Source organism: Mesoplodon densirostris, chromosome 7 (assembly GCF_025265405.1).
Source record: "Mesoplodon densirostris isolate mMesDen1 chromosome 7, mMesDen1 primary haplotype, whole genome shotgun sequence".
Taxonomy (NCBI): domain Eukaryota; kingdom Metazoa; phylum Chordata; class Mammalia; order Artiodactyla; family Ziphiidae; genus Mesoplodon; species Mesoplodon densirostris.
Genome location: NC_082667.1, coordinates 34,706,608 through 34,850,786, shown reverse-complemented (window position 1 = coordinate 34,850,786; position 144,179 = coordinate 34,706,608).

The window sequence follows — 144,179 nt, the reverse complement described above, 5'->3', positions numbered from 1 at the left end:
AGAATACTATACTATTTAATTAGTTAAGTCTAATGGTTCTCCTATCAACTTGTGGGCTAATTGTTAAGTTAAAGGTTAAAGGAAGAAAGATAGAAAGGCTATTATTCAAAAGTGAAAGAGGAAAAGATGGATGTTGGCCCCCTAGGAATTAATCCACACAGGCCTGTGGTTAGGATAAATGACAATGCACATAAACTTCATAGTAGGCATTCAATACACTGTAACTGTTATTATTTTCATTATTGTCACAACCATGTTTAGAATCAAACCAGTTCAATTTGAGTAGCAGGGCATTTAACAATAGAGTCCTGGGAGCGTCAAAAGCCCTTTACAAGTCCCAAATCTCCTCATGGGCTGCTGTATTACTACTAATTACTAATGTTAGCATACTCAGAAAGCCCCAAGATGCAGTTACTGGGATTTGTATGAAGAAATCTCCAGTGTCTGAAAAATGAGCTTATCACTGCCCATAATAGGCTAAGTGATTGAGCTCTCAGGTTCCCTGCAGGCCTAAAGTTCTTGCTTCCACATTTTCCCCCTAGTTGGATTTAAAAAGGAGAACAGCAATTCTGAAAGATGGAAAAGATTAAAGATGGAGTCGAGAAATCTATAAATTTTCTTTGAGAAGCTGTTGGCCAGAAAGACCCTATATATGGAAAGTCAAGGCTCACTCCTCTGTAGTGTAAACATCCCCTCAACACATGCACACAGGCACAGGGACATCACAGGCAAAGCATTATGATTGAAATGACATAATCTGGAACAATCATTGGAAATCTTGCCACAGAATGACAATTATTTTGTTTTTAGTTTCACTTATGCCATATATTGCAAGATTCACATTCTCAGAAAATAAATATAATACTGACCCATGTTTCACAGTTTGTATATATAGCTAATCTCATAGATTTAATGTTGATGCCGGGCACAGGAGATGGCATTATTTTGTCCTAATAGTTAAATAAATGTTTTACCCTCTGAGGACACAAATAGGTATGTAATAAGTTATATGTTCTAAATTAATTTATATTGTTTATTACATGAAAATACATGTGAGAAGAATTAAATAAGTAGTGGCAAAGTATAATACAAATAGGAAGGGTTTTTGTAGACAGATGGACTAGAAGCTGAGATCTGGCTAAACTGTTTATTACTTGAACTCATTTGATCAAATTATTTGACTTTTCTGAACCTATCTTCTCTCTATAATAAATGCTATGATGCCCAGTTCTGAAGGCCGTGAGGCTGAAATAAAAGAATATGAATAGAGCTCCTAAGATAGGGCTTGGTACATAAATAAGGATTTTCTTCCCCCTCTCATTAATTAATAATATTTCAAAGACTGTACATATATATGTATATATGTACATATATACACACATATACATATATGTATATACACACAGATACAAGTAGATAATTTTATATATGTTTTATACTTTAGAGATTAGAGAGTTTGAGATTAGGGGATGGTTACTTAATAAATTTCCAAGTATCTTGAATTCCAAAAGTTTGGAAAGGGTAATAGAAAGTATATTACCTTGAAACATATAAAATTGCTGGTTTGGAGTTATTAAGGTTGCCTGCCAGATCTATTAGGTCTGTTAGGTCTCATAGTCTATACTGCTTGTGTTTGGCAAAGTCTATAAAGTGAATTAAGAACAAGCACTAGGTCTTGAAGTATGGACAAGATCTGAATAGACAGGATTGGAGAAGCTCATGTAGGGAACACATTCATGCTGTGGTGACAAGTTGAACAAGCCAATTCTGGCAAAACTGTTTTTCCCAGTGATAGAGGCAAAAATTTGCCCTTCCTGTTCAGCTAATGTATTCAAATTCTAAAGAAGAAAGTGACTTCATACTTATCAGGAACTGCTTTAATTACTTTTATTCATTCTAATCCAGTTGTAATCAGCTCTCTGAGTACTTGATAGGATAGTGTAAAGTCACTGAGTTCTTGTTCTTCATGAATAATCTTTCTATTCCCAGGGAAGTAATTTTATATAGTGAGAACCATTACAGTCCTGCATCTCCTTTCCAATCAAATTGTCCATTACAATTTCTAGGGTATAAGGTGTGCTCAAGCATCAAAGGGAGGGATATTCACTGACCCTCTTATGTTGCCAGTACAATCACACACAGAGAATTATTTGGTGCATCACATAAATTCCCCAACATATTAAGTGCAGATGATGAAAAGCCTTAGAGACCAGTGCTGACACTTGTAGCTAATGAGGAAATTTGCCAGAAAAGGGGAGAATCCCATGCTGAGAATCAAATGTGTTACAGTGGATATGACAAAAGATTTGGCCTCAGGAACTCCAGTGTCAGGAATGTTTCTGTCATTTGCAGGTTTCAGACCTTTGATAATTTACTTTAATGCATCTATGCTTTAATCTCTTCATCTATAGAACAGATCTGCTCTACATGATGAACGTGTTCATTGTGAGCCACAAATTTGATAACATGCACAAAATGCTTTATAAATGGTAAAGTGAGGCCCAAAAGCTTGTTTTGTTATAAGAAGTCACTATGTATCAGATACTTTCAGATGTATTAGATATAGGTATACTGAAGAATCAAAAGAAATTTTGAGAAATTAAAAGAAAGACAGTAAATAACTTCATGTAATACAAAAGTTGAATGAAAAAGAAAATATAATCAGAGTTCTCTAGGTGGCTTAGCTTTGAAAAATAGTTACATGGTTACAGTAATGGGAATATGAAATAATGATTTGACAAAAAATTGTAAAATTGTTATATTGAAAAAATAGAGGAAGAAAGTTTAAGAGGATTGGAATAGACATTAAGAAGGTTGTACAAGAGAATTAAATTCTCATTCAACATTCTTGGCAGTCAGTGTATAGTGTCAAATACTTAATGATGGTATAAATATTATTTAGAAATATGGAAGTAAATAGCAAGAAAAAAGAACTAAATTACTTGAAAGTGACTGTTCCTAGGTTTTGGAAACTGGGGTTGAAGAGGATGGATAATATATTTAGAATTCTGAATCATACTGCAGAATCATATGGTAATTTTTTTTCTTAAGTCTTTAATTCATTTTAAGTTAATTTTTGTGTATGGTGTGATATAGGGGTCCAGTTTTATTCTTTTGCATGTGGCTATCCATTTTTCCCAGCACCATTTACTTATTTATTTATGTTTATTTTTATTTTTTGGCCACACTGCTTGGCATGCAGGATCTTAGTTCCCTGATCAGGGATCGAACCCACACCCCCTGCAGTGGAAGCACAGAGTCTTAACAACTGGACTGCCAGGGAACTCCTATTTTTCTTAATTTTTTGAGGGACCTTCATACTGTTTTCCATAGTGGCTGCACCTTTTTGCATTCACACTGAGTGATCAAGTGTTCCAATTTCTTCATATCCTCACCGACACCTGACATATTTTAATATACCCATTGGCCATATGTATGTCTTGGAAAAATTTCTATTCAATTCCTAGCCCATTTTTTAATTGGGTAATTACCTTTTTGTTATTGAGTTGTAGAAATTTATTATATATTTTGGATATTAACCCATTATCCAATATATGGTTTACAAATATTTTCTCCATTCTGTAGGTTGGCTTTCACTCTATTGTTTGTTTCCTTTGAAGTGCAGAAGCTTTTTAGATTGATGTAGGCCAACCTTGTCTATTTGTGCTCTGGATACATGTGCTTATGATGTTATATCTGTGAAATCCTTGCCAAGATTAATGTCGCGAAATTTTTCTTCTGTTTTCTTCTAGGAGTTTTACAATTTCAGGTCTTATGTTTAAGTCTTTAATCCATTTTGAGTTGATTTTTGTGTATAATGTAAAATTGAGGTCCAATTTCTTTTTTTTTTTTTTTTTTGAATGTGGCTATCCAGTTTTGCCAACACCATTTGTTGAAGACACTGTTCTTTCCTCATTGTTATTCTTGGCACCATTGTCAAAAATCAGTTGACCACATACGTGTAGATTTCTGGGTGCGCTATTTTGCTCCATTTTTCTAGATGTCTTGTCTTTATGTAAGTACCATTGTTTCAATTACTGTAGCTTTATAATATATTTTGAAATCAGGAAGTGTGAAACCTCCAGCTTGGTTCTTCTATAATATTTCAAGATTGATTTGGCTATTGTGGTTCCATATGAATTTTAGGATTATTTTTTTAATTTCTGTAAAACATGTCATTGAATATATAATAGGGATTGTATTGAATCTGTAGATTACTCTGAGGTACAGACATTTTAACAGTAGTATGTCTTCTAGTCTGTGAATATAGGATAATCTTTCTGTTTGTTTGTATATCATTTAAATTCTTTCATCATTGTTTTGTAGTTTTCAATGTATGAGTGTCTCATACACTTTTGATTAAATTTAATCCTAATTATTTTATTCTTTTTAATACTATTGTAAATGGTATTGCTTTCTTAATTTCTTTTTTGGATTGTTCATTGTTAATGTATAGAAATGCAGCTGATTTTGTGTGTTGATTATATATACTGAACTTCACTGAACTTACTATTTCAACCTTTTTTTAAGTGGAGTCGTTAGGGTTTTCTATGTACACAGTTATGTCATCTGCAAACAATAACAATTTCACTTCTTTTCCAATTTGGATGCCTTTTATTTCCTTTTCTTGTCTAATTGTTCCAGCTAGGATTTCCAATACTGAGTTGACTAGAAATGATCAGAATGAGCATCTTTATTTTGTTCCTGATCTTACAGAAAAAAAGTTTTTCACCACAGAGTACACTGTTAGCTGTGGCTTTTTCATATGTAACTTTCATGTTGTTGAAGTAAACTGCTTTTATACCTTATTTGTTGAAATTTTTATGAAAAAAATGTTGAATTTTGTAAAATGCTTTATCTACATCATTGAGATGATCATGTGATTTTTATCTTTTTTTCTGTTAATGTGGTATATCACGTTAATTGATTTATATATGTTGAATCATCCTTGCATTCCAGGGATCAATCTCACTTGGTAATGATGTGTAATTTCTTAAATGTGTTAGTGATTTTGTTTTGCAAGTACTTAGTGAGGATTTTTGCATCTATATTACCAGGGATATTGGTCTCTAGTTTTCTTGTACCTTCATAAGCTTCAGTATCAGAATAATGCTGGTCTCATAAAATGAGTTTGGAAGTGTTCCCCCTTTTCAATTTTTTGGAAGAGTTTGAGAAGAATTGACATTAATTTTTCTTTAAACTTTTGGCAGAATGTTATCAGTTTACCAGTAAAGCCATACTCAGTCATACACTTTTCTTTGTTGTACAGTTATCTATTCCTCTCTTCAGTTCTATAAATGTTTGCTTCATACATTTAGGTTTTCTGCTATTTAGTGCATATATAGCATACGTACTTTATAATTTTTTATCTTCCTGGTGAATTGACCCTTTTATCATTGTATAATTACCTTCTTTGTCTCTTTTATATGATTTAAGTGTAGTCACCTCGGCTTTGTTCTGGTTACCATATTTTTTCATACCTTCACATTCAGCCTATGCATGTATTTAAATCTTGAGTGTTTTGTAGACAGCAAATAGTTAGATCATGTCTTTTTATCTATTTAGCCACTCTGTTTTTTGATTGAGGAAGTGTAATCCATCTACATTTAAGGTAATTATTTATAGAAAAGGATTTACCTTTGCCATTTTGTTAATACTTTACTGTTTATCTTGAAGTCCTTTTGTCCCTCTTTTCTTTCTTGCTGTCTTCCTTTGTGTTTTGTTGATTTTTTGTTTTGATATGATTTTATTTATTTATCTTTTTTTGGTGTAATACCTATATTTTCTTTGTGGTTACCATGGGCCTTACATAAAATACTTTATAGTCATAACATTCTACTTTAAATTGATAACAATTTAAGTTTAGTCATGTCCAAAAATTCAACACTTTTACTCTGTTTACCCCTTTATATTAATGCCATATTTTACATCTATGTATGTTGTGTATCCATTAACAGAAGCCAGTACTCTGAAAAGTGGGTTACTGGACATCTGATCCAACTCTTTCCCTCCCCAGGGAGAAACTAGGAGCTGAGAGTTTTCCTCCTGATCATATTGTGCTCTGCTGAAGGTAAGAATTCTGGAGAGACGGTATCTCAAATTTTCATACTGGTTTGGCTGTGTCTGATTTTGTGTTTGTCTGGGGTGCAGGCAACTCTCAACTAGTTTCCAGGTATCTCACAAAGGGATTTGTCTGTGAATTGTTGTATTGGTGCTTTTGTGGGGGGAATGACAATCCAGGGCCTCCTATTTTACCATCTTGCTGATGTAACTCCCATCATGCTATTTACCATGTGAATGCATATTAATCAATAATAACGCTAGTATATATTCTTAATTGCAAACTATAATAAAATCCTCTAGGAAGTGATGGAGGATAGTTTTACTGTGAGCAGAAACAAATTCACAATGAAAAGACTTAGATTTGAATTTTGTTCTTCCATTTATTAATTATATAAACTCAAGGAACAATCATTTTGAGAAAAATAATAAATAAGTACTGTATATTTGAAATGTCCAGTGTTTAATTAAACAACTTATCTTTCTTTGTTGATTTTAAAAACACTTATAGAAGATATTCTAATTTATTTCATGGTATCATGTCTAACTTCTCTTGTTCATTATCCCCTCAAACAGAAAAATACATTCCATGACAATTTTGAGCTTATATTTTTCTGTTTGCTCAATGCATCTCTTCAACTCTCCTTTAAATCATGATCCCTCATGTTCATACACAGAAATGTATAAAATAGAGTTCTAGAATAAAGGAATATTAGAGATCATTTATTTCAACTGTCATCTAAAGTATCAGATATCTATATTGAAGATATATTCCTTTATTGCTTTTGAGACTTTTATAATCCCTTGAATAAATAATATTTAAGTGGTATTTTTTTGAAATGAAGCTAAAACCTTACATTATGAAGACATAAAAGTCTCCAAAAGTAAGGCTATTATTTAATAGCTTTTCTTGATATATAAATAGGATGTTTCTAATTCCATTTATTTACTGGTTATTGATGGCTTATAGAAGAGTTTTTGATTTACATACACACACACAAACACACACATCCACACACACATATCCCTTTTTCACTGGCTTCTTACTAAATTGTTTTAATTTAACAGTGTTGATAGTTTTCAATTTTCCTCTTTTATTAATAGATATATAACAATTTCATCTGCAAACATTGAAAATTTGGGATCTCTTTAATATTTTAACTTAATTTTTATATGAATTAATGCCACATAAAAATAAACATATGTAAATATTTGCAGACAAAAGTTTTTACAACATTGTACAAAGGAGGAAAAATTGGAAATGGCCCAAATAATTCCCATCAGTCAAGACTGGTTATAGTCATTGAAACAAATGTAATAATTCTGTATGTTCAAACTTAAAAAGATGCACCAGAAATTATATTTAACTGAAAAATGTTGCTGCAAAATGTAGGCATTACATATTTAACTTTTTCTTGCCAAATTGTTTTGGAATTGCCCCTTAGAAGTCTATAGGATCCTATGAACAGCCATTCCTAGTTGACAGATCACATATATCGAAGATCCAACATATAGACACTGCTTAAATGGGCAAAATATGTGATCACAGAATACTATAATAATTTTTTTTAAGTTTTAGAATAGTGGTTTATACACTGTCCATTTGAGAATTTAGTTGGCAGCCTTGTCATATATTAAAATTCCTGGTTGCATTAAACAAATATTCTTTTGATGTATAGAGTATATGCTTTAAATCTACATTCAGACACTGAAACCTGTAAATACTTCTGATCTAGACCTTGTATCTCAAATTGGTAGTTAATTGGGATGGAAAGTGAAAAAAATCCTTTAAAATAATACTATTTTAGTAATACTCTATACCTGATAAATTAAGAGATATGCTGACCCTTTAGAAAGCAATTCACTGAATGGGAAACTAAAGGGCTGCAGGAAGAAAGGTTTTTGACTTAGGAGACATGATGCCTTTGTTAACTACATCAAGGATTTACAGAGAGAAAAAAGAATTTCCTAGAAGTTCTCAGAGAAGAATTGTGTGTACCTTTACTTTGTATTTATATGGCTCCACAGGATTGGGATGTTTTATTATTGAGGCAAACACAATTTACTATTGATTATATTTTTAAAAATTTTATTATAGTTGATTTACCATGTGTTAATTTCTGCTGTACAGTAATATACATATATATTCTTTTTCATATTCTTTTCTATTATGATTTATCACAGGATATTGATTATAATTCCCTGTGCTATACAGTAGGACCTTGTTGTTTATCTATCCTATATATAAATAGTTTGCATCTGCTAATATTGATGATACTTTTAACTCCTGTACTAAGGACAAATGCAGAGGTATTAAGAAGTCCAAGTCAATATTCTGAGAAATGCCTAAAGCCACACTTCTGATTAAATCTTTTGATTACCACCTAAGATGCATCATTTTTATTTCTTTCAGCATATGGAAAATTCAATAGACAAGTTGCTTTCAAGAAACAATAGCAGAAATGTTGACCTTAGGAACTAAAAAACAATGGACTTTTAACAGTTCATTTACTTAAAAGTGCAATATTTTAGTGTTTTTAATAATAGTAATAATAGAGATCAACTATTGTTGCCATTTTTTTAGGCACATTTGTTCTGGAGTCTAATTATGGAGTTATGGTATCAGTATGTTCAGGAAAGACAGGTCAATAATAATCAGTACCGCCCCCAAATAGTTAAGCTACCAAAGAGATTTTGCAAAATAGAAATTCCCAAGCTATTTTTATAATGATTTTTCTCTCGAGCATGCTAAGCTGTGACTATCGCAAACCCTCTGGGACCTTTAACTGAACAAACTATTTTGGGTTTGCGTGTCAATGAAGAAGTCAGCTGCAAGAGAGAGGGGAATTGCTCCAAAAGTAAAATTTAATCAAAAAAGACTGTTAGCCATAGAAAACTTACTTTAGAATGTAAAGAAAGAGAATGTTCACAGTTATGAGAAAAAATGTTCACTCCTACCATGAAGCTCCTGGGGATCCCAAATTACCCAGGAGAAATGAGGAGAAGCTCATTTTCTCTCTCAAATATTTTGTGACAGAGATAACTTGGCTATCCATTTTATAGTTTTCCTTCAATACATATTTGTTAAGTACTTATTCTTTGACAGAATTTGTCATAGAAATAGAAACATTGGGATAACTAAGACCCAGGACTATATTCAAGAAATTCTCATGGTTCAGTGCATGAGAAGATATTCAATCATTTCAAGCATATGTACAGTTTGACTGTTGTCTATAAAATGTAGAGTAGCAGGACAAAAGGGGCAGTGATCAGTTACAATGCTGGCAGTGTCAGGAGAGTGGTAGGAAAGTTTTCACAAAAAGGAAATAAGCATTTTGAGGCTTATTAATATTTTGGCTAAAATATAATAATAAAAACTAACATTATTGATTCCTTAATAAGTGTTAAGTGAATTAATTATCTCATTTAGTACTAATTACTACCCTATAAAGTAGGTAATGTTATCTCTATATTAGCAATGAGGAACTGAAGCCCAGGTCATACAGAGAGAAAACGGTAGAGTTGAGATCTGAGCAGAAGCATCTTACTTCTGAAGCCACTGCTCCCAATCACTTCATTATGCTGCCTCTCATGCAAAACCCAGATGTATGAAATAAAATTATGCTTTTGTAGAACTCAAGATAATTAAGCATATCCGATGCAAAGGCTGTACTTGAGAGACTGAAAGGGTATAGGATTGGATGGAAAGATTAGAGGACAGACCCAAGTGGGACTATGCATGTGGAGTAAGAAATGGAGAAACATATGACAAAAGGTAAGAAGATCAGATGAGAAACTCACAATAGCCAAGGTAAGAGAATGGTGGATGCCTAGAGTAAAGCAGAAGCCGCGAATTTAAAAGGACAAGGAGTGAATAGAAAGAGTAGAGAGGATTTGGGGATGTATTGAAGATGATAAAGCCTAGAATGAATTCTTGATTTATAATCTGAGCAGCTAGATGTATATTAGAGTCACAAGCCGGGACACAAGGGAGAGAGGTGCTTTCACAGATTCAGTGTTCTTACGCTTTTGAGGATTTCATGTGCATCTTTAAGAGATGCTTGTACCTAGTGAATGCTTAAGAAATCATTACCTAGTCATTGGAGACTTCTTTGAGAGAAGGATACAACTGTCTTTGGGCAATCATAACATATATGTCTCCTTTTCCCAGGTAACAAATAATTTTCCCTTTTACCCAACCCATGTAAATATTCATGAAAAATCCAATATCATGGATTTCCTCTTTAGATTCTGGACCAGAGAATGAAGCAACTTGCTTTGAAAATATCTAACATTTGTGTGTGTGTGAGAGAGAGAGACATGCAAATTGCTTTGCAGACATAATCTCACAGATAGTCACATCAGCTCCATGAAATGGGCCATTGAACAATTTATCCCTATTTTTAAAAGGTAAAGAAAGGTTATGTGACTCACTGGATTGGTCAAAACAGACTTTTAGCTCCAAAGTCAGCTTGTTGCTTGTAAGAGCAAACATCAAATGGCTGCATGACAGGCTGTAACTTGAAGTTTATTGATACATGATACAGCTTGAGTTCTTAGAGTCCTAGTTTACCTGTGAATAATGAGCTTAGAAGAGAAAAGGGGAACAGAAGTGGTATTTCTTCAAGGTAGGCAGTTTATTCCTATTTCTTTGTAAGATTATCTTCTGACCTGTGCTTTTCTGTAAACAAGAATCTCAAGGTGATGTTCAATATCAAAGAGATACCCACAATATGTTTGGCAGAAATGTTTCCTCTATAAAAGGGCTTTTACATTATACATTATCCAATGTTTTATCTGTCCTCATATAATTTTATATTTTATCATTTTTTTTTGTCTAGGCCATCTCATCTAGTCTCTGCTGATGAATATATATGTCAAACCTAGTTCTCTTCCCTGAATTACAGACCCACATATGGAACTGCTTATACAATTCTTACATGACTAATAAATCTCTCAAAATTAGTATACTCACATTGAGCTACTTATATTCTTTCTATTGCAATTTTGCTCCTCCTATAGTCCTCTATAAGTAGCTAATTGAAACTCTGTTCTTCCTGCGGCTCAGGTCGAAATCTTGGAGTCATCCTTAATTCCTTGCCCTTACTCAGGCCCCATATTGGGTCTTTGACTGAATTCTGCCAGCTACATTTTACAGTCTATTTGTATTTCATCTATTCTCATCATCTCCACTTCCTCATTGGTCCAAACAACTGAAACTCTTGCCTGAAAAATTGTAACAGCCTTCTAACTCGTCATCCTGATTCTATTTTGCCTCCATAATCGATTGCCAACATAGTAGCCAAAGTCATTCTGTTAAAATGTGACAGTATCTTACACCTTCGCATAAACCCTTCAGTGCCTCTGCTTCTCACTTAAAAGTTAAAGTCATTACTATGTGCAGAAGACCCTATTTGATCTGGCCCTACCACTGCCCATGGGAATTTTCTTTCCTACATTCCCTCTAGTCCATTCCTTTCTGTCCACACTTGACTACTTCATATGTGAGGCAAACCCCTGCCTCAGGGCCTTTCCATTTATGGTTCAATCTGGAGTGATATCTTATAGACATTTACATGACTTCATCTCTCCCATCCTTCAGGTCCTCAATTTTGTTTGAGGCCTTCCCAAACTACCTGCTTTAAAATTGGAACCATTATTCCTGCACACTTCATCCTGCTTTCCTGCCTTGTTTTTCCCCTTAGCTCTTATTACTACTTATAGTATTTAATATATATTTTATTTAGTTTTCTTATTTATTTTCTTGCACACTAGAATTTAAGCACCATGGGGACAAGGATGTTGTCTGTTTTGTCAATGGTCTGGAACATGGTTATCTGTTAATAACGAATGAATAAAAGGCTATGCATTTTATGCTTGATAGAATGACCTAGAACTTTGTAGAATGTATTCATGGAATTTAAAGAACCTCATTATGGAAGAATGGTTGTTCTCATGCCATGGAGCTATGAGAAGATTTGTGTGTATTTCATGTATTAGGCTTGAGCATATATAATTGCCAATATTCAATATTGATTCTTTTTTTTGAATTTTCTTTTATTTTTATTTATTTATTATTTTTTTTAATATTACTCTTTTTTCTAGGAGATGTTGGGGTAGGAGTTTATTAATTTATTCATTTATTTTTGCTGTGTTGAGTCTTCGTTTCTGTGCTAGGGCTTTCTCCAGTTGTGGCAAGCGGGGGCCACTCTTCATCGCGGTACGCGGGCCTCTCACTGTCGTGGCCTCTCCCGTTGTGGAGCACAGGCTCCAGACGCGCAGGCTCAGCAGCTGTGGCCCGTGGGCTCAGCCGCCCCGCGGCATGTGGGATCCTCCCAGACCAGGGCTCGAACCCGTGTCCCCTGCATTAGCAGGCAGACTCTCAACCACTGCGCCACCAGGGAAGCCCCTCTTTTATTTTTTAATACAGCAGGTTCTTATTAGTTATCTATTTCATACATATTAGTGTATATATATATATATATGTCAATCCCAATCTCCCAATTCATCCCACCACCACCCCACCCCCGCTTTCCCCCCTTGGTGTCCATATGTTTGTTCTCTACATCTGTGTCTCTATTTCTGCCTTGCAAACTGGTTCATCTGTACCATTTTTCTAGAATCCACATATATGCATTAATATACAATATTTGTTTTTCTCTTTCTGACTTACTTCACTCTGTATGACAGTGTCTAGGTCCATCCACGTCTCTACATATGACCCAATTTCTTTCCTTTTTATGGCTGAGTAATATTCCATTGTATCTATGTACCACATCTTCTTTATCCATTCGTCTATTGATGGGCATTTAGGTTGCTTCCATGACTTGGCTTTTGTAAATAGTGCTGCAGTGAACATTGGGGTGCATGTGTCTTTTTCAATGATGGTTTTCTCTGGGTATATGCCCAGTAGTGAGATTGCTGGGTCACATGGTAGTTCTATTTTTAGTTTTCAATATTGATTCTTACCAATTTAAAAAATAAAATTGGTCACTTATTACTTCGTGCTGATTGATTTTCTCCTTTGAGTTCTTGACAGTTTATAAATATAATTCCCAAATTCTGAAATCTAAAAAGGTAAATGTAGGGCTTCCTTAGTGGTGCAGTGGTTGAGAGTCCGCCTGCTGATGCAGGGGACACAGGTTCATGCCCCAGTCCGGGAAGATCTCACATGCCGCGGAGTGGCTGGGCCTGTGAGCCATGGCTGCTGAGCCTGTGCTTCCGGAACCTGTGCTCTGCAACGGGAGAGGCCACAACAGTGAGAGGCCCTGCAAAAAAGGTACTGAGAGGTACCCTCTCAGTACCTGAGAGGTACTGCAAAAAAACAAAAATAAAAATAAAAATAAAGGTAAATGTATTCTAGTTACCTTAAATAAAGAATAGGGCTTCCATGGTGGCGCAGTGGTTGAGAGTCCGCCTGCCGATGCAGGGGACACGGGTTCGTGCCCCGATCCCGGAGGATCCCACGTGCCGCAGAGCGGCTGGGCCCGCGAGCCATGGCCGCGGAGCCTGTGTGTCCGGAGCCTGTGCTCCGCAACGGGAGAGGCCGCAGCAGTGAGAGGCCCGCGTACAGCAAAAAAAAAAAAAAAAAAAAAGAATAAAAGGCTGTCAGTTACTCAGAGCTTAACTACCTTGTGATCAGCTGCACCTCTGCAGTCGTATACAGGTTAAATGCGGACACTCATATCTTGGTAGAGAAAAACTCTGGACTCCACTCTATTGTTGCAGTATCATGAAATGATGATCATGAGATCACCATTTTTTCCCTTAACTTAAAAAAACTGAATATCATCTACTGAGGATTTTGAAATATTGGGTTAAGTTCTCATTTTTCCCTATCATTGTAATTAATTTTTAATTGGGTTCCTCCTGAGGGTGGACAACTATTTTTTTTTATTAGTTTCTGCTTTATAACAAAGTGAATTAGTCATACATATACATCTGTTCCAACATCCCTTCCCTCATGCATCTCCCTCCCTCCCACCCTCCCTATCCCACCCCTCCAGGCGGTCACAAAGCACCGAGCTGATCTCCCTGTGCTCTGTGGCTGCTTCCCACTAGCTATCTACCTTACGTTTGGTAGTGTATATATGTCCATGCCTCTCTTTCGCTTTGTCACAGCTTACCCTTCCCCCTCCCCATATCCTCAAGTCCATTCTCAAGTAGGTCTGTGTCTTTATTCCCGTTTTACCCCTAGGTTCTTCATGACATTTTTTTTTTAAATTCCATATATATGTGTTAGCATACAGTATTTGTCTTTCTCTTTCTGACTTACTTCACTCTGTATGACAGACTCTAGGTCTATCCACCTCATTACAAATAGCTCAGTTTCATTTCTTTTTATGGCTGAGTAATATTCCATTGTATATATGTGCCACATCTTCTTTATCCATTCATCCGATGATGGACACTTAGGTTGTTTCCATCTCCGGGCTATTGTGAATAGAGCTGCAATGAACATTTTGGTACATGTCTCTTTTTGAATTATGGTTTTCTCAGGGTATATGCCTAGTAGTGGGATTGCTGGGTCATATGGTAGTTCTATTTTTAGTTTTTTAAGGAACCTCCATACTGTTCTCCATAGTGGCTGTACCAATTCGCATTCCCACCAGCAGTGCAAGAGTGTTCCCTTTTCTCCACACCCTCTCCAGCATTTATTGTTTCTAGATTTCTTGATGATGGCCATTCTGACTGGTGTGAGATGATATCTCATTGTAGTTTTGATTTGCATTTCTCTAATGATTAATGATGTTGAGCATTCTTTCATGTGTTTCTTGGCAGTCTGTATATCTTCCTTGGAGAAATGCCTATTTAAGTCTTCTGCCCATTTTTGGATTGGGTTGTTTGTTTTTTTGCTATTGAGCTGCATGAGCTGTTTATAAATTTTGGAGATTAATCCTTTGTCAGTTGCTTCATTTGCAAATATTTTCTCCCATTCTGAGGGTTGTCTTTTGGTCTTGTTAATGGTTTCCTTTTCTGTGCAAAAGCTTTGAAGTTTCATTAGGTCCCATTTGTTTATCTTTGTTTTTATTTCCATTTCTCTAGGAGGTGGGTTCAAAAGGATCTTGCTGTGATTTATGTCATAGAGTGTTCTACCTATGTTTTCCTCTAAGAGTTTGATAGTTTCTGGCCTTATATTTAAGTCTTTAATCCATTTTGAGCTTATTTTTGTGTATGGTGTTAGGGAATGATCTAATCTCAAACTTTTACATGTCCCTGTCCAGTTTTCCCAGCACCACTTATGGAAGAGGCTGTCCTTTCTCCACTGTACATTCCTGCCTCCTTTATCAAAGATAAGTTGGCCATATGTGCGTGGGTTTATCTCTGGGCTTTCTATCCTGATCCACTGATCTATCTTTCTGTTTTTATGCCAGTACCACACTGTCTTAATTACTGTAGCTTTGTAGTATAGTCTGAAGTCAGGGAGCCTGATTCCTCCAGCTCCGTTTTTCATTCTCAAGATTGCTTTGGCTCTTCGGGGTCTTTTGTTTTTCCAAGCAAATTTTGAAATTTTTTGTTCTAGTTCTGTGAAAATGCCAGTGGTAGTTTGATAGGGATTGCATTGAATCTGTAGATTGCTTTGGGTAGTAGAGTCATTTTCACAATATTGATTCTTCCAATCCAGGAGCATGGTATATCTCTCCATCTATTTGTATCATCTTTAATTTCTTTCATCAGTGTCTTATAATTTTCTGCATACAGGTCTTTTGTCTCCTTAGGTAGGTTTATTCCTAGATATTTTATTCTTTTTGTTGCAATGGTAAATGGGAGTGTTTTCTTGATTTCATTTTCAGATTTTTCATCATTAGTGTACAGGAATGCCAGAGATTTCTGTACATTAATTTTGTATCCTGCTACTTTACCAAATTCATTGATTAGCTCTAGTAGTTTTTCGATAGCATCTTTAGGATTCTCTATGTATAGTATCATGTCATCTGCAAACAGTGACAGCTTTACTTCTTCTTTTCCAATTTGGATTCCTTTTATTTCCTTTTCTTCTCTGACTGCTGTGGCTAAAACTTCCAAAACTATTTTGAATAAGAATGGTGAGAGTAGGCAGCCTTGTCTTGTTCCTGATCTTAGTGGAAATGGTTTCAGTTTTTCACCATTGAGGACAATGTTGGCTGTGGGTTTGTCATATATGGCCTTTATTATGTTGAGGAAAATTCCCTCTATCCCTACTTTCTGCAGGGTTTTTATCATAAATGGGTGTTGAATTTTATAGAAAGCTTTCTCTGCATCTATTGAGATGATCATATGGTTTTTCTCCTTCAACTTGTTAATATGGTGTATCACATTGATTGATTTGCATATATTGAAGAATCCTTGCATTCCTGGAATAAACCCCACTTGATCATGGTGTATGATCCTTTTAATGTGCTGTTGGGTTCTGTTTGCTAGTATTTTGTTGAGGATTTTTGCATCTATGTTCATCAGTGATATTGGCCTGTAGTTTTCTTTCTTTGTGACATCCTTGCCTGGTTTTGGTATCAAGGTGATGGTGGCCTCGTAGAATGAGTTTGGGAGTGTTCCTTCCTCTGATATTGTTTGGAAGAGTTTGAGAAGGATGGTTGTTAGCTCTTCTCTAAATGTTTGATAGAATTCGCCTGTGAAGCCATCTGGTCCTGGGCTTTTGTTTGATGGAAGATTTCTAATCACAGTTTCAATTTCAGTGCTTGTGATTGGTCTATTCATACTTTCTATTTCTTCCTGAGTCAGTCTTAGCAGGTTGTGCGTTTCTAAGAATTTGTCCATTTCTTCCAGGTTGTCCATTTTATTGGCATAGAGTTGCTTATAGTAATCTCTCATGATCTTTTGTATTTCTGCAGTGTCAGTTGTTACTTCTCCTTTTTCATTTCTAATTCTATTGATTTGAGTCTTCTCCCTTCTTTTCTTGATGAGTCTGGCTAATGGTTTGTCAATTTTGTTTATCTTCTCAAAGAACCAGCTTTTAGTTTGGTTGATCTTTGCTATCGTTTCCTTCATTTCTTTTTCATTTATTTCTGATCTGATCTTTATGATTTCTTTCCTTCTGCTAGCTTTGGGGGTTTTTTGTTCTTCTTTCTCTAATTGCTTTAGGTGCAGGGTCAGGTTGTTTACTCGAAATGTTTCCTGTTTCTTAAGGTGGGATTGTATTGCTATAAACTTCCCCCTTAGAACTGCTTTTGCTGTGTCCCATAGGTTTTGGGTCGTCGTGTCTCCATTGTCATTTGTTTCTAGGTATTTTTTAATTTCCTCTTTGATTTCTTCAGTGATCACTTCGTTATTGAGTAGTGTATTGTTTAGCCTCCATGTGTTTGTATTTTTTACAGATCTTTTCCTGTAATTGATGTCTAGTCTCATAGCATTGTGGTCAGAAAAGATACTTGATACAATTTCAATTTTCTTAAATTTACCAAGGCTTGATTTGTGACCCAAGATATGATCTATCCTGGAGAATGTTACATGAGCACTTGAGAAAAATGTGTATTCTGTTGTTTTTGGATGGAATGTCCTATAAATATCAACTAAGTCCATCTCGTTTAATGTATCATTTAAAGCTTGTGTTTCCTTATTTATTTTCATTTTGGATGATCTGTCCATTGGTGAAAGTGGGGTGTTAAAGTCCCCTACTATGATTGTGTTACTGTCAATTTCCCCTTTTATGGCTGTTAGTATTTGCCTTATGTATTGAGGTGCTCCTATGTTGGGTGCATAAATATTTACAATTGTTATATCTTCTTCTTGGATCAATCCCTTTATCGTTATGTAGTGTCCTTCTTTGTCTCTTCTAATAGTCTTAATTTTAAAGTCTATTTTGTCTGATATGAGAATTGCTACTCCAGCTTTCTTTTGATTTCCATTTGCATGGAATATATTTTTCCATCCCCTTACTTTCAGTCTGTATGTGTCTCTAGGTCTGAAGTGGGTCTCTTGTAGACAGCATATATATGGGTCTTGTTTTTGTATCCATTCAGCCACTCTGTGTCTTTTGGTGGGAGCATTTAGTCCATTTACATTTAAGGTAATTATTGATATGTATGTTCCTATTCCCATTTCCTTAATTGCTTTGGGTTCGTTATTGTAGGTCTTTTCCTTCTGTTGTGTTTCTTGCCTAGAGAAGTTCCTTTAGCATTTGTTGTAAGGCTGGTTTGGTGGTGCTGAACTCTCTCAGCTTTTGCTTGTCTGTAAAGGTTTTAATTTCTCCATCAAATCTGAATGAGATCCTTGCTGGGTAGAGTAATCTTTGTTGCAGGTTTCTCTCCTTCATTACTTTAATTATGTCCTGCCACTCCCTTCTGGCTTGTAGAGTTTCTGCTGAGAGATCAGCTGTTAACCTGATGGGAATTCCCTTGTGTGTTATTTGTTGTTTTTGCCTTGCTGCTTTTAATATGATTTCTTTGTGTTTAATTTTTGACAGTTTGATTAATATGTGTCTTGGTGTATTTCTCCTTGGATTTATTCTGTATGGGACTCTCTGTGCTTCCTGGACTTGATTAACTATTTCCTTTCCCATATTAGGGAAGTTTTCAACTATAATCTCTTCAAGTATTTTCTCAGTCCCTTTCTTTTTCTCTTCTTCTTCTGGAACCCCTATAATTCGAATGTTGGTGCGTTTAATGTTGTCCCAGAGGTCTCTGAGACTGTCCTCTGTTCTTTTCATTCTTTTTTCTTTATTTTGCTCTGCATCAGTTATTTCCACTATTTTATCTTCCACCTCACTTATCTGTTCTTCTGCCTCAGTTATTCTGCTATTGATCCCATCTAGAGTATTTTTCATTTCATTTATTGTGTTTTTAATCGATGCTTGATTCATCTTTAGTTCTTCTAGGTCCTTGTTAACTGTTTCTTGCATTTTGTCTATTCTATTTCCAAGATTATGGATCTTGGAAATAGAATCTTGGATCAGCTTTACTATCATTATTCTGAATTTTTTTTCCCGTAGACTGCCTATTACGTCTTCATTTGTTAGGTCTGGTAGGTTTTTATCTTGCTCCTTCACCTGCTGTGTGTTTTTCTGTCTTCTCATTTTGCTTATCTTACTGTGTTTGGGGTCTCCTTTTTGCAGGCTGCAGATTCGTAGTTCCCGTTGTTTTTGGTGTCTGTCCCCAGTGGCTAAGGTTGTTTCAGTAGGTTGTGTAGGCTTCCTGGTGGGGGGGACTAATGCCTGTGTTCTGGTGGTTGAGGCTCGATCTTGTCTTTCTGGTGGACAGGTCCACGTTTGGTGGTGTGTTTTGGGGTGCCTATGGCCTTATTATGTTTTTAGGTAGCCTCTCTGCTAATGGGTGGGGTTGTGTTCCTGCCTTGCTAGTTACTTGGCATAGGGTGACCAGCACTGTAGCTTGCTGGTCGTTGACTGAAGCTGGGTGCTGGTGTTGAGATGGAGATCTCTGGGAGATTTTCGCTGCTTGATATTATGTGGAGCTGGGAGGTCTCTTGTGGACCCGTGTCCTGTAGTTGCCTCTCCCACTTCAGAGGCACAGCACTGACTCCTGGCTGCAGCACCAAGAGCCTTTCATCCACCTGGCTCAGAATAACAGGGAGAAAAAGTAGAAAGAAAGAATTAGTAGAAGAAAGAAAGAGAGAGGGAAAGAAAGGAAGAAGGGAAGAAAGGAAGGAAGGATGGAAGAAAGAAAGAAAGGAGGGAAGGAGGAAGGATGGAAAGAAAGAAAGAAAGGAGGGAGGGAGGGAGGAATGAAAGCAAAAGGAAGAGTGAATGGAAGAAGGGATGGAGGGAGGAAGGAAAGAAAGAAAGAAAGACAGGAGTGAGGGAGGAAGGAAAGAAAAAAAGTGGAAAGAAGAAGGGTGGGAGGGAGGGAGGGAGGAAAGAAAAAGAAAGAAGGAAAGGAGGAGCGGAGGGAGGGAGGGAGGAAGGGAAGGTAGGAAAAAAAGAAAGCAGGTAAAGTAAAATAGAATAAAGTATGAAATATAGTAGCGTTATTAAAATTAAAAAGTAATTATTGAAAAAAAACGGACCGATAGAACCCTGGGACATATGGTGGAAGCAAAGCTATACAGAGAGAATCTTACACAGAAGATTACACATACACATTCACAAAAAGAGAGCAGGGGGAAAAATCAAAAATCTTGCTCTCCAAGTCCACCTCCTCAATTTGGGATAATTCGTTGTAAAAAGAGGAAAAGGGCGAGAAGTCTGAAATCTTGCTCTCTAAGTCCACCTCCTTAATTTGGGATAATTCGTTGTAAAAAGAGGAAAAGGGGGGAAAGTCTTAAATCTTGTCCTCAAAGTCCACTTCCTCAATTTGGGATGATTCGCTGTCCATTCATGCACTCCACAGACGCAGGGCACATCAAATGGACCGTGGAGCTTTAATCCGCTGCCTCCGAGGCTGCACAGAGAGATTTCCCTGTCTCTTCTCTGCTCTCACAGCTCCCGGGTTTCAGCCTTGGACCTGGCCCCGCCTCTGCGCGTAGGTCGCCGGAGGGCGTCCGTTCTTGGCTCAGACAGGACGGGTTTAAAGGAGCTGCTGATTCGGGGGCTCTGGCTCACTCAGGCAGAGGGGAGGGAGGGGCGCGCAGTGTGGGGCGGGCCTGCGGCGGCAGAGGCCGGCGTGACGTTGCAGCAGCCCGTGGCGCTCCGTGTGCTTTCCCGGGAAAGCCGTCCCCGGGTCCCGGGACCCCGGCAGTGGCGGGGTGCACAGGTCCCCCGGAAGGCGGGGCAGACAGTGACCCGCGCTCGCACACAGGCCCCGCGGCGGCGGCGGCGGCGGCGGCAGCCCCAGCGTCCCACGCCCGTCTCCGAGGTCCGCGCCTTACCCGCGGCTCGCGCCTGTCTCCGGCGCTTCCCCAAGCAGCCCTCTTAATGCCCTCTCCTCGCGCACCAGGAAACAAAAGGGAAAAAAGTCTCTTGCCTCTTCAGCAGCTCCAGACCCTTTCCCCGGACTCCCTCCGGGCTAGCCGTGGTGCACTAACCCCTTCAGGCTCTCTTCGTGCCGCCAGCCCCAGTCCTCTCCCTGCGCTCCGACTGAAAGCCGATACCCGAGCCTCAGCTCCCAGCCCCGCCCGCCCCGGCGGCCGAGCAGACAAGCCTCTCGGGCTGGTGTGTGCCTGAGGGCACCGGTCCTCTGTGCCAGAATCTCTCCGCTTTGCCCTCCGCACCCCTGTTGCTGTGCTCTCCTCCGCTACTCCGAAGCTTTCCCCCTCCGCCACCTGCAGTCTCCGCCCACGAAGGGTCTTGTAGTGTGTAGAAACCTTCCCTCCTTCACGGCTCCCTCCCACTGGTGCAGTTCCCGTCCCTATCCTATTGTCTCTGTTTATTCTTTTTTTCTTTTGTACTACCCAGGTATGTGGGGAGTTTCTTGCCTTTTGGGGGGTCTGAGGTCTTCTGTCAGCGTTCAGTAGGTGTTCTGTAGGAGTTGTTCCACGCGTAGATGAATTTCTGATGTATCTGTGGGGAGGAAGGTGATCTCCACGTCTTACTCTTCCGCCATCTTCCTCCGGGCCTTGGACAACTATTTTACCATGAACAAAACTCTGGATCTTGTCTCCTTTCACAGAAAAAAAATTAAAAATAAAAGAAAGAATGAGTTATATAACTTTTCTTCTTGAGTAAACAATAATTAGTAGTGAGTTTGACACTTTGAAATAAATTTTCTAATAAGTTAATGAGTATACACAAGTTGTTTCTATTATTTATTTTCCCCCTACTTTAAAAATTGGCTGGGTTGATCTTATTTAATCTATTTCTATGCCTTGAGCATATCTGAGAGTCCTTCCATTCAAAGCAGCCAATGAGGTATGGGCAAGAAGGAAAAGATAGCCTTAGAATCTAGGTAGGTAGGTTCAGGTCAAATGCTCTGATAAGAATGGGATGCTGAAACAATAACTCATCATGTGGTCAAAATTGTTCTAGTCCTTTTTCATAATAACACTCCTGCAGGGTAAGGATTTCCTATTCCCATTTTACAGATAAATAACCTAAGCTGCTTGTCCAAGAAATATCTATTTTTTTATTTTATAGGTACATATACACATGCATAGATACATATGCATACAATACCTATGTATGCATATATATAAAATCTTCCTTTATGGGAAATATGATTTAGGTTAGCTTTAAGTTCTTTAGGATAGTAAGCAATAGGGCTGAAATATCAACACAGTTTCATGTGGTAATAAACACCGTGCTTCATCTTTTAAATCATCCTTACTACTTTAGGTATATTAAAGGATGTGAGTGACCCAGTAATTTTTATTTAGGATTTGTCCTTCCTCTATCCAAAGGATTTAAGTAAGTAGATTTTAAACCGTGACCACATTACCTAAAACATACATTGTTTTTCCTCCTAACAGAAATAAAATAACTCTAAGAAGCTCTTCTTATCTCTATGTTAAGCCATAATATTTTCAAGACAACACAGTAAGTCCTGGAAAACTTTTGACTTCATAGAGAAATTTGTCTCCTTAATACTTTATCCCTGAGGTGATATATTTTCCACCCTTGTAGTTCTTTCAACTGTCATCTCTGTAGTTTAGAAAACACTGGACTTTTTTTTCCCCCCCATTAATTTTATGGTGGAATTGTCTATCTCTACTTTGTTCTTCCTCCTCAAAGGAAGAAGCAAACTCAATCTGAAAAAAGTCACGTTGTTTTAAGTTTTAGTTACCTGGATCCAAAGTTTTCAAGGTTTTTGAACAGTGCACTCTGTTAACATGTTTTGATGCATAGACTGGTAAGGGAGGGGGAGGAAGGGAAAGAAAAAAAAAGGAGGGAAAGGAGAGGAGGGAAGAAAGAAAAAATGAAAGAAAACTTCTTATGCTTTCTATAAATTAAAGGAACTACATTAATGTATTCCTTTCGATGTGGGCTTCCATGAGCACAGTTTTCAAATAAAATATTATAGCTATACACATTAAGGTCCCCTTAATGTCAAATATAATATTAAATCATAAGGTGCCAAGGATATACTTTTGTATTAAAGTTATTTCATGTATTGGCTATATATCAGCTATTACCAAAAAATAGAATCTCCACTAAAACGTGTATGTGTAACTTTTAAATTTTTATTTTTATTTTTTTAAATTTTTTTTTGTTTTATTGCGGTATGCGGGCCTCTCACTGTTGTGGCCTCTCCCGTTGCAGAGCACAGGCTCCGGACGCGCAGGCTCAACAGCCATGGCTCACAGGCCCAGCTGCTCCGCGGCATGTGGGATCTTCCCAGACTGGGGTACGAACCCGTGTCCCCTGCATCGGCAGGCAGATTCTCAACCACTGCGCCACCAGGGAAGCCCTTTATTTTATTTTTAAACTTAAAGTTGGCAACTGAGATTGTGGCAGTGGGTGCTCATCAAAGCAGTGCTGAGGAATGAAAATCTTAACTTCCTATGGATTTCTAGCAATTACAAAAACTAACTTACATGTTAATACCATTAAATTTCAAGCCAATGCAGGTAGACCAACTCTTGAAATGCTGATTATACAGTAATTCTAAAAAAGGACTTCAGATAAACCAAGGTTTATAGAGGGTAAATTTTGCATTGTAAATCTTATCACTTGCATGGAAGAATTTAATATTAGAATTGAAAATCTGAAATTAAGTTTGAATTTTCACACTACCGATTTGAAGAATGTCTGTTCTTGAAAAATAAATTTTCTTGATATCAGTTTTATCAAGACATAAAACCATATACCAGTTACGGTTATGGTAAGTATTAAAATTTGCCAACATTCAAAATCAAGCAGATTGCACATCCAATCAGAAGCATATTATGATACATGGTAATATGTAAGTGACTGTGCAGCAGATATGGACTAAACATTTATTTGGAATTTACTTCCTTTATATTTAAAAAAATTGAGATAATTGAGCGCAAAGTTATGTCAACAGTACCAAAATAATCATCAGCTTTCTTCCGAGGGCAGCGAAACTGACTCGAAATAGAAAACGCTGATAAATAATCAAAGTACGTTATAAAATTAAAGGTCTATAAACATGCACCAATGTTTTTATTACAGTTATTACGATCATAACTTCTGTTTCATGATTCTTCCAGCAAATGTGATAATGCAGGACCCAGGTTCTTAAATAATCTCCCCTTAACGTATTTTTGGAATGATTTAGGTGTCATATGATGACTACACTTTTATATCTCTTCTGACTTCAGCTTCTTTCTGTAGAGTAGTCACTAAGCTCATACAGAGGACATCTCAAGGGCCCACAACCAAAGGAAGCCCTAATAATGAAGTGTCCGAACCACCTCTCTCTTTTTTTGTCATGTGTTCCTTCTCAGAGATATTAAAGCAGTGGTGTTTTTTCCCCCAGTGTATTGAATAAAGTTTTAAAGAAAATGGATATTTTTATTTGTTAGTTGCTGTTTTCCTTACCAAGCCTTCTCTTGTCCTCTAAATAAGTCATACATGATCCCATAGAGGATCGTACAGGAAGCCACTCTCAGTGAGAAATCCACTCAGTATTCTAAATCAGCGGTCCCCAGCCTTTTTGGCACCAGGGACCGGTTTCGTGGAAGACAATTTTTCCACAGATGGGGTGGCGGGGGGCAATATTTTTGGGATGATTCAAGCGCATTACATTTATTGTGCACTTTATTTCTATTATTCTTACATTGTAATATATAGAAATAATTATACAACTCACCATAATGCTGACAGGAGGTGGAGCTCAGGTGGTAATGCGAGCGATGTTTGGGGAGCAGCTGTAAATACAGATGAAGCTTCGTTCCATCGCCCGCCGCTCTCCTCCTGCTGTGCGGCACAGAGGTTGGGGACCCCTGTTCTAAATGATCCCTCTGAACAAACAACTAAGGCTCTTTAGTAGTCAGTGCTTGTCTGGGAAGATTCCTGTTTCCTTTAGGATGAGTTCCTTTTCAGAAGCTTCCTTACACATAAAGATTTCTGATTGACATAGTCTACCAGTTTTCCTAAGATAGCTGACCTCCAGCATTGGAAACATCTTAGGCTTAATCTTTCCTAACCACATATAATGCTAATAACAAAATCAGGAAAATAATCTAGGGATATAGTATAGAATATATTTTATCATATTGACCAGTTACATGTTCAGGATATGTAGTTTTCCTTTCACTTCAGTCTCTCCTTCGCATTGTGAAATTTTTATAAACCATGTTAAGCCATGCTAAAAGTAATAAACTTATGCCTGGAGCTCACCAGCAGGATATAACTCCAACCAAAATAGGCCAAAGCATTACCTGAATGATTGTGAGATGGCAAGAAGATTTTATGGGCAAGCACCAGAGCTAAAGTCAGAAGGTCAGAATATGAAATCTGACTAAACCTGGGCTCTGACGCTGCCTCATTCTATGCCTCTTAGAGTATGCCAGCCTTTCAAGGCCTCTGTTTACTCACCTGATAAATAGAGTGTCGAATACTTAACCAATCCGTAGATTCCATCTGGATGGAAAACAGAGTGACAAGTTTTCTTCTGACTTGTGGTAGAATTTTCATAACACTAATATAAGACACATGTATTGGTCTTAGTATACCAATATGTTAACTAATATTAAATACCAATTATTAAATAATGCTTAGTATAGCTTGCTTTTAAAATAACAAAATATATACAATAATATTTTTAATCTGTATTGTAAGATATATACTGATGTGAATAAACAGCTTTGGAATTATATTTCTATGCCTCAAACTCTGGTCTCAGAAAACAGAGCCACTATAGTAAAGGCTACTAGAATAGATAGGATTAAGAAAGTATCAACAATGTTATATATAACTAGAAACTCCTATCACATGTTCTGAGCTCTTTCTGTCCTAAACTATTGGCAGATATACTAATCTCCTGGCTCGACATTGCTGCACTTTAGATATCACCAATAAAGACCTAATTTTCCTTATTTGTAATACTCAGTAAGTGGATTATACTGGTGATTCCCAAAGTGTGTTAAGAGGAACACTAGTCCTATAAGATGTATCAACCAAAATGGTTTAAAAATTTAAATAAACTGTTCCCATCTTGACATTCCCATTCATATCCTAAAATAATCTAAGAAGTCATGAAGTCAAGAAGCCAATTTATGTTTGATTAACCCAGTTTTTCTCCACAATTTTTGACCATGTAATTCTCTTCTAGAAGTCACATGGATTAACACAGTGCAGTTGACACTGCAGGTGTCCCAAACATATCCTATCACCTTTGCAATCTTAGTATAAGCTTCTCCAGGGACGAGCACTTGCATCTCTTTTTCTGAGGATGTTTTCTCCTCGCGCTACAAGCTCCCCCAAGAGAGGGCTTTAACTGCCTACCTTGCAAGAAAGAAGTACTGGGAATTAACACCCTCAACCCTCAAACAGTGTCTGGCAAGAGCTGGTGCACAAATACTCCAGGTCCCTCACGTTTATTGTCGTATGTAAAACTTCCAAAATTTCCCATGAGACGTTAACCTCCATTCACCCCAATAGTAGCTGGCTTGAAGTAATCTTTATTGGCTGCCTTTTCTCCTAGTCTCACTTCTCCACTGCTGGTATTTCTTTCACATGTTACACTAGCTGTTTGCCCTTGAATCCTTGCCTTAGGGTATACCTCTGGGGATCTCAAACTGAGACACACATTTTGAAAGCTAGGTGCTTCCTGCTCTACTTTTCAATGACCCAAATATCTGAACAATTTCTTGTGACATCTGACAGCCTCTGAACACAACCTCCAGGTTTCTGTGTCCCAGGCTCTTTCCATTGTGTCACTCTCTTCTTCCTATATTTTAAAAAGTTAAATTTTGCCGGCGTTCCATCCTAGATGTTAGGTTTCTGAGTCCTTTTAAAGTCTTTTAAAGCAAAAATTGCACTGGATAATTTAACAGGTGGGGAAGATGTCATTCAAGACTATTGCAATAGGGGAGAAAGAATGAATGCAGGTCTGCTGAGACAGAAATTGGGGTTGTTCTTAAGTGCTGGAGTGAGCTAGTGGAAAGTACTGGATGATGTTAGCGGAAGATTAGTCAGCAGGATGTGAAGAGCGCACTGAGGTATTCCTGAGTTTGCAACTTTTTTTTTTTTTGCTATGATTAGGCATGTATATTTGCTAATTGATGCCCATCCAAGTTAGATTCCTACCTTCCACAGAGACTGGGAGATAGGAGCACTGTTTCTTTCAATGTTTACATTTCAAAAAAATGTTTCTGAAGCCCTTGTCAAGACATATCCCTGATTGTAAAATTGATAAGAGGCTGCGAGAAGATTTATATACATTTCAAAAGTGTAGAGAAAGGATATACAATTGCAAGTTTTCTAAAGTAAATGCTCTAAGAAAAAAAAGTCAGGGTCTATCATCAGGATGGAAGCTGTCTAAAGTTCAGTCAAACTGAGGGGAATACTGTGGTCATTTTGGTCAATTCCTATTAATAAACATCCAAGTCCCCTCTTTCCTGGTCCCTCTTATGCAGTGGTGGATGGTAAGTATAAGAATTGTCCAGACTTGTTCCTCATTAGTTGTGTGATCCTGGGATCCTTAATGTCTAAGCCTCATTATAAATAAACTGGCAGTAATTACACATTCTTCAGTGTCTTTGTAAATATCAAAATAGGTAAGACATCTAAATTCTTGACATAATGTATTAGTCTGCTAAGGCTGCCATAACAAAATACCAGACTAGATGGCTTAAACAATAGAAATTTATTTTCTCATAGTTCTTGGGGCTGGAAGTCCAAGATCCAAGTGCTGGCAGGGTTGGATTCTGATGAGACCTCTCTTCCTATCCTGCAGATGGCTGTCTTCTCACCATGTCCTCGTATGGACTTTCTCTGTACATAGGCATCTCTGGTGTCTCTTCCTTTTCTTTTAAGGACACGGGTCCTATTGAATTAAGGTCCCAAGCCTTATGATCTCTTTTACCTTAACTACTTCCTAAAGGCTGTATCTCCAAATACACGCACACTGACGGTTAGAGCTTCAACTTGTCAATTTTGAGGGCACAAAATTCAATCTATAACATGTAGTTTCTGGATCATAATGAGAAACCAATAGCTAGTATCATAATTATTGATAAGCACACACAACTGGAAGCTCTGAATAAAAGATGCCTTTAGGGCTTCCCTGGTGGCGCAGTGGTTGAGAGTCCGCCTGCCGATGCAGGGGACACGGGTTCGTGCCCTGATCCCGGAGGATCCCACATGCCGCGGAGCGGCTGGGCCCGCGAGCCATGGCCGCGGGGCCTGTGTGTCCGGAGCCTGTGCTCCGCAGCGGGAGAGGCCACAGCGGTGAGAGGCCCGCGTACAGCAAAAAAAAAAAAAAAAGATGCCTTTAGGAGTTTGTCCAGAAAGTTGGAAAAGCACAGAGCACGAGCTCTTTGGAGGTAGGCAGTTCTATTCCTAAAGTAGAGATATAACTAATTCACTTATCAGCCATGATTAAGAAAACTTATTTCTAAAAATTCTCTGGCCAGTGGCTCTTTGATTTGATTAGTTTTACATTGCTTTAGCAGGTTGATATTTTCTTATGCTACATAATTTTTCAGGAGAAATAGGTTTATAAAGAAAAGTCCTTCTAGCAAATTTGTATTTTAGAGTTAGGCTAAAAAAAAGACCTAGCTTCACAAACTAGCCTGAAACAAAGAAGAACCTCAGTAGATCCACTCATCCCTTTTACTATAGATCACATTGGTTTTGGGAGCAAATACATACAGAATAGATAATTGGATTTAGGTTATATATTTGAGAGTAAAATTATAACCACAAAATAGATTTAACCAAAAAATACTTTGATAGAACAGATTTTTAAAGAAAGGGTGGTGGTAGGTATTTCAGGAAAAGCAAAGTTGAAAATAAAAATTTTCTGATGTAAAATGTTTAGAGAAATCAATGTATTTTTTGTTAATCTCATATTTTGGGAAATTCCAAGTACCATTAGAGTAATTTACAAAAATTTCAAAACCTTTTAAAAGTAAAGTAGCACAGTATTTTCAGGCACTGATCAGTCTTGCATCTGGATCAAGGAATTCCAGATGTCTAAGAATACGATCATAAAAGCCAACTACAGGCTAACATTCTCAGAGTCATTGATGAGTTGAATAGAAAATGCTAAGGTTGCCCCTTCTCCATTCATGCTGATCTGGTGAATCCAGTAACCCCTGCCTGAACATGTTGTCCTGGGTTTGAGCCATTCAGCAGTTTTTGATGGTCATATAATGTCACAGATGTGATTGGCTTTGTAATCTTCGTCACATTGATAGTGTGAAGCAAACATTGCAAAATAATACAATGTGACAGAGTCAAGGATTCTTGTATGTTGTATAAGGCAGGAAGATGCCCCAAATCTCCTTTACAATAATATCCCAACAAACCCTTGGCAGGAAATCTGCAGCACAGGGAGAATCTTTCAGGGTTATTACCTTCAGGCCTTCAGGTGTGTTTATGGAGAGGGGGTGGGGAAGAGACTTGGCTTGTTCACTGCTTTCCGGATTCCGACTCTGATAAACCTCTTCTTCCTTATGATAAAAGGAAAATTAAAAAGAATCTGGGTGAATAAGAAATGGGAAGTAAGAACAAAAGGGAAAAAAAAAAGGTTTTAGTGTTCTGGAGAAAAATCAAGGGCGCCAAAAATCTGGACACCTGACCCACCTTACTTCTTATGCCCTCAGGCATTGTTTAACCCATTAGCTAAATTAATTAAGCAAGCACTTAAATTAAAAGTTTCCTTGGCTGCTAATCAATCAAGAAGATTTTCAGAGTGCCTAAATTGATCTCTAAGGAAACATCAAATTTGATTAATGCTTCTTGTGACATTCACACACATGCACAGACACACGTGCACACTAATCACTAAAGTATTATTTTATTATCTGAAGGTTAAATCTCATTCTCAGTCATTGTGTGAAGCATTTTCACAATGCTTTTATTTAAAATTTACAACATCTTTGTAAAACAGGTATTATTTGCTCCATGTTATGGAAAAAAAAGGAATTGAGATTTAGTATGTCTGTTACTTAACCATAATCCCCAGACTAATGAATGATAGATCTAATACTTTAAGCCACTTCTGTCTGATTCTAGAACCACTATAGTGAGACAAGAGAGTTTAGTTATTAAGAGGTACATTCTTGAGTCAGATGGCATATCTTGAACTCTGAATGCACTAATTACTTGATTACTATCTATGGAAACTTTTGCATGTTACTTCCCTACTTTGTTTCTCAGTTTCCCTTTTTGTGATATGGAGATAATATATTTTGTACTTCTTGTGAATGTGGTGACAGTTAACTGAGTTAATGTATGTAAATTACTTGGAACGGTGCCTGAAATGTAGCACATGTCCATTAAATTAGTCATGATGGTGGTGATGATGATGATGAAGATGATAAGGATGCATTGCCTCTGGTGACAAAACAGCTTCCTCTGCTATGGGTGAAATTTCTACCCCTTGGTAGAAACACATTTCCCTTAGAAATACTAATATATATATGATAGGAAGACTTGTCTCAGCCAAAACATGTCTGTTTATTCTACATGTACTTCCTACACTGCTATTACTGGGTTGACCACTTTTGACCATTCCTATGGGGAAATGCATTATGATAACACCTCCAGAAGTTAGAAATGCAGCTTATTTGTCTTATCACTAAGCTCTAGGAAACTTCCTCATGGCATGTCTCCTAATGGAATTGGGGAAGGAGAAATGCAACAGGGACAAAATAGATATACCCAGGCTCCCACAGCTCATTAACATGGCTTTCAGAGAAAAGATATAGTCTTTCCATCTGAAGCCTCTAGATTGATTCTCCCTTGTTCACTCTACTTTTATACTCACCCTCAATATGAATGGGAACTTAGGGCACCCCTGACACCAGCCTCTGGTTGAAAAGATTGTAAGTCCTTCAGAGTAATTAAAGAAACTCTGGCATCTAAGATAAAATCTAGCTAAAACCCATAATTTTTCAGAAAAAATTTTGAAACACCTTGGTGTTTCAGTGGTTATTGATGCAGTACCAAGAAAAATATTTTTAAAAAATATTTATGGATTATCATATTTGGGAAATTGCCTCTTTTTTTAGATACCCTTCTTATATTATGTTTTACATAATATCAGGGCAGAGACACGGATCTGTCTTCACAAATAATGATGGCATTAAAAATCTTAAAATTAGTAAATGAAGGAGAAAGTACAATTCAATAGCATGTTGTCAAATTTTACCAAGACCTCCATTAAAGATGTTCTAGCAGATGTCTAAGAAAAGTTAGTCAGTGGAGCTCTTAAACTATATTAGTTTCTTTTGTGGATTTTATGGTATGAGTCTTGAAAGGTTTTTTTTTTAATATATTGGCAACATGAAATTAAGAAACTAGGTGTAATTGAGACACTAAATGATCAGAATTGGAATGAGCTACGAATAGACAGGAGCATCTTCACTGTATGGAGTAGGCTTAATGGGAGGAAGATGGGCTTAAGGTTAGTAGCATAAGTACAATGTGCATTAAGACTGTTTCATTTCAAAAACTTTTCCTGAATTTGGCTCACTGAAGTTCAGCCAAATTTTACCACAATCAAATATAACCCATCAGGACTAGCCATTACTCTCAATGCAAGTCAAGCTCTCCAGTTAGAGTTAATATAGGTTTCCCTTTACTTTCTCACTTTTTACCTCTTGCTCTTGCTTTAACACTTCTCTCAACCCTTCACACACTCACACAGACACACACACACACACACACACACACACACAAGCGTGTGCGTGCTCACAGGCTTGTATATTCCAAACCTAATGTATAATTGTAGCTGATGTGACATTTTATAAGCAACCTAAATAACCTAGATCAATTAAAAGAATGAATTGCAAAGGGTTAGAGGAAGGGTATAATATATCATAAGGAAGAGATGAAATGTCTCTGAGTAGTAGAGAACACTGAAGTACTACATTTGTTTTGTTTCAGGTTATTTCAGAAGACAAATGCCAAGTTTTTTAAAAGAACCAATTTTGAAGTTTCTTGGATAGGAGGACTGATGATGCATTCATATTCTTATGAGATATTTTAGTGCTCTGCATTTGTCCATATCTTGCTAACTAAATTCAAGCACATTAAGTCTAAATTACATAAGAGACTTATTTGTATAGTTAGAGGAGAGGGGTACAAACACACTAAGATATTGAAAGAGCAGCAGTGGGGAGCCCTAGAAAGTGCTCAGGCTTTAGTCACAGTTCTGATATCTGGTCAGTACCAACAGTTAAGTTTCAGATCTATGCTAAGTCAAAATTTTTTCAAACTATACTTACCTCCCTGATCAGTAAAGCATTGAGTAATAAATTCTAACTTATACAGTAGTCATGATATTGAAATGTGATTAAGTTCATGAAAGTGCTCTGTAAGATGGAAAGATTCTACATTTAGCTGTAATACAATTATAATAATGATTACTTATTTTATTCGTGTTATTTTTATTTTCTATGTTTATGCAGTACATCTCAGCTGGAGTTAAGGAATAATTGGTAATATGTACAGTTATTAAAGTAAATATTAAGTCACTGATCTTGTAACATTTTTTCCCAGGAGAGAGAGAGAGAGAGAGAGAGAGAGAGAAAAGACAAATAACTGAAAAAACAAAGAGAATATTTTTTAAAAATTACTTTGAGGATTGGAGACCAGTTTTATATAGCAGAAGATAATTTAAAAAATAGGAAATAACATCACTCTGTTTATAAAAACTTTGTTTTTATTATTAAGATGTGTGTGTGTGTGTGTGTGAAGTTTGGAAACAATATTTTATACCATGGTCTGGAAACAATAATTTATAGGCTGTTTTGAATAAATGGGAATATTCTAGAGAGTAATTGGGCTCAGGGTTTGAAGAATTAAATTTTTGGTTTATTTTCTGGGTTAATTTGAATAATTTTTAACCTCACACTGCCCAAAATCTTCCATGTCAAAAATAAGAAAATTAGCCATGTCAAATGATCTGAAAAAGTCATTCAAACTTTAAAATTCTGGAATATTATGAAACTGCTTCTAAACTAACACAGGGTTCAAATCAATGATATTTTCTTCATCCTATTTTATTAATAAGATTGCACCATGTATTTCTATAGCTCAGTGTACTTTGATCTTGATACTTTTGATTTTTGAAAAAAACCTCTCTGAGAAAGGTAGAACAGAGAATAAAATTCCCGTTTTATAGATGAGGAAATTAAGCAAAATTAATGAAACAACATGATGATACTCTTCATTTTTTTAAAAACATGGTCTGTTAAGTTGTCTATCATTCTTTAAAGCACTGTAGTTCTTGCTTCACTACCAAAGTGATGTCTATCAAAATATTTGTGAGTATTATCTCAAATGAGTAGAGCACACCTTGAGATTGGAAATCTGAACTTTATTAAAGTTAGTAGTTTCTCCTAATTTCATTTCCATGGGCTCAGTCCCAACCATTCTTAACATACACACTGTGGGCAGCACCCTGTTCAACAGAAAGAAGAGCATAATTCTGTGCATATTTACTATCTATTATTGGAAATACTTAAAAAGTGCAATTTGTTGGCTCAGAATCTTTATCTCTGTACATGAAGGTTAATTGAAATGCACGCATCTATCTCCATCTTTATGCCTTTTGTTGGGTCTAAGTGTAATAATGCTCTCTTCTCAAACTCTCTGTAAGATAATTAAAGCATCTGGAAAGGCTAACAGAACCAGGCTCTATTGATAGATTCAAACTTTTATTGACTAACCAATAGAAAACTTCACATATGCTAAGTATTCTTTTCAGGTGGCCACTACTTGACATGAGAATCTTAAGACCAAAATTAAGTAAAATATATATTTTTTATAACATCTTTATTGGAGTATAATTGCTTTACAATGGTGTTAGTTTCTGCTTTATAACAAAGTGAATCAGCTATACATATATATATAAAGTAAAATAGAATTTACTTTTCTCTCAAACTGAGTGTTAAAAAAATGGACTTTCCTATTATTTTTAATAATGGGTGATTAATGGTTCCCTGAGAACAAAAAAAGATAAATTATGTAAATGTAATGCACCCATAGCCAGGTTTGAAACAGTTAAACCATCAATGGAGCGGGTGAAACATGTTAGAACAGTTGCTGCTATCTATGGGCTGTTTATTGAGGAGTGGGAGAGAGCAAATGGAGACACAGCAGGGAGACTTCTAAGTAATGGGAAGTTTCTTCAGGACAGAATACTTAATAAGTTTTTTTTTTTTTATTAGCAGATTAGAGTCAGGAATATCTATAAGCCCTACTCATTACCACCCATCCAGGAGGAGAGGTCATCTACAGACATTTGTAGGGGTCGGGCATAGGCAGAGAGTATAAAGGAAGTGATTAGAGAGTGTTGAGCTCCACAGGGATAGCCATAGTTGTTTAACAACAAATAAGAAAAATGATACTTAAAACAAATAAAGATGTAATTGATAATGTCTCTACAAGGCAGAAAGGCTCTATATTGTAAATGCTATACTTTGAATCTTAGACAGGTTAACTCTCAATAGTTAACAAAGGAGCAATAATATAAAAAAGACAAAAACAAACAATACTTCCAGGTCTGGTGTAGGTCTAACGTTAACATGGGAATCAGAAACTTTTGCTGAATCATAGCATCCACAATCATGGATCGATGGCATCTTGCCATTGTTCCAATCTGCTTTTCAACAGGAAGGAAATGTTGAAGCAGGGTGTTGTGAGGACCAAAGTTGAGGAACTCTAGTGTATTTGAGTGAGTAGCCAATGATAGGAATCTAGAAGAATCTACCACTCAGATTAAAGACTGTGAATCTATATACTGGATCATCAGTCCAGGAAGGATGGAGCCAATGTTTTGGGGTGAAAAATCTGGGTACAAGAAATTATAAATGCAGGTCATAGAACCTGAGTCTAACGGCAACCTTCTTTCTCATCCAAGGAACAGATTTTACTGAACATTTTTACTGAATAAATCCAAGACTAGCAAGAGGTGACACTTAGATATGTAGATACATGGATATAGATAAATAGAAATAAGTTGCCTAAAAAGATTAGAGATTACATAGTGAATGTTAAAGGTGAAGGACAGGAATGAAGACATAAGAAAATGAGGCTGCTGCTTAATGGAAATGGAATGGATCTCGAAATCAGGTAGTCTGAGTTTATATCCAGTCTATGATACTTCCTATGTAACCTTAGGCAAGTTGTTTAACCTCTGTAGTCTTTTTTGTGCTTTTCTGTAAAAGTAGAAGTAAAACAGGGACCATGATATTTACCAGGTGTGATTGTTGTGAAGATCAGAAATAACATACCCCAAATATCTATCAGTGCTTCACATGAAGTATATACAAAATAAATGGCAGTGGCAGTTGTCTTTTTATACTACTGTTAGCCTCATACAAAGTTGAATGTCCTTGACAAGAGAGGAGAATAGAATGATAGATTCTGATGGCTAAGTATACTTTTCTATGCACAGGAGAAGATATAGGATAAGGAAAAAGAGAAAGAATATATCAGAATAGGCAGGTTCCGCTTCGAAGTACTCAAGGAATCAGTGGTTTAAAAAGGAAAGACTTATCCATTCATGTTTAAAAAAGAGACTAACATGGAAAGTGACATTTGCAACATTAAAGAACCTGCTCACTTCAACTTTGCTCTTTTATGATTTGGAACTTGGATCACAGAGAAAAAAAGTGAACCGTAGTTACATGATTCCAATTAGTAAATGACTCCTTAAATGTTACAACTTTAATTTGGGAAGACTAAAATGATGATTCATAGATCTTTTATTCCTTTCTAATAATGAAGAATAACTGGTAAGTTTTTTAGTTAAAAGAAAATCAGATATGCAAATAAAAAGTTAAGGATATAAATTATTTAAAGCAAATTACACCATTTCTTCAAAAAGATAATTTTTGTATAAAAACCTGAGTTTCAGCCAAATGAAACTAGGGGTTACATTAAACCTTTTTGATGGGCAATGTGGAATCATGAACTTCTGGATGGCAGGTCCCTGATTCATCAATCTTCTGTTTGTATCTCATTCAGCACCAAGCACAGCAACTGGGCGATTATTGAACATATAGGTATTGAAAAAGAAATTAAAAAGATAAAGTATAAGAATTATGTAATATACTAGGTACTGCCCGTATGAGAACTTTAAAAACTGAAGTCAAATACAAAGGAAAAAATAGAATTTTTTCAGGTTAAAAAAGAGATTAACAATGTACATATCTGTTTGTTCTAAGAGCACTTATAAAAGACAATAAAGTATATGATAGGTAGACAGAATATAGTGGAGATTTTGACATTATGCTCTCAAATTAGTAGAACATAGACTATATGTAACTTGCCTCATATCATGACACATGTAGTTTTTATATATATATGTATATATATATACATATATATATTTGCCAGTCTCCCATTAATAGTGTGTGTGTACACACGTGCATGTATGTTTGTGTGTAGTCACTTCAGAGTTCAACTCAGAAATCTCCTATTCTCTATTTAAATGTGTGTGAAAGTATGTTGCAACAGGAAATGTAATGTATTCTCTGCCTTAGAATAGATTTATCTAATCTTGAATAATAATTGCCTAATTGACAGTACTATTTTAGCACTTTAATATGGATAAGTGATGAGGAAATCAAATATGCTCATATATATATGTAAAACATAAGTGGTAGAGAGTTGCAACAGTCTGTGAGGGATCAGATAAAGACTTCACTTAAATAGAAGTAACCTATAATTTATTTTAATTATTTTGAGCCTATGATTAATTCTAGAAAAAGCAGGAGAGGAGAACAAGAAGATTTTCTTTTCTTTTTTTTTTTTTTTTTTTTTTTTTTTGGTACTCGGGCCTCTTACTATTGTGGCCTCTCCCGTTGTGGAGCACAGGCTCCGGACGCGCAGGCTCAGCGGCCATGGCTCATGGGCCCAGCCGCTCCGCGGCATGTGGGATCTTCCCAGACCAGGGCACAAACCCGCGTCCCCTGCATCGGCAGGCGGACTCTCAACTACTGCGCCACCAGGGAAGCCCCTATTTTCTTAATTAGGTAAGGAATCGAGGAGTGAGATCAGTTATGATCAGAAACACCTAGGTTATCATCTCTGAAAAATAAAATAACAACAGCCACTTGTCGAGTAGACTAGGCAGTAAAAGAATAGAAGGTAGACTAGGAATCTGGCAGGCAGCTGATAGAAAAATTGCTTGAGCCAGATACATCATGAGTCATAGGCTCTCTATTTCACTCTTTATAGATATATCAAAACATGGATTGCCTTGGCTTACAGCTAAACTAAATCTAGTTTGAATAGTGGAGATAGAGGAAAGGGTTATTATCAATGCAGACCTAGTGAAAACTGTAAAAAAAATCACATCTACAGAATTTACTAAACTTTTTAAATTATTCAATTGTATGTACTCTTTATTTGAATTAATATCATTGAATAAATGCATTTTTGAAAAGTGTGTTTAATTTTCCTTTCTCATTAGGCATGCTTAAGGGGAAATAGTTCTATAAACCATAATGCATACCACCCCAGTCCACCCCCTGATAATTAACCTGAATTCATTCACCCTAATCACTGGAAATGTAGAAGAAAAAGAACCTTTTATCTGTAAATTATGATAAAGGTAGTGGTAATACCTACAGTCAGTTACATTAGTCATTCTATTAATCCAACTTTAATTTACTGAAGCAAATTTAATCTCTGTCTTGGTTCATTTTAAGTTTTATTCTATATCAATAATAATCTGAATTTATAGAATGACATTAGTATATTAAGATATGTGCCCTCTTCAAAATAGTTAATAGTATCTATGTTTTATCTTTGATCTTAAAAAAATTGAAATTCAAACTAAAGTTGTCAATTTAGGGACTTGAATAAATGAAGAAACAGCAGAGGTACAATGAAATTGAAAACAGGATAAATTAGTTCAGACATTGAGATTAGTGGTTTACTTGGCTAAATCATAAAAACCATTTCACAAAATTATACATAGAGATACTTTTCTTCTGGCTATATAGGAAAGTAAAATATATTAATCTCAATTTAAAATTTAAGCAGAGTTAAAATTTAGAGTTTTCCAAATACGGTATTTTGATCTTTTATTAAGCTTAGATTTATAAGTCAAAGATCATAATAAGAAACATTTTCATTTTATAGCATCATCTTTCACTTTCCACTTACATTGCTATCATTTAATAGGTTAGAGTACATAAATATAATGCAGTAATGAAGAAATAAAGCTGTATAGTATGGAGGTTAGGAGTTTGTTTTAGGAGACAAGCAGTTGTATGTTTGAATTCTGGTTTTCTCATTTAATATTTTATTGACTTTGAAAAGTTATTTGTATAATCCTTGAGCCTTAGTTTTGCCATAGATAAAACTAAGTTAACAAAACTAAGATTATTGTGAAGAGGAGATGAGCTGTATCTGCAATGGTTACCATTGGTTATGGCACATGGTCAGTAGCAGTCTCTAAATTGTTATTCCTAATTCTCCCTCTTCTTTTGTTCTGTCTTCTTCTCCTCCTCTCTTATCTTCTTTGTATTACTATTACCACCAATTGTTTTAACATCCATTTAGTCAAATAAAAACTCAATCATTCCCATGCTTGTTTCGTACAGGTTGGTAGATCAAATAGCTAAATGTGTTCAATAAGCTGTACTGATCCCAGAATAGAGCATCTAGTGACCTTATTTATTTTAGAGCAGAATGTAGAAAATGTTTTCAGAAAGGTGACTAAATGACAAAACCAATATAATTTTTTGTTTGACTTATTGCTCAATTTCATAACAAAGTTATGTATAATAATGAAGATTCTAATCATTATGGATTTTTTGTGGTTTCTAATTCAAGCTCTTACTGTTATCAAATATTCATATTCTTTTCTTTCATTTTTAAAATTTGACTTCATACATGGATATTATATAGTGATGTTCACAAATAAGTATAATGTAAATGAAAACTTAGGGCACTTTGGGAAAATATAATCAATTTAAGTATATGGCCCATGGTTATAGAGGTCATTCTGAACAGATAATTCATTTGTTCCATTCATTGTTAATTTGGGACATATGCCTGAAGACACAGTATTGCCTAATGGAAATCATTCAACTTTGAATTTAATTCTGGATCTGATACTAAATTATACTTTAAGCTTTCAGGTGGCATTTACCTTCTAAGACTTATATACTTCCTCTATGAAATCTTAGAGACAGGATTATTAATTCTAAGGTAGTTTCAAGGATTTTAACCTGGAAAATGAGATTGTTGGAGAAGTAATAACCATGAAATGAAGAATTATAATCTTTGGTTTCTTTTGATTATAAGGGGTCAGATTCTGAAGTTTAGCCAATGCATTAGCAAGTATTTATGTCTATTTCTATATCTACACCAATATCTAATCCTTATGTCTATATCTACCCCCCCCCACACACAATCTATGTATCTATGTGGGCAGTTCAACTTTTGTTACACAAATGCAATTTCTGTTATCCAGAGTAAAAAATTATGAGATAGACTAAACCAGTAATGAAAGGCCAAATTATATAGAGTATTGTCTGACTTTTTAATTACCTTGATTTCAAATTTGAATAATATGGAAAAATATTGTAGAATTTTCAACCAAAAAGTGACAAAATCTAACTTATACTGTGACCTGATCACCCTTGTTATTATCATCAAGACATGGCAAGGTGAATGCAGAGAAACTAGTCAGGAGGCTAGTGATTCTCCCAGTCATAAGTCCACAACCATACCTCCAGAGGATATTGTCTGACTTCTTGCATTCAACTACACCTGAAGATTTTCATACTTGAAGTCCATACATGGTCTTTTCAATGAGAGTCAAGAAATTCCATTTTTTCTCTAAAGTGGGTTGACTTGCGTTAATTTGCTGCAACAGAAAGATCCCTGTCAAGTTCAGGCAGGCTGAAAACAGTAATTAAAGAGGCAAGAAAATCCAGTGTTTTTCTATAATAAAGGAATAAAACCTGCATGATGGGCTCCTTTAGGGGAGGATTTATTTTCCATTCAGACCCTGTAGCACATAGTACAGCACTTCCCAAATATTTTATCCACTGCTGTTCTATTACGTTTGTCTTCAGAGTACGTTTATTCGGATGCTCTGCCATCTGATGCCCACCTCTAATTTGGGTGGGGCAGACTCCTCCTCTAATAGATGCTTTGCAGTACCCCTTCATACCAATAATTTCTTATTCTTTTTCACTGTAGTTACTCATAGGAGTATTAATTGCTCAAAAACTTCTAAAAGTAGTCAGAGGCTTGAGCTTGTTGCTAAGAGCCAATTCTGTTCTCCCATTTTGATTAGGAACACTTCCAAAGGCATCGCTCATTTTCAAGTGTCCATAAATTCCAGGCTGCTCACATGCTGTATTGCACGTTTTTGACTAAGCCTATTTATTACCTGGTGTGTTTGTTCACTTGACCCCAAACAGATCCTTGGATTGAATGGTGCCAAAGAAAAGCTAGAGTTGGATAGTAATTAAAGTGATAAAAACAGATTTATTCAGGAATATTGCAATAGGGGAAAAGAGACTTCAGTACAGAACTGGGCTCAAATACAATATGGGCAAGTCAGAATTTATAGCCAAGAATCAGGGTGGGGCTTAGAGTATGGAAAATTACTAGGAGGAAATGTCTAAGTCATGGGGGTACTCTGGCTAAACCAACCTAATAGAATTCTTGCTAAAGATAGGCCAAATTTATCAGATATTACCTGGGGAGGGGGCGGGGGTGTGTGCTGGGGGTGTGAGGTGTAGTGGAGGATGACGAACCTCTTCAAATATCCAAGATGATTAGATATCAAGGGCCAGTGGCCTCTGTTTAACAGACTTAGGCTTCCTGCTAAAACTGGATTTTAGGAGGAGGTGCACAGATGGACCTAGGAGAAGGTTCAAGGCCTGTCTAAAGTTTGGTCAAGCAAAGAATCTTTGTCAAGGGAGTTCATTGTTCTTGGGACTGCAGAGAAGAGGGGAAGTCAGAAATCTCAGGAATGCAAATCAGCTCTTTGAAACTGCATACTGTCTACATCCTGCTACCCCACCCCCAGTGTACAAAGTGCCTAGGATCATACCTTAACTTCACAGGCACGTGCTTCATTTTATATATCCAAGCAGCACCTATATAATTTGGAGACTGATATTCCTGCTTATTTTGTAGAGGTAGATAAACAGTAAGGGACTCCTTTTAGACAATGTTAGTAATTACACTAATATTCATATAGAAATTTCTAGTTTTCAAAGCATGTTTCCATACACTGTAAACTTCACATATACACAGATGCAGGGGTTCAATGAGGTTAGTTGACTGTTTAAAGCCTTAAGGCAAGTGAGCAGTGGAGCAAGTCCCAGAAACAGTCACATGACATCAGTTCTTTGCACCTCACTCTGCCCTTCCCCAGTTCTTCCACAGGGTGTTGTTTGGTTTTGAATGACAATAAATGCCTCATTACTTATTTAAGAATAATACTTAAAAGGATTTTGCTTTCCAAATGCTGAGGGCGAGAGATTCTTTTTATAATGAATCCTTCTGTGCATAATTCCCTTGTTTTCATTCAAATGTAAATCAATTTCATGGAAACCACACTTCCAGATGAGGGACAGATTCACTTAGCTCACTTCTTTTTTCACGCACACAACTTATTATATAATGCTAGCAAGGTAATTCATCTCCAAAAGGCACAGACATTTATCATGTTTGAATCTAAACATAAAGACTGATTTCAAGGGGATTTTCAGCCACTCAGCCATATTTATCTTTACTGACAACACTGAAATATTTTTTCCCCTTTGGAAATAACAGTTTATGTATCGTTCCCTCTAAAATCTTTGCTGTATGATTCTTAATACGTTTCGTAAGATTTTTGTTTTTGTTGTTCAAAAAGCAAGTTGACTCAGTGCTGGTAAAGATGGCATAAAATAGACAACCAAAAAGGACCTACCGTTAAAAAAAATAAAAAATAAGAAATAAAACATTTTCTCAATTAAAAAAATAGACAATCTCAGACTTTAAGTAGAAACATAGCTTACAAGAAATTTTCATTTCCATTTGTGAGCCTCTCCTTTACATAAAGTGTTGTATAAATACAAATTTGAGCTGCAGAGGAGAATACAAATTATTAGTCTCAGTAATACTGAAGGGTAACAGAATATGCCACCTAAAATATGCCACTTTGCCTTATTAATTATTTTGAGCTGTAGGCTCTTGAAAAACAGCAAATTCAGAGAGAGGCTTTCTCCGGACTCCCCTTATCTGCCTAAAAACAGATTCTACAAAAGGAGCTCAGTTGATACAGATTCTCTCCCCTGGAGTTTCATCAACCAGGTAAGATAGACTCAAAACAAGAGAAGGCACCAGAAGTAGACACCACACCTAGACAAACTTTGTCACAAGCTGTCACATCTTTCATCTATTCTTTTAAAGGTCTATTCATTTTTTAAAAACATTTACTATCCCCTAAGAAGCCTACATTTCCCTTCCTCTTTGCCTGTTAAGATGATATTTAAGCCAGAATTCTAAGCCACCTTAGAGAGTTACTCATTTTTCCCTGGGTGTCTCCCGTGTATGTAAGAATTCAGAAGGGTAGAAAAAAAATATTTTTTCTCCCCTACTATCCAACTCAGGGTTTTGAAAGTGCATACTCTGTGGATCCTCCCCACCCCTAGTCACTTCATTTAACTTAAAGCCCTCTCTAAACAGCTTTTAATATGGGTAAATATTATAACATTAAAAATCAGAACATAAAATTGGATTTAAGTTATGATCATAACTTTCCAAATACATGTATGGACAGAAAACTGTAATAACTGTATCATTATGCTAACAATAATTATCATTTTATTTCAGTATTATGAATATTAGAGTTATTTTCATTTAAATTATTTTTCTTTTTTATGATTCTTTTGCATCATTCATTCTTAATGAATGATTCTGAGGTATTAAATCTAGATGAGCTGGAGTTTAATACAGTGGAGCCATTGATAAAAAGGGTTCATTTCTTTATATTTTTCTTTCGGCAGGCAAATAGGTTTGCTCCATTCACTTAGTTATATATGTACTGTATATTAATATAATTAAAATATACTTAATTTACATGTCAATGTTAAGGCCTCAACAAAGTAGAATGCGTTAATGGCTAGGTGATGCTTCTACCTTTCAAAGTGTTTGAAGTCTAGTGAGAAAGAGAGGCAAGCAGACAATTAAAATGCAGGATATTAAATGACACAAAAGGGTGTGTTTGGAATATTATAGGAACAAAAAAGAGGGACAGAAATCTCGGTTTATAAATGTCAGAGAAGATTTTGTGTAGAAAGTCAATAAGAAATGAGTGAATAGCAGTTGGTAGAAGGATCTGTTTGATGTTGGAGAGGGGAGTGTTTCAGGCCTCGGGAACAGGATAGGTTGGTGAGACCATGGCATGCACAGGTGACTAGAAGTAATTCAGCATGTCTGGAGCTATGATATGAAGGACATATGACTATACAAGAAAATAGGCAACAGCGATGCTCAGACTTTATTTTAATAGCAGTAGTGAACTATGTTTTGAGTTAGTATACATGTCCCCAGTTAGAGATTTAAATGCCAATGTCCTGTAAAGTTCAAACATAGTTTAGGGATATTATGTTCCAGTTGAAGTTCACCCATCTTAGTGTAGAGACTGAGTAGAATCTCAAAATAAAGTTAGGTGCCCGTGTTAAACCTTCATGGTTTAAAAAATGAGGATGAACTTTGTATTTTGACAAAGTTTTCTTGAATTTTCAGTTGTGCTACTTTGTTCAAGTATTAGCATTGCCAATTAATTGTCTACAGTGGGCAAAATCGCTTAACCTTCTAGAGCCTTGGTTTCTTCATTTGCAAGATGGGAATCAATCTCAACGAGGGGAAGAGTTAACAGATTACAGGTGGTATCATATGTAGAGGTCAACCCAAAGCATGCCTAGTAATAAGGAGGCACTCAAAAATGCTATTTTTCTGTCCCCACCTCAGAGATATCTAAGAAAACATAGGAAAATTACTGTAAAATGCCACAAGTAAAACAGTCTCTTAGATGCAACCAACTCCAGTTGACAGTGCTGGGCATTTCATTCTAAACACTGAATCTATCCTCCAGCATTTCAGAATACGTAAATGTTTCCTCGATATTCTCTACAGTACATACAACCCCAGCAATTTACCACCGTACTTAGCACTCATTTTTCATGATATGCCTAGAAATGTGCAATATTTTAATTTCTACTTTACCAATTTTTATACTATTACCTATTAAAATACTTTAAGTCCCTCTATCTAAAGAGATTATAATCACTAGACCTGGAATGTTCAATACTGCTTAGCAATTCATCATCATTCTCACTTCATTTCCAAGTTCATAATTCAAAATAGTCACTGTGCCTCTAATTAATTAGAGAACTCTAAAATACTGTCTCAGTACATGGACAGACAACTGTTTCTCAAGACTCTTTTGAGTTTATTCAAGTGCATGAGGTAACTGAAATTATGCATAATTACAATTCTAATACCCATATATATTTACAAAGACCCATCTTTGCTTTGCCTTCTGACAAAGGCCTCTGTTGGTGCGACACAGATCTGTACCCTAATTATACCACTGTGAAATTGAAACAGAGGTCAAACAACAAATTTTTCTTTTCCACTGGTTATTGCCACTAGTTTTAGAATACGGTAATGGATATTCACATAAATTACTAACCATGTTTTTTATTTCTTTCTCTATTTTTGTGCTTAATTTCACATACCTCATATACAATATCATATAGGAGTGACTTTTAAAATGTTTTTTAGTTTATTTTATTTTCATCCTAGTATCCCAATATATCAAAATGAGAAAAGGTGGGTTAAGACTGAAGTCACAGCCCCTTCTGATATTGAATACAAATTTTTGAATGCATTTTTACTTTTCTGGGAAAAAGCTTCAGGAATTTCATCAAATTCTCAATTTAAAAAGCAACCAAAATATTTTTACAGTATTTAATTTTTTTTTACAGAAGTAGCTCTTTAATCATGATAACCATTGTTTGTAAGGGTTCCTGGAAAAGGCACTTTTATGCACACTTAGTGAGAATGAAATCTTAAATTTTTCTTGAACTCTTTAACATTGTATTAAAAGTTATATAAATATATATTTTCTCACACTGTAATTTCTTGTAGTTTATCTTAATAAAAGTATCAAATATGCAGATATAACTTTAGCTGGAAGGCTATTTAACACAGCATTCTTGTAGTAAAAAGTGGCAAATTAGCTTAAAAGATATATCAGACATAAAATGGAATATTAAGAAGTCACTGAAGAGAACACTGTATCTTCCTACCACAAGATTTAGCAACAAATTTGCTTCTATTCCTATATATTCCATCTTTTTTTTCAGTTACTATGGATGAAATATCTGATATCCTATTTTAGGCCTGCCTCTGTCTCCTTGTTCAATTGTTCGATTCCCTACCTACTATTTGTCCAGTGACACATAATTAATGAGTAGTAGAGCTGTGATTCAGACAAAGGAATTTTTCAGACTGTGATTCAGACAAAGGACTTCAAAGCTCATGCTCTTTTTCCTAAATGCAAATATTCAGAAACTTACTATAATTGTTAAAAGCTTGTTTCTCTTCAGTATTTCTTCAAATTGAAGTAGGTAAATATCAAAATTAAGTCAGTAAATTCATTAAGATAATTTCTTGTTCTCTCTCTGATGTATCACTACAGGAATAATCTCTTGTCTCTTCTCCTTATCACTTTTTCCTATCAACATGCAGACATAAAATATTAACACCTATCTTAATCCCACATACTCATTGAGCTCCAGTCGGATTTCTCTGATCCATTTTAAGAGTTCTTCAGTTTCATTCCTCCCACCTCTCTTGAGCTCACTCCATTCTAGATTTCATCCCCATAGTTCTTCTGAACTAATTCTTGTCAAAGTCGGCAGTGACCTCAGAATCACTAGAACCAATGTCCATTTCTCCATTCTAATCTTATTTCACTCATAATCATCATTTTATACATTTGATTATTCTCTGCTTCTTGAAATACCATATTTACTTGGGTTTCAGAAATTAATACCCTACCTCTAAGTAAAGAGGTGTTTCATGGATCAGTCATTGCAGCTTTTTTCTTCTTTCTTTACCCTCACACTCTAAACTAGAACCATACAAAACAAATATCAAACAAGCACAAATGTGGACGGCATATATAATTTTAAATTTTTATAAAAATAAAAACAGGCGATTTTAATTTTAGTATATTTTATATAAGACAACATATTGGAAACATAATTACAGATATAAGCCATATAAAATTATTAATGATATTTGTTTAATTGAAATGTAATAATATACAACATTCTATTTGTTTTAGTTTTACAACATCATAATTTGACATTTGTATACATTGTGAAATGAGCACCATAAGTCTAGTTACAATCTGTCACCATGCAGAGTTACAAAATTTGTTTCTTTTTTTGTGATGAGAACTTTTAAAATTTACTTTTTTTTTTAGCGACTTTCCAATTTGCAAGAAAATATAATTAGCTATAGTCACTATGCTGTATATTATATCCCCATGACTTATTTATTTTATAACTGGAAGTTAGTACCTCTTGATCCCCTTCACCCATATCACCCACCCTCCAATACTCCTTCCTCCAGGAAACAATAAATCTATTCTCTGTATCTATGAGTTTTGTTTTGTTTTGTTTGTTCATTTGTTTTGTTTTATAGATTCCACATATGAGTGAAATCATACAGCATTTGTCTTTGTCTGACTGATTTCATTTATCATAATACCCCCAAGGTCCATCCATGTTGTCACAAATGTCAAGATTTAATTCTTTTTATGACTATGTAGTAGTCCATTGTGTGTGTGTATGTATAAAACATCTTTTTTTAGATTATTTTTTCTTCCACTTTTACTGAGATATAATTGACATACAGCACTGTATAAGTTTAAAGCATACAGTGTAATGATTTGATTTATGTGCACCATGAAGTGGTTACCACAAAAAGTTTAGTAAACATCCATCATCTCATATAGGTAAAAAATTAAAGAAATAGAAGAAAAAATTTTCTTGTGATGAGAACTCAGGATTTACTCTCTTAATTTTCACATATAACATACAGCAGTGTTGATTATATTCATCATGTTGTATATTACATCCCTGGTACTTATTTATGTTACAGGTGGAAGTTTGTACCTTTAGACTGCCCTCCTCCAATTCTCTTTCCCCCAACGAGACACCCACTGCCTCTGGTAAGCACAAATCTGATCTCTTTTCTTAAGAGTTTGTTTGCTTGTTTGGTTTTGAAATATAATTGACCTACAACATTATGTTAGTTCCTGTTATACAACATAGTGATTATATATTTCTATACATTTCAAACTGGCCTCCAGGATAAGTCTAGTTATGATATGTCACCATACAAAGATATTACATATATTACATATTTATTGACTATAATCCTCACACTGTACATTTCATACCCATGACTCATTTATTTTGAGACTGGAAGTTTGTACTTCTTGATCTCCCTCACCTATTACTTTCTTTCCCCCACCCCCTCCCCTCTGGCAAACATTCGTTTGTTTTCTGTATCTACACTGTTTATGTTTTGTTATGTTTGTTCATTCATTTTTTTTTTAGATTCCACACATGAGTGAAATCATACATATTTATCTTTCTCTGTCTGACTTATTTCACTTAACATAATACCCTCTATGTCCACCCATGTTGTCCCAAATGGCAAGATTTCAATCTTGTTTATGTCTGGGTAATATTTCATTATATATATATATCTGTGTGTGTGTATGCATATATATATATATATACATATATATATATATGTATATATATATACAGGAGGGGGTGATCTCTAGTACATGAGGCTAATGATTAGACTTGACTAAAAGTGACTTTTCTTCTGAGTCCTAACTTGAGGGCCCATTTTTCTGGGTCAGGATTCAATACAGAGGAGTAAGAGCTCAGGTGTGGCTATGCGAAACCTCTCTTTTAATGAATAAATTCTGTTTTCTCCTCTGATATTTTATTACGTCTTCTGTTAAATGTTCCATATCGAATAGTGTTTATATCCCACTCTATGGAGAGACACTCTTGTAATTTGCATCATACATCCATTTCCAGTTTCAAGGAAGAGTAAATGCTCCCATCAGAAAGTTTTTTTGTTAATCACTTTTTCTGCTTTTCCTTAATAGGAAAAAATAATTTGTTAGATTTTGGTTGCAAAATGATAAGAAAGGACAAAAATAATTATGTTTCACCTGTGTTTAACTATCATGCTGGTAAATATTGCCCCAGTCCTCATGGTGAACTTTTAGAATGGAATCCTGTATAATAATTATATAGTCCTTCCTAAGTTACATATATTTGAATAAAATATAATGAGCATACTGTTTGTTTCTTTCAGTATAGCATCAATGACTTGTGTTGTCAAAATAGTTATGAAAAAGCATTTAATTTGACAAATGTGCTTGTAGTGTTGTCAAAAGTAAGCTATGATATCACACATGAGGAAGAAGGGATTTCTTCAGGAAAAAAATGCTCATTAGATCTTATGATGTTCACATTGACATAAATGTTAGATGAGTCAGCCGTTATCAGTATACATTGTCAGTATCATTGTTGAATAATTAGTTCATAGTAAAAAATCAAGAATGTGCATTCATTAGTTATTTCAGCAAGCATTTAATGAACAACCACTGTAACCCCAACCCTGTTCAAGGTCCTAAGTTAGCCGAGAACGGGCAAAGTCTTACGTTCTGGAGGGGTGATGGACAATAAGCATGTAAATAAATATCTATATAACTTTAGGTTCTCTGAAGATAAATTAGACAAAAGGTGAGGAGTTGGGAGCTGGTTGCTATTTTATTCAGGGTGTAACGGACATCTCTCTGAGAGTGAAGATCAAGCAGAGACCTCCATGGAGTAGGCTGTAAATCTAACACACTTGATGAATTGGTTTGAATGCTAAGATTGTGTGAAATCTGTCCAGGTTGTCTCGATAAGACTTTAGATATTTTATATTTTGTGTATTTGAAATATTGAACTGCTAAAACACCATCAACTGGTATTGGTACCAGAAATAGGAGGAAATCTTAGGAGTACAGCTAGTACTAATGCTATTATTAATTACATTCACATACTCATGGGAAATTTCATAAATGAGTATTAATGGTTAAAGAAATGTCAGCCTTTTATAACCCATGTAACAGAATAACATGTAAAACATGAGACAATTCTTTTAAATTTATTGTAACTCAATTATCTTATGTTTTTAGAGTTTTTACTATCAAATTCCTTCTTTGAATAGTGTATGAGCTTGAACGGGCAGGTTGCTGGGCTCTTAGTTTCCTTTGAAATGCAGATTGTTATAAGATTCTTGAGTACAGGTACACAGGGCTCTGTAATTATGCTATAACAACAGGGAACATTTACCTCAAGAAAAGCATTTGATAGCTGAGGTGACTGTGCACAAATGCTTTCTCAAATTTCAGTTTGCAAAACAAACGGAAGCACACACACTGTTCAATAAACTTTATTACCATGTTACCTTCTAATTTGGTCTCTTAACACTCTGTCAGTGTTTTTCTTAAAATAGCTTCCTAAAAGAAAAAAAATTGTATTATTTAGCCATTTGTAATTCCAGTGAGGCTAAAACTTGCCATTTCATTGGGATTGTTATTTTATTTCATTTTTCTCCTGAGAAACTAGTAACTAACTATTATATGGACAATGATAAATAGGTATGTATAAATACTGAACTTGAATATATACAGTAAGCATGTATATTGCTATGGAGAGAGTCACTCTACATTTATCTTTTTTTCCATCAACTCTGAAGGAATCAGAATTTTTACATAAAATCTCATTAGCTTGGTCCATTCAATCTTGTGTACTGAAATGGCTCCTTAAGTCTAGGAGAGAGTCCCACAGAATATTTACAGCCAAGGCCCTGGAACCTGGATTTAGACCCTAACTGTGTCACTCATGAGACAAAATGTGAATGTTAATGCCCCAGCTGCACAGTGTTGCTGAAGTAATGAGTACATCTGGCTTTTGGACCTTCATCCGGCTCCTGATAAGATCTCAGTGAATGTTGCCTCCTCCTGTTTATGTTCATAGAACTCAGAGTAACCACACAAGCACAGTGTGTATGAAAATTAAAAAAAAAAAAGTAAAAGTGACTGTTTGATATTTGATTTTCAAAAAACATCAAATAGGGCTTCCATGGTGGCGCAGTAGTTGAGAGTCCGCCTGCCGATGCAGGGGACACGGGTTCGTGCCCCGATCCCGGAAGATCCCACATGCCGCGGAGCGGCTGGGCCCGCGAGCCATGGCCGCAGAGCCTGTGTGTCCGGAGCCTGTGCTCCGCAACGGGAGAGGCCACAGCAGTGAGAGGCCCGCGTACAGCAAAAAAAAAAAAAAAAAAAAAAAAAAAAAAAAAAAACATCAAATAGTTGTAGCAATTAGGAATGTGTTTGTTTGTGAGTGACAGAAAGCTCAACTCATCTTGAAGCCACGTACTGCTTTCTTACCCAACCAGAATTTGGGAGATGTGCTGTTACTTGCCTAGGTTCAGTTTCACAGCGTTGTTATCAGAAAACCTAGTTCATTGCCTAATGATTGCAAGATAGCTGTCTGTTACAGACGGATCCATCAAGAAAATCTTCAAGGGAGGAAAAGGGGTGAAGTGGAGACAGTCCCTTCTGTTCCATGCTCTTTCACCAGGAAATCAACAGATTTTCCACAGCTTCCCATAAAATTTGTTGATGACTTACTGGTATTGGCTGTGTCATATGGTTTTCCTCAGTTGCAAGGGGTACTGAAAAAGAGCAAGCTGGGACTTTGCTGTCTCCAACAAATTCAAAGTTATACTAGGAAAGGTGAGAAATAGCTGTTGGGTAATATTTTAGTGTCTGCCATAATAGTCATTTAGGGAAACATTGGAATCCAGTTAGACATCCATATACTCATTTTAAGGTTTAGTATTTATTGTTTTAATATCCAATTGCCTATGGGAAAGTGCTACCATGAACTTTTCATTGTTAGTTTATTCTGAAATTTGAATTTAGTGCTAGTATGAGAAGATTTTATTTTGCAACTTAAATTCTTTATGTGCTTTAGTTTGTTTTCTTAAAGAAGATTCATCAGTTGGGCAAAGTGCCACTAGAGAAATTGTCCCCAGTCACTCAGTTCACTCATCACACCCTACCTACACTGGCTTTTCTTATTTTTCTCAAATATGCTTAGTTTCTCCCTACTTCATGGCTTTCATACATGTTCCTCCCAGTTTTGGAAAGTGCTCTTCCAGCCCAAGTCTCCACCTATCACCATCACCTTTCCATGCCTGATTCCTCTTCTGGGTTTGGTTCAAATGCCCCCTCCTCAGAGATGCCTTCTCTAATCAGATGCCGCTTCCAACCAGCCTCTGTCTCGTTAATCCTATTTTATTTTATTCATTTTCCTTTTTAAATTACCTTCTTCTTCACCTGTCTTATTTATTTATGGACATACCTGCTTATTGTTGGACTCATACAAATTTAATGTAAGTTCCCTGAGTTGAGGGATATATATGTGATTCATACCGCATTTTCTGAACCTAAAACAGTGTTTAATCATAGTAGTCATTTAATAAATATTTGTTAAACAAATGAAAGAATGTTTAACATAGGGTTCTTGATTAGAACAGGAGTAAGTTAAATATTAAACATTTAAATATTTGATTGCAGCAAGAGAAAATGGGTTAATGTCTTCCTCCCAACAATTGGAAAGTACTTGAGAACAAGTCTCCTTAACACCTCACAGCACTTGAATGAGCCCTGTAACACAGCTCTCATTCATATTATCCCATCACTGAAGCATTTTCTTTCATTGACACAGACTTCCAATACTCAGTCATCTACTTGTGGTCAAATCTTCTGCCCTGGGCATCATTAGACTTGCTTTTGCTTATGTCAGTCCTGAGGCATCAAGTATTAATTTAAAATTTTAATCCTCCCAGGCTTGGGCACCAAAAAAATTAGTGCTCCCCAATTAAAAGATGAGCAAAAGATCTGTCTCACCAAATAGGATACACAGATGGCTAATAAGCATATGAAAAGATGCTCAACATTGTATGTCATTGGGAAATTGCAAATTAAAACAATGAGATTCCATTACACACCTGTTTAAAATAGTGAAAATCCAAAACACTGGTAACTCCAAATGCTGGTGAAGATGTGGAGCAACAGGAACTCTCATTCATTGCTGATCAGAATGCAAAATGGTACAGCTACTTTGAAAACAGATTAGCAGTTTCTGAGAAAACAAAATATACTTTTACCATATGATCCGGCAATCGTGCTCCAAGGAATTTAACCACAGGAGCTAAAAATTTATAACTACATAAAAACCTGAAAATGAATGTTTATGGCAGCTTTATTCATAATTGCCAAAATTATGCAACCAAGATGCACTTCAATAAATTATTGGATAAACAAAGTGTGGCCCACCCATACAATAGAATATTATTAAGCAAGAAAAAGAAGTTAGCTATCAAGTCATGAAAAGACATAGAGGAAGCTTAAATGTATGTTACTGAGTGAAAGAAGCCAATCTGACAAGGCTACAGATTTTATTATTCCAAGTATTTAACATCCTGAAAAAGTCAAAACTATGGAGACAGTAAAAAGATCAGCAGTTGCTCTGAATTTGAAGGAAAAATGGTGGGAAGGATGACTAGGTGGGGCACAAGGGATTTTTAAAGCAGTGGAACTATTCTGTAAGATACTGTAATGGTAGATACATCATTATAATTTTGTCAAAACCTAAGGAATGTACAACCATCACTCACCAGCCTGAGAGGCTTGTCTGCTTACCAGCCAGGACAGGTCGGGGCTAGGAGCTGAGGCTTGGGCTTCGGAGGTCAGATCCCAAGGAGAGGACTGGGGTTGGCTGCGTGAACACAGCCTGAAGGGGGCTAGTGTGCCACAGCTAGCTGGGATGGAGTCCAGGAAGAATTCTGGAACTGCTTAAGAGACAAGAGACCATTGTTTTGGGGTGTGCTAGGAGAGAGGATTCAGAACACTGCCTAAACGGGCTCCAGAGATGGGCGCAAGCTGCGGCTATCAGCTTGGACACCAGAGATGGGCAAGAAACACTAAGGCTGCTGCTGCAGCCACCAAGAATCTTGTGTGCAAGCACAGGTCACTATCCACACCTCCCCTCCTGGAAGCCTGTGCAGCCCTGTCGCAATGTCATGCTGGCCTCTGCCACCTCAGGAGCTTTGTGAACAAAGTAGAGAAAGGGAAATCTCTCCCAGCAGCCTCAGGAGCAGTGGATTAAATCTCCACAATCAACTTGATGTACCCTGCATCTGTGGAATACCTGAATAGACAATGAATCATCCCAAAATTGAGGTGGTGGATTTGGGAGCAACTGTAGACTTGGGGTTTGCTTTCTGTATATAATTTCTTTCTGGTTTCATGTTTATCTTAGTTTAGTATTGAGAGCTTATTATCATTGGTAGATTTGTTTATTAATTTGGTTGGTCTCACAGACCTACTACAGAATGGACTTGAGGATATGGGGAGGGGGAAGGGTAAGCTGTGACAAAGCGAAAGAGTGGCATGGACATATATACACTACCAAACGTAAGGTAGATAGCTAGTGGGAAGCAGCCGCATAGCACAGGGAGATCAGCTCAGTGCTTTGTGACCGCCTGGAGGGGTGGGATAGGGAGGGTGGGAGGGAGACGCAAAAGGGAGGGGATATGGGAACATATGTATATGTATAACTGATTAAAATTGTTATAAAGCAAAAAAAATAAAATAAAATAATTTGGTTGGTCTCTTCCCTTTTTTTTTAATATATAGTTTTTTCCTTTTTCTCTTTTTGTGAGTGTGTATGTGTATGCTTCTTTGTGTGATTTTGTCTGTATACCTTTGCTTTTACCATTTGTCCTAGGGTTCTGTCTGTCCATTTTTTTTTTTTTTTTAGTATAGTTTTTAGCACTTGTTATCGTAGGTGGATTTGTTTTATTTTGTTTGGTTGCTCTCTTCTTTCTTGTTTTCTTTTCTTTACAACTTTTTAATATTTTTATTTTAAATAATATATTTTTTATTTTAATAATCTTATTTTATTTTTTTATTTATTTCTTTTTTTTTTCTCCCTCTACTTCTGAGCTGTAGGGCTGACAGGGTCTTGGAGCTCCAGCTGAGTGTCAGGCCTGAGCCCCTTAGGTGGGGGAGCCGAGTTCAGGATACTGGTCCAACAGAGACCTACTGGCCCCATGTAATATGAGTCGGCAAGAACTCTCCCAGAGATCTCCGTCTCAACGCAAAGACCAAGGTCCACTCAACGATGAGCAAAATACAGTGCTGGACACCCTATGCCAAACAACTAGCAAGACAGGAACACAACCACAACCTTTAGCAGAGAGGCTGCCTAAAATCTTACTAAGATCACAGACACCCCAGAACACACCACCGAAGGCAGTCCTGCCCACCATAAAGACAAGATCCAGCCTCATCCAGCAGGACACAGGCACCAGTCCCCTCTACCAGGAAGCCTACACAACCCACTGAACAAACCTTACCCACTGGGGACAGACACCAAAAACAATGGGAACTATGACCTGCAGCCTGTGAAAAGGAAACCCCAAACACAGTAAACTAAGCAAAATGAGAAGACAGAGAAATACATAGCAGATGAAGGAGCAAGGTAAACACCCACCAGACCAAACAAATGAAGAGGAAATATGCAGTCTACCTGAAAAAGAAATCAGAGTAATGATAATAAAGATGATCCAAAAACTTGGAAATAGAATAGAGAAAATACAAGAAACGTTTAATAAGGACCTAGAGGAACTAAAGAGCAAACAAACGATGAACAACACAATAAATGAAATTAAAAGCTTTCTAGAAGAATCAATAGCAGAATAACTGAGGCAGAAGAATGGATAAGTGACTGGGAAGATAAAATAGTGGAAATAACTACCACAGAGCAGAATAAAGAAAAAAGAATGAAAAGAACTGAGGGCAGTCTCAGACCTCTGGGACAACATTAAACGCTCCAACATTTGAATTATAGGTGTCCCAGAAGAAGAAGAGAAAAAAAAAGGGACTGAGAAAGTATTGGAAGAGATTATAGTTAAAACTTCCCTAATATAGGAAAGGAAATAGTCAATCAAGTCAAGGAAGCACAGAGTCCCATACAGGATAAATCCAAGGAGAAACACACCAAGACACATATTAATCAAACTATCAAAAATTAAATAAAAGAAAAAATATTAAAAGCAACAAGGGAGAAGCAACAAATAATATACAAGGGAATCCCCATAAGGTTAACAGCTGATCTTTCAGCAGAAACTCTGCAAGCCAGAAGGGAGTGGCAGCACATATTTAAAGTGATGAAAGGGAAAAACCTACAACCAAGATTACTCTACCCAGCAAGGATCTCATTCAGATTTGATAGAGAAATTAAAACCTTTACAGACAAGCAAAAGCTAAGAGAATTCAGCACCACCAAACCAGTTTTACAACAAATGCTAAAGCAACTTCTCTAGGCAGGAAACACAAGAGAAGGAAAAGACCTACAAAAACAAACCCCAAATATTAAGAAATTGGTAATAGGAACATACATATCAACAATTACCTTAAATGTAAATGGATTAAATGCTCCAACCAAAAGACATAGACTGGCTGATTGGATACAAAAACAAGACCTGCATTTATGCTGTCTACAAGAGACCCACTTCAGACCTAGGGACACATACAGACTGAAAGTGAGGGGATGAAAAAAGATATTCCATGCAAATGGAAATCAAAAGAAAGCTGGGGTAGTAATTCTCATCTCAGACAAAATAGACTTTAAAATAAAGACTGTTAAATCAGACAAAGAAGGACACTACATAATGATCAAGGGATCAATTCAAGAAGAAGATATAACAATTGTAAATATTTATGCACTAAACATAGGAGCAGCTCAATACATAAGGCAAATGCTACCAGCCATAAAAGGGGAAATTGACAGTAACACAGTAATAGTAGGGGACTTTAACAACCAAATTTCACCAATGGACAGATCATCCAAAATTAAATAAGGAAACACAAGCTTTAAATGACACATTAAACAAGATGGACTTAATTGATATTTATAGGACATTCCATCCAAAAACAACAGAATACACTTTCTTTTCAAGTACTCATGGAACATTCTCCAAGATAGATCATATCCTGGGTCACAAATCAAGCCTTGGTAAATTTTAGAAAATTGAAATCTTACCAAGTATACTTTGTGACCACAATGCTATGAGACTAAATATCAGTTACAGGAAAAAATCTGGAAAAAAATAGAAACAGATGGAGGCTAAACAATATACTACTAAATAACCAAAAGATCCCTGGAGAAACCAGATTGGAAATCACAAAAAACCTAGACACAAATGACAATGAAAACACAATGACCCCAAAACCTATGGGATGCAGCAAAAACAGTTCTAAGAGGGAAGTTTATAGCAACACAATCATACCTCAAGAAAAAAGAAACATCTCAAATAAACAACCTAACCTTACACCTAAAGCAATTAGAGAAAGAAGAAGAAAAAACACCCAAAATTAGCAGAAGGAAAGAAATCATAAAGATCAGGTCAGAAATAAATGAAAAAGAAATGAAGGAAACAATAACAAAGATCAATAAAACTAAAAGCTGTTTCTTTGAAAAGGTAAACAAAACTGATAAACCATTAGCCAGACTCATCAAGAAAAAAAAGGAGAAGACTCAAATCAACAGAATTAGAAATGAAAAACGAGAAGTAAAAACTGACACGGGGGGCTTCCCTGGTGGCGCAGTGGTTGAGAGTCCGCCTGCTGATGCAGGGGACACCGGTTCGTGCCCTGGTCTGGGAAGATCCAACATGCCACGGAGTGGCTAGGCCCGTGAGCCAGGGCCCCTGGGCCTGCGCATCCGGAGACTGTGCTCCACAACGGGAGAGGCCACAATAGTGAGAGGCCTGCGTACTGAAAAAAAAAAAAAAAAACCCTGACACTGCAGAAATACAAAGGATCATAAGAGATTACTAGTACAACCAAATGCCAATAAAACGGACAACCTGGAAGAAATGGACAAATTCTTAGAAAAGCACAACTGTCTGAGACTGAACCAGGAAAAAACAGAAAATATAAACAGACCAATCACAAGCACTGAAACTGAAACTGTGATTTAAAATCTTCCAACAAACAAAAGCCCATGACCAGATGGCTTCACAGGCGAATTCTATCAAACATTTAGAGAAGAGCTATCACCTATCCTTCTCAAACTCTTCCAAAATATGACAGAGGGAGGAACACTCCCAAACTCATTATATGAGGCCACCATCACCCTGAGACCAAAACTAGACAAAGATGTAACAAAAAGAGAAAACTACAAGCCAATATCTCTGATGACCATAGATCCAAAAATCCTCAACACAATACTAGCAAACATAATCCAACAGCACATTAAAAGGACCATACACCATGATCAAGTGGGGTTTATCCCAGGAATGCAAGGATTCTTCAATATATGCAAATCAATCAATGTGATACCCCATATTAATAAATTGAAGGAGAAAAACCACATGATCATCTCAATAGATGCAGAAAAAGCTTATGACAAAATTCAACACCCATTTATGATAAAGATCCTCCAAAAAGTGGGAATAGAGAGAACTTATCTCAACATAATAAAGGCCATATATGCCAAACTCACAGCCAACATTGTCCTCAATGGTGAAACACTGAAACCATTTCCACTAAGATCAGGAACAAGACAAGGTTGCCCACTCTCACCACTATTATTCAACATAGTTTTGAAAGTTTTAGCCACAGCAATCAGAGAAGAAAAAGAGATAAAAGAACCCAAATTGGAAAAGAAGAAGTAGAGCTGTCACTGTTTGCAGATGACATGATGCTATACATAGAGAATCCTAAAGATGCTACCAGAAAACTACTAGAGCTAATCAATGAATTTGGTAAAATAGCAGGATACAAAATTAATGCACAGAAATCTCTTGCATTCCCATACACTAATGATGAAAAATCGAAACAGAAATTAAGGAAACAGTCCCATTTACCATTGCAACAAAAAGAATAAAATACCTAGGGATAAACCTACCTAAGGAGACAGAAGACGTGTATGCAGAAGACTATAAGACACTGATGAAAGAAATTAAAGATGATACAAATAGATAGAGAGATACACCATATTTTGGAGTGGAAGAATCAACATTGTGCAAATGACTCTACTACCCAAAGCAATCTGTAGATTCAGTGCAATACCTATCAAACTACCAATGGTATTTTTCACAGAACTAGAACAAAAAATTTCACAATTTGTATGGGAACACAAAAGACCCCGAATAGCCAAAGCAATCTTGAGAAAGAAAAACAGAGCTGGAGGAATCAGGCTCCCTGACTTCAGACTGTACTACAAAACTACAGTAATCAAGACAATATGGTACTGGCACATAAACAGAAATATAGATCAATGGAACAGGATAGAAAGCCCAGAGATAAACCCACATACATATGGTCATCTTATCTTTTATAAAGGAGGCAAGAATATACAATGGAGAAAAGACAGTCTCTTCAATAAGTGGTGCTGGGAAAACTGGACAGCTACATGTAAAAGATGAAATTAGAACACTCCCTAACACCATACACAAAAATAAACTCAAAATGGATTAAAGAACTAAATGTAAGGCCAGACACTATAAAACATAGGAAAACATAGGCAGAATACTCTATGATACAAATCACAGCAAGATCCTTTTTTATCCACCTCTTTGAGAAATGGAAATAAAAACAAAAATAAACCAATGGGACCTAATGAAACTTAAAAGCTTTTGGACACAAAGGAAACCATAAACAAGATGAAAAGACAACCCTCAGAATGGGAGAAGATATTTGCCAACGAAGCAACTGACAATGGATTAATCTCCAAAATATGCAAGCAGCTCATGCAACTCAATATCAAAAAACAAACAACCCAATCCAAAAATCGGCAGACGATCTAAATAGACATTTCTCCAAAGAAGATATACAGATTGCCAAGAAACACATGAAAGGATGCTCAACATCACTAATCATTAGGGAAATGCAAATCAAAACCACAATGAGGTATCACCTCACACTCGTCAGAATGGCCATCATGAAAAAATTTACAAACAATAAATGCTGGAGAGGGTGTAGAGAACAAGGAACCCTCTTGCACTGTTGGTGGGAATGTAAATTGATACAGCCACTATGGAGAACAGTATGGAGGTTCCTTAAAAAACTAAAAAATAGAACTACCATACAACTGAGCAATCCCACTACTGGGCATATACCCTGAGAAAACCATAATTCAAAAAGAGTCATGTACCACAATGATCACTGAAGGTCTGTTTACAATAGCCAGGACATGGAAGCAACCTAAGTGCCAGGCAATGGAAGCATCCTAAGTGTCCATCGACATATGAATGGGTAAAGAAGTTGTGGCACATATATACAATGAAATATTGCTCAGCCATAAAAAGGAACGAAACTGAGTTATTTGTAGTGAGGTAGATGGACCTAGAAACTGTCATACAGAGTATGACAGTAAGTCCACAAGAGAAAAAGAAATACCGTATACTAACATATATATGTGGAATAATTTTTTTAAAAAAAAGGTTCTTAAAGACCTAGGGGCAGAACAGAAATAAAAATGCAGACATAGAGAATGGACTTGAGGACACGGGGAGGCAGAAGGGTAAGCTGGGACGATTGAGAGAGTGGCATGGACATATGTACACTACCAAATGTAAAATAGATAGCTAGTGGGAAGCAGCCACATAGCACAGGGAGATCAGCTCGCTGCCTTATGTCCACCTAGAGGGGTGGGATAGGGAGGGTGGTAGGGAGATGCAAGAGGCAGGGGATATGGTGATATATGTATACGTATAACTCATTCACTTTGTTATACAGCAGAAACTAACACACCACTCTAAAGCAATTATACTCCAATAAAGATGTTAAAAAATAATAATTGTCATAATAACTGACTGTATCTAAGGTAAAAAGTATATATTTAGTTTTCTTCCTCAAAAAAAGTAATAATTTGTCTTTGAAGTAAAATTCTCACAGTAATAGCATATCAACTTTGATATGTGTCATTTTGTTACTCATTAAAAAGAGAATAATATTTCACCTGTATGGGCAGGAAAACAAATTCCAGCCCTAGCAGAGCACTAAAATTATGATATCTTAATATCTCTTAATGCGTCTGAATTATATGGTACAATCCAACTCATGTTATTTCATATAACATGGTGAATAGTTCCAGTGTTTTTTCGGCCACAATCTAGGATGAATCAAGTCTTAAAAATGAAGCCACATTAAAGATGATCAAAAACAATTAATGTAATATTTATCAGAGTTAACAAAAAGTTGTCATCTTCTCTCTACATTCTTTTATTTATTTTTCCTAACAAAAATCTTTAGTGCAGTAAAGGTTAGGGATCATGTAACTGCCGTGTCATTTACAAAGTCTGAGTGTTTCATTGATTGCTGGTCTCCTGATTCACCCTTATAACTAGCTAAAAGTTTATCTTCTCATTGATGGAAGTCGTCCAGGAGGCAAGACTATAGAGTGCAGTGATAAAATGTCTAAAGGCAAAAAATGCAATTGCAATTCACTGTGAAATTTTAATTGGGAATCTGTTTTAAGACTTCACAGTTGAGATGTAGTTCCATTTGTTTTCTATTGCTTGTAAGCCAGTATTTTAAAGCCCTCTGATTGCTGGAGGAAACTGAAGTGACAGACCTTGAATTTCTTTCCAGGTGATGTGATGACAAAATCTAGAAAATAGAGGTTCTTTCCCGATATGCTTTATCTTAACTGAAACCTTTCTCCTCCCAGGACCACATGCATTTTCAGCTTTCCCTTTTGGAGAGTAATGAAAATGCTGCACATGGGAGGTCTTCTGCTCAGTCTTCAATAGAAATTACCTCATGTAACAAGGCAATAACTTTCTGAAGTCGACATAACTATTTTCATTTTACAGTTGAAGAACCTGACTCAAGAAATATCCTGCTCAAGGTTTCAAAACTAGAATATGGAAGGATTTGATCCGTACAACCCTGTTTCTTTACTACTGATGTTCCCACTCCCCACTTACCCTAAAACCAGCCGAGGGGAAACATTGAAATTCCCCAAGTCATTGTTGCTGCTCCCTGTCCATCACTTTTATTTTCTTATTCAAATATGTTCTTTGAATCTCATGTAATTTTGCTATTCTGCACATTTCTTCATTGATATCCCTTTACACCTGTTGTGACTTTGATCGTGGCCTTGGATGATTTCAATATTCATGTTGACAACCTATTTTATACTCTGATCTCAACCTTTCTTAATGGCTTCTCAAAAGACTCTCACATTCACTCCAGAAGATCACACTTAGGGAGGCACCTGGACTTTGTAATTTTCCCCAGATGCTTCATGCATGAAACATTAAGTCTGACATCCTTTGGACCAAAGTGAATCTCTATACACAGCTTGGTTTCCAGGGAGATGCGGGGATGTGCCCATTAGCGGGGTTCCTGTCTCTGAGTCAGCAGAAGCTATCGTTATGCCCTGTGTTCCTGCTGGGAGACAGAGGAACCAGCTCCCTGGTTTCTGGTATTTATTTGATAAACCTGAGTCCAGGATACCCTTTTCTGTTACTGTTTTCAAAACTCTGAATTACTGTCATCTCTATCAGACATTGATACATCTCTATTACTCCTTAACTATTCTTGTTCCTTAACTCATCAATATTCCCCTATCTTAACCTCCCAGTCTACTAACTCTCTTAGATTATCACTTACTTGTCAATAATGATTTACTATTAATAATAAGAGTAATAATAACACCATTAATATAATTTATCATTGTTTAGCAATTATTCGTCATGCAGTGCAGACAGCACTTTATATGTTTTGTAAACTGAGTCTCAGAGAAGTAAAGCAGACCATCCAATGCCATATAGTTAATAAGAGACATAGCTAAGATGAGAAAACAGGTCTGCTAGTGTCACTCCAAAGCCCTCGTTCTTTTTATTATATCTGCCTCATTAGCACGGACTCAGCTACCATGTACCTATGATCATCAATCACTCTCAGCTCTCTTATGTGCAAAGCTCTTCCTCTGAGTCATCACTATACAGTTATGGTGAGTCTCCAGGGCTGTGTAACTACAGTCAGTTTCCATTCCTAGCCACCTCAGCTATGACTGCAAACTACTTTCCCTTACAAACATTCCACCAACCAAGTACCTATCATCAGACAAATGGCACATGCCTATTCACGTACACTCAAAGCAGATAACTTTGCATCCTACTTTACAGAGATAATTCATGTTTTCAGACAAAAGATTTCTCAGCATGCTATTCCCCCTTACCTCTTATTTGAAGCTATATGTATCTTCACAGCTATCCTTGTTTTGGTAGAAAAGATGTCCACCAGCTTCTTGTACAAAGCTAATCTTTCTACCTGAGTTCCAGGTGTCAACCCCTCAGGACCTTGACCTCAACATTTTCCTCTCTTTCATAATTCCATGTACATATATCTTTTTAGCTCCACTAAATCTATGTATACGTAATTTTTAGGAATAATTTTTGCCTGAAAGTAACAGAGAACATTTCTGTCGATGGCTTAAGAAAATAGGAGTCACTTCTTTTTTTACGTAGCAAAAAATCTGGAACTAGAAACTTGTGTCAAGGATTTGATAGCTTAGAAATGTCAGGGACAATGTATTCTTAATTCTCTCAGCCCCATCCTCTCATGTAAGTATGCTGCTGCAGTTCCATGCATCACACCTTTTTATAAAGCTCTCAGCAGACTTCCACCCTGATCTTATTGGCAAGAATTTACTTGTCAGTTGGTTTTGCAAACCTGTCAAAGATGCTTTAGCGATTGGGAGGGTGAGTACATAGTTTTTCAAGGCTAAATAATGAAGGCAGAAAGGAAGAGGGAGTTGGGAAAGGGTACTATTTAGTGAACCTATAGTGTCTGTCAAAGCACATATGTGTACTTTAGTGTCTCCTATATTTAAAAGAGGTGGGTTATTCAAAGAATGTGCCAGATCTGGATTGTCAGTTACTGGCCCTGTTGTATTCGGCCTGTGTCTTGTTCCTCCTCTGTAGTACCCGGACTGCTTCAGGCTTTACCCTTTGCAGGGGTTTGCTGGCAATTGAGTTCCCTAATTTCTGGATCCATCTCTGTGGACTCTTGGAGCTGTGGCCACCTCACAGGAGTTACCGCTCCTCACCCACTTCTATATGACAACACTTGTTGGAACAATCGTGTATGCCAATCAGTCCTCTTAAATTTGCTTTGCAGTTGTTAGTTTTCACATTTTTTTCTCTACTATCATTGTAACACTGTATTTCAAAAGAATTTTTTTAATGTGTTGAATCTGCCTTCTTTAATTGAAAGTTTTGTCTTATTACATTGGTTGATCATTTTTATGCCTGTATTTGCTGCTACATTTTGAATTATGGGAACAGAACAAATTTATCTATTTTATTTCAGTTCCCTAGTACCATGCAGAGTTCTTGAATACTCAATTATTGATGAATGTGAATGGAAAAATTAATTAATTAAAGACTAAATGCTCACAAGGATTTGAAATTCAACTAGTAGGCTTGGAGTGCAGGATTGCCCCTTTACCAACCCTGTGAAGCAGTGAAATTTATTTATCGCCGATCTTAGTTTCTCTATCTTTAAATTAAGAATAAAACTAGCCATTCTGGGTACTTCATGTTCTGTTGTAAGATAAAGTCATATAATAGATATAAACATGCTTTACGAATTACAAAATGTTTGCAGTTATCTGACACACTTTTCTTTGGATAATCATTATGTAGAATCTGACAAAAGGATTAATTAATGAATCTAAACCTACTAATTTGTCAGTCCTTTTGAAAGAAACTGACAAATTAATGAACATTCATCAAATGGTTATTGCATATTACTATGTACCAGACACTTCTCTTGGTAGCAGAAATATAGCAGTGACCATTAGATCAGTCTGAAGCATGAAGCATACCTCCTGGTAAGTGATACAAGGCAGGTGTATTCATTTTCCATTTGCTACTGTAACAAATTACCATAGACTTATTCTTCAAAACAACAAAAATTGATTATCTTTCATAGCCAAAAATCTGGCACACTTAACAGGTTAAAATCCAGATCTAGCCAGGGTTGTTCTTTGTGGGGGCTCTAGAGGAGAGTCTGTTTCCCTGCACAACTTTGAGATGCTGCCACATTCCTTGGCTCATGGCCCCATTCCTCCATCTTCAAAGCAGTAATATGAGGGTAAGTCCTTCTCACACACACTGCCATCTCTCTGGTTTGACACTGACTCTCCTGCCTCTGTTTTTCACTTATGAGGATGCTGTAACTACATATTGGTTCACTCTGATAATCAGAATACTCTATTTGGAGTCAGCTGATCAGAAATCTTAATTCCATCTATAACCTTACTTCTTTTCTATGTAAGGTAACATATTCACAGATTGCAGAGATCAGAATGTGGGCATCGCTGGGAGGCTGTTAGTCTGCCTACCAGAGTATGCCTGTCCCTTAGCCCACTGTACTCCTTTTCATCAAAAACTAACAAATTTCTTTCTTTGTTTCTTTATGAGTCTGTACTATGCCAAACTTAATGGTAAAAATACAGACAACACAACTAAACAACGTTTCATTTATAGTTAAAATTAACAGCACTGCTTATTCCTAAAACTCTTCATTTATTAAGTACTTTTGACCCAGTTAAGCTTTTGGAACTCTTTTGAATTGTTATAAACATTTTCTTCCTTGACTTTTCATAGTTTTATTTTATAATGAGATCAGGATGAGTTTTGCTGCTCTCTCGCCTTTTTAAAAAATACATTCATAGTGAAAAACCTGTGAATTCTTTCCCACAAACCACTTGATGGAATGGAAATTAGCAAAAAATAGATAATTCACTAGCATTGCCAATATTTTCTCAAAAATTTTATATTGGTTTTTATTTCTAAACTGAAATGTTTATTTTAAAAAGAACTTTTATATTATTTATACTATATAAATATATAATATATGAATATAATGTTTGAGAAATACAAAAATCAAATTTACTAAGATTCCTTCAGGGCTGGGTACATGTATTTCTACTGCCAACCCAATAAGATGATGATTATTCCTATTTCCTCTTAACATATGAGTGAACTAATGATGAAAACTTTAAGTAGCGTACCCAAGATATGCTCCTAGCAGGCAGCTGGTCAGGATCTGAACTGAGGACTAAGCAGCCCTTGGTCCCGTTTGCTCCCACATATGAGGCAGGCACACCCCCCTGCCTAAAGTGTACGGACCTTTTCTATTGAAAAACAAGCTCATATCTTTATTTTGTTTTTTTTTTTGTTTTTGCTGTATGCGGGCCTCTCACTGTGTTGGCCTCTCCCGTTGTGGAGCACAGGCTCCAGACACGCAGGCTCAGCTGCCATGGCTCACGGGCCCAGCCGCTCCGCGGCATGTGGGATCTTCCTGGACCGGGGCACGAACCCGTGTCCCCTGCATCAGCAGGTGGACTCTCAATCACTGCGCCACCAGGGGAGCCCAAGCTCACATCTTTAGAAAGAGCAGAAGAAATACCAATTTAAATAAATAATTTACAAATCACACTAGACTCAAGTTAATTAAAAATTTTTTTGATAAGTTGATGAAGCTTAAGACCAAACAAGGAGAAAAGTTGGGAAAGCAGTTACCATAGCATTCTATTATGCAATACATTGTGCAAATAATAATAATATTATACAGCATATTTATACAAATAATGGGAATTGTAAAATGTTTTCAAAGAGTAAAATATTAGAAAAATGTCATAGACCCAGTAAAGAGCAAAAGAAAGAGATTACTGGAGCACAAAGCATTCAAGCATAAGAATCTTTTAAACAAATGGCATGGAGAGTCCCAAACCTCTATGGATTTGACTGCTGGATACAGAACAGAATCTATGTTGCAAAAATTCATATGGGATAAACTTCTTTACAAATGGTTTTAAAAATTCTCAATTCTCCCTGAAGAAAACCAAGTCATAAACTGCTCAGTGAGCCACAAATGCTCACGGGCTATAAGGCTCAATGGGAATGAAAAGATTTGTTCTTCACTACAAATGCAGTGTGATGTCACTGCAAAGATAAGGATTCTGGAATCAGACAAACTTCACTCAAATCCAAACAGTAGTTCTGTGTAATCTTGAGCAGTTCAGCATCACTCCGAATCAAAATGTGCATGTGTCTAAGATAGGAATTAACCAAGATCAAGTTTATAAAATGTTCAGCACATATACTAAATCTCAACATGTTAAAACAATATATTCATTCATCTGCAGACTATATCCTTAAGCACTGGAGAACACAGTCTTTCTCCTAAAGAAAGATCAGTCTTGGAGGACAAAGAAGAAGTAATAGGCAATGCATTATGGTGCACAGTGATAAACGCTTTACTGGACTAAAAATATGGAGTGTCACCCACCCTGCCTGGGGTGTAATAAGGCATTTAGGAGGGGCAATACTTCATCTTACATGTCAAGGATGAATAATAGTAATTTACCTGAGCAGTCTGGAAAGTATTTCAGACTAGAGAAATAGACTCAGAGTTAAGGTATACTGCATTAGCCCAGTAAAGCCGACTTCCAGAGAAGGGAGTGGGAGAATAAGAAATGTGGAGGCCAGAAAGAGAAGAAAAGACCTGATTAAGAAGTTCATTGCCTTTCTTTTTCTTCTCTGTAAAGATCAAGCAAGATTAGGTGCAACCCACATTTCATTTATCTCTTTCACTCTTTTTCTACATATACAGTTAGGAAAAAGTGAGCATTAAAATAATTATCAAGACACCAACAGGGCCTCCCTGGTGGCGCAAGTGGTTGAGAGTCCGCCTGCCGATGCAGGGGATACGGGTTCGTGCCCCGGTCTGGGAGGATCCCATATGCCGCGGAGCGGCTGGGCCCGTGAGCCATGGCCGCTGAGCCTGCGCGTCCGGAGCCTGCGCGTCCGGAGCCTGTGCTCCGCAACGGGGGAGGCCACAACAGTGAGAGGCCCGCATACCGCAAAAAAAAAAAAAAAAAAAAGACACCAACAAATCAGAGTAACAGCTGCTTGTTAATGGAGGATGAGGTGGTGGTAAGGGGTGAGATGAAGCAGTGACTATTTTTAAAATCAAAAGGAAACATGATATTTAGTAACTGGTGTGTCCATGCCATGTGTACCATCTAAACTTCAGCCCTGTGTCCGGTTAAACAAATGGTAAATAAAGTTGTCATCATCATTTATATTAATTTTTCACCTTGAACTTACTTTGTAGTAGGTTAATATCCCCCCTAATCTCTGTGTGTGTGTGTGTGCGCGCACATACATATGTGCATGCAAGTGCTCGAGAACACTCTATATTCCAGCCATGAGCAATTGGATTAAATGTTGAAACAAACCACATTATTTAATTTAATAGAATTAACTGATCCAAAGGTCAGCGATTCTGGCACCGTTAAGACTGTGTCATCAATCTAAAATGACCCACAATTCAGAGACAGTGACATGAAACTCTGAGGAAAGAGTTTTCCCAGTCTAGAGACATGACAGTGCAGAGACAAGCTAGGAAGAAGCATGGTGTTTGAGAAGTAGAAAGAAGGTCAGCGTGGCGGGAGTGGAACGAGATAGGTGGAGAGCGATAGGAGTTGAAGTCTCAGAGATAAGTAGCCCTGTCAGGGCCTTGTTGCACAGAAAAAAGGATTTAAATTTTATACTACAAGTGATGGAAAACCCTTGGAGGATTTTAAAGGAGAAAGGAATGATATGATGAGATTTATAATTTTAAGAAATTCACTGTATTTGATGCGTGAAAATGGCATTGCATGGTAGCAAGAATGAAATCTGAGATGAGTAATTGGAATCATTCAAGAAAGAGGTGATGTACTCTTGCATTACTGTGGTCAAGACAGTAGGGATGGAAAGTTTTCAGGGGTAGATCGAACTGTTGAGAAGATTGGATGGGAAGAGATAAAAGAGTCCAGAATATTTCCTTCCCCTAACTCTGCTGGGAAGACTGAACAACAAAGCCATTTACAATTGTTAAAATTAGGGTTCAAAAGTCATTCACACTTTTATTCAACAGTGGTAAAAACTTACTATTGAACATTTTTGTTATTGATCATCCCAAGGTCTGGACTGCAAATTTGGCAATGATGTAAAACAGACATGACAACTCTCCTCCCTAAATTTCTCCCACTAAGTTCTGACTAATAATAGCAAGATTGACATTCTATCCCAAGTAGTATTGAACATATCAGGAATGTCAACTGTAAATTGAGTTTTAGATGTTCATGATGTAGATAGAATTTAATCTGAATCATGCCATAGCAGGATCAAAAAAGACCTTCTCTACCATCAAGTGACTTTTAAAATTCTGCATAAAAATTGAACTAAATGTATTAATATTATAACTGGAACTTTAACTTGAACACATGTTTGAGACCATCTCATGCTCTAATTTCTAACTTATTTCTCAAAAAAAAATGTAGAATTTTGACTTTTTTGTGGTACCACATTAATAATGTACCTTTTATTTTCTGTTTTTTCTCCCATATCTCACTTTCCATTTTCCTACTGGTAATTGCTCCATCTTGTATATAAACTCTTTGCGCCCAACTTCTTATCTCAAGATTAATCTCTGGGAGAATACAGTTGAAAGCAAAATGTTATCAAATCGTTTCTACTTTTATAACTCTGTAAGTGACAAAAACAAATGCACATTTGTAAAAGATATAGCAAAGGATATTTTGTTGTTACTGTTAGTCCCTCCCCTTTTTTTGTTTCATTTTGTAATAACAATACCACATGCATATATATTTGCCTCTAAATTCTAAATTCAGAAAAAATAAGGACTACTCCTATATTCTCAGCATTATATTCTTACCAGTTATCACAGTGCCTGGATCATACCTACTTCATACAAGACCAGTGTGTTGGCAGTATGTGGACCAGTATGTGGAATAAACTGACCAGTATGTGGAATAAACTGATGAATTAGAGTTCTTGCCTCCAATGACCTCAAACCCTAGTAGAATAAATAACATACTCCTCATTAACACAAAGTAGCAATTGCTAAGTGCCTTAAGACATGGAGTGGTGGAGGAGTGCTTTCTCATTGTTATTATACCTACTTATTAGTAGGAAAGAATAATTAACTGACTTTTATTTGTTAAATTTTAATTTACACAGCATTTTCCTATAGAATTTTTTTTTCTGATACTTGAGACTACCTACCTTCACATTGCTTAACCATCAGAACTCAGAACTAAAACCATTTATGTGAACATCTTTATTCCAGGTAATTCTTGCCTAAGAAGATAAGGCTGTAAACCAATAACTAAATGCACTGCTTACGGTAGAAAATTTAATCATAAGAGCCTACTAACCACATAATTTGGAATTAAATGCTATTGTTTTCTTTAAAATATTTGGAACTGAATTGTTCTAACATTATACAAGTGACGCCCCTAGATAATAAATGTTTTGACTTTATTTATTGAGAAAAGTAAATACTTTGTAAGTTGTTATGACTCCTTACAGTAAAAAATGAACATTCCTGTTCTTATTGTGGATATTTTTTAAAGCAAGTACAGAAAAATTATTGGAGGTTAGTTTAAACTGGAATAAGGAACACTTTTAAAGTAGATTAATGTCCCATCTTGCATGCCCTTGTGACTCTGTACATGCTCTATCCTCTCTGACTAGAATTCCTATTCCACTTCTGCCTTTGTGCTAAACTTTTCCTTTAGGATTTACATTAAGGTCTATTATTTTCCCAAAGGATAAAAGCTGGCATATTTTATATTCACAGGAAAAAAATAAGACTGTAATCCCCAGCCTTCCTTGAAGTTGGAATCATGCCATTGGAATTGGCAGACATGGCAGAAAAATATCTTATCCACAATCAATCTCTCTTCCCTTTCCATGGTGACCATTCCAGGCCACATGCTTAAGTCTTAGTGTCACTGCCTTAGGAGAATCCAACCCTCACTGGACTATTATGTAATTAAAAATAAACCTTTATTACACCATGTCACAGAAACGTTGTAGTTGTTATAGCAGCTAGCATTAATTACACTTGTATATATAAGTTGAGTCAGATATTTAGTACTTTGGCTTATGAATTTATTGTATCACAGTGACAGTAATTGAAATTGTCTATTTAATTGCATGTTCCACACACAGACTATGAGAAATCTGAGAACAGCAGCAGGCCTATTCTTTTGCTCTGACACCTGTACAGTTTCTGGCATATTCTAAGGTTGCAATAAATGTCTGAATGCATAAATCAAGAGATGAAGACCTGTAAATAAATGTTGCTCTTTGCCTAGTTGTCATGACAATATGGGAGTAACCTATCCTCTTGCCAGCATTCTACCTCTGTCAGTGGAACAGTAACTTCCATTATATGTGAAATAATAAAGACAAACTTCCACTCTTCTGTTTACTTGATGTCACTTCTTCTTCCAAGGATAAAAGAATGACTTACCTTTGGGGTCAGTCACATTGGTGAAAAAGCTTGGCATGAGGAAAAACATGACATAGTTGTATCAACTCATGTCAAAGAGATAGGGCAGACTTTAGAAAATGCAGGAAAGTGTTAGTCAATTATTTAGGTTGAAACATTAGGTAAACTTAAGAGCAGTGAAATGAAGCTGTAAAGTATGTTAGGGACTTGATCAAGGAAGGCCTCAAATACATTTATTAGGAAAATACTGGAAGTCAGACATGCTTTAGTATTAGCCTCACAGTTTCTTGATGGATGGACAGGAGGCATGAGAGAAGCCGAAAGTCTTACTGGGAAAGCATCACCACTGTCCCCGAAGATTCACCAAGAATGAGATAGCCATTTAAAACTCTGAACATGCCAAGCCTCAAAAATAGGACTCTACCGCCTGCCGATGCAGGGGATACGGGTTCGTGCCCCGGTCTGGGAGGATCCCATATGCCGCGGAGCGGCTGGGCCCGTGAGCCATGGCCGCTGGGCCTGCGCATCCGGAGCCTGTGCTCCGCAACGGGAGAGGCCACAACAGTGAGAGGCCCACATACCGCAAAAAGAAAAAAAGAAAAAAAAAAAAAAAAAAAAAAAAAATAGGACTCTACTTTTTACTATTACCTTTCATTTTCACTTGTCATTAATTTTTCTAAACAAGAAAACCAGACACTAAAGACAAAATACAGTATTTGAAAGCAATGTCATACCTTTCTAGGGAAAAAAAGACCCACTGAGTCTGTAAGACATTGAACAATGGTCATTGTTTGACTTGGTGGATTACTGACACGTTTGTAAAAGATTCTGTTCTGAAAGGAAGCAAAACATTCTCCTGAAAGACTGGCTTCTTTTCTCTCCAATTTTAGTACCCTTTTTCTAACTCTGTTATTATGTTGTTCTAACTTTTAAAAGGAATATTTTACTACCTCTCCTCACACCAGCTAATACTTTCACAGCCAACCTATTTAGAAGGTCAGTTACATTATAGTCTCTTTCAATCCAGAGAGTGACACCCAGAAAAAAGTCTCCCAGTACACCCGCATTGCTTCAGTCAGGTCACACATATTGTCCTGCAAATGTGTCTTCTGTAGCAGCTTAGCATTCAGAAAACCTGGCACTAAGTGGGTACAGGAGAAAGGCTTCCTGATATATTTATGGTCATTTATAATGTAGACAGCCATGTTGAGCAATGAAAGCTGAGGCATTTCTAAAACTAAAGAAATAGCATAAAAATTGTGCCTTTAATCAGTATGTCACATGATTTTTCACGCATTGTTTTAAGCAAAAAATTTCATTTAAAACATTTTATTCCTGCCAATACTTCTCTGGGGGAATGTTGAAAAATCTAAATATCAAATCAAGCATGAAATGTTACACAATTTCTAATTACCAAGTCCTATGAAAAGAGTAGATCTGATTGAATGTAACAGCAAGAGTCCTATGGCATGATGTATTAAGAACACCTCTTGCCAGGCAAAGTGACATCTAAAGATGCTGGCACAATCTCCCACTTAAGATGGTTAAAGTTTGCTTAGGGTAAAGCCAATAAATTCAGAGTAAAATGTGCTGTCAGCTAAAAGGTAACTGCACCGAATGGGCCTCAGAAGTTTCTTGTTTTTGTTTGTTTTGCTTTTCTCATCTCCTGCCAGCATCATTATCACAGCGTTCATTTTCCCAATGACTTCTTGTTAATCTATACAGGATGCAACAGGTATATAAAAATGCACTCATCCTTTGCTAACCTGGACTTTAATGAATACTGGCAGGTATTTGTTTCCATTAAAGGACAACATGTCCCGGGCAACCGGTGTCCAAATCTATTTAGTGAATATCTTGTAAATAAAAGTTTAATATGCTATTGTTGCCATTACCTTTTATTGCATGTGGCTACTGTCTTACCCTGAGCACAACCTGCCTTGTGGATGTTATTGTATTTGTCTTCACAGTACAGTGTGCTGTTGTCAACTCTTATTATCCCTGTTTCACAGATGCCAACACAAAGATACTGGCATTCTGTGACTTCCTCAGTGTCAACGTTAGAGAGAATTAATGAGTCACCATGGTACACAATCCAGGTTGACAAGTCTACCGATGTTGACAACAAGGCAGCAATGCTTGTTTTTGTGATATATGTTTTAGGAGGATATGCATGAGTTTATGTTATGTGCACTTTTGTTTCCAACCAACACCACAGCTGCAGAACTATTCAGGTCTTTCTGAATTATTACATATCAGGAAAACTGAATGGGTCATTTTGTGTGGGTATATGCATGGACAGAGCGGATGCCATGACTGGACGGCTTCCTGGTTTCACTACCCTGGTCAAAGAGGTCGCTTCTGAATGTGAGTCTACACACTGAGTCATCCACAGAGAAATGCTGGCTAGCCGAAAAATGTCACCTGAACTTAACAACGTTTTGCAGGATGTGATGAAAATTATCAACCACATTAAAGTACCTGCCCTTAACTCACATCTGTTCACGCAGCTTTGTGAGGAGATGGACTCACGTCTTATACACATAAGTGAGATGGCTTTCTAAAGGTAGATCACTGGCCAGAGTTTCTGAGTTACGAGAGCCGCTCCAGAAATTTCTTTTAGAAAAACAGTCACCACTGGCAGCACATTTCAGTGACACAGAATGGGTTGCAAAACTTGCTTACTTGTGCGACGTATCCAACCTGCTCAACAAACGCAATCTGTCACTTCAGGGGAGAACGACAACTGTGTTCAAGTTGGCAGATAAGTTGGCTGCATTCAAAGCCAAACTGGAATTATGGAGGTGATGAGTGAACATTGGGATTTTTGACATGTTTCAAACATTAGCAGAGATTTTGAAAGAGACTGAGCCAGGGCCTTCTTTCTCCCAGCTAGTGCATGATCACCTATCTCAGCTTTCAAAAGCGTTTGAGCATTACTTCCCAACCACAAAAGACCCCCAAACTAAGAAGGAATGGATCCGTGACCCATTTGGGAATAAGCCAGGTGAATGACTTCGACTTTCCATGCTAGAAGAAGATAAACTGCTTGAGGTCACAAATGACGGTGGTCTTAAAAGTATGTTTGAGATAACTTCAAAATCTCCATACGTTCTGGATTAAAGTCAAGGCAGAATATCCTTAGATTGTCACAAAAGCACTGAAAAGCCTGCTTCCATTTCCAACATCCTATCTTTGTGAAGCAGGATTTTCTGCAGTGACAGCAACCAAAAAGAGATTACGGAGTAGACTGGACAAAAGCAACACACTTCAGTGTCACTGTCTCCCATCACCCACAGATGGGACCATCTAGTTGCAGGAAAACAAGCTCCGGGCCCCCACTGATTCTGAATTATGGTGAGTTGTATAATTATTTCATTATATATTACAAGTAATAATAATAGAAATAAAGTGCACAATAAATGTAACGTGCTTGAATCATCCCAAAACCATCCCCCATGCCATGGTCCGTGGAAAAATTATCTTCCACGAAACCAGTCCCTGGTGCCAAAAAGTTTGTGATGTACTTTGAATTCCTCTCTACTTGCACTCTTACATTAATGAAACATAGATTCTGAATTAAAATCATACATATAAGGTTTCATTGTGTAATTGAGTATCTTTTAAACAGCACTTTATTATGAGATTGACAACAATGAGAATTGTTCTAAATATGAAGCAATTAGTAGCCAGTAAATTTTATCTTTCATAATGTAAAGGTGACAACAAAGCCATTAGAAACCAAAGTTCCATTAAAAAGTTCAATAAAAATTAACTACCTCTTTCACAGTTGAAAATAAGCAATTAAATACTAATAATTGGTGAAGAAACATACATATGTTTTTACATATATATATATATATTTGTGGGAAGATCATCACTTCTATCACAGTTAAGAATGGTGATACAGATTGTACAAAGACCTTTGACTTCCAAGTATCTTACATTTTGCTAACCTTTCATACCTTTACCTGCTTATTTGAAAGAAGTGTAAGATGATTCTACTGTAAAAATTTCTATAAAATTTTCATATTTCATAATGGCAAAAAGAATGTTAAGTATGCTGAATCAAAGGGTAAGTTTTTATACTTGTAAATCAAAAAAGGAAACAACAATTTTGTTTGCACATAAACCAAACTATAATGTTTTACAGATTGAAAGCATGACTGAAATACCAAAATGTTAGAAGGTGTTTGGTTTTATTTAACTCTAATTCAGTTGTGAATATTACTTCTGAAATTTAATGCCCCAAATTTGTGTTTGAATTAAAAATGTTCAGGTCAGATGAACTGAAAAAGCCTTTTTACAATATCCTTAATAGACAAATTGAAAATTTTTTGACACAATAGGTACAGCTCAGACTAAGCAAATAAGATAAATTTTCTATTATCTAACACTTTTCAGTGGCCTAATCTTTTGAAAAGTGAGTTAAAATTACCTATTTAGACTAGTTTAAAGAAAATCAGAAGACCTTTAAAATAAGGTAACTTAAATAAGAGCTTGACAAGTTAGTCTTCTGAATTCTTTTAAGTTTATTCTAAGCACTCATCAGTTTACATAATGCTTACTAGAGTCTGCCTCAGCATAAACTAAGCTATTTGAAGTCCAAATCAGGAATTTGCATGGCAAGCTTATAAATTACACATGTAATAGAATCACTGAGCCATTGGAACCTTAGATATTATCTAGTTCAATTCTCTTCAGTTGAGAGAGGAGGATATTAAAGGTGCTAAAAATTTTAAAGAGCTTTCACATACATTATTTCACTCATTCTCACAGCAGCTTCAAGAAGGGACATAGATAGTAGTCATGTCATTTTACAAATGAAGGCCACACACTGAGGCTATATCTTCTGGTTGTTCCCTGGAGGCAACAAGTGGGATCTTGAAGGCAGGTACAGAACATTCAGGAGTATCTGTAGAGATGAATGGTGATTGGGGATCACCAAAAATTTACAGGGCAATTTCACAAAAGGAGACTCAGTTGGGTTATCCATTGGCTGTGGCATTGTGAGCCTTAGCGTTTCAAGAGAGGTCATTTAGCTGCTCAAGGTAAAAGAGCAGGGTAAAATTGATGGACAAATGGTGAAGTCAACCATCAGTGTCCAAGTCAGCCACAAGAACTGAAGAGCTGAGCAGAGTGTATTCCCTACCAACAAGTAGAAGAAACCAATGATGGGGCTGTTTGTTACAGGAGCTCCAGCAGAAGACTGAGGAGGCTGAAAATGCAATTATTATGAGGAACTGGAGGCAAGACAAACTTGGGTGTGAGGCCAGGATCTGCATCTTTCTTTTGGCTTTGGACTTGGAGAAAATCACTTATTTCTCTAATCCTTGGTATTTTCAAATTCTGTCTTCAGACAGTTTGAAGCTTGAATTATACAACTCATGTTAAAATGCTTATAGCAAAGTGCTTGGTACAAAAAAGCTCAAAAATAACAAATGAGCTGTTATTATCATTATTATTATCATTTAAAATCTGCCCCTTTTGTCTAGAAGTATTTATTTTTAACTGAGCCAGTCCTCTAAGCAATAAGGTGCATCTGAACATGGAGTTAGCATGCAGCAAAGGGCTGGAATATATTCCTCATAACTTAAAGTGTCTGATCCAAAGTTATTGGAGACAGAACAGAAAGCAAGTTTCCTTCCTTCCAAGTGTAGGAGAGCAAAATTTGCCACCCAACAATGTGTCTCCTTGGCATGAGGATTCTTTTGGGCTGGTTAATCTTGAAAAACAGAAGACTCAGGAAGTTTTTCTTTTTACCTCCCCTTTAACTGTCTAAAAGAATTTAGATAGGGTGCCTGCATCAGGAGGAGAGCTATTACCAAAAATAACTTTTTTTAACATAAAAAATAATTATCTGCATGGCAGGGCAATCATTTGGTTACCAAACATTTGCTCTTCCCACCTCCCTGTGAATTATCTTTCTCACCTTTGAAATACCAGACTCCTACCCATTTCTCCTTTGATCAGATAGCATATAAGCAATTGCCTGGCTGTCTGGAGGTCTCATATTCTTATAGAACCCCCATAGGTATGTAATTAATTTTTTTCCTGTTTATCTGTCTCATATAAATTTAATTCTTAGACTAGTCAAAGGAAACTAGAAGGGGAGAGAAAAAATTTTTCTCACCAACACAAGTCATTTATTTCCCTTTAATAAGGCATTGTAGCTTTATAAACTCTTTTTAAATTAAAAAAAGGGAATTCCTTTGTTATTCTCAAAGCTGTATTTAAATTAACCCACAAATATCCATTAGAATATCCATAAATATTATTGTTAATCTCATGGAAATATCACTGCTTATGGTAAATTGCTAATTCAATGCAAAAATGGGACACACTCATAAAACTATTTTAATGATCCACCTTGTGGAGTTTGAATATTATTCAACCATAAAAAAGGAAATTCTGCCATTTGTGACAACATGGATGAAACTTGTGGGTATTATGCTAAGTGAAATAAGTCAGACAGAGAAAGACAAACATTATATGATCCCACTTATATGTGGAATCTAAAAGAGGCAAACTCATAGAAACACAGAGTAGATTGGTGGTTGACAGGGGCTAGGGGGTGGGGAAAATTGGGAGATGTAGGTCAAAGTTTATGAAATTTCAGTTATGAGTATGTTCTGAAGATCTAACGTACATCATGGTGATTACAGTTAAAAATACTGTATTATATACTTGAAATTTGTTAAGAAAGTTAATGTTCTCACCACACACACACAAAATCGTGACTGTGGGAGGTGATGGATGTTAACTAACTCTACTGTGGTAATCATTTCACAATATATACATATATCAAACAATTAAGGTGTTATTTGTTAATTATATCTCAAAAAAGCTGGAAAAATTAAAAAAGAAACCCTCTGAAACAGTGTAAGAAGAGCAAAACCTGTGAATGGTGTGAGAAATGAGGGGATGGATTAAAACTGCTCTTGGTTATTTACTAAAAAATTATAATTTTATTTGATTTTTTGTTTATTTTAATCATGAGACATGTTAGCAAAAGTCTGTGCTGATATGTACAGTGTAAGCTTAGTTAGCCACGCTTAATGAGGCCAACTCAAAGTTTGACCTTATTATGTCAGACACTAAGGAAGGCAAGTAATGAAGAAAAGAGAATGGACAAGATTTAGCTGCAGAAGATTCCATGAAGCATAGTTGGTCCTGTTCTTATTACCATTATTTTCCCTTCCAACAAGGTCAAACCTGAAGATTCTCCGTGTATGGTTAGCCTACACTGATGTTCTCTCTTTGCAACCCCTATCCCAATATAATTCTATTGATTGTATCCAGCCTAGACTTATACATTCTTTTCACTCCTTTGGGGTTAATAAAAATTTGCCTAGTATCACTTTGTGTAACAGAACACATCCATAAGATATAAGGAAAATATTAGAACTGTTCTATATCTTTGTTATAGGGTGGTTACACAGTTGTATTCATTTGTCAAAACTCATCATTTTGCTAACAAGTACTTTTCAATAACAAAACATAGAATAAAGTAATATAATATATATGAAAGTTAATAGAAAAGTTTATTAAATTCTGTAGATTTGCCAGCAATGACAAGTCATTACTGGGCTTTTTTTTTCTTCTAATTTTGCAAAAGGATTACACTTTTTCAACTTGGAGACTCCAGAAGTTTAATTGAAGTTTTATTAACTTGGGGCTTTTGTGACCTAAATCATGAGAAAGAGCTTTAGCTAACACTATGCTTTGTGCTCAAATTAAGGTATCTCACTACAGCACTAAGAGTGTTAATCATAAACTCTAAGTCTATTTATTTGATAGAACAGGCAACAGAGAAGAAAATGAATCTCTCCAGTATTGTAAGCCACAGTTATATAGCTGTATTGCTTCTATTGTCTTATCTACAAATTTTGAAACAAATGGAAAAGATTTAAACAATGTTGTCCCTTGCAGCTACATGGATGGACTTAGAGACAGTCATACTGAGTGAAGTAATTCATACCAGAGGAGGACAAATATCATATGATATTGCTTATAAGTGGAATCTAAAACAATGGTACAAATGAACTTATATACAAAACAGAAATAGAGTTACAGATGTAGCAAACAATCTTATGGTTACAAGGGGGGAAGGTGGGGAGGGATAAATTGGGAGATTGGGATTGACATACACATAATACTATATATAAAATACATAACTAATAAGGACCTACTGTATAGCACAGGGAACTCTACTCGATACTCTGTAATGACCTACATGAGAAAAGATTCTAAAAAAGAGTGGATATATGTATATGTATAACTGATTCACTGTGCTCTACAGCAGAAAGTAAGACAACATTTTAAATCAATTATATACTCCAATAAAGATTTTAAAAATAAAATAAGCAATATTGTCCTTAAATGGAAGCAGAATAATAAAACCTAAAGTAAGTTCATTCTATGTAAGTGAATGTGTCTCCTAGAAATGAAAAAAGAAAAAGAAAGGAAAAGGATTAGAAAGACAAATACACAAACACGTGTAGATTATATTAAAACATAATTAAACATCAGGTATTCAAGATAGCTTAAACTGTACTAAATAGACATATCTTATATTAATTAGGCTATCCTGTGTTTCTGTTAAATATTATACTATTTGGCTGTTTAAATAATTGGTCACCAATTTAGTTTAAAATGCAAATTATTAATTTATTCATAATAATTTCAATAGATATTCTGGAAGGATTAAATAAAAATATACATTTAAAGTGATTAGCACAATTCTTGGCAGAGAATTTACACCCAATAGATTGAAAGGATTAAAGTTATGTACTATTTGAGTGACAAAGTTTCTTTCCCCCCAGCCCAGTTTTAATGTTATATTTGAGAGAACAAATCAGCAATTTAACATTTGACTTTATTTTAAGATAGAGATAGTCAGGTGTCTTCGTATCTTTTTGTATTTGTAACTCTAACAATACAATTGAACAGGAATCATAGAAATTATAAGGCACAGTTTGCCAAAATTGCTATGAATCTATGCCCTTGAGAAGTCTCCTGAGGGACATTGCTACTCACCTCAAAAATACAGGGAGGAATGTAGGCTTCAAAGTAGGATGTAGTAAAGCTTTAATGAAAGTGAAATGTGAAAAAATAAGAGTACAATCAGATATTTCATACCTTATAAATGAATGAAGTTAGATGAGTTTATTTTTACAAGGCTCTAAAAAGGCATAGGTGATGTTAATTTAGACAGCTGGATTTTTTCAGATAAACAGTGACTTAAAAGCAGTTACCATAGCAAATGTGTTAATAATTTAGAAAAGACTAAGTAAAATCCATCCAGCTGAGGAAATAAAAACACAAAGCACTAAACCTTAGATCCTCTTTAAAGTGATATTTTACTTATTTATTTTGTTTAGGAGAGTTTTCCTCAACAGAGCAATTCATTTCTTCTGATTTAATATATAATTAATTTGCTTGTGCATAATTGTATTCCTTTAATTTACATTTCTGAGAAATCATGGAACTTCAAAAGAGAAAGTTCATTACAATGTTAATATTTAACACTTCAAAAAAATCCCCCTGTGCAAATTACTAAATTAACTGCTTGATTAACTCTATTTACTACATTCCTTTTCTCTTTCATTCATGCCATTTTTTTCCAGTTTCACTCAAAAAGTTAATTCTCTATGATTTATTGGGCAAGGAAATATTTTTCTTGGTTTATTTGGTTGACTTGTTTTCATGGTGAACTTTGCATTTTTTTTCTTCTACTGCTGTCAGTTACCTCCAAAAAGCAATTTTTAAAATTGTCCATCAGACGTTAACTGTACTAAAGTATATTCTCCCCACCAAATTCTGAAAATCCTACAATGTACCACCATTATTTAAAGGGTAAAATATGTCCCTATAATCTTTGTAATATAAGATAAAGTTATCAGATTATAGAAAGAAACGTAGCTCTAAATGAGAGATGACTTGTTAGAGTCCTAAAAGAAGAGTGTACTATAAAAAAATGAGAGGATATTCTTTATTATATTATAACTAGAATAATGGGTTGGGGGAACAGATCCTCTCTTTAGGTTAGCTAGATGTTCATATATTTAGTTCATTGCATATTTAAAATACAGTATTTGATGAATGTTAAATGCCTACAGAGTACTGTGATTAACTGAAGCATGAGCCTATAAATTACTTGAAAGCAAGGTCTCTGCCCAATTCCTGATGGTCTCCTCAGTGTCCAAAATAGTATAAGAAAGAGAAAAAGGAAACACTAGGTAGTGAAAGAAGAGAGAAGGGAATAATAGAAGAAAAGAAGAGAAGAAGAGAATCAGTGTCCTAAGTTGATTAGAAACATTGCCTGTTGTGAAAGATGTGTCATCTCCAAGGCTGGCTCTTGTACTTAAGTGTATTCCTGGGCCTCATTTTACCCATCTGACTAATGGGGATAATATTATCCACTTCATAGAGTCCTTGGGAGAATTAAATGAAATCATCTCTTCAAAGTATCTGGCACAAAGTAAACTTCCAATACAAGATATATACCACATCTGGCAGAATGTAACATCCGAGTCATCATTTGAAGCAGGTTCTTTTCCAAATCCTGGTTGATAACTTGAATAAAGGAATCAAGATCAAGCCAATCTTACCTGACAAAGTGTTGGATTAAGTGAGCTCACAGTTTAAAATACTAAAGAATTCACCCATATTAAACAGCCAAATAATGGAACTCCAGTAGAGCAAGAAAAAATTCAAATATAGAAGGAAGAACTGACTAAAGGAAAAAAAAAAAAGAAGAAAAAAACTAATAAATTAGGCCATGGAAGGCAAAGCTAAGTGTAATTAAAAAGGAATACTAGATTTATACTTAATGATTTGGAAGCAGTCTTCCTTTCTATTCTGTATTGAGCAATTCCTCCTTAGAACCCTGGGTCCTGCCTCAGCCACTTGGATTTAAAAGGATAAGCTAAAACTGGAAAATGAGGAAGAAATGCTAGAGACAGAATCAAGATACACTAGTAAATTTGAGATCTGGGACGTAAACATAGGTAGGCAGGACTCCAGAGCTCTTATCCATGCTATTTTTTTAAATTGGGGTACAGTTGTTTTACAATGTTGTGTTAGTTTCTACTGTAGAATGAAGTGGAGTTCCCTGTGCTATACAGCAGGTTTTCATTAGTTATTTATTTTATACATATTAGTGTATATATGTCAATCCCAACCTCCCACTTCATCCCACCCCTCCGTCCCCCCTTGGTGTCCATACATTGTTCTCTACATCTGTGTCTCTATTTCTGCCTTGTAAAATGGTTCATCTGTACCATTTTTCTAGATTTCACATATATGCATTAATATATGATATTTGTTTTCCTCTTTCTGACTTACTTCACTCCATATGACAGTCTCTAGGTCCATCCACATCTCTACAAATGACCCAATTTCATTCCTTTTTATGGCTGGCTAATATTCCATTGTATATATGTACCATATCTTCTTTATCCATTCATCTGCCGATGGACATTTAGGTTGCTTCCACGACCTGGCTATTGTAAATAGTGAGGCAATGAATATTGGGGTGAATGTGTCTTTTTGAATTACGGTTTTCTCTGGGTATATGCCCAGTAGTGGGATTGCTGGGTCATATAGTAATTCTATTTTTAGTTTTTTGAGGAACCTCCATACTGTTCTCCATAGTGGCTGTAACAATTTACATTCCCACCAACAGTGCAAGAGGGTTCCCCTTTCTCCACACCCTCTCCAGCATTTGTTGTTTGTAGATTTTTTGATGATGCCCATTCTAACCGGTGTGAGGTGATACCTCATTGCAGTTTTGATTTGCATTTCTCTAATAATTAGTGCTGTTGAGCATCTTTTCATGTGCCTCTTGGTCATCTGTATGTCTTCTTTGGAGAAATGTCTATTTAGATCTTCTTCCCATTTTTTGATTGGGCTGTTTGTTATTTTGATACTGAGTTGCATGAGCTGTTTATATATTTTGGAGATTAATCCTTTGTCCGTTGATTCATTTGCAAATATTTTCTCCCATTCTGAGGGTTGTCTTTTCGTCTTGTTTATGGTTTCATTTGCTGTGCAAAAGCTTTTGAGTTTCATTAGGTCCCATTTATTTATTTTTGTTTTTATTTTCATTATTCTAGGAGGTAGATCAAAAAAATCTTGCTGTGATTTATGTCAAAGAGTGTTCTTCCTATGTTTTCCTCTAAGAGTTTTATAGTGTCTGGTCTTACATTTAGGTCTTTAATCCATTTTGAGTTTATTTTTGTGTATGGTGTTAGGGAGTGTTCTAATTTCATTCTTTTACATGTAGCTGTCCAGTTTTCCCAGCACCAAGAGTTAAGGACTCTGGATTTGCAGCCCAGTAAGAACCACGAGGAGTATAAGAGATTCTCAAGGGTTTGAAAACTGTGGAAGAATGGACATTTCCATTACATAATAAAGTCTCCTGTAACCTTTTGATTCATTTAAGTGGCTTTGCTTATTTCCCAGACATTTCTGATTCAGAGATGATACATTTGGAATATTGTGGATTTATTGTATTAATTTATTTATTTCATTTTTATCTACCCTTTATCACATGGTAATGTTTTCTGGTTACAAATTACTTGAAAGTTAACCAAATACTAGAACAGTGTTTCTCTTTGACATAAGAGCTCATCACTGTAGTACAGGAAAATGAGTTTGCTCTCTGAGGTTGAAATTTATCAAGTTCAGTAGTCTCTGTATAATTGAGATGCTGCTTTTCTACCAAGAAAAAAAGAATGTTCTTTTAGTTTTGTAAAAACGAAAAGGAAAAGCATTAATGTACTTGAAAATCACAGCATATTTTTAATATTAAGATAAAGTGAAATTGCTTCTTAGCTGAAACACTAAACTTCTCTCAGAACCAGCAAGTCTAATATATGAACAACCAGGCAGCTGATATATTCTCTCCTGAAGTTCCTAGCATGGATCAGATATCAAACTACTTCACAGTTACAGGTCTGCCTGCTTCAGCTTTTAGCTTTCCTGTGGCACTATCTTTACTCTCAGAGCAAGGTTTCCTGTGTGAGGAACCGTGAAAAGAATATAGGCCCTCCATGATTTGCATACTAAAAGGAATTTAGAACTTCCCAATTTTATTGTTATTCTATGTTTGCCCCAGGAAAAAAAAGTGATCCCCCTTTTTAAATTCAGAAATGGCAAAGTAATTCCAAATAGATTTCAAGATTAAATTTAATCTTTCTTAAAAAAGAAAATAGACCCAATTATTTCTGGTTTGTACTTCTATTACTATGTACATAATATAATAAATGAGGCAAGAAGTAGGGTAAGGTTTGAAGTAAAAACATAACGCAGTTTGCTTTTTAAAATGTACTTATGAAGATAAAATAAGGCTTTTAAAATTTGAAAATCATTACATGATATTTTTGGTGGTAGAAAAAACTGTAGTTGAAATAGTCTTCCTATACATGGCTTCTTAAAAATATTGCAGAAGCTGTTGAATCACGTCATTCTGCAAAAAACTTCTGGAATTAAATAGCATCCTAACAATAACGTTCTAGGGATTTCTACACATAATTAAATTTCAAATCCTATAGCCAAATAGTTAAATGGGTGATAAAGGCAATTTACAATTTTTCTAAGCTATTTGGTGTACGTGTCACTTTGATTATATCACTCAGATAAATTCACCCATTTATTTGTGATTTTATACCAAGGATAGCATGGACCTGGGATTAAGTGCCTCCACTTTCTCTTTGACTTAAAACTAGACTTCAGCATCTTATTTAACACAACCCTCTAGGCAGGCAATAATAATCATTTAGAGAGCGTATTTGAGCCGACATCTATTTACTGTATTAACATAGTATTTGAGCAGGAAGAAACATAAGGAAACATTTTTATGAAATGGGTGTGTTCTTTCACAGTGGGCTGTGTAAGGAAATAGAGGAATTCACAAGATGAGAATTCTAATGGACTAAATGGACAGGAACACAAGGACAATGGTATTAAACAAGACATCTCAAACATACTTCAATCATAATCTTCCATAACCTCGGGGTATCTGGCAGAGTTTACTTCATTGTATATGATAAAGCCAAGATTCTCAGAGCTAAAAACATTTTGAAGGTCACCACTTCTAACTCTCCACCTGGTGTGTTCGTCTTCTCTATATCACCATCAAAAGTAACAGACTCCACAGCAGTAACAGACTGCATGGTCTCTACTAACAAAGTTAAATCTCAACCAGTGTACACTATTTAATTAAAATTTTTTTATTGGTACAATATTCATGCTATATTTTTAAGAGTACTATGTTTAGTCAACAATTTCTATTGTGATCCATTTTTTTAAGTTTGTGTGTTCAATTAGTATTTTGGAGAAGGAATGTGGAATAAGAGTATGAATATATCTATAACCATCATCATTAATTTAAAGAATATATTTTCTATTTGTTCTGCTTTAAATTATTTTTAAGATGTTTTCTATCAATGTGTTATATAGGTCAGCTATTCTATTTAAAGTTTTCTATTTTCATTGAAATGTAGGGAAGTTATCTGAATGGAGGCTATACTGTATATAAAAGTGACACTAAATCATGTGAAAGAAACCCAAGTTTTAACATCTAACAGTAAAAAGATTCTGCCACTCATTTTGTGGGCCTTAGTTTTCCAATCATTTAGCTTAGTTAAATCAGTGCATTAGACCAGGTACAGATGACCTCTAAGGCTTCCTAAGATTACAAAAATTTTAAAAAGAAAAGGTAAATGACTTCAACAACCTTTGAAATTTAGAATATATTTTTCAAAATCAGATTAACATTTAAGAAAAACCAGAAAGAGACTCATTCAGCAGTCAATAAAGACCAGAAGCAAAGTCCTGCAGACCTTAGTATCACCTGTACTATGTACAGTTTAATTAATGTTATTTCAACTAGTTATTTAATATAATTTACATATAAAATTAATCAAACTCTCATTCACTTCTGGATTATATTTTTGAACATTTATACTATACGGAATATTCTGTGATTGACCCTAAAGAATTATAAAAATGATTCAGCAAATATTTATCATTGTTCTAATGTCTGCATAGTGATATTGCTGCTGTGGATACAGTGATGACGAGAACAGATAGCCCAGCCCTCAGATTGGTGAAAGACCAACTTTAAATAAATTAATACATAGGAAAATCCCAACTACAGATAAATACTATAAAGAAGATAAAATGGATTAATGTTGAAAGAGAGACTGGCAGGGCCTCTCCAGGAAGTAATGTTTTAGTTGCAAACTGAATAATGAGAAGAAGACAGCTATGGGCTGATCCGGGAGAGGTGAACTTTATGTATAAGTTATATCAAGTTCTGAGGTGCTGACTGGAAATATATTTGGCCTGTTTAAGTGACAGAAAAGAAAGCCAGTATGGCAGGGCATAGTGAAAGCAAAAAAGGTATAAGGAGAAGCCATCAGAGAGAAAATTAGGATCAAATAATACAGGGTCATGTAACTGAGGAAAACAAACGCACACAAAAAAAGTTTCTCACGGGTGGGAGCTGGGTTGACATCCACAGCTAGTCAACAGTGTTTTCCTGTTGAATGTTATCTCACAGAATGTCAGCATCAAACAAGACCACTCTGTGATTATGATGAATCAAGAAATAAATAAGACCACTCTGTAATTTGGTCTGAATGCAGACAAATGTGTGAACATTGTCCAAACTCCAAAAATGATCAAATGCTTTATCCTGGCTGATATGGGTGACTTCTGCTTCTTTCCAATCGCAGGTTTAGTATCACTCTATTCTCGTTGAGGTCTGGATAAGAATGTTTAAGATACTTAATCATAACTAACAACATTGAATGTTGGTTAATGCCCATAACACATTTTGCTAAACCAGGACTCTGACTTTAAGGTTACAAAATACAATTTCATTTTGCTAGAGTTTTCCGACAATAGCTTTTCAATTCAGTGTGAGAATTGAAATACATCATCTGAGATGTATTTTCTACAATGACATTGACTACTTTCCATTAGGAACCTGTGTATAATAGGAAATGCCTTTCTCATTTGTAGATTCCATTACGTTTGCATGACAAGTTTACACTTATTATCTTATTATCTTCTGTGCTCATCACAGATCAAATATGCTCAGCATTTCTATCATTCTTCTTTTCGAGGAGTAAGGTGATCACAGAGAGGTCAAGTAATTTGTTCACCGTCACTCAGTTTAAAAAATTAATGGAGATTTTAATCAGAGTCCATCTGTACCACTTCAAAACCTGTTGTGGTAAAGATTCCTCTGAAACCACAGAAAGGAAAAACTTTTACCTCTACTCAAATTTTATTACTTTCTTCTTGACATATCAGCATAAACAGTAATCTTCATCATCCTTATCAACTTCGGAAAACAGATCAAAATAAAATTTTTTTAGACATATTCACGCACAAAGTCAGTCTGGAGTTGTCTCTGTATTTTATATCTAAAAATAATCCCAAAGTTAACTGACATGCTGTTCATGTTCTGTTGGGCGAAAAAAGTTATCTATCTTAGATGGAGAGATGTGTATCAGCAAACTGTATCTTGGGAAATGAACCTGTATGAGATTTTGGAAGCACTTTTGGGGTTTAAGAATTATATCTTGAATTCTGTTATGGTTCAACCTTATATCAGAAGTCTTTTCTTCTTGGGGGAATTACAGGACCATAGGCCTTCATTGCCCAAGACATTTTCTCTCCTTTGTCATAGGGAGACTACAAATTCAGAAATTGGTTTTATGGCTCCATAGGGTTGATATATGAATTTTAAAGATCCAGCAGTGCAGACAGCAAGCTTGCTTAGCCTAGAGCAGTTACTGTTGATACTGTTGCAGATACTGAATCTATGAGAGGAATCTTAGATACAAATAAGCAATTTTACTAGAATCTCTCTCACAGTCCAGCTTTGATTTTCTTCCTGGATTTCCTTTATTCTCTTGTTTTTTAAACTTTACTGTTCCTTGGGACTCAGTCCTTGATATACTGTCATTTTTTAAAAAAATCAAGGTGAGCTTATTATCATTTTCATGATTTCGACTTCTACCAATATTAGATAACTCCCGAATATGTATCCCTTTCCCAGGATTCCTTTGAGTACCTCGAAAGCAAATTCCATGACACTGATTCATTTTCCTCCCTCCGTATCATTCTTCTTTATTTCCCAGGATCCTCAACTTCTAAGCCACTCAATTTATAAATCTGAGAGTCATCCATTACTCTTGCTTCTTCCTTCCCTCTCATCAAGACCTGCAGACTTTATCTCCTACATATTTATTTCATCCAACCTACCACCTCCATCTTCATTCTCACCGTAGCCCTAGTTTAAGCATTCCTGACCACTTGTGTCTAAACTGAACTCCTTCCTCCCAGGTGGGTTTTCTATTGAATACATAGCCCTAGAGTAATTTATACAAACTAAAAATCTCCTAATTGGTTTAAGAACCTGGGCAATGACCCTTACTTTTCTTTACAATACACTCCTCTGCTCTTGTTCTTTTCTTCTACGGTGCATTCAACTGTATACATATTCCTCCATTTAAAATATATTTTAAATAAAACTAAACAAAGTGATTGCAAAGATGAAAAATATAGCTTGAATTATTTTAATTCTGTCCCTCTATCTGACACATGGAGCTTTTACCACACAGACGTATTTATACCTTATGTTATTGTTCTTCATGATCTACCCTAACAGATTCCAAACATGTATTTTTTATCTGTCCCACGAGGGGTAAGCAGAGGGTGATATGGAAGGACTCCGAGCCTTCACACAACCTTGACTCCAAAGAAGCTTTCTCAGAAGAGGCAACATTTGATTATGCTTTTTATTAAGACAAATTTCTATAAAATACTTTATTGGTTCCATAATAGTTTTCATGTATAGGGTCTCCACCAAAATGTTATAGAGTAGGAATATTTATCTCAATTTTACTGACCAAAAAATTCAGCTCAGGAATGTTGTAAAAGTTGCCTGAGGTCACATAGCCAGTAGGTATCTGAGACAGAGCTTGAAATCAGATCAACATTTTAAAAGAAAAAGATGAGAAAATTGCAAGCCAGTAACTAAGTCAAGGTCAAAAGTAGCTGGAGAAGAGCTGATCTAATCTTCTTATTTCTTGTCCAGTGCTCTCTAATTCTACTCCTCCCACCCCCCACCCCCCCCAAATATTACATTTTCTCCAGCAACAAATGGCACCTTACATTTACTCTGTACAGTTGATTTAAAATACAGCACTATCTAATCCATGTAAATATTTGAAGATCAAAACTAATCTTCTGACAATTTTTAAATAGATTGTTTATCAAGCATTGTAAGTGCCAAGTGTTGGTGTTATAATACCTGTTATAAACAACCAAGCTATTTGGTTGTGACTAACATATTTAAGGGCATTCTCTAACTTATTTAAGCTTTTCCAATCTAAATTTTTGTAATGAAAAATGTTGAAAGATAATTTTTACCAGCTTTCCTATTTTTTGCCTATTTTTCACTTTTAATGTACTGTCTTGGCTTTATTTAAATGCAGGCAGTGTATCATGGAAGGATTCACAATGTTGGACTAGTGCTACAGAGAATATTGATACATGCTATTTTATGTCTTCATTGCTGGGGACATTCGTACACTTTCCTCAATTACTCTTCCATAAACTCCTGAAATAAAACCAAGCATATGGTTGTTGATTGTGACATTTGCTCCATATGGCCAGACCAGAAAACCTAAGAAGTCACAGTCACATTGACAGAGCCATATATCTCATCAGATTGAATCACTCATACTTGCTTCACATGCTACAGACTTCAATGAAATCATAAGTAAAACAAAACCAAGAGTCAGCCACCAAATACTTGTTAAATGAATATTTTTTGTGAGTAAGAAATGCAGTTAAAACTACACACACACACAAACCTTTGCATACAGATACATACATATAACTTATAAAACATATATAAAATACTAAGTGTATTTTATACACTTAGTACAAAATAAGTATATTTATACTATAGAATAAGATATATAGTATATGATCGATATATATATATATATATACATATATATAATCAACACACATATATATGATCAAGATATATAAATATACAATATATATATAAATCTTAGATTTATGATCACAGGTAGTGAATACTTAGTATTGTTCACCTTCTTGCCCAGTGTTCCTTATCCTCCTTCTGTAGATAGAACATAATTTTAGATGAAGAAAAAAATTCTCCTTCCCAGCTCTTGTGATTTTAATGGGGCAGCACCCACTGCCAAGTTTCAAGGGTAGATATGTGCAGAAGTAATTCTATCTCATGACAAAAAGACTTGTATGAGTACTGAAAATGTATTATTATGAGTATTGAAAGAAATCATGTATGTGGGTCCATACTGCAGAAGATCACATCAAAAATGCCATTTAACAATTTTTCAGATAATATTTGAAATTCCACTTCACTCTCCTTTGGTGGCTTCTGTAGAATTTGAAAGTAATGGTACTTGCCAAATCATTTTATTTTTCCCTTCATTAGTAGCAACTAGATGTGAGTTTGCTCCATGTCAGACCTTAATTTCATTCACTTTAAACAGATCCCAAAGTTTAGTTTCCTTAGTTTGTGCTCCCTGAAATTTAGCTGTTGCTCTTTAAGTCTGTAGTTTAGACTATAAATATTGAGATTTGTAGGAATTGGATGCAGCTAAGTTTGGGGATTTTTTTGTTGTTGCTGTTTTCTTTACTTTTTTTTTTGCAATTAATTAGGTTTGCAGTTAACCTGACTTTTGCTTATTGTTAGAGACAGTTTTGAACGAAAATATTAGAAATTTTAATATTTTTATAGAGAAAATTTGTTCATGTAATTATATAGATGAGATGAAAGGGATGTATTTATAGCAATGATATTTAATGCTTTAAACCCTTTTGAAGTTGTATGCTAAGAATTACAAAGTGATCTATCATCAGAATTCTTCAAGTTAGCCACCAGTTGATGACTCAGATTTCCCTTCTAATTTTGCTAAAAGGACATAATGTCTTCCTATTCAAAGCCCTAAAATGGCTTCCCATGTTCTTATAATGTCTGAAATAGTCATATAAGACTTGGCTGTCCATGGTCTCCCTGACTTTACCTCCTACAAATCCCCCTTTACTCACTAAGCTTTAGTTATAATAAATTCCATGAGGTTTTCTCCTTGAATACACTAGGTACTGCTGCCACTTTAACTGCTTTTACACTGCCTGTTTCCTCTATCTCGAGTGCTTTATACTAATGTTTAAATGTCACCTTTTCAATGAGTACCCTTTCAATAACTAATGGCTATCTTCTTTATTGTTGCAATCCAGCCCCCCAACCTTGACTCTCCACCCTCTTATGTTGCTCTTCACTTAAAATTTTTTATGATTTACTTATTATTTTATTGCTTGTTTTTGTCTCTTTCCTTATTAGAATAAGCTCCATGAAAGCATGTAACTTGTTCAAGGTGATGCAAATGGCAGGAGAGACAAGGATTGCAAATCAGGCAGCCCAATTCTGGGGTTAGTACTCTCAACCACTGTATCCCAAGCCACACTCACCCCTGTCACCTCCCAACATGCCCATTCACTGCCCAACACAACCACTTATTTGTATTGTCCCTCTTTGGACTCCTTGACATAGGTAATCATTATTGATTTCTTTTTCTACTAAAGGGAAGGTCCTTGAGTGTACCTTAGCTCCTAACATCACATCTGGAAGTGGAAAATGCAATGCATTTTAATTTTTTTATTGTTTTTAAAAAAATAATCTGACTGGGCTTCCCTGGTGGCGCAGTGGTTGAGAGTCCGCCTGCCAATGCAGGGGACACGGGTTCGTCCCCCGGTCTGGGAAGATCCCACGTTCCGCGGAGCGGCTGGGCCTGTGAGCCATGGCCGCTGAGCCTGCGCTTCCGGAGCCTGTGCTCCGCAATGGGAGAGGCCACAACAGTGAGAGGCCCGCATACCGCAAAAAAAACAAAAAAAAAAACAAAAAAAAGAAAAAATTATTAGATTGATCCCACTTGGATAATCCACAACAATATTTCCATCTCAAGATCCTTAAACTTAATCACATATACAAAGTGACTATTTTCATCTAAGGTAATACATTTGCATGTTCTAGGGATTAGGGTGTGGCAATCATTGGGGATTATTATTCTGCTTTCAATAATTTTAAGGAGTTTCACTAATAAAAATAATAAAGACTGTACACAAAGTAAAGGAATACCGGTAGCATTTGGTATGCACTGAATTGTGTCCCCCCCAATTCACATGTTAAAGCCCTAATCCCCAGTGTAACTGTATTTTGAGATAGGGCCTATAAGGAAGTAGCTAAGGTTAAATGAGGCCATAAGAATGAGGTCCTAATCCAATAGGGCTGATGCCCTTATAAGAAAAGGAAGAGACACCAAAGCTTTTTCTTTCTACCATGTGAGGACACAGAAGGACGGCAGCCATCTACAAGCCAGGAAGAGAGCTCTTACCAGAATCCAAATCATCTAGCACCTTGATCTTGAACTTCCCAGGCTTCAGAACTGTGAGAAAGAAATTTCTTGTTGTTAAAGCCACCCACTCAGTGGTATTTTATCATAGCAGGCAAAACAGACTAATATAGCATTATATTCACTTCAAATTAGTAGTAATATCTATAAAGTAGATATTATTTCAGTTCATGCCAGATAATTCTTAGTCTCACTCTTCCATAAATACAGGAAGATGTTTATACATGTGTTGTCTTTGATTTCAAAACTTAAGAATATCAAGGAATAGTATTTCCTATATATCTTTCCAAGCAAATATTTACATTTAATGATTTAAGATGACTCAAAGCTCTCAGTATAAAGAAAAAGGTATGTTATTAAGACTACGCATATTAGAATTTTATATAACAGACACTTTCATTTAGGAGGCACTGAAGATCTTAATAAGCACATTGAAAAGTACATGGATAAAAATATAGCACCAAAGATTTATTCTTAACATTATTATATCCTGAGACGAACACAGAAAATTGAAATTACCTGTAACTTTTACAAAAGTTGAGATAGAGTTATACCAAATATTTCCTTATTAACAGCCATATCTATGCTCTTCAGAACCTATTTAGACAATAGAGTGAAGATTCCTTGTGATTTAATATAATATTGAAGGATATGATCCTACTATGTATAGGCTCTTGTGCCAAGGATATTGCCTTCTATGTGTAGAATATTGTGCCAAGCACATCGTTTGATTTCCTGGATTTTTTCTTTACTTATATCTTATGAATAAGAGACCTTTTATTCAGGATGACAAAAACAAAGACTAGAGAGTTCATTAATTTACCTCATGTCACTCAGGTGTACGTGCTGGAACCAGAAATCAAATTTAAACAGTTGACTCAAGAACCAACATGGTGAAGCATATGTTATTCAGTCCCATTAATATATCATTGCATAAACATGCCATATTGATTTAATTAATTTCATGTAGATGGGCAGAGAGTATTTTGCCAAATTTTGACATTATAAGCAACACTATGTTTGATTTTTAACATTTATAGTGGTCATATTCTATATCTAAATGCATGCTACCTGACACTTCTAGGAATGAATTAAATATGAACTGACATGACTCCATATATTCTCTTCCCAAATAAGCCTGTCTGCTCATCATTCTTCCCTTTGACATCTCAGAAAGGGTGATCAAATTTTCATCACCTACTGTGCAATTGCTAAGTCTGCACAATATACAAATAAAAAAAAAAAAGGAAAATATATTTGAGCACAGACAAAGAAATAGCACAGGGTAACATCTAAGCTCAATAAAGGGAGGCACCATGTACTTTTTTTGTGTGTGTGTGGTATGCGGGCCTCTCACTGTTGTGGCCCCTCCCGTTGCGGAGCACAGGCTCCGGATGCGCAGGCTCCGGATGCGCAGGCCCAGCGGCCATGGCTCACGGGCCCAGCCGCTCCGCGGCATATGGGATCCTCCCAGACCGGGGCACAAACCCGTATCCCCTGCATCGGCAGGCGGACTCTCAACCACTGCACCACCAGGGAGGCCCACCATGTACTTTTTAATTTGCCAAAAAATATCCAACAGTAGTACTCTAACTAAATAGAGTCATTGTTGAGTGACTGAATAAAAGTGGATCCTTTCTACAAAAAATCACAATAGAGCCAATTTAAATTCCTGAAAAAAATAACAATAGCAACTATTATGCAAAACCAAAGATGCACAAAGATGAGGCTAAACATTTTATGTGAATTTAGTAATTTAATCTTTATCCTTAAATAGTGGGTATTATAATTGACTCCATTACATAGATGAGAAAAATAAAGCTCAAAAAGTTCTGCTACTTTATTCAATGTCAAATACAGTGAGCAATTTGAAGGCCAAGGACTTGAATACAATATTAACAGATGCCTAAATCCTTATGTTTACATACATTATACTATCCTGCCCCAATAATAAGTAACTTAACAGATAATTTAACAGCCTGTGAACACAGAACAAGTTTGTCCTGGTGAAGCATCTTCAAATTTTCATATAGTAGGATTTATTTTTCTCCTGTGTATGTTGAATATAACATGAAAAGCTTTTACCCAGTTAGAAAATTATGGTTAGGTCTGTCTTTCTCTTCTGCTTGCCCCTGGAACATCAAAAGTGGTGTTAGAAATGAACTTGTGCTCTTTTATCTTGGCTATTGATAGATTGTGTTCATCCTTATAATTCAACATCTCCCAGAGCCTGGAGAATATGGAGCACCAGATTTTAAAAAAAGTTTGGATATGATGATGGAGAGCAGAGAATTTTCAGATCATGGATTCCTAAGAGGAGAAGATTTTATAAGCCCTGCCATGTACCTCAGACATTTCCAGACTTCTCAAGGCTCTGGCTTTACTAAATGTTCACATAAATATTCAAAGGCAACACACACATCACAACCCCAAACAAGGGGTTTCAGACAACTAAATTTGAGAAATGTTTATTTAAAAGAAGTTCAATTTTTCTTTACCTTAGGACTTATGAAAGCCTATAACATGGCGATGTTTAATGTGCAGTGTCAAAGAACATAGCCTGATGCCTTTACCAAGCGTACTTAATACCTAACCCCTTAATACCTGATCACTATTCTACCTGGCACACTTTGGGAAACACTGGTTGAGTGATTTCAGAACTCCTTAAAGCACTTTCACAACCACACTGAGGATTATAAAATGTGTCATTAACAAACCTAAAAGTAGAGTCAAAGATAGGCTAGCTTCACATAATTTCAAAGGCAAGGTAAGACACCAGTGCCATTTAAAAAAAAAAGTATTACTTTTTAAAAATGCTGTGTCTCCAGTGATCTTGATGACATAAAGGATGACATTGTGTGGACAAGTAAGGATATTGATGTCTACGAACAGAAGAGTATTTCGGAATAAGGCTCTAAATGCTAACAAATTTTAGGAATAATTGAACTAATTTATTTTGCTTCTATTTTCTAGTTTTTTGGGTATATCTAAGAGTGATATGGATAAGATTCTGGGCTAAAATAAATACTTTCAACATGTGTACAATAAAATATAATTAATTTAAAAATGTGACAATTTAAAACCAGTGTTTTCTATTAATTAAAAAAAAGTAATGGAATGCTTTAAACTCAACATTGTCTTAGATAGAAAAACTACAGTAGTTTCAGTTTACATATGAGGAAGATGAGGCTAAGCTACTTGCCCAGGAAGCTTGGATCCAAAAAGACATAGACTGGTTAAATAATTTCAAAAGATCATAAATACCTATTTTTTGCTTCATAAATTGTTATATTGAAACTACCTTGGAAGGATGATTTATATGTATATCAAAACAAGTCATTTGAGAAGCCTCAGGTATGTCCCTGGGGAAGAAATTTTGTGACTCAGTTACTCTGCGGCAGGGTGATAAAAGCAGACAAAGGAACATGCTGGGTTAGCAGTGGTTATCTTCTTCTTTGGCACTGGGCATTCAACTCAGTTGAAGAAAACATGTGGAACCTATGAAAGCCTTGAGAGAGCAGCAAAAGCAAATCTTCTCTTCCTCCTGTGAATTCTTTGAATCTATCTTCTTACAAGAAATGAATGATCAATGAACTTTATTGACTCTTTCAAATATGTATATTTTTATATTTAAAATTGTTTACAACAAATTAAGCTATTATTTTATAAACAAGTCGTTCTCATTCATTCATTTCTCCTTTTATGTATCTTGGACCCTGGGCCAGGAATCTCTTTTCCTACTTCCATTCCCATATCCAAGACTCAGCTCCATTAAATATGTATTCTTCTACAAAGCGTTTCTTTTATTTTTAACATCTTTATTGGAGTATAATTGCTTTACAATGGTGTGTTAGTTTCTGCTTTATAACAAAGTGAATCAGCTATACATATACATATATATATATCCCCATATCTCCTTCCTCTTGCCTCTCCCTCCCACCCTCCCTATCCCACCCCTCTAGGTGGTCACAAAGCACTGAGCTGATCTCCCTGTGCTATGTGGCTGCTTCCCACTAGCTCTCTATCTTACATTTGGTAGTGTATATATGTCAATGCTACTCTCTCACTTCGTCCCAGCTTACCCTTCCCCCTCCCCATGTCCTTGAGTCCATTCTTTACATCTGTGTCTTTATTCCTGTCCTGTCCCTAGGTTCTTCAGAACCTTTTTTTTTTTAGATTCCATATATATGTTTTAGCATATGGTGTATGTTTTTCTCTTTCTGACTTACTTCACTCTGTATGACAGACTCTATGTCCATCCACCTCACTACAAATAACTCAATTTCATTTCTTTTTATAGCTGAGTAATATTCCATTGTATATATGTGCCGCATCTTCTTTATCCATTCATCTGTCGATGGACACTTAGGTTGCTTCCATGTCCTGGCTATTGTAAATAGAGCTGCAATGAACATTGTGGTACATGACTCTTTTTGATTTATGGTTTTCTCAGGGTACAAAGCGTTTCTTGTCTCACATTTGTTTCTCCCTCCACCCAAGATACTATTTGCCTCCCTGTTGTCCTTATATTCATGTATGTCTGCCTCTTTCACTAATTTGTGAGCTCTTTTATAAATTCCGGGGCTTAGCGTTGTATCCAACACACAGTAGCTCTAAAGCAAATCATTATTACATATAATATAAAAGATTATTTAGTCTGGAACTTTACTCTGAATTTTTCAGCTTTGATCAGGAACCCTAAAGCAAAACATTGTATGAAAGTTTAAATGTATTAAGAAAAAGAAATGGAGGTTTCATATTTTATGTGGCTCCCATACATTTACTGAGTTCAAGATGATCCTGAACTTACCTCCTCCCACAGAACAACAAATAGACAGGTACATACAGATTAATTCCCTCTGAAGGGAACCTAAGAATTAGCTGAATACCTGCTCCACAACACAGTATAAAAAGGATCACACAGAGATAGGTAGAATCCAAAACACAGTCTTGATTATATGTTTGTTCAGCTCTTAACATTCAGCTTTTAACAATTTCCTCAGAATGTAAACACTATGACTTCACTCTCAACCAAGAGCTTCAAGTGACTCTTTTAAATGTAACAAAATGCCACTTCATAAAACTATTTTGTTTTGACAACATCATAAGAGTAAATGTTAGTAGAGAGTCATAAATATTCTCAGAATTAGCGTTTGCCTGCAGCTTTCACAGAATTAAATGTCTTGACTCAATGGTTGTAAAGTAATGGCTCAGCTACCTTTAGAATCCAATCCCTCCCTCTTCCTGGAAGCCCTTTCTGTCAGTGAACAGAAGTTTTCAGACTGAATGCATTTATTTTTTAAAGTGTTGTTTATTAAACGGTTTCAACTCTACTCCCAGACTAGCTTTGCTCCTTTGAATAAATTAACTTTTCCTGTTTTTATCTTAAAATATAAAGCTCTGAAATGAGTGTGATATCCCATTGATTTTCTGATATCTAGTACAGAGCAGGGTAGTATTTAATCCTGTGTACTTCTCATACATCCTAAAATGGCATTTGTTCCTTCCTTCCTTTGTTCCTTTCTTAGTACACAATCAATGATATGGAAGCCTTATGCTATAACATCACATTGCCAGAGCTATGCAAACTAGTAAGTTTGAAGTCCTCATGAATAAAATATTTTTTAGGTCAGCCCTGGACTTTATATTACAATTTCCATTTTCACTGTGTAATTTTTAACTTAAATCCTTACTGCTTCATCCTTCCGTTTTTGAAGAGATCCTACACATTAATTTCATGCCAATAAGACAGCTTACTTTAGTAATTTTACAGGGCAAAATTGGATTGTCAAAAATTTTTACTGGCTGAGTGATTCAGTAACATCAATTCATGATGAAGAGGAAGGAGAAAATATAAAGAAGGCATATAAATATATATACATATATTTATACCTTAAAAAGTAGGGCTATCATTGATTTCATTTCTACATTCAGCAAAAAGATATTTAGGCTTTTCTATTTATCTTTCAATGAGCAGACCTCAGAAATCAGTGATTGATTGTCAAAATGTGGTTCCCAAGACAGCTGCATTGCATTCATGTCAACTGGGAACGCTGAAAAAGCATAGTCCAGGGCCTCATCCCAGACATACAGAATCAGAAATCAGGGATTTGGTCCAAGCAACCTGTGTTCTTAAGAAGCCCACTCGATGACTCTAATCTACACTATATTTTGAGAACCACTAACTCGATGTGATTCTTCACTTTGAAGAGCCTTCTCATCCCCACCTGATGAGCCCTTCACTGTCTTGTGTACTCTCTTCTTTGCGTAGGATGTCACTGCTCCAAATGCACAATGCCAAAAAAGGCTTTTTCCACCGAATAAATACAATATTATTATCTGTTTTCTTGTTTAGAGATATTAACTTATAAGTTATGAAGTTAAAAAAGTACTTGTAGACTTACAATAATCATTTTATTTCCAGATATCATTTATATTGTGTTTGCTTAGAGCTCTTCAAGCTGTTTATTTAATGAATTAGTTGAGCTATGTAAAACAAAATAATAAAATAGAGGAGAGATTATTAAGCTTTAAGAGTATCTTGAAAATGATTTATTGGCATTAAAATATTTACTGATTATTGTTTTATTCAGTTATTGCCACAATAATGCTCCATAAGAAACTTCTCCCAAACTCAATACTTAAAACAATAATAAATAATTTATTCTTGTTGGTGCATCTGTGGTCATCTGGGGGCTGACTTATCTCCGCTAGGCTCTTTGGGTCTTGCCTATAAGTTACAAGTTGCATTTCAGTGTGCTTTACACATCGTTCGTCCTTTCTGGACCAGAAAGAGCATATTCTCCTCCCAGAGATGGTAGAAGTGCATGTGAGATTAGTGGGGAGAGAACACTGCATGGCTTGATAAGATTTAGACTTGACACACTGCCACTTCCATCTACATTTCACTTGCAAAAACCAGTCATAGAGCTACACTCAACATCAGTGCAGAAGGAAAATATATTCCATCTCTAGAGGGAGAAACTGCAAAATCATATGGCAAAGCCTGCGCATAAAGGGTGGAGTCAAATATTGAGTACAATAATGTAATTTACTTAAGTTCTCACTGCATTCTAGTCACTTTTCCTAGCACTGAGAATGCAGAAGTGAATGCAGAAGTAAATAAAATAATTTCCTCTCCTATATTCTATGGAAGATATAGACATTAAATAAATAAATAATACAGCAGTTAGTAACAAAGAAGTACATGGGGAAAATAAAGCAGATAAGTACAGAAAGCAGTGCAAAGGAGGGCAATTGTTACTTTATATAGGGTGATAAGGGCAGGTGTCTGAGGAGGTGACATTTTGGTGGAAATCTAAATAATAGGAAGAGGTAAGATATTAGAATTCCTGAGGAAATAGCCTTCCCAATAGGTGAAGTGCAAAGTGCAAGGACCCTGGGATACAACATGGTTGGCATGTTTGAGTAGCAGTAAGGAGGCCAGTGTAGCTTCAGTAAGGAGTGTGGGAGAAAATGAGAACAAAGTAATAGATAGGATCTGATCTCATGGACTTTTAAAGTTATGATTTAAAATTTGAATTTTAATCTACAGATGATGACAAGTCTCTGGAGGGTTTACAGCATAGGTGTTATAATATTTAAATTTTAAAAGGATAATTCTGGATGCTTTGTGGAGAATAGACTGGAGAGAGACATGTAAACAAGGAATTTGCTATTTTCTTTTCACATTTTCAAGGTTTTCAAAAGACACTAAAATTTTCAATATGCCTGTTTTGAAGATGATGTCTTTTTTTGTAATCACAGAAATTCTGCTTTTTGAATAGTCATTGTTCATTGTGATTCTGGGCATACTTAGTAATAAAGAGATTAGTGAGGCTTATGCAAACTTGGAACAGTTTAATTGCTGCCATGATGACAGTTTTATCATGGAATAATCTTATAGATATGTCTTGCTTAGTTTCTTCTATGAAATGAACTATGTTCCCACAAAATCCATATGTCGATTCCCTAATCCATAATGTGATGGTATTTGGAGATGAGACCATTGGAGATAATTAGGTTTAGATGAAGTCATGAAAATAGGGCCCTCATAATGGTATTAATACACTATAAGAAGAGAAAGAGATATCAGACCTCTCTCCCTGACTTATGAGGACACAGTTAGAAGGCTGCCATCTGCCAACCAGGAAGAAGGTCTTCACCAGAAATGAAATTGGCTGATGTCTTAAAACTTAATGGAAGATTTATAGAGAATCATATGGGTCAGATCTTCAACTGCACTGGATGAGTGAGGAAATTTTGCAGAAATCAGACTCAAAAGAGATTTATAAGAGGTGATAAATTATAAGGGCAGCCATGAGTCTTGAACAGGCATTATACAAACAAACAGGTCAGAAGAAGAACCACCCAACGCAGGATGATCAAATACTGCTCAGAAAGCTGCATAGCACGAGAGACACATAACCAGTAGAAACGGAGGGTGAACCAGGGGTTTTGGCTACAGGAATGGACTGAAGTAGACTTTGCGGGAGTCTGAAAATTCCTTTGAACCAGGATACATTATCAGAATGTGGAACCATAAAAGAACTTATAGCTAACATGTTACCATCTTTCCCTGGAAGCAGGAAACTATCTCAGTATGTTTAAGAAATAGTCATTTAGATTTTGCTTGAACACCTTGCAGCATGAAAATTTCACTTCCCTATACAGGAGTCATTTCTACTCTTGGATGAACCTCATGGTCAGGAAGGTCTTATATTCACAACGTCTCTGTAAGACTCCCCAGGTCTTCATTTTTTATACCTTCTGGAAACTCAATTCAAAGTAGATGAGTTCAGATCTTCAAAGGCATTCTCCTCCATGTGGTTATTCAGGGACTTGTGTCTCCACAAAAACTCAGGCCTTGACACTCCCCCAACAGCTAGAATTTAGTCACATGGACCTACAAAATTGAAAAAAGACTGTGTGAAATGTAGTCTATATCTGCACCTCAATGAAGTGGAGAACGGATTTGTTATGTTAAGGTTCATGTATACAACTAAATAAGAAATGTGGAGCCACTGAAGCATATTGTGAAGCTGGGGAGTGACAGAGCACAGTAAAGTTAGAAAGAGCATACATGTTCTGTACAGTGAAGAAAATAAACTAATGATTTACTAAGAGAACTTTTATCTATGTTTGACTCAATGCAGAAAAATTAGTCAACTGTCAATTAGGCTCTTACTTTTGCATCTAGAACTAAGAGTACATGGTGACCATTATATCACCTACATAAAAGATAGACTTAAATATTTTACTAAAACCTCTCATTGTTTCTGAAAACTCAAGTTTAAAGCCCTGTGAAGATATAAGGATAATAGAACAGGCTTTGTTTTAGGTTCTTAGTCTCACTTTGAAATAACTCACATAATAATTAGATTTCTCCATCTTTCCAATAAGATTTTATCAAAATTTTAGTTAGGTCACTATTCATTAAGTAACTATTTGGGCCCCTGATATGTCCAATGTGGTAGAATATTGATTGGTAGATTCAGCACTTCTCATAAAAATGGGCTAAATAAAGGTCAGCATATATAGTTAACTCTCAAAATATGTGTAAAGTTATCTGTTTTGAAAAATCTGTCAATGAATGTCTCTGTTCTTTCATTCAGCTGAAAAACTAATGATAGCATTGTCTTCAGCAAGGCAGACTTGTCATGGACAGATTAACTTGGAGAGTAATTGGTGCAGAACAGAACTACTTCTGGGAAGCACAAGGATCCAGGCTGATTTTGAGCTTAGGGGGTAATGTTGTAAGCAGTGACAGATACTTCAGATCATAAAAATGTCACCAAACAGTAAAGTTCCCGTGTGTGCCTGTGAGTAGGCTGGGCAATGGCCTTACAGTGCCATGTTTTATTTTATCTGATCTGTGAAATAACATTGGTGAATGCTCTTAGCACTAAGATAGAAGGCTAAAACCAAAATCAGGCATGACATGTGGTTCAAAATGATGTAAAGGCATGAAGACAATGATAACAGTGATTTCAAGAAGTCAAAGTGTATTTGAACATAGGGTAACAGTTGTTTAATGAGTTAGAAAATGAATGTGAAATGACAAAATCTGAGAGAACTAAACAAATTGTGGCTATATGTGGGGCTAAAGCCAAAAGATATAAACAGGAAAATAACAAATGAGTAGTAAAGGCTGGATGACTTAGGACAATGAATTTCCTATAATCAACCATTTTATATACTGATCTTCTTTATGTATATCCATGTTCCATCTTCATAACCCCATCAAAATCTCCCTAAAAGGGAAGTTCTCTGAGCCCAGCATCTGAATTATCAAGATTTTAGAATAAACATATTGTTTTAGTATTAAATTTTTTAAACTATTACAGCTTTTGCATTTTATTTACAGATTCAGCAATACAGAATCCAATAGCAAGTTCTGAAAAAAAATCCAAATGATTAAATACAAAATTGTGTTTCCTTTGTTAGTGTCTTTTTTTTTTTTTTTTTGCGGTACGCGGGCCTCTCACTGTTGTGGCTTCTCCTGTTGCGGAGCACAGGCTCTGGACGTGCAGGCTCAGCGGCCATGGCTCATGGGGCCCAGCGGCATGTGGGATCTTCCCGGACTGGGGCACGAACCCGTGTCCCCTGTATCGGCAGGCGGACTCTTAACCAGTGCGCCACCAGGGAAGCCCTGTTAGTGTCTTTTTTTTTATTGACTGCAATAAAGTACCTTGATTTTATATGGATATTTTCCACAATGGTACTCTTTATTTGAAAAAAGTGAAGACCGTGTCTCTTTCTAGGAAATGAATATAGACAATTTCATAAAGGGCTACAAAACTATGAGCTAAAAATGAATTTCCTATTCTTCAGACCACTGGAAAACTTTATTGATATGAGGGCCCAATGTAACTATAAAATCATTTCTTAAGGTCTCAGAGTACTATTCAGTTAAACAAACGTCCTTCTAAAAAGATGAAGGATCTGCTTTGTAGTCCCCGTCTATCAGACAACAGAGCTTCCCACAGTGTTAAAGATTTTATCACTCAACCTTCTCAGCAGAAGCCAGAAATGAAAAGGAGCTTATATCAAATGGATATGTGAGTGTGGCTTTTTCCATATGAAGTGGACACTGATAAGACTCACAGGCAACCCACAAAGCTTTAAAAGAATGATATGTTTAGAAGTGATTCCAGCTTGGACTGAAAGGAAAAAGAACAAGTGAAAAATTAAAAAGAGGCCTTTAGTCTCCCTAAATTCTTCTGACAGGAATAAAACTGAGAAATCTACTCAGCTGGAAGAATGTACTACCTTTCATAAAAAACAGAAGGATGACTCCAACAGTGGAATCAAGAGCTCATAAGCAGCACCAATAGCCATGAAGAATATTGTCCAGTACTTGAGACCTAATCAAAAAATATCCAACAATTGCCAAAACTTATCTCAGAATTGCCATGGACTGGTAACTCCTTGATGTGTACTATTTTCTCCCCTTTTTAAAGGTAACATGTATAGTGATTATTTTATGACTGTTCTATTATTGTATGTTAAGTGTCTGGGAAAGATAATTTTGTTAGGTGGTTCACAGTTTGGACGCCTGTACTCAAGCAGCCATATTTAATGAGCTATCTCTGAGGAGCCTCATCTGGACCTCAAGTCTCACTTAAAGAGAAGTTTCTGGGCCTTGGAAGGGACTGAGTGTTTATTGTACATGAGAAGAACATGAATCATTGTGGACCAGAAGGCAGACTAATAGCGAGCTCCAAGATGGTTCCAAATGATCCCTGTCTCGGGTATTCACACACTTGTGCCATCCTCTCCCATATTGTACTACAGTTATTCTGTGTAACCAGTAGCATATGACAGTGGTGATGATATATACCTTCTCATATTAGGTTATAAAAGAGACTCCAGCTTCTCTCTTGCTCTCTCTTTCTCGCTCTCCCTCTTTCTTCTTTCTTCTCCCTCTTTATCCCTCCCTCTCTCTCAACACTTCCACTGGGAAAATGAAGCTGCTATGTTTGGAACAGCTGTATGATGATGTTCACAGGTTAGGTTACTAAAGCACCTAGCCAATAGCCAGTAAGGGACTGAGACCTGCCAAGAACCACGTATGTGAGCTTGGAAGGAGTCTCTCCAGCGCCAGTCAGGTACTGAGATGATTGTAGCCCTGGTCTACAGACAATGAGCCAAAACTACCCAAATGAGCTATTTCTGGATTCCTGACCCTCAGAAACTGTGTTAGAAAGAGAGGCTATAAAAATTTTTCTGTAGCAAGGGGAGAAAAACATATTTCAGTGGAGCTTTTGTTTTCCAGTAGAAGGAACTGGGTTTTACTGCTGTGAATTTGGGCTTAATAATTCTAAAGAGGGATTAGGAAAGCAGAGACCAGCTATGGATTAAATAGTGTGAAGCAGCAGGGACTGTTGCTTGGGAGAAAGAAAGAATGACATGATACTGGGAACATCACTAGTGAGAAAACATCAGTCACTCAGAAGAATGTGTTTGTCATTTTAGTTATATCCTCTTAGAAACATTATTTTCTGTTTTCCCTTGCCCTGTCCAATTTGAAACCTTGTTGATATCCTGTTAGAAATGTCACAATCTGATTACCAGTAGAGCTGATTTTCATTCTCTTAATTTTAGCATTAGAAAAAAAATTGAAGCACAGAAAGAATAAATAAATTACAAGTAAAAATAAAGAATTTACAGTGGTCATTTTAAATCTATATAGGACCAGAAATCAGTTTTCCTAACTCTATAAGACATCAATCTTTCTAATATGAACATAAAAATAATTATGAAAAATCAGTCCATTTTTGTGTTGGTGTTGCTTATGATTAGCAAATAGGTGAATTCCCAGGACAAAGGCTTTGATTTTATTTTGTGGGATTATTTTGTATATTTATCATTCTTATCAAATTCTAATTTAACATATTGTTAGTAATTGGGTTTGTGTACATGGGCACAGTAGTAGTTTCCTTCTGTAGCAAAATAACCAATTTTCAGGGTTTTTTTCCCCCTTAATGATAACTACAGAAATGGTTATATTAAATAATTACCCAGCGTGTGAGAAATGTCTTGTGCTCTGCTGCATGGCAAAAATCCCCAGCTGAGTATTTCAGTCTTTTACTTCCCACAACATTAAACAAGCTTAGGGAAATGAGCCAAAGTGTGAGGAGAAGCTCCAGCTCATTGGAGGTGTGCTCAACCTGAAACTCAAAGGACTTCTTGTAAATGCATTTTTTTTAAATTTTATTTTTTTTACATCTTTATTGGAGTATAATTGCTTTACAATGGTGTGTTGGTTTCTGCTTTTAACAAAGTGAATCAGTTATACATATACATATGTTCCCATATCCCTTCCCTCTTGCGTCTCCCTCCCTCCCACCCTCCCTATCCCACCCCTCTAGGTGATCACAAAGCACCGAGCTGATCTCCCTGTGCTATGCGGCTGCTTCCCACTAGCTAGCTATTTTACGTTTGGTAGTGTATATATGTCCATGCCACTCTCTTGCTTTGTCACAGCTTACCCTTCCCCCTCCCCATATCCTCAAGTGCATTCTCTAGTAGGTCTGTGTCTTTATTCCTGTCTTACCCCTAGGTTCTTCATGACATTTTTTTCCCTTAAATTCCATATATATGTGTTAGCATACAGTATTTGTCTTTCTCTTTCTGACTTACTTCACTCTGTAGGACAGACTCTAGGTCCATCCACCTCATTACAAATAGCTCAATTTCGTTTCTTTTTATGGCTGAGTAATATTCCATAGTATATATGTGCCACATCTTCTTTAGCCATTCATCCGATGATGGACACTTGGGTTGTTTCCATCTCTGGGCTATTGTAAATAGAGCTGCAATGAACATTTTGGTACATGACTCTTTGAATTATGGTTTTCTCAGGGTATATGCCCAGTAGTGGGATTGCTGGGTCATATGGTAGTTCTATTTGTAGTTTTTTAAGGAACCTCCATACTGTTCTCCATAGTGGCTGTACCAATTCACATTCCCACCAGCAGTGCAAGAGTGTTCCCTTTTCTCCACACCCTCTCCAGCATTTATTGTTTCTAGATTTTTTGATGATGGCCATTCTGACTGGTGTGAGATGATATCTCATTGTAGTTTTAACAGTATGGTACTGGCACAAAACAGAAAGATAGATCAATGGAACAGGATAGAAAGCCCAGAGATAAACCCATGCACATATGGTCACCTTATCTTTGATAAAGGAGGCAGGAATGTACAGTGGAGAAAGGACAGCCTCTTCAATAAGTGGTGCTGGGAAAACTGGACAGGTACATGTAAAAGTATGAGATTAGATCACTCCCTAACACCATACACAAAAATAAACTCAAAATGGACTAAAGACCTAAATGTAAGGCCAGACACTATCAAACTCTTAGAGGAAAACATAGGCAGAACACTCTATGACATAAATCACAGCAAGATCCTTTTTGACCCACCTCCTAGAGAAATGAAAATAAAAACAAAAATAAACAAATGGGACCTAATGAACCTTCAAAGCTTTTGTACAGCAAAGGAAACCATAAACAAGACCAAAAGACAATGCTCAGAATGGGAGAAAATATTTACAAATGAAGAAACTGACAAAGGATTAATCTCCAAAATTTATAAGCAGCTCATGCAGCTCAATAACAAAAAAACAAACAACCCAATCCAATAATGGGCAGAAGACCTAAATAGACATTTCTCCAAAGAAGATATACAGACGGCCAACAAACACAGCAAGGAATGCTCAACATCACTAATCATTAGAGAAATGCAAATGCACTTATTTTTCATTGTTAACAGACAGCTTCCTTCACCCTGCTTCCCGTATACAGAGGCAGAGGGTGTGTTCATACACATCCTCAGACTAAAATAAAGGTTAGAATGGTACATTATCCAGAATCATTCATTTCAGTTTACAGATTAGATAAATACCTTCTGAGGTTAAATAAGGTCAGTCTGGGTCATGATTCTATCATGTGATGTTAATCAGTGTATACTGTCCAGCTCTGCTTGACTCTATTTTATGATATGTTAATTATATTGTACAATAATCTCAAACCCTGCGAGTGTACAAATCTGATATCTGGCCCCCTGGCATATATCTGTTTTCCTTAGCTTTGTTCCCTTATTGGTATGTTCATCCCCTCATTTTTCTCATATAAATACACATAATTTTTAATGTTTTTATACAGCTTTATTGAGGTAGAAGTGACAAATAAAAATTGTTGAAGGTGTACAGCATGATTTCTTGATATATGTAATCATTGTGAAATAATTGCCACAATCAAGTTAAGTAATGTATCTATCACGTCACTGAGTCATGTTAACTAGAATCTTCGGCACCAGTCTCTTTCTCAGGATGCTCCAATTTTCTCAGTTCTGTTGCCAGTCACTTCCAAACCTCAGGTTGTATTTTGTTCTTATTATATACAGTAATGAAAAATTTAGATTGTAACATCAAAATATCAGTTCTAACATGTACCTTGAGTTATTAATTTTTTAAGCCTGTTTCCCTGTTGTTTTAATGTGCTTAGTACAGTAACTGAAGTCTTATGAGTTAACAATATTAACTATTATAAGTATTAGCGTTAATGAACAGGTATCTGAACAATGGACCAAACAGCTGATTGTGGTGTTTTGAAAGCAAGGAATTCTCATTAAAAAACTCCCTGGTAATTTATCCTTCAGTACCAGGAAAGTTGAATAAATTTATCAACTCCTAAGTCATCTTATAATGGTATCTTGATGAAAAACTGTCTTGCTTAATATAAAAACATACACTTTTACCTTCTTGCCCAGATGCCTTTACTTCATACCACCCTTCCTGTGGAATACCCACATTTTGACCACTGTAAATCCATTTCATCTTTCTAAATTCAAAATAAATGCCACATCTCTCATGAGGCTTCCAAAAGTCTCTGCTTGGCTGCTCAAGGTAAAACCCAGCATTCATATTTGAGTATCCCTCCCTGTTACTCTCTCCACAAGCCCATCAGCAAGTCCTGTAGATATTTTACCTCCAAAATATATCTTCAACTATCTGGAGTCCATTTACTCCTTCCATCTCCATTACCACCCAGGTTCAATTCATGATCATCTTTCTCTTCTATACTAAAAGCATTCACTTTTGAGACTGCCATCTGACACATACCCCTAGTCCATTCTCGGTGCAACAACCGACCTGACCTTTTAAAAATCAAACCAAGTCATGTCTTTCTCTACCTCACTTCCATTTCACATACATTAACATCTCAACTTAGAATGACTGGTAAGGTCTTTAAAAAACTGGCTCAGCATGCCATCTCTCTGCCCTCATCTCTATTTTTTTTTTTCTATTGCTACAGTTAAATTATCCTCAGTCTCTTTTTATTCTAAAACAGATTTTTTTTTTCTCCCACAAGGATCCTTGAACTTCTCTTCCCTCTGCCTAGACTGCTCTTCCCTCGGGTGTGCACATCATTAAGTCTTTGTGATAATACACCTCCAGGGAGACCTTCCCCAACCACCTTTTTAAATGTAAGCTGCTCACTTCCTGCTGTTCAACATAATCACTTTCTGTCATATCACTTTGTCTTTATAAGAATTATCATTACTTAAAATTATCTTTTTTTGTTAGTATGTTTATATACCACAGAATGTAGCTGTATGTGAAGATTTTGGTTTAGTCGATGTATTTCTAAAATCTAAGAGTTTCCTGGTGCGTAGGAGACAACAGAAAAATAGTTTTGAATAAATAACTCTCTCCCAACCAGACATTATATTTTTTTGCTATGATTTCTGATAGCATTTTCTTTTCATCTACATGTTTTATGAAGCAGATCACACTTACTGGAAATGTAATATTTTGTATATATGGTCTGTCAGGTCAACTAAAATCAGTGTCTTGAGGACACATTGAATGTAGCAAAGGTAGATTGAAAAGAAAGCATTAATTAAAATAATCTGGATACACATTATGTCTTCAATATTTAATAATTACAGAGAATTTTCTTTGCAACTTAATTTATGCATCTATAAAATAGCTTTAATAATAGTCCTTAAAATTGTTAAAATTAAATAAATACTATAACAAGTATCTGGCAAATTGACACTCAAATTATATATGCATGCTTTATTAATTAGTTTCTAATAATGTCTAATATCCTTTCTAGGACACAAACATTACTCAAAAATTCATTTATTAAACATACAACAAAAACGTTATTGTGCAGCTATTGTGTGCCTGGAGTTGTACTAAGTGTTTTTCTTGAATTACCTTCCATTTTTCTAACAGCTCTGAAAGGGAAATAATATCCCCCTTTTATACATGAGAGAACTGACAATTTAAGGTATTAAACAACTTCCCCAGGTGACTTTGTTACTATTTAGAAGTTCAAAGATATGAACCCACATTTGTCTGTGCTTTTACACTTGACAATTCTGACTTCTATTTGTTTATCTGTTCATTTATATAGAAGAATTGTAAACTTTTAGATTGTGATCTGTATTAGGAAAACTATAAATTCTAAATAGGAAAAATATAATTTTATTTATTTGTATTTTTAGGCTAGGTATAAGAAGAATTGGAATAAATATAAAATATAGATTTAAAAGATAACTTAAAGAGATTTTTTCTTACCTTTGATCATATTATCTTTATTTCATAAGTATTTCACTAATTACAAACTGTAGAAAATGGTAACAAAGTTAATTCATCAGTTTTTAGCATTTTGTCTCAAAATCAACAAGTGTCTGGGGATAACATGATATCTTTCTAATAATAATTATTAAGAATGTTTTGTATTTTGTGTTTTTTAAAGGAAAGGGATTAGAAATCTTTACAATAGAGGTTCCTAGAATAGGGTAATTCCTCTGCGGGAACACAACCCTCATTGTGTATCTTATAAGAGGAAGGACTAACTATTGAATTTACTTCAAACTAAAAAAAACTTCCAATATCTCAGTGACACAAATATGTAAATTTCATTTTTTCTATAAAACTTTAATGAATCCCAGAGTGCTGTGGAATTGATGTAGAAGCTAACAAACTGATCCTCTGAGTGATGTCTGTATTCACCGAAAAAATTCTACCTTGCTGCATTCTTGATACATTTATTGGCTCATAAATTTACTGAATGCAATGTTCAGGGATTGATTATGCTTATTTAGCAGGGATATTCCTCTTTGCAGTCAATATCCTGTACATTTCTACATATCCAGATGACCTCAGCATCTGGGAACTCTTTCATAATTCAGTGTATAAATAAGATGGGAAAAATCATGAATAATTTACCACTATTAACTCCATTTGTGTGTGCTTTCAATAGCAAAATTTCTCAGTTTCTGACTTTTTGGATATTACTTGATTGTCAAGGAACTTCTGCATAGGAAACTTTTAAATTTTTTAAATTGAAGCTTTTTGTCAATCTGGTGTGCAACAAAATATAAAGATGAGATAGAAAGCTCTCTTGAACTTGCTCTTTATTTTCGCATTAATCACTCTTTAGAATATCTCTGAACTCATCCACACTCTTTTTCTACCCTATAAATAATGACTTTGATAGCCAGTGTAACATATTTTAACTTTCAAACCAGCCAGTTTTGATTATCAAAGGCAACACTTTTAATAATTACAGTAGGATAGCAGGTATAATCCAGGATTGGTGTCTTCTGCAATCAGGGTTGCATGTCACTATAAGCATAAAAAAATGGGTGTGGAATTCAAATTCAGGCATGCATATGAATCTTACTTCTGCTCCTTGTTTGTTGTATTAATTTATGTAAGTTACTTTATTTCTTGTGTCTTAGATTCCATAGCCAAAAAATCCAAATAATAATCTAGTTGATAGTATAATTTTTGGTGATTACATTCAAATTGTTTCAAGTACAAAGAAGGGATTTAATAAGTGATAGTTAATTTATTGCTATATTTATATTCTTAGGACTTACAATAGCATCTGACACATGAATGATGATCAATCAAGATTGCTGAATGAATGAATTAAAGATCAAAGTAATCAAATTAATAAAACCAATAACAAAGGAATGAACAGTTTAAATGTATACTAAGTGAAATCATGGTTGCCACTTGTAATCCTGCAGATAATAGATGGCTTAGCAAACTGACAAACCATGTGTCCTTATGAAATGTCTCTCAGACACAGAGGAATAGTGAAATAAGGAAAACAATCCCAAATTTAACACTATTAAGCAGAAAAGTAATCTAAATACTTTACTATACACATTTAAATCCCCAGAATGATTTTTAATCATAATTTCTATGCATTTGTGTGAATCTTGTAAAAGAGATTAAGAAATTTGCTACTTCTGTTATCAATTTTTTTCCTTGCTCTTTTTTTTCATTTTAATTAATTTAAATTGTTTTTTTTTAATTTTTATTTGGTCATAATTGATTTGCAATGTTGTTTTGGTTTCAGGTATATAGCAAAGTGAATCTGTCATACAAATACATATATCCACTCTTTTTTTAGATTCTTTTCTCATATAGGCCATTACAGAGGATGCTGCATTAATTATGATAGGCTGTTATGTCTCATTACACAAATAACCACAGAATAGCAAATGCAACCAGGATTTTTTTTTCCATGTGTGTAAAGGCCTCTGTGGCTCCAAGTGACTCTACAGAGCAACTGTCCTCATTAATGTAGCTTGTGACTCCCTCATCGCCACACAAGGGTTCATCTCTGATCTCTCTTTTATGAAACATTCTTTTCTGTTGCTTGCTTTCTTCCGATGACTTGGTCATACTGGTCACTTTTCATAGCACATTGTGGCAACTCTGGATACTCCACTGCCCTCCTCGTGGCTTATTTTTTTTGTTTGCTTACTGATTTGTTTACTGACTTTGCTGGACTATTTTAGCAAAGTCTGTTTCCCAGGCATCGTGCAGCCTCTGAGGTTGCTCCTTAGAGAATGCAGCCTTTGGGCATGCACACAGACATCTGAGGTTTTAGCAGCAGGGCTCATTTTGTTTCCCTTCCCCTGATCCCTCTGTTGACAGGCCTGCCTCCATCAATATTATACCCACTTGTTAGCTTCCCCTCATTGCCAGCTGATTGATCTACTGTTTTCTACCACGGCCTGGAGGGATAAAAAGTGTCCCACATTCTGATCCCATTAAATCTGGCTGCTTTGCAGGGATGGTTTTGAAGCCAGTTTTTAAGGTGTTTTTTTGTTTTGTTTGTTTATACTAACTCTAGGTGAGTTCTTAGTTGTTTCCTTCCCCAGTTCTCCTGGTCAGTTAATTGGGTTTAACTTGTGACTCTCATAAAGCTACAAGCCTCCTCGTAATTTCTTACTGCCAAAATTTCCTTCTTTTCTGAGAATGCCCTTAGACTTCAATTCCTCATACTCTGTTGCAAATAAAGTCAGTTCCCTTGGGAAAACTTTGAATCTCTCTGTTCTTATGGTTAGCCTCCTTCCCCCTGCAAAATCTCTGCCACTGCTGTGGAGTTGGGGACAGAAATAGTGGTCCTCTTTTTTGGATTGACACTAGCTTTACAAAACAGGGAGCTGGGCAGGAGCAGTAGTGTGTGGTTTTCTTGGCTTACTTCTCATGGTGGGGGTCTCCACCCTATGAGCAAACTGGAGAAAGGGAAATTGGGGCCCCAATATTTTCAGTTGACTAGGGTAGAGCCTCTACCTTACCAGTGGGGGCAGAGTGGAGGAAGGGGAAACCCAACTTTTTACTCTCACTTGCCTGGAATTTAACTTCTGAAAGGAAAGGGGAAGATGAGAAATGATGGCAGTATGTCCTTCCTGGGGAGATACCATAGCTCTTGACCAGTAGCTGGGAGAGGTCGGAGTTCCATCTTCTTGTCAATTCATGGGTAGAGTGTAACTTACATTACAGTGAGCCAGGGAAGAAGGAACATGCTGTGACTCAACTAGCATAATTCTCTGTTCTTAGCTAGATTCACTATTTTTCTTGAGTAAATGTTTATTTGCTATATGCCCATAGGGTAATTTCCAGAGACTTTGTTGCATTGTTGTTGTTGTCATTACTGTTTTTCACCATTTACAATTGCTTTGCTGGGATAAAGGTTCATGGAGCACCTCAAATTGCCATTCCATAGTTACACATCTATACTAGTATTTATTTCTCACCAGTACACATTTCAATAACTTGAAATAAAAATATAAAATTATCAATACCTAGCCCAAACCTGCAGAAATTCTGATTTAATTTAAAGAATGATATTAAAGAGAAACAAAAATTAATGGTCATAAACCATACTTATTTATAGTATACCTTAATATGATTCTATTAGATAGTATTGGTGTTCACTAATATTTCCTTTTTTCCCCAGTTACCGAAAATACAGAATGCTATTTTCCTTCCCTTTTAACGTTGGATAGATCTATGTGACAAGATACTGTGAAAGACAAGAGGTGACATGTGTCATTTTGGGGACCAAATGCTTAAGCACTGGTCTTCAATTTTCTATTCTCATTTTATTTACTTACTTTCTTGCTCTGATAAACCCTGAAACCTCATCTTAAGGTCTAGATGCCACAAGATTAATGCAGCCAAGAATTCTGAATCCCTGGTAGAGATCAGTAGCCCTGAAGAGATATCTGAGCCTACATCAGAGAAATGAAATTTTGTTGTGTTGTTATCCTTATTTCTTGGGCAAAACCTAGTTTAACCTGACTGATACAATCATTATTAGCCTTTCTCCCCAAGTAACTTATAGACTGAATGGTACTTGAATGAAGATGCCAACAGCATTTTGGGGGGACTTAGTTGACAAGTTTATATTAAAATTTAGATGGATAAGCAAATAATTTCTCAAATAAGATTTAAAAAGTGCTAACAAAAATTATTGCTTATTATATTTGACTATATTAAAGTTAAATACATGTTCCCAAAATACATCTTACAGCAACTACAAGTCCAAGCTATAAACAGGAAGTATTTGATACACCTATCACTAACAAAGAATTAATGTCACAAACATATGAAGTGAAATTTTATTTTAAAAAGTGCAAAGAAAATAAAGCAGATATAAAAATTAACATTTAATTAAAAAGGAAACACAAAATGATATACTCAGTCTCCCTAAAAACTAGGAAAATGAAAATTGAGACCATAATCAGATGCAATTTTTAAATAGCTCAATAAGATTAATTAAACTATCTGAAAAAAATGAGTGTTGGCTAGTTTGTGATTCAACTCAGTATGTTATACAGTTCTGCTGGTAGTGTAAGTTCATCATCTGCTTTGGAAAACAATTTGGCATTAATTTTTAAAGTTGAACATGCATGTATTCTAGAATTTAGCAGTTCAACTCCTAAGAAATCTGCACATAGATATTTTCAGGAATATTCATAGCAGAACTAATTTAATAGTAAAAAACTATCTAGGCACAATCACATGTTAGCAAGAGAGGAAATGACCAAGTTGTGTTCTATGCACACAATGAATGTTACAGCAATATGAAAGAATGAACTACATCCATCAACAGGGATGAAACTAGAGCATAATATTAAGTCAAAAAATGCAAGAACCTAGATGTTATTTTTAATGGGATTACAACTTTAGGTTTTAAATTGGCAAATTTAAATCATTGTTTAGGGGTATGTGTGTAAGAGAAAAAAACAGCAAAAAAGTGATTAAACAGAAAATTCAAAACGGTGATTCTCTCTGAGGATTGGAGGAATTGGCATAAGGGAGGCATTACATATACAAGTGTAAATAATAAGCACTGTTCTAGTCCTTGGGTTGAGTGGTGAGTTCAGGAATAAATTAATAATTATGGGCCAAAATTGGATTGATGATGTTATCATGTCTTGAACCACGGGTTATTTTAAATTTAATACTATGCACCTGAGATCCAATTAAAAAGACTCCCCTGGTAATTTGAGTGTGTAGCCAAGGTAGAGAATCACTGTACTAAATCAATCCTTGCTATTCATGGTATGTTCTGACAATTAGCAGAATAAGAATCTCCTGGTAACTGGTTAGACCCTATCTTCTCCACATAAATGTCCTTTGAATTAAGAATTATTACCTTCATTTTACCAACAAGTAGTTAGAAATTATAGCAACATAAGAAACTTGACAAAATCACACAGCTATTAAAAGGCTGAAGTTATAATTCAGGCATTTTATTCTCTATAGATTCTTCTCTTTCCACCATAAATTTCTCAAACTGAAAAAGTGACTTTTGTATTACTTGGAAGTAAAGAATATTCTGAAAGAAAAACAAATATAATTTGAATTTGGTACCCTATGTAAGGTCTCACTGAATCAATATATAAAAATACTTACTGTTAATATTTTAAATATTTATTGTATATTCTGAATGCTGATATGTGAGATAAAGAGTTGATAGTTTTTCTTTACAAAAAAAATTGTGCTTCTGGCATGTATGTCTGGGTGTATAATTCACAGTGAAAAAAGCTTTTAAAATTTTGTAATAGCTCATTATTATGAAGAGATTCCAAAGAAAATTGATAGATGATTGTTTCATTGACTTAATAAAAATGAAAGTTTAATTAGGCAGATTACGAAACTGTTATTTTGGGGGGACAAGCAAATACACAGTATTTATTTCTGTCTATCATTCTTAGAACATGGACATTTCAAAAATATGAGGCAATCAAGAAGAATTAACTGGAAGACTTGTATAGGTTTACCTACAACTCTTAACAGAGCTATGAAAGAACTGTATTTACTATATGAAGAGGAAGATTTTTTGTAAGTTCCAATTAAAGTCTAACTGTCAACATCAATAAACACTGTGTATATAAGCATTGTGAAAAGATTCAGAGACAAGCTATTTTAGTTCCTGAAATTGAGCTATCACCTTTTTGAAGACAAAGCTTTTGCTATTTTTACAAACAGAAGTCCATTAATTAGAAAACTCTTTCAAAACCTTAAACATGTTTGTTGAACACAAATGCTACATTTGTGTACTGAGCTAGGAGCTGCTTACACCTGTCTCAGGCAATGTTTTTTATTAGGCAGACTGTTTTACTCACATTGAAAATGAATTGTTAAATAAAAATATGCTTACATTTTATAATTTGAATTCATAATTATTTATTGTTTCCTACACTCTATGTAAGACAGCTTACATTTTTTTAAACATCTTTATTGGAGTATAATTGCTTTACAATGGTGTGTTAGTTTCTGCTTTCTAACAAAGTGAATCAGCTATACATATACATGTATTCATTTATCTCCTCCCTCTTGCATCTCCCTCCCACCATCCCTATCCCACCCCTCTACACGGTCACAAAATACCGAGCTTATCTCCCTGTGCTATGCGGCTGCTTCCCACTAGCTATCTATTTTACACTTGGTAGTGTATATATGTCCATGCCACTCTCTCACTTTGTCCCAGTTTACCCTTCCCCCTACATTTCTCCAAAGAAGATATACAATCACCAACAAACACATGAAAGAATGCTCAACATCATTAATCATTAGAGAAATGCAAATCAAAACTACAATGAGATATCATCTCACACCAGTCAGAATGGCCATCATCAAAAAATCTGCAAACAATAAATGCTGGAGAGGGTGTGGAGAAAAGGGAACCCTCTTGCACTGTTGGTGGGAATGTAAATTGATACAGCCACTATGGAGAACAGTATGGAGGTTCCTTCAAAAACTAAAAATACACAGCTTAAATTTATTGTGCCTTGCATTTGCTGTGCTTTTCTTCCAATTCTCTGTACTGATAGAAAATTGTAGACTATGATCACATAGAAGCTAGTAAATTATCACAAAGAAAAACAAAAGCATAAGTAGAATACAGATTAATGGCTCTGCAGATTCATTTGCCTTATGCAGTCATCAGCTGCTATTTTCTTTAATCTTTCATATATAGTCAATTTTTTATTAGTAACTTTGGAAGCCAATAGGCATATTTATTTCTATACTTGTTTTATTTGCAACTTAAAAATTTATGCATCAAACACTACGAGATTTCAACATAAATAGTAATAGCAACTGAAGCATTTACTTCTTCATAAGTTTATATTTTCAAATATTTCATCTCTAATAGCACAAATATTTTGAAACTTTTTAATGTCATTCATTCTCTTCTCCTATGAGATCAATAAAATGCAAAATAGCTATATGTTTTCATATTGATGTCTTCAAATCCAAGACAATGCTAACAGATTTTCAAGACAAGGATTGAGAAAGAGTTTCAGAAATGTGAAGTTAGACAAAGATAAATGGGCATCTTCACTGAAGGATTTCTCATACCCATAACGTGAGATTGTACAATGTTAAACTCTGGGATAAAAAATTACCAGGTAGGGAGTTCCCTGGTGGTCCAGTGGTTAAGACTTCACCTTCCAGTGCAGGGGATTCGGGTTTGATCCCTGGTTGGGGAACTAAGATTCCACATGGCCAAAAAGCCAGAACATAAAGCAGAAGCAATATTGTAACAAATTCAATAAAAACTTAAAAAGAAAAAAACATTACCAGGTAGTGTTTCACAAAATTACTGAATCCTAGAATTCTATTAACATCTGAAAGACTAATTATTTCAAGAGAAATAGTTTGTAAAAAGCAGTTCAAAATTAACACACCATTATGAAGCAATTATACTCCAATAAAGTTGTAAAAAAAAAAAAAGCAGTTCATGAAGATTAGCTTAGTCATAGCAAGAAGATGGGAAAGAGACAGACATATAGATCAAAATGTCAGTGTAAGAAGACATGGAACTCACCTTCCCCCATGTACACAACAAAAATACATCTACACGTGGAAGAATTCTTACTGAAAACTAACTGGAAACTGGTGGAAAGACTCCTGAACAGCCATGGCTGTAAAAAAAAGATCCACATGTAATTGGTTAGGAAGGGAAGAAAAGGAACTGGGTCAGGACCTGTGCCCCTTGGAGGGGACTCAGAGAAAAAGGGAGAACACATGGACAGAGACCTGCCCTGGGGAATAAGCAGCAAGAGTCACAGATTGGACACCCCAGTAGTGGGGTCCTACAGGGGAGAAGAGCCTCCTTGGATGCTTGGAGGACTGCTGGGATTAACAAGAAGGCTGTGGGAAGCCTGGACTCTGCTTGTGAGCAGCACACACACACTGGCTTGCCCCAGGGGCAGGGCAGAGAGGGTGGTTACAGGACTGCTCTAGTGGCTGCCAGATTTCCCAAGACTGCCTTGGCACAAGCTCCAGCCATGGCCAAGCAAATGCTTCAGCCCTGCACAATACAACACAGGATTTAGGGCTGCCACGACTGGGGAGAAAACCCGGCCATGGGATGCAGAGGCAACACAGTCTCGGGAAGGAGCCTGGGTGGGGCGGTGGTTGGCCTTGTTGGCACTAACTCAAGCAGCACCTCAGAAGCAGCCCCAAACTCTGATGGTGGCTGCTTCACCACAGCTCACGCCCTGAATTATTCTGAGAGTCCACATGGGCCCACCTGCCCTATGGTGAGGCTCCACAGCAGGGAGGAGGTGGTGGAGACTGTGGGCAGTGATAGACCATGAGAGACAAAGGGGACTTGCACCCAAAGCTCCATCTGAGAAGAGTGGGGGAAACAACTGTGGGTGCCTGCACAGGTAGAACATCGAAGACAGGTCGGAATTCTGTCTAGGGCCAACGCAAGCAAAAAGCCTACATGGCCCCCCCCCTTGCTTCAACACTCGTTCCCTCTGAGGCAAGGATTCAGGTGCTGGGAGAGGGAAAGGCACACACTTAAAGGGAACAGAGCCAGCCCAGGCCCAACCATCAGGGCTTCTGATCCAGCAACTAGGGATTAGACACACACCTGATATGGCAGCAATGGCCACTGAGCAGAGGGGAAGCCCTGCATCACACCCAGTTCCAGCTCTAGCCCCTTCATCACCAGCCCCATCTCCTACCAAGGTGATAGCTGCCAGCACAGCCTGAGGAAAGACATGACTTGAATACATGTCAAATCCAGCTGCCCCACCAAAACCATTGGACACATCCATTCAGCACAGGGATGCTCTCACATAAAAACACCTTTTCAAGACTGCAATAGGTAAAAGTTTCAACCAAATTTAAAGAGGCAGAGAAAGTTAAGCAAAATAAATATGCAGAGGAACTGCTCTCAATTGAAAGAGCAAGAGAAAACCTCTAAAAAATATAATCAAACAAAAATAAACAATTTACAGGGTAAAGAATTCAAAGCATTGGTAATAAAAATGTTAACTGAATTAAAGAAAAGAATAGATGAACACAGTGAGAATTTTAACAAGGAAGTAGAAAATATTTTTTAAAAAATCAAAAATGAAGAATTCATGAACTGAAATTAAAAAAAAAAACACTAGAAGGAACGATTAGTAGACTAAGTAATATAGAAGAACATGTAAGTGATCTGGAAGATAGAATAATGGAAATCACCCAATCAGAATAGCAAAAAGCAAAACAAATTTTAAAAAATGAAGACAGTTTTAGAGATCTCTGAGATAACATTAAACATACCCCACACATTTGCATTAGAGGGGTCCCAGAAGGAGAAAAGAGAGAGAAGGGGATCGAAAATCTTTTTGAGGAAATTACGGCTGAAAACTCCCCAGACCTAAAGAAGGCAACAGATATTTAGGTACAGGAAGCACAAAGGATCTGAAACAAGAAGAACCCAAACAGACCAACACCAAGACATCATAATGACTTCATAATGGGTAATTCTATATGAATTTGATACAGTTGGACATGCAAATAATGCAGGAATTGCTGTCTATGTGAAAATATTATTTTAATGAATTTAAAGAGGCCATAGAGCTCTAATAAAGAAATTGTTCACTAGCATATGGTTATTATTTGGCACATACAATTTTCATGAAAATTAAAAGACAGATAAAGATTAAGAAAAAGATATAAAATTTAAATGGTTGATATAAACAGATATTAGAATTTAAGTTTGAGTTTGTCAATACATCCCCTCAAATTATTTACTTTTACTTTTACAATAAGTACTATATACTACACACATTGCTTTTTAATCAGGTAATAATAAAAGACAAATTTCCTGGGGCAGATGAACAGAGACTAGTAACATGTTTTTCAAGTGTGAATGCTTTGGATGTACAGAGGTGTTTCTGTAAAGCAAGTTGAGATATTTTATGTCATATGTACCCAAATTTTAATTAACTTATTTATCATTTTATTTCAGGCATAAAATATAGCAATGTAATTTTCTTTTGAACCTGCACTACTTTTGTACTTTATGCATTTTTGTTCTTGTCTGAATTGTATAGTACATATAACAACTGTATTAGTAACAAATGGATAAATCAATGTTAATTTAGCTATCACTCCAAGAATTATAAATTTAAATTATTTATGAGTTCATTGTGATTTGTAGGACAATAAATGAAAGAACAGGACATTTATTAGCTGGCTGTCCATCTCTCCTTCCTATAATTTAAATCTGGAAAATGATATAACTTTGAGTTCAAGGAATTACTACTGTCAGATGCCATATACATCTGTCTCCCCTTATTATACACAAATGTATCCAGTAATAATAATTTTATCCAGGGGATACAGTTTCAAGAGACCTTGAAAATGTTCTCCGGTGAAGCCGGTCCAATATCTTGAGACCCAGTATCACTTCAAAATAAAACAAAAGGAGCACTTATGAAAAGAGAGATAGAGCTTAAAAATAAACATTTAAAACTAAAGTGGGATTCTAAAATAGGAAACATTTAAAATGACAGATCTGATCATTTATGATTTTTTAAAAAATCAGTCTTATATTTTGAAAATGGCTAATAAAGCCTTTTTTTGAAAATTACAGAAATTAAGTAATTTTTTTCCAATTCAAGTCAGAATGTGGCTTGCACAGTGATGCAACTGAGAGACTTTATGGAATATGACATTGATATTACTGTTAATGACTTAAACAATTGATAAATACAGACTAAGTAGACAGTAATTAAATAGTACTGTTCCAGAAAAACAAACTGATGCACACATTAAAAAATGTAACTTCATCTTTGTGGATGCAGAATGGAAGCTAAAAACAAAGAAGCTTCCTGAACCTGGAATGCCACTGACTCTGCATGTCCCTGGACAAATTATTTAAGCTTCGAAGTTTCAACGTCCTTCTCTGTATGATGAGAAGATTCACTCTAGAATCTCTGCCAGTAACCAAATTCTCCCATTCTGCAGTATTATAAAAAAGAGATCTATTTTTCACTTTTCTCTCTCCTCCTTCCTCTCTCTCTTTTTTTCTCTTTTTCCCCCATCAGGCTTTATTTCTTCCTTCCTTCTTCAGTTGTGTCTGTGTGTGTGTCTGGGTATGTGTACACACATAGAGGAAGAGAGAAATCTATCAATCATCTATCTATTTACCTATACACATACACACATAGAGGCAGAGAAACTAAATATACATATTTCATTATGATATACATGTACAATTTTAAACAGATTTTTCAATTTTGGAAAAATTTTGAGCAATAATAAATGTAAAAGTGGTTTTTATTTTTAAATGCAAAAGATAAAAAAATGAGTAGTATATTTTTTCTTTGATTGTTATGAATTACCCTATTATCATTAATAGAAAAGTGATGAATGATCCACAGTAGAAAGAACTTAGAATTCTTACACTCCTGGTTAAGCAATTTAATTGCATAGAAAAAATAGGACAGATTAGGATAGATATACACACGCAAGTTCTAAAACATAAGTGCACTTGCATTTTGCTTATGAATGGCCTGTTAAAATCAAAGTTCATCAAAAAATGCATAAAGTACATTCCTATCCTTTCTTTTTTTTTTAGAGACTGATATAATCAGCTAATGAAATTTGCTTAATCCCATATAGTATGAAAAAAGAAGATGTCCAGGAGAGGCATCGTTAGGATTCACTTTTCAGTAGCAATAAATCCTAGAGATCATGTTGCCATCTGTTATTCTCAGCCTTTCTACAAGGATATTTGCATTACAATTAGCTTCTATTTATTGTATTCATATCTGCAACTGCTGATTATGGCCTTTAATTTATTTTCCACAGTTAGTGGCTGTAGAAACGATATGACTTCAGTTAGAGTAGTCACAAGAAGAAAGTAGAACTAGAAATACGCATATATGTGCATGTGTATGTATGTATGTTTAATACACCCATGTACATTCATTTAAATGCCTAATCTTATGTTGCTTACATTGTCTGCCCGGGCTTACTTTTAACTTGTGAGTCTAAGTCACTTCGTCACTATTAAATGGGCTGAATCCTACGTTCCACTCTACAGACCTTGCAAGACCTTGAATTGACAATGACTATTGGCATTTTTTGTTCTCACTTGAGAGCAGTAAGTATATACACAGGCTCTGTCTTGTCTGTTTTGTAAACATGTACTCATCCTTCCTACATTAGCTTTGTTCTTCCCACTTTCATTGAAAAATTATTAAATACCATTTAAATCTTAACCACTGTGCTAGGATAGGAGGAAATAAATGATTAAAACACATATTTTGTACTTCATGGAGCATTACAGAAAATAAGCATGGAAGAAAATAATTATTGGACTATGGAAAAGTTATAATAGAAGCATACTAAAATGACACGTGAGTTCAGAATTACAGAATGTTTATAGGATGTGGCATTGACTTAATATTTAAAAGAATGTATGAGACACATATGGGTTAAGAAATGGGAAAAATGGATTGAAAGTCAATCATTTCATATGAAGATCTTTAAATTGCCTCCATCTTTCAAATCCATATCTTACTCTCATCCTGTGAGTTATCTAAGCATGAAGTTCTTCCAGGATTGGAGGGTAACCTGACTCCCCTCTCACATGTATTTTCCTGTAGAACTACCCTAACTTAAAGCCTTCTCCATTTCCTTGCTTAATCTTTTCTCACTCCTTCATAAACTATGGGTCTTCTAGAATTTTGTTTATTTATTTTGTCTACTGATGACCTTACTATCATTAAATTATTTTTGAAGTTCTCTTGAATTTGGATAAGCTTATGTTTCCCCAACATAGGTATCAACACAAATTATTGTTTTCCTTTTCCCTCATTTATATCAATGCACTAGTTAAAGGAGTTTTAAATTTCATAAACACCCCCATATTGTTTCTCAGAGTATTTTTGTGTGTATGGATGAATTATTTGTAGCGGTTCTCAAAGCTGAACATGCATCAGAATCACCTGGAGAGCTTGTTAAACTACAGATTGCTGGCCCCCTATCCCAGAGTTTCTGATTCAGTTTCCTGGGTAAAGCCTAAGAATTTGAGTTTCTAACTCTGTTCCTGCCACCTGGGGGGGATCACACTTTGAGAACCACCGCACTAAAGAAATGCTGCATTAGAGTGGAACTTTTCAAATTCTAAAAAATGTAATAAACAAATAAAACTTAGTTCAATCTCTGTGAGGAAACCATTAAAGTTAGATCAGATATATGATAGTAGTTGAAAAATGAACAGAATAAATATAGTTCATAAAAGGATTATTTGTGAATCGAAAATGATGACTATCATGATAATAAATCTAATTTGGAATGGTGGAGGTGTTTTCTAAACAAGTCTTTATCATCTCCTCAGACTGACTAGTTGTAGCAATATGTCTATTTTTCCTGTTAAAATAATAATATACATCCCATAATCTTACTAAGAAAGACCTGAATTTTTCAAATCAAAAATAGCCTATAAAGAAAGGAAAAATTGGAGAACAAAGAAGAGAAAGGGAAACCTCTCCCAGCAGCCTCAGAAGCAGCGGATTAAAGCTCCACAATCAACTTGATGTACCCTGCATCTGTGGAATACATGAATAGACAACAAATCATCCCAAATTGAGGAGCCAGGAGTCAGTGCTGTGCCTCTGAGGTGGGAGAGCCAACTTCAGGACACTGGTCCAAAAGAGACCTCCCAGCTCCACATAATATCAAACGGCGAAAATTTTCCAGAGATCTCCATCTCAACACCAGCACCCACCTTCACTCAATGACCAGCAAGCTACAGTGCCGGACACCCTATGCCAAACAACTAGCAAGACAGGAACACAACGCCACCCATTAGCAGAGAGGTGGCCTAAAATCATAAAAAGTCCACAGACACCCCAAAACACACCACCAGACGTGGACCTGCCCACCAGAAAGACAAGATCCAGCCTCATCCACGAGAACACAGGCACTAGTCCCCTCCACCAGGAAGCCTACACAACCCACTAAACCAACCTTAGCCACTGGGGACAGACACCAAAAACAACGGGAACTACGAACCTGCAGCCTGCAAAAAGGAGACCCCAAACACAGTAACATAAGCAAAATGAGAAGACAGAAAAGCACACAGCAGGAGAAAGAGCAAGATAAAAACCCACCAGACCTAACAAATGAAGAGGTAATAGGCAGTCTACCTGAAAAAGAATTCAGAATAATGATGGTAAAGATGATCCAAGATTCTATTTCCAATATCCAAAATCTTGGAAATAGAATAGACAAAATGCAAGAAACAGTTAACAAGGACCTAGAAGAACTAAAGATGAATCAAGCATCGATTAAAAACACAATAAATGAAATGAAAAATACTCTAGATGGGATCAATAGCAGAATAACTGAGGCAGAAGAACGGATAAGTGAGGTGGAAGATAAAATAGTGGAAATAACTGCTGCAGAGCAAAATAAAGAAAAAAGAATGAAAAGAACAGAGGACAGTCTCAGAGACCTCTGGGACAACATTAAACGCACCAACATGCGAATTATAGGGGTTCCAGAAGAAGAAGAGAAAAAGAAAGGGACTGAGAAACTATTGGAAGAGATTATAGTTGAAAACTTCCCTAATATGGGAAAGGAAATAGTTAATCAAGTCCAGGTGGCACAGAGAGTCCCATACAGAATAAATCCAAGGAGAAATACGCCAAGACACATATTAATCAAACTGTCAAAAATTAAACACAAAGAAATCATATTAAAAGCAGCAAGGGAAAAACAACAAATAACACACAAGGGAATCCCCATCAGGTTAACAGCTGATCTCTCAGCAGAAACTCTACAAGCCAGAAGGGAGTGGCAGGACATAATTAAAGTGATGAGGGAGAAAAACCTGCAACCAAGATTACTCTACCCAGCAAGGATCTCATTCAGATTTGATGGAGAAATTAAAAACTTTACAGACAAGCAAAAGCTGAGAGAGTTCAGCACCACCAAACCAGCTTTACAACAAATGCTAAAGGAACTTCTCTAGGCAAGAAACACAACAGAAGGAAAAGACCTATAATAACGAACCCAAAACAATTAAGAAAATGGGAATAGGAACATACATATCGATAATTACCTTAAATGTAAATGGACTAAATGCTCCCACCAAAAGACACAGATTGGCTGAATGGATACAAAAACAAGACCCATCTATATGCTGTCTACAAGAGACCCACTTCAGACCTAGAGACACTTACAGACTGAAAGTAAGGGGAAGGAAAAAGATATTCCATGCAAATGGAAACCAAAAGAAAGCTGGAGTAGCAATTCTCATATCAGACAAAATAGACTTTAAAATAAAGACTACTAGAACAGACAAACAAGGACACTACATAATGATCAAGGGATCGATCCAAGAAGAAGATATAACAATTGTAAATATTTATGCACCAAACATAGGAGCACCTCAATACATAAGGCAAATACTAACAGACATAAAAGGAGAAATCGACAGTAACACACTCATAGTAGGGGACTTTAACACCCCACTTTCACCAATGGACAGATCATCCAAAATGAAAATAAATAAGGAAACACAAGCTTTAAATGATACATTAAACAAGATGGACTTAATTGATACTTACAGGACATTGCATCCAAAAACAACAGAATACACATTTTTCTCAAGTGCTCATGGAACATTCTCCAGGATAGATCATATCTTGGGTCACAAATCAAGCCTTGGTAAATTTAAGAAAATTGAAATTGTATCAAGTATCTTTTCCGACCACAATGCTATGAGACTAGATATCAATTACAGGAAAAGATCTGTAAAAAATACAAACACATGGAGGCTAAACATTACACTATTTAATAACGAAGTGATCACTGAAGAAATCAAAGAGGAAATTAAAAAATACCTAGAAACAAATGACAATGGAGACACGATGACCCAAAACCTATGGGATGCAGCCAAAGCAGTTCTAAGAGGGAAGTTTATAGCAATATAATCCCACCTTAAGAAACAGGAAACATCTCGAATAAACAACCTAACCTTGCACCTAAAGCAATTAGAGAAAGAAGAACAAAAACATCCCAAAGTTAGCAGAAGGAAAGAAATCATAAAAATCAGATCAGAAATAAATGAAAAAGAAATGAAGGAAACGATAGCAAAGATCAATAAAACTAAAAGCTGGTTCTTTGAGAAAATAAACAAAATTGATAAACCATTAGCCAGACTCATCAAGCAAACAAGGGAGAAGGCTCAAATCAATAGAATTAGAAATGAAAAAGGAGAAGTAACAACTGACACTGCAGAAATACAAAAGATCATGAGAGATTACTACAAGCAACTCTATGCCAATAAAATGGACAACCTGGAAGAAATGGACAACTTCTTAGAAATGCACAACCTGCCAAGACTGACTCAGGAAGAAATAGAAAATATGAATAGACCAATCACAAGCACTGAAATTGAAACTGTGATTAAAACTCTTCCAACAAACAAAAGCCCAGGACCAGATGGCTTCACAGGCGAATTCTATCAAGCATTTAGAGAAGAGCTAACACCTATCCTTCTCAAACTCTTCCAAAATATAGCAGAGGGAGGAACACTCCCAAACTCATTCTATGAGGCCACCATCACCTTAATACCAAAACCAGGCAAGGATGTCACAAAGAAAGAAAACTACAGGCCAATATCACTGATGAACATAGATGCAAAAATCCTCAACAAAATACTAGCAAACAGAATCCAACAGCACATTAAAAGGATCATACACCATGATCAAGTGGGGTTTATTCCAGGAATGCAAGGATTCTTCATTATACGCAAATCAATCAGCGTGATACACCATATTAACAAATTGAAGGAGAAAAACCATATGATCATCTCAATAGATGCAGAGAAAGCTTTTGACAAAATTCAACACCCATTTATGATAAAAACCCTGCAGAAAGTAGGCATAGAGGGAACTTTCCTCAACATAATAAAGGCCATATATGACAAACCCTCAGCCAGCATCGTCCTCAATGTTGAAAAACTGAAACCATTTCCACTAAGATCAGGAAAAAGAGAAGGTCCACTCCCACCACTCTTATTCAACATAGTGTTGGCAGTTTTAGCCACAGCAATCAGAGAAGAAAAGGAAATAAAAGGAATCCAAATCGGAAAAGAAGAAGTAAAGCTGTCACTGTTTGCAGATGACATGATACTATACATAGAGAACCCTAAAGATGCTACCAGAAAACTACTAGAGCTAATCAATGAATTTGGTAAAGTTGCAGGATACAAAATTAATGCACAGAAATCTCTGGCATTCCTATATACTAATGATGAAAAATCTGAAAGTGAAATCAAGAAAACACTCCCATTTACCATTGCAACAAAAAGAATAAAATATCTAGGAATAAACCTACCTAAGGAGACAAAAGACCTGTATGCAGAAAATTATAAGACACTGATGAAAGAAATTAAAGATGATACAAATAGATGGAGAGATATACCATGTTCTTGGATTGGAAGAATCAACATTGTGAAAATGGCTCTACTACCCAAAGCAATCTACAGATTCAATGCAATCCCTATCAAACTACCACTGGCATTTTTCACAGAACTAGAACAAAAAATTTCACAATTTGTATGGAAACACAAAAGACCCCGAATAGCCAAAGCAATCTTGAGAAAGAAAAATGGAGCTGGGGGAATCAGGCTCCCTGACTTCAGACTATACTACAAAGCTACAGTTATCAAGACAGTATGGTACTGGCACAAAAACAGAAAGGTAGATCAATGGAACAGGATAGAAAGCCCAGAGATAAACCCATGCACATATGGTCATCTTATCTTTGATAAAGGAGGCAGGAATGTACAGTGGAGAAAGGACAGTCTCTTCAATAAGTGGTGCTGGGAAAACTGGACAGGGACATGTAAAAGTATGAGATTAGATCACTCCCTAACACCATACACAAAAATAAGCTCAAAATGGTTTAAAGACATAAATGTAAGGCCAGACACTATCAAACTCTTAGAGGAAAACATAGCCAGAACACTCTATGACATAAATCACAGCAAGATCCTTTTTGACCCACCTCCTAGAGTAATGGAAATAAAGACAAAAATAAACACATGGGACCTAATGAAACTTAAAAGCTTTTGCACAGCAAAGGAAACCATAAACAAGACAAAAAGAGAACCCTCAGAATGGGAGAACATATTTGCAAATGAAGCAACTGACAAAGGATTAATCTCCAAAATTTATAAGCAGCTCATGCAGCTCAATAACAAAAAAACACAACCCAATCCAAAAATGGGCAGAAGACCTAAATAGACATTTCTCCACAGAAGATATACAGACTGCCAACAAACACATGAAAAGATGCTCAACATCTTTACTCATTAGAGAAATGCAAATCAAAACTACAGTGAGATATCATCTCACACCAGTCAGAATGGCCATCATCAAAAAATCTAGAAACAATAAATGCTGGAGAGGGTGTGGAAAAAAGGGAACACTCTTGCACTGCTGGTGGGAATGTGAATTGGTCCAGCCACTATGGAGAACGGTATGGAGGTTCCTTAAAAAACTACAAATAGAACTACCATATGACCCAGCAATCCCACTACTGGGCATCTACCCTGAGAAAACCATTATTCAAAAAGAGACATGTACCAAAATGTTCATAGCAGCCCTATTTACAATAGCCTGGAGATGGAAACAACCTAAGTGTCCATCATCGGATGAATGGGTAAAGAAGATGTGGCACATATATACCATGGAATATTACTCAGCCATAAAAAGAAATGAAATTGAGCTATTTGTAATGAGGTGGATGGACCTAGAATCTGTCATACAGAGTGAAGTAAGTCAGAAAGAGAAAGACAAATACTGTATGCTGACACATATATATGCAATTTAAGAAAAAAAAATGTCATGAAGAACATAGGGGTAAGACAGGAATAAAGACACAGACCTACTAGAGAATGGACCTGAGGATATGGGGAGGGGGAAGGGTAAGCTGTGACAAAGTGAAAGAGCGGCATGGACATATATACACTACCAAACGTAAGGTAGATAGCTAGTGGGAAGCAGCCGCATAGCACAGGGAGATCAGCTGGGTGCTTTGTGACCGCCTGGAGGGGTGGGATAGGGAGGGTGGGAGGGAGACGCAAAAGGGAGGGGATATGGGAACATATGTATATGTATAACTGATTAAATTTGTTATAAAGCAAAAAAATAAAATTAAATATAATAAAATTAAATTAAAAAAAAAAAAAAGAAGCCAAAAGTATGATCAGGACACAGAACTAGCTCAGTCACCAAATCATTCACATTCATTCAACTGATAGTGATGGAGAGCCAGCTGTGTGAGTCACTGTCCCAGGTGCTGAACTCTGAATGCACGATAAATTTAGAGCCTATTGCTAATCCTATAAATGCAAAAATACGCTTAAAAAAAAAAAGGAAAAATTGAGCAGAAAAATGAGAATACAAAATTGATTCTCTTGAAAATTTCTAGTCTACATAAACTTGTTTCATCCACTCTTCTGCTCTTCACATAGTGATTAGTTCCTTTGTGGGGGAAATGAATGAATATTGTGATAGGTTACAAACTTCCTTTTTTAGTATGTATGTGTTATTAGGGTGTAATGTACAACAAGATGACTATAGTTAATAATACTGTGTTGAATATTTGAGAGTAGCTAAGGGAACAGATCTTAAAAGTTTTCACTACAAAAGATTTGTAATTATGTGAAGTGATTAATGTGTCAACTAAGCTTATGGTGGTAATCATTTCACAATATATACATATACCAAATCCCTACATAGTATACCTTAAAATTATACAATATCATATTTCAATTATATCTCAATAAAGCTGGAAAAATAGGCAAGTGGCATAGCAAGTCTAATAAAAAAGAAATAAAAATATGTACACTTACCTGAGACTAAGTCCTTGACTTATTCTTTGATCCATTACAGCATCTGAAATTTGGACAAGGACTACTTTTATTGGGAAAGCCAAGAAAATATTAGTCTATTATTTAACATATTAATTTTGTGATAATTTTGTTTACCCGATAATATGACTAACATTTCATGCACTAGTGCATTAAGTGCTATTATTAATATGATTGGCTTTAACAAAACCTATAATACTAATAATGATGACCAAGTATTTTAGAAGATTGAATTAAAATCTTCAAAAGATATTACTATTTACTATTCCACCAAGATGTTCTAAAGTGTTGTGTCTTTTAAAATAATTCTAAAGAATTACACAACAGGACTCATGTAAAACTACACAGTAGTCAGAAATACAAAATCATCCAGTTATATCTGAAGTGTGTCATGTAATGAGCAACTTTGTTCTTTTACTGAGGATGATTTTCAACTGTTATCACAAATAATCATTTAGTTTTCTGTTTATGCTCAGCAATGAATAAGACAGAGAATGTTAATGCAACAATTTAACTTTTGTTACAATGGGTTTTTGCTTCAAACTCATGGGTTTCTGAAGCAAAGTTTTCTCTTTATTCATGAAGCGACACACACATGAATACAACTTGTATTACTCCAAGGGGTAAAGTTTGTTTCCCACGAATATATCTGTGATAATCAAATTAAAAAAGGATTTTATCTGTGGTAGCAACAAATTTGTGAACACCAGATTTTCTCTCAGAAAAGTTAAATCCAGAGAAATGTGTAGATGTTTGTTGCTGCTTGTAATAGAAGCTAAATTGATTTCCATTGCTTGGTAAACCAGTTTAACAGCAAACTGAATCTATTTTTATTTCACTTTTCTCTTACTTTTCTTTGAATTATAAAGGAAATGGAAATAAACAGCAGGAGCAACATGTGATATCACAAAATGTACAACAGCTCAATGTCAACAAACCTGGTAAACAAAGTTAGTGCTGTTCTCATTAAATTTTTAATTTAGGGGATAAATCGTGAACCAGCTGATATACCAAGGGAAAGTTAGAAAACATTTAGTCCAACTTAATGATTTTAAACATAAGGACCCAGAGAAACAAAGCAATTTCACTAATCATTTAATATTTTTGTACCTTAAAATGTTAACCATTTGTCTTGCATTGTCAATATTTTTGGATATTTGTTAATCATACAATTATTACAATTATCATGTTCTTGAAATCTATTTTTGAAACTACTGAGGTTAGTCTTAATTATATAATTTTCACAGATGTGTCAGCATTTCGGTAACAATGAGATCTTGAAACTTTGTAATATTGTTCTTCATGAGAATAAAGTTCTCAATTATTGCTTTTACTTCTAATGAGAACCAACCTAGGGGGTCTGAGGGAAGGTGAACATGATGTACCATGATATTCAACTGAAAGAGAAAGTACGGATATTGACAATAGCATATGTAAATCTTTCTCAGCTTGTGAGGTTACATGACCTAGTGGAAACTTACCTGTAAGGGTCTCAGAAGGCTAAGATCAATCCCAAGAGTGTCATTAATTTTCCGGTATCCCTGTGGCTTGTGACTCCATGAGCTTCAGTAAGAACATCTGTAAAAGGAAGTGAAAGGGTTCATTAGATGCTTAAAATATATATGTCCTTTTCTAAATTCCTTTTTGTGACCCGAGGAATAGGGCACCAGGCTGTCTCTTCATTCTCAATTTGACAAGCTTTAGTCATGTCTTTAACAGAGTGCAATTTCTCTACATTGTCATTTTGCATATTTAAAACCGAATTCTTTGTAATTCTCCTGTGTATAATTTTAGTAATTTAGAGATGAGGATCATGTGTGAGATACCAATTTTTCCTTCCGTTAAATTAAGGCTCACTGAAATAACTTTAAATTAGGGAAAATGGTTTTAATATGGCAGGTTATCAAATCATCATTTACAGATGTGGCCTCATTTTACAGGGATTTATTTGTGTGATGAATCTTTGACTCGTTAATAGAAAAATACACTGGCAATTAAGCATTGGGATTTGTTGGCCTAGTTAAATATTGTTCAATTCTTTCATTTCTCACATCTGTCAGATCTGAACTTTTAGTTAGTATTAGTTCATTTTTAACAGAATTCTAACTGCTGCAACTTGTGTTCTAGAGATAAGTACTTCAGTGCCCTCAGGAGAAGCTGAGGCATATAATGTCAATGTGTTTATCTCCATATTGTTCAGCTTTTCTTTAATTAAGTAGCTAAAAGAAGTTTCAATAGAATCTATATAAAATGCTCATGTTTGCTGATATTTCCCTTGTGTGAATTAAACTTGATCAGCAAATCTAGGGGAAAATTTTAGTTCATCATTTGGACAGTTTTGCCTTATATAATTATTTTGATTCAATAAAGGCCACAAAAATGTTCAACTTTAGTGACATTCATTGCATTGTATAAATAAACTAAATCACCTATTTGCATGAGATAACACTTTTCTTTACTAGGAACTCATTAAACTTTTCATAAAATGAAGACAATGGCTTGATCATTTTAATGACAATATTAGCTCAGTTCCTTGACAAAATCATGGGCTTAATATCCTGGAATATTTAATTTTATTTACTTACAACATATTTAAGACTCATTTTGTATAGCTTTAATTATACACAGTGTTATCTAAAGTAAAAGATATCTAATGTGTAGCCACACAAGAATGTATAGAGTATATAGCCTATATAATCTCTGAAACAAACATTTTTAGAAAAAAAAAAAAGCTTTGAAATAATTTTCCTTCAGTGGCTAAGAACCTTTAGTAGGTTCTCATGACCAAATAAGCCAGCATAGACTTCTGAACATATTTGGAGTTAATGTGGTCACAGGAGCATCTCACTACCCTCAATATTTTTTCCCCTAGATCCTGAAAGTACACACATAACAGCTTCTGGGCTCAAAACAAATGACTAAATTAAGTTTGATGTCCTTTCACTTTTTGGGAGGACAATCTATTTTGCTATCAACCTCTTTTCCTTCACTCTAACACATTATTATCTACTGCCGCAGTCTCAGGACCCAGCATGATGTTGAAACAGAAATTTGTAATTTGAGAAATAGCAATAGCTATCTTGCATCTCTGAAGTTTATTTTTGTAGCATTTTGTGTTCAAAATGCTTTCATTTACATTTTAATTCCTTCATTTCAAATAAGTAAGGCTTTTGAGTAGGCACAAAAATTCCTTTCTGCTTTTATTTGTACATTTAAAATTTTATAGACTCATAGGGATGCAAATATAATCAAAAGTAATGAGAAATATTATTTTGCAGTATAGCATGTTTAATATTCTGAGCTACCCATACTATAAATTAAGAAGATATTTTCAAAAACAATGTACATAAAGGGTCAAAATTAATACAAAATTGTTGATAGGATGGCGTTAAAATATACTCTATCAAAATTGATCTTTAGGGAAAATGATATCTATTTTCTTCTGTTTGTCAAAGGAAGAAACACTGTTTAACCTTTCTTTTTTTTAAACATCTTTGTTGGAGTATAATTGCTTTACAATGGTGTGTTATAAACTTGATTTATGAAAAACTGATGAGGCATCCTTACATCCATACTTTTTGTCCCAGTTATTTTATGGTTCCATTAGCCTTAAATATATCAGTTTATATTTCCTATGAACGAAATATATTTTCTTACATTCTGCAGGTCAATTCTCAAAATTGGGAAACCTGGCATTGATATAATACTTTTATCTCCAACTAGTATTCACAGTCTATATTCAGATTTCCTCACTAATCCCAGAAATGACCTTTTTTTCCCCCTCAAACCAGAATCCAATCCAGGCTCATGCGTTGTATTTAACTGCTATATTCCTTTAATCTCCTTTGATCTGGAAAAATTTTTAGCTTTGCTCTGTCTTTGATACATTTGAAAAGTCCAGGCCAATTATTTTTAGAATGTCCCTCAATTTGGATTTGTCTCATATTTCCCCTTAATTAGATTCAAGTTAAACTGTTTTGGTAGGAAATAGCAGAAATAAATTTATCACAGTACTGATGATGTTTAGTCACTTGGTCATAGTGGTATCTTCTAAGATTCTTCACTGTAAATTACATTTTTCTCTGTTATTGAAAAGTAATCTGTGAGAGTATTTTGACACTAAATTTCTTAACACTTTAAAATTATGTTTTGATGCTTAAAGTGACCTGTATTTAGCCACTGTAAATACTTTCAGTCTCATTCCCTTGTCATTTTGATATATTTTATTATTTTTTGAGTACTTTATTAGACGAGAAGATGTTTCAGGCTCATCTTAAATATATTTTTTCATCCCAATCTTGAGATATGCCTTTACTAGGAGGAGTCCTAGTTTCCTTTGGTAAAGAATGGGTTTAGAAACAAAGATCTGAAGAAAGGTGTGCTTACTCCTACTGGGGTGTCATGGCTTTTGGGCTTTCTAAGTAAACAGATATGAAGGAAACATATATACACATTCCATATGCATATATTCACATCTATTTGCATGTATTTATAAACAGGTATATATCTGTATTTTATACCTATATCTTTATCTATATATCTATATTTTATATATGTATCTGCATTTCTAGATATTCAATATCCTGAGTGCATACTTACATCTCTGTTATAAATCAACACTACAGAGTACATTCTAGATTTCCTCCTTCTGATATTTGTAACTCTCTTCTCCAACAATGAGAAACCTGTCTCCCATTACTATCAATATATAATTTTTCTTTTGCACAAGTCATTTCCAGCATTCTTCATTCTATAGATCTGAGTCTCCAGCTGTCAACCTATCTCTTGAGAATGAAGAATTTCCTTTAGTATTTCTTGTATGATAATCTAGTGGAGAGTTCTTTTTCTGCTCCAATTTCTCTTTTCTCTTCTACTAGGTCTTCTTCATATTTTATTATTACCAGGTATTATTTCACAGAAGGCTGACAAAATTCTAGATTTTTAATATGATTTTCATATAAAGTGTGGAAAATTTTTGCATTTTTTATTATATCATGTTTTGGTAACTTGCACTCTGCATGATCATTACTACCTAATCTTTCAGGGAAATCAAATGTTATAGCATCAATCTATTGATAATTAGTATCAGCAAGTGACCTACATAATGGCTTTAAAGTAATCAAGACTGCTATTATTCTATGTACCTAACTGTCTTGAGGGAAGGAAATGATTTTATTAACACTCTGTATCCCCTACTGTGCCTGGCTCAGTGAGCAGCTACTCAAAAACCTTTTGCTGATTGCTTATATGTCCCCTACTGGTCTTGTCATTTAATTCTCCATCTCCCCAGGGCCTAGAGCAATCTAATATTAGTTAAACTCCAGAGAGTGGAGAAACAATGCAGTATATTACCTGTGTTTACATTGATAGCTTTTTATTAAAAATATGTATTATGCAGGCAACATTGTTATAGCAAAAATCAAAAGGAAGAATTCGGTACTTAACTCTATCTCCTTAACAAATCAACTGTCTTATTTCTCTGTTTTATTTCATCCCTTATTGGTATGCTCTACAATTTTATATACATACCTAAAAGTAAAAGTTGGTTAAAATTTTATATTCAACTTTGATTACATTTTAACAAGACATTTATGAAAGTCTGTACTATAAGGGCACACAAAAACTATAGGACAAGCCCTGGAAAATTATAGAGAAATTATATTAATCCATAAACTCGTTGAAATGGCCCTGGAACAGAGACTACTAAAGATTAAGAAAAAATGATGTAAAATATTGGACTTTTCTGTAATAAATAATAACTCTCTTAAAATTAAGGCTATAGAAATATGCATGTTATGCATATTTTATTCATTTATAAATGTGGAGAAATGCAGCTCAAAACGAAAGATAAATAACTTCGAAACATGGGTTGAAAATATTTTGAATATGGTAATGCTAGAAAGAAGTTTAATAAAATAAGATAGTAAATGGAGTTAAATATTATATGATAATTCTACTTGGTTGATTACTTATTTACTCTCTTTTCCCAAGACAGTTTGGATCTCAGTCGTACATCTTAAAATGGGCAAGTAACACCAAAGTCCTTTTCCAAAGAATATAGTACATTCTAGATGGTACTATATTGCATGCCTCAAAAAATGTGGCCTAGAGGAATATATTCATTGAATCAAATCCCAAGTCACCCAGAATTTTATTTGGTCTTTTTACTTGTGGTATAAAGACTACGTGCTTTCCATATGTAGAAATAATCTAACTACTATGTAAAGAAATCACACACAAGGGGGTAGATTATTTGTATTCCATCTTAATATGTAGCATAAATGTTCTCTATGTCAACTTACTGGATTTAATACTAATTCTCCTACTGAGCCTCTTTTATGTGCTTATTATGTCTTTTTATGTTTAGTTGCTTCCTGAATGTTTAATGGGAAGATAATGGCATCTGAGTAGAAGGCTTGAAAACACAGAAATTATTTTTGAAGGCTTTGTTACAATTGAATATAAATACTTCCAATTAATAAAATATTTATATCCCCAGGAGTAAAAAATCAGCTAGATTCAATGTGACACATGCCAAATGCTTACAGAATTGCTATAGAGTTGGGATTGTTTATTTGCAAATGCAGAGTACAAAAATGACAGGCAAAAATTCACAGCTAAAATTTACTGAGCATATCCTGTTGGCCATGTCCCATGTTAATTAATTTTTATATGCAATACTTTATACTCAGAACAGCCCTGAAAAATTTGCATTATCCTCATTTATAGATGGAAAAACAGAGAGCTAGCAGAGTTAAAAAAAAAAAAAAAGGAAAAAAACCCCTAAATTCTCACACCTAGGAAGTAAGTGACAGATCTGACCTTTACACACAGATCTGTCTGAATTCAAAACCCATATTATTTTAATATGTAGTTGAAAATTGGAACCATTTACAGTGGAGTCTATATTGGGGCAAGTACCACCCAAACCTTTCTAATTCATTAGCAGAATTAATTACTCATGTACACACAGCCCTATAGATGGCATTAATTTGGATCTATTATTGAAGTCAAGTTATTACCTTTCAGAATTGAACAAATTCTGCCTTCAAAAGCACTATCAATTTATTTGATCATAGTTTTTGATCATATGTCACTGTATATATATTTTAGAGTTTATAAAACATCGTTACATAAATTGTCTGATTTGAGTCACATAACAATCCTGTGACATAGATGAAGGATTAGAATCATCATTTAATATGGGGGGGGACCAGTCTCAGAGAGAGAATCTAATGCCTCTAAGTTGTCTGGAACTCAGTGTAATGTTTATAGTTTTTAACAAATCTTTGAAACTTTTGGGTTACAATTTTTTCTCACATGAACCCATTTTTTCCCCTAGTTCTAGAAGTGTACTGTACTTTATCTTCTTTCCACAGGTCTTCTTGACTCCTCTAGGTGGAAAACTGCTCTACCACCTTCCAAGGTCCTTCACCCAACCACTTACAACTTTCTCCTCATGGAATCTCAGCTTCTATTATCGTGTCAAACTTCCCTTCTCTTATGTATTCTCTCAATGAAGAGAGGCACTTTTTGCCTAATATTCTGTATTACACCATCAATCTTTCTGCTCCAGCAATGATCACATTTGTAATTTTACATTTGTTTGTAAAAGTGTTTAATTTCTATCTTCCCACTCCACCCCACTGAAAGCTCTGTGACAACATGACTCTCGGCTCTGTGAACGTTTTACCTCCTCAGTAGCCTTTAGCACTTTGCTTGGCACAGGTGTCTGATCAATAAACGTATCTGGAGTTGAACTTAATATAGTTACTTATTTCAAAATGTGTTAGAAGTGATTTAATATAATTTAATAGAATTTAATTAGACTAAATCAGAATTTAGAGTTGATTTGGTTATAGACGAGATGATGACATCACCAGGTAGCGATCTGAAAGAGAAGTTTGCATGGGCGGGAGCAAGTGAACTGCTTGCAGTGCAGGTTTCTATGGTCTATTTTTGATCTCTGCCTCAGGGATAAGATCTGAGGCCTTTGAAGCAATAGTTTTTTGTTTGCTTGTTTGTTTTTCTTCCTTGTTTTTTCCTCAAGTGTGCATGAAGCACAGAAAGACCTTGGACAACAAGAATAAAAGAAGACTTAGTTTCTTTTTGGAATCCTCCAGGATAAGCATATTTAAGAATGCAGGACAACAGAGAAATTCCATCAGTAAAGACCATATGGTGGCATGTGGCAGAGGCTCAGCAAACATAGTGTTTCTTCTGAGCCATTTTGGTTTCCCTGGTTGTGGAAAATTGTACTCGTGAATGGGCCATGCAGATTTTAAAGTGCCTGATGTCATATATATATATATATATGTATGCATATATATATATATATATATATATATATATATATACATATATATATATATATATGGGTAGACATAAAATCCTCTTGATTAAAGTTCAAAAGACAAGTATGAGGAAGTTTCATCCAAATGAAAGGTTTGCCATAAATATGCTCCTTTGAATATAATGACTCTACAATTTAATGTACACATTGGGACACTTCTGAGAGTGAAAGGTGACCTTGTGACAATGATGCCATGATGGTAGGCACAAATCAGCCTCATCCTGAGCAAACCAGGACATCGTTTTCCTGATTTTATCCCAATGGTAGTAATTGCTATAACTACTTCTTGTTTACCTTGTTTATGTCTGCTGTGTAAACTGTGAAGGTCACCATATCCAAACTATGTTGTGTCACTAATCACATAACATTCACATGGTGAATGCTGTCCCCTAGAATTGTTATCTCATCCTTACACCTACCTAAGCACTTTTGAAAGGCTTTACACATTTTAAATTATCTGTTCTTCATAACAATTCTGAGGTACATATTATTATTATACCCATTTTACAGATGAGGAAGAAGAGTTAAAGAGCTTGAATTAATCTATCTGTAATCTCACAGCCAGTAAGTGATGGAACTGGTTTGGATGCAAGAACTTTACCATTCTATTCCATGCCATTAATCATTAAAATAAAGTTTTCCTTGTTAACACTTTTTCTACAGTACAATTTCCTCAGCACTAAGTATAATGCTCTAAGGTTATAAATATTTGGGGATTCAATGTAATTCCTCAGAATTATTCTATTCAAATTATTTCCATTGTATTAGTAAAAAAACATGCATGCAAATTATAGAGAACTGCATTGAGAAGATTCATGAAGCATAGTTGGAAGTGATAGACTGTGTTAAGTCAGAGAGCTTCACTACTGTCACATTTTTTGAAATTTAAAACAAATCACATATTCTTAGAATTGCATTCATATGTATAATATTCAAGCTCTGTGAATTCTAAGTCATTTAAAGATTCAAAACTTCCATCCCTCAACACAATCCCTTAGTTAGATAATTTGACCTAGTAGTCACTACCCAATGATCTAAATATGTACCTCCAAAAATTTCCCTTCAAAAGGGGAATTAAATCAATCTCAGTTTTGAAGTTATATCAGATGTGAAGTAAAATGTGTGTTTAGTTTTCCTGAACCCATAATTTTTAAAATTAATGTTGAAGTATTTATATACCTTTAGTCAAACTGAAACCTAAATATGCAAATCACCCAAGGGAAGAGTGGGTGCATAATAGGAAGAGGGTAGCAAGTGGAACAGGGAGTCAGTGAATGTATTAACTTTAAATATTTATCAGGAGTATGACTGCTTTCTCTTTTATGTAGCTCCTAGTTACTCTACAGCGATGGGTAATGCAAAATGGATGTTAACATGGTGAATAATAAGTGTTAACAAAGTGTGTCATTCTTAGGAAAAAGTGTTAACTTCCCAAACTGTTGAAACATTATTTGGACTTAACAAATCAAACTACCCATCTAACCAGTTATATATTTTTTTCAGATAAAGACATTAACAATTTAGAGACTAGAAAGATAAGTAGATAGATATAAACATGTAAGTAAACAGATGATTATGTTTTCTCTCTGTATCTGTATAAATCAAATTAATATGTCCACTTGTCCATTATTATATTGTGTGAAAATAACTAAGTGGGTCAATGGACCTTTTAGCCCTTGATTTGTCACCAGTATACTATGTCACCCCAATATGCTATAACACACCAACTCTATACAAGCAGAACAATTAAATTTTAAAAATAGTGAAGTTGGGGCTTCCCTGGTGGTGCAGTGGTTGGGAGTCCGCCTGCCGATGAAGGGGACATGGGTTCGTGCCCCGGTCCGGGAAGATCCCACATGCCGCGGAGTGGCTGGGCCCGTAAGCCATGGCCGCTGAGCCTGTGCGTCCGGAGCCTGTGCTCCGCGACGGGAGAGGCCACAGCAGTGAGAGGCCCGCGTACCGCAAAAAAAAAAAGTGAAGTTGCGAGTAGGAATGGGCGGTAGGTTTAGCATGTAAATATAGAGTGATAGTGTTCTTGTCTTATAATCAATGATTTTATACTTTCTAGAAAAATTAAGATATGTGTTACAAAAGTAGGAGTAACCACTGAAGGACTAGCAATAAAATGTATGTTTCCCAAATAAGAGTGGGGAAAAGATTATAAAAACTTCGAGTCCATTAGAAAAAAAAGATTCAAAACAAATTAAACATAATAATAATTAATAGACGAATATTTGCTTTTCAAATGGTAAACATTAAACATTTCTACATATTCAGCATGTTTTAACAACTAATTTGCGAAGTGAATAAAGCTCAGGCAGTATATCAGTCAGGCCTGGTTTCTCATCTTTGCCTTGCCACTTACTGGCTGTATGGCCTTAAGCAATTTATCTCAACCTGTTTTAATTAGGTCTCTTCTTCCAACTGTAGATCCTAGATTGGCAAAAATTTATTTCACAGTTTTCCCACTAAGTTTTAGAAGTTAAGCAAAATACCCTGTTCATGAATAGATTTATTTCATGTATACAGTTGTCCCTGAGAATCCAGGGGGGATTGGTTCCAGGATTTCTGCAGATACCAAAATCCATGGATGCTCAAGTCCCATATTCAGCCCTCTATATCCGCGGGGTCCCCACCCAAGGATATGAAGGGATGACTGTATATGAAATATTTTACAGTGATATATATTTTTTAAAGTGTATACATTTGTGGCTTCTATCAGTAGTAATCAGGTAGTTATGAGTTGAGTTTCTAATGTACAAGTAATCCTCTCTACATTTCAAAGTATATGGCTAAAAGCCTATTACATGTTAACAATTCAAACATAGCATTTGAAACTAAATTTGAACTAATATATTATTAGTTAGTAATTATCGAGTTACTAATAAGGCCCATATAATTCAATAATTTTATGGCATAGTCTGGCCATCAAAGTGAAAACGTTCTATGAAAGATTGGCATTTGCTTGGAGGGCTCAGGTCTTACAAAAATGGGAATTCTTCCCAGGGACTCCTACTATAAGAATTATAAACCCACAATAGAAACAAGATTGTGAAAATGTAGGGTCCTACATACTAAGTTCTGTACCTTTTATATATTATGCATTACCTTGCTTTCTCCATTGAATGTTCTATTCCTCTTTTCAAATTTTATTAAAATGAGAGTTTCCTAGACAGTGCCTTCCCTGGTAGGAGCTATTGTCAACACCAGCAGCCCCAAGTCTGAAGGTGTGGTAAACTGTTTGTCAAAACAAAGATGTACATCTATCTTCACATCAGAAATTCAGACACAATCATATTTTTGAAAATATTAACTTGGTGTCTCCTTGAAGTATGGTTTTTATATGAATATGGGTTTATATTTGTATGTGTTCGCAATATATCATATAGAAGGATACTAACTTCCTAAATGTAGTTACAATTTATGACAATGTCAAATTCAAACTAGTTTTTCCTGTCTTTCTATGCTTTTTGAATAACAGATTGAGCCAAGTGAGCTGCGTGCTTACTAGCTACCTAGAATTAGTTTTCCCTGCAGGAATAAAAATAATTTAATTTCAACATTGCAGATCTAAGCTACTTCCTTGGAGACTGAACCTCATCCATAGCAGTGTTGAGTACAATACAACATATTACATTTGAAAACACTACCAAGAGCATTTGAAATTCTGATTATGCAGTGAATTGTTAGAACAGACCACCATGCAGTCTGTCAAAATAAAATCATGCTCCCCATATTCACATTGACCTTTTATCAAGGGTTAGAAATAAAGATTGGTGCTACCTAGGTAACCAATGCCATATCCTTCCAAACTATCTGTTTATGTAGACACATTCTCAGTTTAAATCTTTTCTTCTACGTGGAAAACATATATTCAGAAAGATTCTTTGGCAATGTAGATTTTTTTCCCCTAATTAATGTGCTAATTCCTTCTGGCAATTTTCCCTTCTAATGTCAACATAGAGCTACTCCGCTATAAGCAAAGGCTCTGGCTTTGTTATGAGACTTTTAAATACCTAAAAGCAAAACTAATTCACATGTAAGTTTATCTGAGGATGAAAATAAATGAGACCCCAACAAAATACGAGCTCTAATGTTTGCCTAATACTCCTTACAAATAAATACTCTGGAGAACACTCTTGAAGGGTAATGCTCAGTAACTGTTGCTGGCTGTTTTTCTACTACTTGTCATGCCATGTCTCCTTATTCATCAGCTCCTCAATTCCAGGAAAACAAGCTAATAAACAGAGTTGTTCCAATAGCATCCTCACTGCCCTTGAGTGCAAACCATATTTAACAAACTGCTTCATATTCCTGAGCCTCATACTTTGAGATGGCATTACAGGGACATGGAATTTTCAGTGGCAAAGCAGAGTGCCCTCACACCATAAAAGAAAATACATTTATTTACAAAATATGAGTCAGATATTTGGCTACTAACCACGTACAATTATTTACTTACCTCCATAGCTCCAAATTTTCTGACTCCATCTCTTCCAGCATTGTGGGACTGTGGTCAATACAGATCCTGTAAAAGTAGCCATTATCTTGATTCATCCAAAACTAGAACAGTAATATTTCTCAAAATTCATTTCGCGGCCATTTCTCTTCCAGAAAATTAGATCCTACAATTAAGTACTAGCTCACTAAATGAAAAGAATTGTCACTACATATTATTTAAATTTAGGAATTGCATGAAACAATTATTATACTATGGCTTAAAAAAACATGAAGCTCAGTGAGAATAACCTAGAAATAAATAAATACGTTATTATCTCAGCTCATATGTTAGGACCTTAATAATACCTGATATTTAAAATATAACAAAGAGCTGCATAGGTATGCATTGTATTTGCCTGTTTTTGTTTTTGTGGAAATCACCTACAGCCTGAGAATAAAACATAGATATTATATTCTACCTAGTTTTTCTCTTTGATAACCCTTTAACACCTTAAGTTATGTTCTCAGTGTTTCTTCTGAGCCCTAAAGCCACATGATTTAAAAGTAGGTTTTCCCTCATTCTCCCCAAGCAAGGTGTTAAGACAAAAGGCCCAGAGATTATCAATCATAGATAATGTTGCCCAGCAACCACCACCATCCACCATTCTAGAGCTGCCTCAACTCATTAATTCCAAGAACAGCCGTCCCATTGATCAATTTCTAAGAAGAGTTCCCCATGGGTAAAATGTTACTCAAGTGTTAAAAATCAAAATTTCTACCAAATCTCTCTCACTCTCTTTTATCACTATTATTATTTTTATCACAATTGTTCTTCTTATTATTTTATCTCGGTGGATCTTCATATTTACAAAGGCTTTAAGAGAGAAAACCTCATCATTGATCTACCCCACAAGCAGTCTTGTGCTGAACAAGAATCAGTGGCCTCCTTATAAAGCATTTTAGCGACATTTGGCATGACAAAAGGAACAAATTTTAATGCGACTTTTCATTATTTCAAGAGCTTTGAGAAAAAGAATTCCCAACCCATTTAAGTAAGATGTAGTTTAAATGATTTTTTATATCTCCAAAAGGAATTTATTCAGCTGTTCAATTTTTTCAGTCATTTGTTTCTTTTGTTTCTGACTTTTAGCTTCTTATTGGAGCCACTTCCCAGGAGGTAGAAGAGTGAAATAAAAGTACATGAAACAAAAAGCAATCACAGCTCATGTCCCATGTCCTTAGAGATAAATGCCATCTGTATTCTGAGCTGTTAAGAATAGATGCTGTCACAGTTTGG